The sequence below is a fragment of the Tripterygium wilfordii genome, chromosome 19, assembly GCF_013401445.1.
Source record: "Tripterygium wilfordii isolate XIE 37 chromosome 19, ASM1340144v1, whole genome shotgun sequence".
Lineage (NCBI taxonomy): Eukaryota > Viridiplantae > Streptophyta > Magnoliopsida > Celastrales > Celastraceae > Tripterygium > Tripterygium wilfordii.
The window spans coordinates 13,891,343-14,033,538 of record NC_052250.1 but is presented as its reverse complement, the minus strand read 5'-3'; the positions used below and the strand labels follow the sequence as shown (position 1 = coordinate 14,033,538).

General features: G+C 36.1%; 10 protein-coding genes and 6 pseudogenes across 13 annotated transcripts; 6 read left to right on the top strand and 10 right to left on the bottom strand.

Moving 5' to 3' along the window:
- Positions 1–11,730: 11,730 nt before the first annotated feature.
- On the top strand, positions 11,731–14,784 carry LOC119985760. 2 transcript variants are annotated; one of them, XM_038830138.1, is made up of 4 exons: positions 11,731–11,840; positions 13,539–13,623; positions 13,705–14,077; positions 14,171–14,784. In XM_038830138.1, the coding sequence occupies exons 3-4, from the start codon at positions 13,919–13,921 to the stop codon at positions 14,369–14,371; spliced, it is 360 nt and encodes a 119-aa protein (XP_038686066.1). In that variant the 5' UTR covers positions 11,731–11,840; positions 13,539–13,623; positions 13,705–13,918; the 3' UTR covers positions 14,372–14,784. The 2 variants fall into 2 exon arrangements, with proteins under 2 accessions (XP_038686066.1, XP_038686065.1); XM_038830137.1 differs by lacking the exon at positions 13,539–13,623.
- A 3,325-nt stretch (positions 14,785–18,109) lies between these two features.
- On the bottom strand, positions 18,110–23,659 carry LOC119985600 (annotated as a pseudogene).
- A 7,215-nt stretch (positions 23,660–30,874) lies between these two features.
- Positions 30,875–37,188, bottom strand: LOC119985748 (annotated as a pseudogene).
- Positions 37,189–46,132: 8,944 nt separating this feature from the next.
- LOC119985599 lies at positions 46,133–52,414 on the top strand (annotated as a pseudogene).
- LOC119985764 lies at positions 51,666–60,490 on the top strand (annotated as a pseudogene).
- A 1,427-nt stretch (positions 60,491–61,917) lies between these two features.
- On the bottom strand, positions 61,918–63,139 carry LOC119985761. Its single transcript, XM_038830139.1, has 2 exons — positions 62,992–63,139; positions 61,918–62,209 (listed from the first exon to the last, which is right to left on the bottom strand). The coding sequence occupies exons 1-2, from the start codon at positions 63,027–63,029 to the stop codon at positions 61,933–61,935; spliced, it is 315 nt and encodes a 104-aa protein (XP_038686067.1). The 5' UTR covers positions 63,030–63,139; the 3' UTR covers positions 61,918–61,932.
- A 10,635-nt stretch (positions 63,140–73,774) lies between these two features.
- Positions 73,775–105,449, bottom strand: LOC119985752. Of its 3 annotated transcripts, none has more exons than XM_038830130.1 (6): positions 104,606–105,449; positions 75,802–76,189; positions 75,559–75,713; positions 75,301–75,487; positions 74,225–74,567; positions 73,775–74,143 (listed from the first exon to the last, which is right to left on the bottom strand). In XM_038830130.1, the coding sequence occupies exons 2-6, from the start codon at positions 76,137–76,139 to the stop codon at positions 73,961–73,963; spliced, it is 1,206 nt and encodes a 401-aa protein (XP_038686058.1). In that variant the 5' UTR covers positions 76,140–76,189; positions 104,606–105,449; the 3' UTR covers positions 73,775–73,960. The 3 variants fall into 3 exon arrangements, with proteins under 3 accessions (XP_038686058.1, XP_038686057.1, XP_038686055.1); XM_038830129.1 differs by lacking the exon at positions 104,606–105,449 and adding an exon at positions 77,122–77,278 and having other exon boundaries at positions 75,802–76,145; XM_038830127.1 differs by lacking the exon at positions 104,606–105,449 and adding an exon at positions 77,101–77,269 and having other exon boundaries at positions 75,802–76,145.
- On the top strand, positions 88,706–95,985 carry LOC119985598 (annotated as a pseudogene).
- On the bottom strand, positions 97,260–99,935 carry LOC119985751. The gene is made up of 5 exons (XM_038830126.1): positions 99,177–99,935; positions 98,933–99,087; positions 98,681–98,861; positions 97,721–98,063; positions 97,260–97,630 (listed from the first exon to the last, which is right to left on the bottom strand). The coding sequence occupies exons 1-5, from the start codon at positions 99,512–99,514 to the stop codon at positions 97,433–97,435; spliced, it is 1,215 nt and encodes a 404-aa protein (XP_038686054.1). The 5' UTR covers positions 99,515–99,935; the 3' UTR covers positions 97,260–97,432.
- On the bottom strand, positions 102,835–104,256 carry LOC119985755. Its single transcript, XM_038830133.1, has 5 exons — positions 104,216–104,256; positions 104,032–104,126; positions 103,716–103,923; positions 103,267–103,609; positions 102,835–103,181 (listed from the first exon to the last, which is right to left on the bottom strand). Exons 3-5 carry the CDS (start codon positions 103,877–103,879, stop codon positions 102,999–103,001), a joined length of 690 nt encoding a protein of 229 aa, XP_038686061.1. The 5' UTR covers positions 103,880–103,923; positions 104,032–104,126; positions 104,216–104,256; the 3' UTR covers positions 102,835–102,998.
- A 143-nt stretch (positions 105,450–105,592) lies between the features above and the next one.
- On the bottom strand, positions 105,593–113,146 carry LOC119985759 (WD repeat-containing protein 91-like). Its single transcript, XM_038830136.1, has 9 exons — positions 112,605–113,146; positions 111,369–111,933; positions 110,833–110,984; positions 110,097–110,172; positions 109,868–109,976; positions 109,569–109,681; positions 109,377–109,435; positions 107,652–107,760; positions 105,593–105,876 (listed from the first exon to the last, which is right to left on the bottom strand). The coding sequence occupies exons 4-9, from the start codon at positions 110,115–110,117 to the stop codon at positions 105,733–105,735; spliced, it is 555 nt and encodes a 184-aa protein (XP_038686064.1). The 5' UTR covers positions 110,118–110,172; positions 110,833–110,984; positions 111,369–111,933; positions 112,605–113,146; the 3' UTR covers positions 105,593–105,732.
- A 387-nt stretch (positions 113,147–113,533) lies between these two features.
- LOC119985762 (F-box protein At2g32560-like) lies at positions 113,534–114,645 on the bottom strand. The gene is made up of 2 exons (XM_038830141.1): positions 114,369–114,645; positions 113,534–114,267 (listed from the first exon to the last, which is right to left on the bottom strand). Exons 1-2 carry the CDS (start codon positions 114,628–114,630, stop codon positions 114,218–114,220), a joined length of 312 nt encoding a protein of 103 aa, XP_038686069.1. The 5' UTR covers positions 114,631–114,645; the 3' UTR covers positions 113,534–114,217.
- A 478-nt stretch (positions 114,646–115,123) lies between these two features.
- On the bottom strand, positions 115,124–119,686 carry LOC119985757. Its single transcript, XM_038830135.1, has 8 exons — positions 119,622–119,686; positions 119,456–119,528; positions 117,400–117,528; positions 116,883–117,248; positions 116,653–116,798; positions 116,444–116,576; positions 115,626–115,749; positions 115,124–115,498 (listed from the first exon to the last, which is right to left on the bottom strand). The coding sequence occupies exons 3-8, from the start codon at positions 117,519–117,521 to the stop codon at positions 115,307–115,309; spliced, it is 1,083 nt and encodes a 360-aa protein (XP_038686063.1). The 5' UTR covers positions 117,522–117,528; positions 119,456–119,528; positions 119,622–119,686; the 3' UTR covers positions 115,124–115,306.
- Positions 119,687–123,572: 3,886 nt separating this feature from the next.
- On the top strand, positions 123,573–124,814 carry LOC119985597. Its single transcript, XM_038829889.1, has one exon. The coding sequence runs from the start codon at positions 123,573–123,575 to the stop codon at positions 124,812–124,814; it is 1,242 nt and encodes a 413-aa protein (XP_038685817.1).
- An 8,340-nt stretch (positions 124,815–133,154) lies between these two features.
- On the bottom strand, positions 133,155–137,968 carry LOC119985750. The gene is made up of 7 exons (XM_038830125.1): positions 137,865–137,968; positions 135,689–135,817; positions 135,172–135,537; positions 134,942–135,087; positions 134,732–134,864; positions 133,720–134,041; positions 133,155–133,592 (listed from the first exon to the last, which is right to left on the bottom strand). Exons 2-7 carry the CDS (start codon positions 135,808–135,810, stop codon positions 133,401–133,403), a joined length of 1,281 nt encoding a protein of 426 aa, XP_038686053.1. The 5' UTR covers positions 135,811–135,817; positions 137,865–137,968; the 3' UTR covers positions 133,155–133,400.
- Positions 137,969–139,885: 1,917 nt separating this feature from the next.
- On the top strand, positions 139,886–141,132 carry LOC119985596 (annotated as a pseudogene).
- The last annotated feature ends 1,064 nt before the right edge of the window (positions 141,133–142,196 follow it).

The following is a 142,196-nucleotide window of genomic DNA, read 5'->3' as shown; positions in this document are numbered from 1 at the left end:
TTGACTCAACTTATCATGTCTGTCAGGGGAGAAAATTATGTGTGTTTGGACCTAACGTCCCGAATTTGACCCATACCGAATACTTAAAAATACTTAAAAGATAAATGTGTATGATGTTGTTATTATATTTATATATATATATATTCAAAAAAAAGTGTTAGTTTATAACCATATATATAAAACAAAAAAAAATGCGCGTATTCATGAATATGCATGGATGCGCAAAAATATGTCATACAAAATGTATTCTAATTGGGACAACTGGCACCGTCAATTCTGGGATGCCCCGAATATTTGGAATTATGAGAACCATGGGAAAGAAATATAATTGAATTTTTGAGACATTTGATATTACAAGTCCTACAAGTAGTCCCCACGTACAGCTAGAACAGCTCAAATTTAACTTAAATTTTCCAATAATTATTTCCCTGACTTGCCCAGCCAGGACCTTCAACGACGACTCTAAATATATTTTTCTTTCTTTCTGTTTTTTTTTTTTTTAAATTCCGTTGTGGTGACCCATAAATATTTGTTGGTTCGGGTTTTTTTTCCTGGAAAGTTCTACAAGTACTGTACAACCAGGCAACAATGGAATCAAATTGTAGCTCATTGCGTTTTAGATATATTTATTTAAGACTTATCACACATCGAATTGAAAAACTCAATCGAATATCATATAAGTAAAACTTCAACCCCTCTCATATCATCATTGTATTTTGTGACCTAACAAACAATAACGACGGCTCAAAAATAATAAAATCGTGTCCAAAAATTATTGATTTGTAATGTTTGGATTGTATTTTTTAACGATATTAAATAAAATTTTATTACGTAAAAAGGAACAATTCAGCTGAACAAAAGAGATAGAAATAGAACTATTGCATGCGTTTGAAATAATGTCTATTCATAATTTGAGAAATATAAAATAAGTGCATGTTGAGGTAACCTAACATCTGTTTCCTTTTCTTTTATTTTCTTTTATTTTTCATGATATTTTCATGCATAAAAAAATATTTCAGGAATTATTCAAAATTTTATAATATTATTACACCAGAACATAAAATTTAGGGTTCTTATGTACGTACCTTCAAGAAAGCCTGAATTCCAAATCTTCTTCAACGGCGAAATTTGGGAGCCAACAACAATGCATTATCAAAAATATGTTATGGGCTTCACGAGAATTATCAACTATCATGATTGATTAATTAATTAATCAATCGCATTAATCAAACACTAACACAGAGAACGAAAATGAAAATAGTTAAATTGTTTGAGAAATTAGGTTTCCCTTCTCTAACATTCTAACACTTTTCCTTTTCTTCTCCTGAGAAAGAAAAGAAAAGAAAATGTGGGAAAACCGAAAGAAAAAGAAAAAAAACTCAAATCAATTTATATTTGTGAATATATAGCACGCGTAAAGTTAGTTACTGCGAAAGACATGCATGGCAACTTTTACTTGATTTAAGAATATATATTGTTGTACCGGAAAAACCTAATTTAGGACAACAAGAATAATAGTGGGTTTTAGTGCGGAAGTGGAAATTTGACGTAAGACTTAATGTGTGGGTGTGGCACTAATAAAAAGAGATAATATGGTGTATTAAAACAAACGGTATCGTATCGCCGTTTCCATAATTTATCATGTAAAAATGGGACAAGTCGACACAACCTAACATGACCGCCTAATCCTAGGATCGGGTCCTATCCAATCCCATCCTTATGGCCCTCACCCTTGTGACCTTGTCATAGCCGTATATTCGAAGACAGATCAATTAATATGGTGTTAAGATATCAATACTCCTTATAAAAAGCGTAAAGAGAGAATGTATAAGCGTAAAGAGAGAATGTATTATGTATACCATCCAATTTGTTTTTATGGGAATTCCCATCAATCATGGGCTTTTGTTTCAAAGCCCATTATATTGTCGGGAATCAGTCCTCCCGTAATTGACAAGGCTGCTTAGGTAACCCCACTCGCGCCATTCATTCATGGACGAATTTGATGGAGTTTGATTCAATCCAAAGGTGCCTCCATCGACATCAATGGACCCATGGCTCATCATATATACATATATAATGATATCATATATTTTTCAGTAACAATATATTTTGTTTGCTGACTTTGTATGATATTTCCATTATTTTCTGTAAACATTTCAGAATTTTCCCTTATATAAACCTCATCTATAATGGTTTTCAGTTACTATTGTACTTTCGATTTCTTTGGAGGGTTAGATAAAAACAGCGTAAAAAAAACCTTAGCGAGGACTAAATATGGAATGCAATGTTGCCTCTGATAGGGTTTATAATTGAGCTCACAAAGAAAAAGTTTATAATTGAGAAAAATAAATTAATTTATAAACTTTCAAATAAATTATTAGGTGTTTGGTGATTGTACAGTTGTAAGCTAATTTATAAACTATTACTATATTAATTGTAAAAAGTGACTAAAGAGCGTATAAATTCCTATGAGTAGCTTATTTTATGCTAGTTTATACGTTAATTTATTTTTCGTGTTTGGTTATGGAGGTTATTTGCTAGATTATAAGGTTTATCAAACAGTTTAATCCCTAAAAACAATGAAATTATATAAATCAATACTAGTGTTTTTAAAAAATTAAAGAAATCAAAATTTACCCAAAATGCCGGTTGGGTTGTGCCCTTATGGGAACGATTCAAGTTGCGCCAATCAACGTGAAAACCCAAACCTCATAGGAACATAAAAAAGAATAAACCATGGTCCGACCCAACATAATAGCCCATACAAGTCAATATATCCAACGTCTCAACTCGAAGTCCATACCTCATATCAAGTTGGATGTTCCTTTTACGCATTCGTTGAGATGTTCTTATCCTTGATCTTCAATATGTTGAGATGAGATGTGGGTTTGATATCGTTGTTGAGATTTGTTGGAGTAGTGCTATGAGGATTCGTCCTTATCTAAAGTGTGATTTGAATTTGAATCTGAATCAACGTTAGAAAATTCTTTATGAGGTGATTTATCCTCAACATTTGCTTAATCTTTTCTTTTTTTTAGAAAATATGAGGTGAAAGTTACATTGGTTTAACCTGAGCATTTATCATTATTTTTTATTTGAACATATGTTCCAAACAATATTTTAACTTCTTTTTTGTCTCTTTTCTTATTATATTATTTTTATCTCTCTAAGCGCAAGACAAATCACGCACTAGAGGAGTGTGATACTATAGAGCGGGTTGGAGTGGTTACTCCTCTCTCCCACCTTTACGAGGTCATGGATACTTTATCTTATATTTCTATTTGTATTGTACAAGTATCCACATTCACATAGTAGAGAGTTATACTATCAATATTCTTCTAGAGAATAAAAACCTTTTTGAGTTCAGATTGTATTTAAAATTATGCTCAACTACAAGATTAAGTTGAAATAAATATTTCATATTTTATAAAATTAGAATTTACTTCATCAAAAAGAAAAACAAATTTAATCTAACTTGATCATAAACTTAAAAAAGTCAGAAAGTTGGAAGGCGTTTCGTTGACTCGATCCAACATTTGGGTAGTTGAATCATTTGTCTAGTTTTCAAAAATTTAGAAAAATTCACGCCTGGGGAACGTAATACCACACAATATGGGTCAATTCATGTTTGAAAAGGCATGTATATAATCGACACTTGTACACCCATTATCATTTTATTTGCTTCTACAATTCTCCTAATCAGATACTTCCCTTTTAAGATGTGACATTTAGATTATGTCAAATCTTTAGTCTTATAAACTTTTTCAAAAGACTCATACTCATCAAGTTGATCAGGCTGCATTTATATAAATAATGTTAGACACTTTTATATTTTAATTAAATTTATCAAAAAAATATAAAAGAATCAGAACATAAACATCGAAACAAACTAACCAGTATATCTATTTCTCCAACTCTGAGATCTATCTTCATAACTAATTAAAAACAATAATCTATTAGGAAGGATCAAAACAAAAACAATGTCAATGAGTACTAAATAATAATGATAAAAACAAAGAAATAAATGAAATAAGCATAAATAATGTATTAATCAAAATAAGAAAACATGACCATACAGTTTCTCTTTTTTAAACTCATCCCAACATACAATATATATTTATCCTATAAATGACGATGATAAATGGTAGCATATATGATTAATGAAATGTTGGTAGGTGTTTGACTCAGCAAAAATAACCCCCTAAAATGTCATTGCTGGAGGGGTGAGACATATTGAGTTCAAAATGTCTTCAATAGAGAAGAGGCACAAGAGACAAGGCAGATCACTCACTAGAGGGGCGTGGCGCTATGGAGCGGGTTGATCATTTTATCCACAACAAGATTTGCAAGCATATATCTATCAGCTTGCATCTCATTCTCAATCATAACCATTTTAGGTTTCATCAAAGGAACTACAAGTGAAGTGCTCGATATGTCATCTCCCTCTCTAAATCCCATTGGCATTGACATTGTTGCACCAACATTGCCTAAGCAACAAAATTCATTTCTCCTAACAGCAAGCTTCAAAATGTTATTTCTCTAAAGAATATTCATATGCTTTCATCAACGCTTCTTCACTGATTAGAAATATGTCAATATCTCTTGACAATTTCTGCAAGGAAAGAAAAAGAAAATGAGAACATGAATTTAAGGAAATTGTGTATTTATGTGAATTTAAAGAAGCATAAATACTTTATGTTGCCTTTCTATTTGTACCAAAGTGAGAGAATGAGTTTGCTAGGAAGATCATCTCATCCCGAATTGGGTTTGATGGCATCAGAGTGTGGTTAGGGTTTGGTGGCATCAGAATAGATTTTCACGCATCCAATCCTAACATTTGCATCATTGTCGAAGCCCAAGTTTTTATATTATTATCATAAGTACGCACGTATATATAAATGTGTCCATGCAACTGCATGTACAAATCCTTCAACCTTAGCATGAACCTTACTCGTTCCGTGGCATTCAAGAAAAACAATGAGTTTATGATGTTTTGTATCTCCTTATCAACAAATTCCTCAAATTTCTTAGAAGTTTCAAGGTTTTCACCCCTATCCGGTGGTGACAACTCCAAACTATAAAATAATCATGAAAATACAAATCAATGTACATACAATTATGTTATTGCATCTCAAATAATAATTTGTAGAGAATTACCTATGTGAAAAGTTTTCAAGTGCGCACAATAAGACTTGCAAGTGTTTCAATTTTTAAAAAATTAGAATTTACTTCATTGAAAAAGAAAACAAATTTAATCTAACATGATCATAGACTAAAAAAAGTCAAAAACTTGGAAGGCGTTTCGTTGACTCGATCGAACATTTTGGTAGTTGAATCATTTGTCTAGTTTTCAAAATCTTAGACAAATCTACGTCTGGGGGACGTAATACCACACAATATGGGTAAGTATGTGTTTGAAAAGGTATGTAGATAATCGACACTTGTACACCCATCATCATTTTATTTGCTCCTACAATTCTCCTAATCATATACTTCCCTTTTAAGATGAGACATTCAAATTGTTTCAAATCTTTAGTCTCACAAAATTTTCAAAAGACTCATACTCATCAAGTTGATCAGGCTGCATTTATATAAATAATGTTAGACACTTTTGTATATTAATTAAATTTATCAAAAAATATAAAGGAATTAGAACAAAAAAAATACATATATTAGGAAGGATCAAAACAAAAACAATGTCAATGAGTACTAAATAATAATGATAAAAACAAATAAATAAATTAAATAAGCATAAATAATGTATTAATCAAAATAAGAAAACATGTTTATACAGTTTCTCTTTTTTAAACCCATCCTAACATACAATAACATACATTATATATATTCCTCCTATGAATGGTGGTAATAAATGGTAGCATAAATGATTAATGAAATGTTGATAGATGTTTGATGCAACTTTTGTTAGTAGCATATATGGCGTTATAATTGTGGTGCAAATTACATGTAATGGTATCATGCATTTAAGTTGTAACATATTTAAATAAATAGCAAAATAAATAATAAATAATTTATAAAACTAATTATAGCATTATTAAATAAATAAATAAAGATTTAAATAAAATTATATATTATTTAATCCTTAAATATTATAAAATAAATTAATACAAAAAAAAAAGGTGGGGATGAGAAATATAAGAGAGTACTACGCGACGGAGAGACAATAATGAGGAGAAATGCATCCAGGTAAAGTATAAATGAGGGTATTTACGCAACCTAATATCCAAAGTGTCTCTAAATGATCTCATATAAGAAAATTTTGAAAATGATCATAAATTATTATAAAAGTGTCTCGATTTTCGGGTCAAATAATGGTTGTTTGGTTGACAAAAGTCATATATTGTTAAAAGACAATAAATAATTGCCTCAAATTGTGCACCAAATGGGCTGAATATATCAAAAACAAAGATGTAGTGAAGTGTCATGGTTATAGAACGAAATAATAATCCAGTAAATAATAATGAAAAAAAATAAATTAAATAGGTTGTTTTTTTGGTCAAACTCTTTAAATGTTTGAGGACCCAAATGGATCAAAATATTTAATTTGGGTCAACTCCATTAAAATGGCCAATCTACAATCGGGCCAAACCTTTTAATTGATCAAAAACACCCAATGGGTCAAAATATTTAATTTGGGTCAACTCCATTAAAATGGGCTATCTACCTTTTCATTGGTCAATGAGGAAGATTACTTTTTTGTCCATTATTTTCCTCTATTTACATATTTGACGTTAGAATCTCCTTTTGCTCATATTTTCTCCAAGGGGTTATCTTCAATAATGGAAGAGGATACTGTTGTCCATGATTGTGAGTTCTTTCAAAATCAATAAAGTTAATCAAATCAAATCACTCCACAAACCCAACTTAAAAAAGACTAATCAATTAGATTGTTAAACGGGTCTTACTTTCTCTTGTAGCACCTTCTCCTATTAGTCAAATACGACCGTGGAGGCTTCGGTGCATGGTGCCTTCGACTGAGGCAAGGCAAGAGCCCAAGAGGGACCCGTGAGCCTGCCTGAGAGACAACAGGCGCAAAGGCGAGCGTTCCTCTGCCTGAACCGAGCCTCCACAACGTACCCCGGCCACAGCAGATTTGGACGGCAGGCGCTGGAGGAGAGGACGGCCACCGCCTCGGTGAGACGTCGTTTAGATGAGACTAAGAGTGCAAGCGTTTGACATAGAATGAAATAATGACTGATGCTACGTGGAAGGATATGGAGAATGGGACATACATGTCACTTTTACATCCTTTGGATAAAATGTATGGATGATGTATTTTAAACAATTTTGGTTCTTCAAGAAACCCACTATAGCCAGGGAAGCAGATTTAGTGAGAAAGAGAGAGAGAGAGCTCACCTGCAGTTCTCTTCCTCTCCTGCGATCAATGGCGTATTTCCATATAAATGTAGTCATCTTTTTACATATTTGATTTGAAAACCTTTCTTGTATTCTCTCAAATCATATTTCCATATATATAAATGTAGTTAGTCATCTTTTTACATATATAAATATATGTATCTATTTATATTTCATGTTTATAAATTTCTATAGGGTTTACTTCTTCGATGAGAAGCAATGCAAAGTGAAATGTCTTTGGAACAAGCAGTCCAACGATGTTTGCCTATTCGATCAATGTCTATGCCTTAATTAAGGCCACAGCTTTGTAGCTAAAGGAGATAACATATCATCATGTTCAACTTCAGTTACGTGATGCACCCTTTCTTTAACTTGTCTCATACTCAGCGGCTATATTGTACATAAAGCAACCTCTGTCACAACAGCTACCTCTGTACATTTCAATAGCTCTGTACATCATCTTTTCATGTACACTCATAGGCACCCGTTAGTTGGCCTACTGAACTGGTGGGCCATGCAAGTAGTCCTCTTTTTTCACTATTGTTAAAAGAGTAAAAAGGAAGCTTTTGAATCGGCAATGACACAATGTGCTTTTTTGTCTCAATCTCATAAAGCAGCAATAGCGGACAGAATTTTTTTAATCCTAAATGTTATTTTCCTGAAATATTTGTGTCTTTGACGGAAAAGTCTTCCCAAGATTGCTTGCACCAATACGACCATTTAGTACAACGAAAGAGAAAAGACAGCACTTATAAAACGACGTCGTGTACAAGGGTCGAAACTCAAAAATCGGTCAGCCCTCTCTTATTCACCTTTTGGACCTTTGGTTTGGAGATTTTCCTAGAAACTCTTTTTACACATGGATTCCTACCCTAACGTGACTGAGATACTCTTCCAAAATTCTACCAGGATTGTGAGTTGTGACCCAAGAAACCGCTCTCTCTCTATATATATACATGAGGTTGACATTCTCTGCAACAAAGTAAAGTTTTCTCTAACTAGTTAATGACACTAAGGATGTTTCTACCAATGACACAAAGGATACTTCTACTATTAGAACCTAGACCACTCTTGACCATCAGACAATGTGATGCTTCTCTTACCAAAAGCATGCTAGAGCTCAACGTCTACAATATGTAACCACTTTAGCAGTCTCTTGACGGTCTATCATTATTATCACTTTACATGTGTACAATATTTATTAGCTCTTCCATGCCTGTTACCTCAACGGCTATTTCATAGCTTGTGTATATATGTATGTCAAGTTGTATCATGAGTATTTAATGAAAATTATACATTCAAACAATTTTGCTAGTGAATCTTTTTTTTGATAGAAACTAGCTAGTGAGTCTGCCATAGTGTTTTATTCAGATCGACATTGCAGATCTGTAGGTATGTGGGTTTTTATTCAGTTTGCTTTTGAAAACCAATTAAACCCAGAAACTCACTAACATGTTAAAAGTTAAAACTGAACTGAAGTAACCTAATTAGTCCCATTTTTCACCCTGATTCTTTCTTCTCTGTTACATTTTTTGACTTGTATTTGGTACAGATTTGTATCATCATATCAAGTAGCATAGTAATCTCTCTCTTCCTCTGTTACAGTTAAAACTAGCTTGCTTTTTTGCTTTGCTAGTTAGTCAAAGCAATGAAAGTCCCGATAATCCAGTAATTTGGAAAAGCATTTAACGTCCATTGGTGGAGAATACTATAAATAGACATTTGCCAGTCATATACCTGTCAAAAGGCGCAGACCAACGTAGGATTCGGACACTTCACATTCATTTTCACTCTCTCTTATCCCCATCATTTCTTGAATCTCTGAAACCAACCCATTTCCTGCAAATCTATCAAATTTATAGCTTTAAATTGTTTTTAAATTGGGTTTGTGAGAGTTACTTTTGGGTTGATAATAAATAAAGATGCCTTTTTTTTTTTGGTTTTATGGAGGTTAACAAAGTGGGGTGTTTTTGTTTGAATGTTAATTATACAGAAGTGTGGGTGGTTGTGATCCAGAGAGATGGAGCAGAATAATTTTCTTTTGTCAGCGTTGAGCATTGGGGTCGAGTTGGGGCTTGGATTGGCTGCTTCAGGGCAGACCCTGAGTAGATGGACAGACGCAAATGGCTTAGGGTTCTGGTAACTAATCCTCACTGCTACAGAACTTTTTCAAAAATTCTTCATGGTTCTGGTGGACATTTATTTTTCTTGGTGGCATTTTTAGTATTGTGAAAATTCAGTTATATATTTTTGCTAAAGAGGCTTTGTTGTAATTCATGAAGCATTTCATAACTTCATATGGCATTACAAGTTGGGCATTGTGATTTTTATGTGTGTTGTTTAAGGCACCCGTCTTTACTTTTTCTTTTGTTTTCGTCTCCTTATTTCTATGATGGCAATGAACAGTGAGAAAACACTTGTGTAATTGACAAGTCTGGTACGTTCATCTAAAGCATTATGATGTTTCCAAGCACACCCGGAACCTCGCACCTGCAAGTAGGGCTGTTTTGCTCGCAGGACCAGCTGGTATGAAATTGAGCTTATCTGTGTTAAAAATATACATGTATTTAAGTGAATTTCTAACCAAAATTTTGTTGATCTTCTTACAGAACTTTATCATCAAATGCTTGCGAAGGCTTTAGCACATTATTTTGAGTCAAAGCTGCTGCTACTGGATATTGGTGATTTTTTGCTAAAGGTGCTTATCAAAAACTTTGACACGCCTTATGTTTGATTTGACTTGAGATGTACTTATGTTTGCTATGATTACCTTTCCACAGATGAAGAGCAAATACGGCTTCACCAAAAGGGTCATTGGTGTCGACCCGGATATCTACGGTGCCTTGGTGGTCTTGCAATATGAAGGCGACTCCACGTGCTCTGCTCAGGTGAAGTTGCTTCTTTTTAATTTCTGTTCAGAATTAGTTTTTGATTTTTGGGTTTCAGGTGTTTGATTCGCCTCGCTTGAAATTAGTGGTTGGCGGAAGAGTTAGAAATCGTTTGGATGCGAATTCCGTTCAGTTGCTTCTTAGCCTTGAAGCACCAGCTGGTATTTAAACCTTGAACTAGTTCACTTCATTTTCTCAGGCTTATGTTAATTCTTACATTCATTAGAAGAGTGTAATAACGATTTTCCTCTGATCAAAAATAATAATAAAAGAAAAATGAAAAATTGAATTCCGAAATAACATTAATATAAGAAAAATGAAATCTCAATTATTTTTTTGTTTAAAAGCCTGAGACTCATAAATTCAAAATTTAAAGCTCAATTTCAAAATAAACTCAAGTTTTGGTTTAATTGTCAAAAATAAAACCTTAAAAAATATCTAGCGAGTAAAAGAAAAAACTTAAAAAGAGAAAATGATGTGTGGTGTGGATCAAATATAGGAAAAGACCAAAATTGTAGGGTTTTGGTTTCATTAGGGTTTTAAAGGATAAAAAAGGAAAAAGCAAACAAAAAAATAAAAATAGAAAAAATAAATAAATAAGAAAATGTGTGGTGTGTGGCGTATAGAAAAAGAAGGAAAACACAAAACAAAAAGGTGGTTCCTTTTTCGTTTAAAAGAGAGGAGAAAGGAATAGGGTTGGAGAGGACTTTTGGTAGAGAAAAGGGAGGAGCCGCCGAACAAAGGGAGGAGGGAAGAGAAAAAAAAGGAGGGAAGAAGGAGAGAATCGCCGAGCTACAAAAAGAGAGAGGGCTTCTTGGTTGAGAGGAGAGGGGCAGCCGCACAACACATACAAAAAGAGAGAAATTAGAGTGAAGAAACAAGAAGAAGCCGAGAGAGAGAGCTGCTGCATAGAAGAGCCGAGAGAAGAAAAAGAGGGAAGGAAGTCACTGGACAGAGGAGCAAGAAAAGGAGAAGAAGGAGATTTCGATTAATCTGTCCGTTCTCCGAAGGTAATACACTACATTCAATCCGATCGGTTTATATTTGCTGCACCATTATATTGTGTTTAAATCTGGTTCACGTTGTTGGTTTGTGTTTCATTCTAAAGTTTAAGATGAATGACTGAAATTTTGCTTATATTTGAGACTCTTGCCTTCTGTATGTGATATACTGATTGAAATTTGATTTTATGTCCGAGTGTGTCGAAGTTTATAAGTTTGATTTGAATGAAATATGGTCTTTGTTATTCTTTGATCCATCTATATAGGCACTGTTTAGGATTGTATATATGTCTATGATGTATGTGTTTATATATGCTATATGTGTATATGGGTGATATACAGACGGTGTGTATATGCACGATGCGTAGATGTATGCGTGTATATGCATGATGTATGGGTTTATGTGTGTATATGCCCGATATGTGTGTATATGTATATATGTTTATATGTTTATAATTGAGAATCCATCTTTTGATCATTCTCTTGTTTGATTTTGGACATGGATCGGGCTGGACACTATTTGAGCCGAAGAGTATACTTGGAGATTTGGTTCGAAGTAGAGCAATGGGCCCCATGGGTAATATTAGAATTTTTGTATATATTTGTATTTGTATTTTTATGATGTATATATCCTTGTAAAAATGTAATCATTGTAATAGGGTAGTGAAAATAATGGAAGATGCATACATAAATATTTTAGGGTGCTAGAAACATATAGACATTAGGAAGTGATTTTGTGAATGATGATTGCATTAGAATGCATACTTTAGGACTTTGAATTCTCATATTATGTCATGATGCGTAGATGTATGCTAGGATTGTTTATGTGTCATGAAAATAAACGCAATGCGTTAGTCAATGGATTAATCCAAGCCGTCTCACATTAATCAACACATCAAGATAAAATTATGGAACCCTTATGTTTTGTTTAAATACCAAGAAGTTTTCAAGATATTGGGGTTCCATTGACATTCATTCAAAATATTTGGATTTCATGGAATCGGAAAGCAAATATGTTTTTAGGGATTAGAAGAATTTGTTTTAGAATTCAAACATTTGGCCAATTCAATGAGTTTTAAATGAATTCTTTGTTTTCTCATGAAAAACATAATTGTAAGTAGACTTGAATTGAACTTTTTTTTTTTTGATTGTGAGCCCTTTGGTACGTCAATTAATCCTAAAAAATCCTCAAAAATATCTTTTTCAAAATTGACAAATAATTATCTCCTCTTTCGTTACATTTCTCACATACATCATCCATGAACTTCATAACATAGTTTGATATGTATATTTTGTCATCTTTTCCCTCATCTATTAAACAAGATCATACAAAAAAATTAGGACAATAAATAATATAATTAAGTAATGATAAAAGTGTTGATGGTATTAGTTTAATTTACATATATGTATCAAATCCACACAATAGAGAGTTACACAATCAATACTCGAGAATAAAAACATTTTCGAGTAATTGTATTTCAAAGTATGCTTAACTACAAACTTGAGTTGAATCACATAGCTTCTGTTAAAAAAAAAGAAAAGTAAACATATTAGTTTTTATAAAATTAGAATTTATTTCGTTGAAAAAGAAAAAAATTTAATCTAACTTGATCATAGACTTAAAAAAGTCAGAGAGTTGGAAGGTGTTTTGTTGACTCGATCCAACATTTGGGTAGTTGAATAATTTATCTCTATTTTGTCTAGTTTCAAAAACTTAGACAAATTCGCACCTACCCATACAATATAGATCAATTTACGTCTCTCATGTGTGAATTTGTCTAAGTTTTTTGAAATTAGACAAAATAGAGATAAATTATTCAACTATCTAAATGTTGGATCGAGTCAACAAAACGCTTTGCAACTCTCTGACGACTTTTAAGTATATGATCAAGTTAGATTAAATTTGTTTTCTTTTTCAACGAAATAAATTCTTATTTTATAAAAATTGAAATGTTTACTTCTTTTTTTACAGGAACTTGGTGATTCAACTTAACTTTGTAGTTTGAGCGTAATTTGAAATACAATCTGAAACTTGAAAATGTTTTTATTCTCGAGAAGAACATTGACAATGTAACTCTATAGTGTGTGGATGGGGACACATGTATGTAAATTTAACTAATACCATCAACACTTTTATCATTACTTAATTATATTATTTATTGTCCTAATTTTTTGTATCGTTTTGTTTGATAGATAAAAGAAGATGTGACAAATATACATATCGGGATTATGTTATGAAATTCATAGATGGTGTATGTGTGGCATGTGACAAAAGGCGATGAAATCAGTATTCATTATGACCAAGAACGTGATGGAGACTTTCCAGTGTTCTCGCATGCACTTGAAAATTTTTCACAAAGGTAATTCTATATAAAATCTCAAATTATTATTTGAGATGCAATAGCCTAATTGTGAATTGGATTTTCATGAATTTTTTGTAGGTTGGATATCACTCTAGATATGGATGTAGACCTTGCTGATCATGAGGGTTTGCTTGATAGGAGATACAAAAGATCCTAGACTCCTTTTTTCTTGGATGCCGTGGAAAGGGTAAAGTTCCTGATAAGATTGAAGAATTTGTACAAACATTCGCCGGGACAAATATATACATACCGTCATGCTTATGCTAATGATGTGCAAAATTGGCCTTTGAAAATGGAGCAAATAGAAGAATTGAAAGAGTGGAAAAAATCTACTTGGCAGCTTCCTTCCAAACCCAAGAATGTCAAAAACCGCACCATACTAGAAGTTCCTATTCGGGATGCGATTACCTTGCTAGCAAATTTGATTTCTCATTTTGGTACAAATAGAAAGGTAAGATAAAACTATCCATCCTTATTTAAATTCACATAAATACACAATTTTGTGAGTGCTAAATTCTTTTCTTCGTTTTTTTTTTCCCCGCAGAGATTGGCAGCAGGGGATGTCAAAATATTTCCCACCAATGTGTTGATGAAAGGCAATGAATATGCTTTACAGAAATTTGTAATTTTGGTTAATTCTATACACAAGCAGTTGGTTGAAGATAAAAAGGCTGGAGCAACAACGGAGATGATTGAAGATAGAGAGCATGGAGAGCCATGGGAATGGGATGATAGAGATGCTTAGGCAATGTTGGAAGAAATGAATTTTGTATTCCACTTTTGATGTGATATCAACATGTCTGAATGGAAACAAAAATGATGCTCTGAATGTCATATTGTTCACCATCTATTTCTTTAACCATGAGGCCGGCCCTTTTAAAATGAAGATTTTGCTTTGGAGTTTCAGGTCGTCTCGGCCTTGGTCCCAATACGTCCAGTCAAGTTTCTCTGGTTTTGCAAGCAGTATGCTGAGGATGTATGGGCTGTGGTAGATGTCTCTATTGATGTGGTTCAAGTCTAAATGCTTCATGTGTGTGTGTAACACCTGGTGTATATGTGTGTGGTGTCAAGTGAACCATGTGTTTGTTTGGAACTATGAAGACCCATGAGTGTGGCTATTTTCTACTTTCTAGTGTTTAAGTCGGTTTAGGTGTGTCTTTTTATATATATATATATATATATATATATATGTCATGTCATGTGTTTAGTTGTAAAAGTGGATTAGCACCCCAAAACAAAAGAGGAGTCATAAACTCGATCCATTTTCAGGGAGCTTCAAACTCCATATTTGGGCTACTGCCCTGTATGTTAGAAAACTCTGTTTTATGTAAGAAGTTTATCTCCTTGTGTTTTCTATCAATGAAATTCCTTTTATGCGTTTGGCCTTTTCTACCCTTTTTCAATTTCTCAACAGTGTTGTACAATATGTTGGAAATGGTTGATCTAAGGTACTTGCAAATGCAGATTATTGATTAATTCGCACAGTTCTGTTGGAATTTTTCTTCTCCTTGTGATGCTTATTGTGCTTGCATGCTTTCGTACATATGCCTCTGATTTTTCTCAAGACTAAATCAAGATGAAAGACATGTTCCATCATTATTGACTTGAGATTCTGCAAAACATTGTTTTTGAAAATTGCACTATTTTCAAATATAATAATATGACTGAGTGGCTGATCTTGTAAAGGTGGCCTAACGTCCAAACTCCAAAGGAACATGAGCCACTGAAGGTGATGTAGATGTACTGATGTGGCTAATACAGTTCGACATGGTCCTTAACTGATGCCCCATGGATCAGAGATACTAGTCATAAATAACTACGGCCCATATTAAAGACTCCACATAATATGATTGCAGAGAGGCTGATTCTATTAATAGAGTACATAGATATGATGTATACTTGTTCAATTCAGTTTCCTACGATATAAAAAAAAAAACCCATCAGACATTCCCATAATTTTCCATGATGGTTGCGACATGAAAAAAAATAATTTTATAAGCATTCTTGATGGGTTTTTTTTTTTTTGTCGCAGGAAACTGAATTGAAAAGGGTTTACATGCTTGTGGAGTTGGTGCATGAAATATTCCCATGTCACATTGCCGCGTTAGCTCGAGGGGCATCTATAATGAAGTGGCCTTTACCTACTATGGATTTTGAAACGTCTGCAATGCACTGGCCTAAATCTGGCAGAGTTGAAGCAGGTTTTCTAGTCTAGATTGAAGATTCCAAATTTAATACGAAAACTTGTGTTGAATCAGCAGCTAAGTTATGATTTGGCTCCTCTCCTTTGTGGTCTTGATGTATTTTGTTATTCTTCTTCTGCTTCCTAGTTACCTTACGACTCATTAGCCATTGCAAACAATATTTGAATCAAGATGTGCATATGAGAATTCATATATATATATATATATATATATATAATATCAAAGTTAATATTACGTCAACTGGATTTGATTCAGGCAATATAAGATTTAAGGGATCGATGACCACTGTTTATCCTAGCGGGCATGGCCCACTTGAATACGTTGGGTTCATTGGACTAGATGTGACGCCCTTTTGGATATTTCCTGAGCAAGCCCATTTATGGATCGACGGCCTATGTTTACAGTCCAATTAGCATTCAGTCGGTTGGCCATGGGTTCAAGGGACCAGACGAGGCCCATTTGGATATCTCTAGGCCTAGTTCATTTGAAGACCGACGGCTGGGCCCAATTCAATGTGTTGAGTTTATTGGACCAGACGAGGCCCATTCATATATCTCCTTGTCCAGGCCCATTTAGTTTATCAATCGACTTCGTTTATACTTTACACGACTCGGTTGCAACCGGTCGTCGTTAATTGCTGGCCTTCATTGCCATCGTCACCGCCTCTCTTCTTGATCCATGGCATCAAGCATATTCGTATTATTATTCACGATTCTCTCCCTGTAAGTATTGTGTTGTTTTTTGATCAATGATTGTTTTTCGGTGATTGACTGATTCCCTAACAATTCAGCACAAGCTGCGATGTTGATTTGTTGCTTTTGCGTTTTGTAATGGTTATTGAATTATGTGCTATTGAATGAAGGAATTATGCTTTTTGTGTGTTTTTTGTAATGCTATTGAATGGAGGAATTGTGTTCTTTGTTGCTTTTTGTAACTTGTTCTCACTTGGGAGCACTCAAAAATCTATGGAACTGGCTCTGTGGTTCATACTTTTAGCAGTTCTGAACCTGTTTGTATAATATTTATGGTGCGTTTAGTAGAGAGGTAATTGGGTGTAATGGTTATAAGGGTAATTAAATTTTAAGTTTACTTGTGTTTGTTAGGTTAGTATAATTTTTACTCCTGTAATAAATTTTAGTAATTGAGCTTATTTTTTATACATAAAGTTTACTGGTGGGGGACCTGACTAATAAAAAGTAATAGAAAGTTTTACTCTAACCTATTACCCCCTTAATTAAATATCCAAAAAACTCGTCACACATGGTAATTGAAAATAAGCAGAATTTGACACTAAAAACTTTTTTTTATATATATAATATGTGTCTACTCGTGTGTGTGTATATATATGCATATGTATCTATATTTTTTAAATTTTGATACATGATAGTCGTAACAATAATAAAAAAAAAACATGATCTTATTTTTTTCTAATTTGGTTCATTACAATAATAACAAACAAATGTAATGATATTACACCAGTAACGTATAGCAGTAACAAACAAGAGTAATGAATGTTTGGATAAATTTTACCTTTCTTTACCAAACAATGGTAACAATTATTCTCCATAATTATTATTACCCTTATAACATTTACGTGTGTAACAAATTATTAATGTCAAAACCACCTAATCATGTAAAATAATTGGGAAGGAGAAAACACATATCCATGATCAACATTCGTGGGGGGAAAGGTCCTCAATAGACGATCATACATGAACAGCCTTCTGTGTCTGGGAAACAAATGCATCTCATTATTTGTAATGGTATCCTGACAACGAAATCTTCCATTTACAAATTCTTCATCAAAAGTGAATTACTTGGTGACTCTTGTTTGTGAATAGGAAATGTAGTGTAATACTCAACAATTCAATATAAGTCGACATCTCTCTTTTTTCTGTTGCATTGTTTGTTGATGAAGTTTCCAAATGTTTCTGATAGTTCAATTAAAACTAGAATGCAGGCAAGCAATGCCATTTTGGCAACTCATCTCCTCTTCCAGAGTGCAGAGGCTTCATTACCAAAGCAGAAAAGGAATTTGGCTTGTTGCAGAATTCAAGCAAGCAATGATTTCTCATAAAAGACGCTCTAAGGCCAAGCGGGAAGAAAAGGGTAAACGTTAATCAACAAAGGGCTCCAACTGAAGACAATCTCCCCGATTATTCCTATGAGTAGCTTATTTTAATTTTAGGCTAGTTTATACGCTAATTTTAGATGACAACTTTTTTTTTTCCCCCAAAAAAAGGCAAATCAACAAGCACAAACTATAAATTGGCAAGAAATTTGATACTAGCTGAATGGCAAAGTATAAATTACAAAGCAGTGCAAAGTACTTCCGACAGTCTCTTGATATTAACCAGTTCCTTGATATTGTATTCAGCATAACATAGCAAAATATATTTGGGTTATCCATTAATGTACTGAAGAAAGTTCACACTAAAACAAGTAAAAGGAATAAAGGCACTTAACCTCCAATCTGACCCCAAACTGAAAATGCTTGTTTCATCAGTCCCTAAAAGAATCGAGCTTATAGCAGAATCATGTGCAGGCCAACCGGCAATTTGTAGACTGGCGGACATGTCTTTGGCTAGTTAAGGTGAATGCCGATCAGTGTCCTTCCATGAACATAAGCATAATCACCCATGATAAATAAGAGAGCCTTAATCCCCCCTCCCCCTATATTTTTGACTAAAATTTCAGCTACTTAACTGGGGATATATCGAATCAGGTCCTATATATAAAAAGGATACCAAATGTGGATCACCCCATCAGTTGCAGAGGCCGCCGAAATCTTCCCATTGTGATTGAAGCAGATGGAGGTAATTGCTGGTGGATCTTCGCCAAGAGGAAGAACCGTCTTCAATAAAGTAGAAAATCATCAAGGTATGATTGATGATCACCCAATCAAGCTAGCAACTATACCACGGCTTTCCAATTTTTCATATTCCATACAGTCAATGACGCAAATTCCAAAGTGGCAATGTAGCTTGAGCCATTCCTGCAGAGGTTATTACAACCAAATAATTATTTGTGCCCAAATGGGAAGCAAAAGAGAACAATCAGAGAATGTAAATATCAAAACACATAAAATAAAAAAATAAAAAAAAACACACACGCACACAATAGCGAAAGCACACTATAGGATGTCACAAACTGATTTCATTTTTAGGTAGAACAAGTATCATCATCGTTTACTAATGTAAGAAGCGTCAAAAGTAGTTTTGCAGAATGCATCATTGACAGAATCTATAAACTGAAATAAGTCTGAAAAATATTTCTAACAAGGGCACTGCAACTTGTCCAACAGTAATTTTGTTTCTTTAAGATAATGGAAATAAACTGATCAGAAAAACATCTAATACTTGCGTCTATTTGTAGTTAAAATAACAAGAGAATGCACCCATAAGTCATAAATCTGCAAAACAACTAGTGGGACGTATCTTCACATATAAGTGCATGCAATCACTTCCTGTATAATCAACTCTACAACAATAATTAAGTCTGATATAATATTACAGACACCTGAATAAATGTTTTGCATCTCAGTCAATGTAAGGCTCCCAAATCCAGACTAAATAGTTGCACTAAAAGGAGCACTACGGGCTACGGGCACAAGGCATAGCAAATGGTCCTTTTTAAAGCGTATAAACAAATAAGAGATAAAAATGAAATTGTTAGTAACTTAGAGCTACGTGATAATTCACTACTATGTTATGGTATTTTAATTAACAAAGATTAACTAAATTTTTACAAAAATTTCCTCTGAAGTTTCACCTAGATTTCCAACCATTTCAGTCTCTGCAATAATGTCAATCACATCTTTGACAAGACATCATCTTCAACTGGAAGTCTATCAACTAACATATCCGTGAAATAGAAGAAATAATATAATTTGATCATGAACAAAAAGCCATATACAGGATACGTTGCCACCCAAGCACAAAATTTAGATGAAGATTAGGACTAAGAAATTGAATACCTTCTAGATACAGCTGCAGAAACAAAAATAGGGGCTGCACTTGATATCCAAGACACTGCAGGACAACCAAAATGTAAAGGCCAAAGGAATATTGAATCACAGACCTAATACTGAGTACATACCTTGGAAAAGCTTCATCTGTGTTGAGATCGCATGCAACCCTCTTTGCATCAACATTCCATGCTTTGATGCCTCCATCAGCAGTACCAATAAGTAGCTTTTATCAAAAAGAGTAACAAGGATATGAGTTAATCAAATACCAAATATCAAGCCATGTTTATACAATGAAAAACTGCACATCACGTTCCATGCGATCGGATTTGAAGTCCCAGTCAAGTGACATAACCTCTGCCCCACAATATATTGTTGCATTTCTAGATGCTGAAGTTGATGGTTCATATGTCCATATTCTTGATTAAAAATGTATTGAATAAAAAGGAAAGAAAACCAAAGTTAGCAGGCAATCAAGCAGTTGAAGAACTGTAATTAAGCAAGTATGTCTTGAGATAGGACTTGGGACAAGTGGGCTACAAAAGTAGATAGGAAATCCGAAGATATGCATATAAACAAGAATAGACTAGAGCAGCCCCACAATGCAAGATTTCTCTCGTCAAAAAAGTTCATATGACGTACTTCCATAGTGGGTACCTGATCGTGCCATCAATGGAAGCGCTGGCTATATTGTTAGCAGATGCTGATAAGGGGAATCGACAGATTGAACTTGTGTGACCTAAAAATGTCTCCTACAAAGAGTGTTCTGAGAGTTAAAAACTTTGATTGAAAAAAAAAATTACAGCATACAAGTGAATCAAAACAAAAACAATTGAGATAAAAGACAAAAAAGAAAAATGGAAGGAGGCATTAAATATTTTGGTGCGTGGTGCAAGAATTAGTACATTAGAGTTATGCAAAGACAAAGTTCAATATATATTTGTAAGCAATCATAACTCGAAGTTTTACTTTCACCCTGGCATGTCTCTGCCAGTCTCTGTCGCATAAATTGGAGTAATTACTATGTCAATAGCATGCTCTAAACATCAGTGCAACATATTGGTCTAAACATGAGAAAAACCAACAAGAATCGAAGGAACTAAAACGAACAGTGATAATGGTATTTCTCAGTTTAAGAAAATTGAGTAGCATACATACAGCCACTCAGCTTTCTCTCATTTTTTATCACCCTAGCAGCCATCAACTACCAAATTCACAAGTGTTATTATTTTCTCATCATATACATACTAACACCTGGGCTACTCTAAAATGGTGTAATTTCACTGGACTCTAGCAATACGTTACTCCTCCTTCCACAAATACAAATCATCGTAATTTCTGGTTTTACATGTAAATAAGTAATGTATAAATAAGAAAAAGTATTTTCATTAATAGCTACCTCATGAAGGCCAGCTAGATTCTAGACTTATCGCCGTCATTAAAAGAAGTCCTTTAACTGATTAGGCATAGAATTATCCCAGAACTAGTAACCATCCTTGATTCATAAAGGGGAGATTATATGAACAGACAACTACCATCACAAGAGTCTTCTTGAAGCACTTGAGTATTACCAGCAGAAACACCACCTTCAACATAGAGAGTAGTCTCAAAAATAATGGATCCTGATATAGTTTCAAATCGTCCACCATAAGCCTGTTCAGGATCCAACTCTATACCACCCAAATTTAGGGTAGAAGGAGCGCAATTTTGTTGAGTACTGGTCAAATGAAGATCTTCTTTGCTCAGTCCATTTGATGACATTGAATTATTACTTTTTAATAATCTTGTATCCATTACTGATGCAGCACTACTGGTCTTCATCCTATAAAAATACATAAACTTTCATGAAAACAACAAAGTAAATCACTAGAATACCATGAGAAATAAAAATGATCATTTCCAAATTTCACCTCATCTGGCATAGTTGAGCTTCTTTTTCCTCCAATAAAGTCTGAAGTTGTAATAACTTTTGATTAAGTTGCTCAACATCTTTTTTAAGAAGGTTGACTGTTTTCTTCTCTGAACTGATCTTCAAGAGGGCAGGGATTCATGGTTTGGTTAAGGACATATTCTCCAAAATCCAATCAATAGAAACATCAATTATTGTCACGGTAAGGCGTAATGCTGTCGCATATGTAACCAAATGGTAGGGAGACGAAGGTATGGTTTAATGCACAGAATAAATGGGAATATGTAGAAGTACATCTTCAAGTGACCTCAAATTTTTTTAAAGAATACCTGTCTTATACTCAATAATACATTTAGTAACATGCTCGCAAACACACACATATAGTTGAGGAAAGAGTGAAATAACATAACTGAAATTGTGAAGTCCAACGTGAATGGGATATATTGCATTTGCAGATGAAGGTAAGAATCTATGTCTTTGTAAAACATAGGCAGACGATGTTTGCCAACATTTTATGGTAGTGAAAATCTTAATGGAGCATCATAGAGGATATGTCCATCAAAAGGATATGAGTACCATTGGAGATCTCACTGAAAAAATTCCTCACTGAAAGACACAAAGCTTCATGCCATTCCTTCGGTGCAAATTGAGGATCAAAGCTTGGATTCTTTAAATATGGTATTGCTGCATTGGATGGCGGATAAAATAAGTCAAGACAAAATGAGTCTTCAAGGACACGATAGAAAGAAAAAGACATAACCTACCAAACCATGGAGTCCATTCTGGGCTCCTCTGCAGCAAATCATTCCCGTTCATTCCAAAAAAACTCTACAACTTTTGTCTTTCCTTCCTGACTGCAAGGCACAAACTACATATTACCGCAGGATAGAGACCTCCATTTTTGATAAAGTAGCATTAAGTCCAATCTCAGACGACGAAGGAAAGCATTGCTTGAAGAAACTTAGAAGACCAACTAATTTTTGCTGCATGAAATTTAGGGATATAAACTGAGAATATCAAGTCAATATCTTGTCCACCTGAAACGATTTACCAATATCAGTGCCTAAATCCATCTCAAACACTTCTAAAGTACTTGAGGGTGTAAACCCTCTAACCACAAGAAACTCCCTCGCAAGCTCGTCTGCATATTGCATATTCTCCATCTTGTAACTTTCCTTGAGCTACAAAATAAGTATATCTTTATTTCCTCCTAAACTCAAACACCAAACTGGCACAACATGAAATTCCTCTTTGCTACATGCCGGGCCTCTCTAACCTGTATAGAAAATTATAAACAACCAATAGTGACTTCATCAAAGGAAGTGGTAAACAAATAGGGGAATTCACACTGCTTGATAAAACTAACAAGATCTCACCAATGTTCCATAGAGGTATAAAATTCTTATTAACTAAGGAAGGAAGTAAAAAAATTCCAACAGTTTAAGAAAATTTTTGAAACTACTGATAGAAAAACTATCAATTCGTTCTGTGCTTTAACAATGTGAAAAAGAAAAGCAATCAAATAAGACGAAATTTCAATGCCTCTCAATTATGGCTGGCACTACAAACGAAAACCTGTATCCACACACATATAATTATATTTCTACATATTTTTCACAAGGACATACAATTTATGAATATATTAGAGTTTCAATCTAGGAATAAATTGAGATGATGATGGAAGTTATTCTAATTATATGCAAAACTGGTTTCTCTGCAACAAATTCAAACTAATACATACAAGGAGATTGAACTCGAAGAGATTTAGAAGATAACACCAATCAAAGAAGAACAATCAAATGACCTTAGATCATACCCTGAAACATCCTCATACGGTGACCTATATGGTAGCCGCAGCCATTTCCACACAGCAATCCTGTAATACTTCCCTATCTTAAACTCAGGTGGAAAATCGACCAGAAATGAGAACCTTCCATCCCCAGCATCAATTCCTTTTCCCTGTATTTGCTTTCCCTCACTCTCTCAATTGCACAAACAGCCAAATTATTTCAAAATACTTATGCCTAGTCTCTTTGGCATCCAGCAATCGTAAAAATTGTGGGTTTTTCAAAACTACAGAGTATTCGAAATCATCAGGGAATCCAAATTCTGACTTGGCAGTCCGAAGAATTGGACATCATCAACAATTTGCGCAACCGCGTGACAGCCTAGGGAATTTGAGCAATCAACGGGTCGTTCTCCTGCTGAATCTGAAGAATTGCTTTCCGGGTCAATCGGCAATACAAGATACGCTGAACTGGGTGCTCGTAGATGTCCAATACATGAGGGAATTTGAGGTGGACTGCTACATGAGTCTGGTCTGGTTTGAGAGAACGAGCGAAGACATCCAGCGGAAGCAGCAGTTTGTTTTTCCGCTTCTTTGTGGGGGGCTTTCGGGGCTTTGGAGGAACCGAGAGATCAACAGCTTGGCTGGCAAGTGAAGCCATGTAAGCTCTGTTGGGCTTCGTCCCAAATTTTGACCACTTTAATGTGGGCCGTAGTTATATATGACTCGTATTTCTGGTCCATTGGGCATCAGTTAAGAACCATGGCGAACTGTATTAGCCACATCAGTACATCACCTTCGGTTGGAGTTTGAACGGTTGTGCCTACGTGGACACTCTACTCTTTTCTCACCGCTCACGAATTCTCCAAAAAAAAACCATGAATAAAAAAAAACGTAAAAGGCAACCCTCTCTTCTCTGTCTTTGCTTTGTGGTGATGGGTTCAAGGCGACGGTGGGCTGTCGATTTCAGTTATGTTTCAACTGCTGCTTCCTCCCGTGACATCCCTGATCCTCCCGGTTTCTCTCGCGCCTCTCAAGATCAGGTTCGTCTATCTCTCTGACAAACTTTTGCATATAATTTTAAGTTTTCTTCGTAATTTCCGATTGTCAATTTTTTTGAGTGATTCTTTCGTTGGTTTGTTGTAGGATGATTCCACGCTAAGCCGGCAAAAGAAGGATGCCGAGGCCAATTGGAAAGCTCAGGTTCTTTTTTTGTAAATCTCTATTTTTTTTCGATCCAATCCAGTTCCAATTGATTAGGCCGAATTACCTAAGTTCTTATCAGTCGGTAGAGGATCTGAGTTGATGGAGGACGAGTGTACGACTCTGTATTGAAGAATTTTGTTGGCGATCCCTGTTAATTGGGTTTTTTGGGGCTTCCGGTAGCCTGGTTTTGAATGAGCTCAAAAGAGGAACTCTGCAATTTCTTTTACTTCTGAAACTTTCGGCGATTCGCGACATGTCGCAACAATGTAAGGTTTTATGGATTTTAGCGGTTAGTGATTAGCATCCCTTTGTTATATTTTCTTCCGTGTTTTCGGTCCTACGGGGAAATGAAGTCATGTCGATGATTGAATTCATGAATCTTATTTCAATTCTTGATTTAGGTGCGATTGAATTTACGTATTTGTGCCTTCTCTTTTATTACTATTATGAGGCTGATTGTCACAAGTGTGTTGGAATCTCAGGTGGAATTATCCTAGAAAAAAGAAGTAGTCATAAAGGCGTGGTTATATGATGATATGGGTGCAAGAGTTAATTGTGAAGCTCCAGGTCTTGGATTTTCCTATATGTTATGATTTTTGAATCATTGCTGTGTCCATTTCATTGTCATTACGCTTATTGTTGCCTTGCTTGCTTTTCATTGGAACTGATTTAATTAAAATGTCAACGGCATGTGGATGTTGTATTGTATCTTGAAAAGTAGATGGCGATCTTAAATTAATGGCGAATATGAGCTTAACATAAAAGGTGGTTCATTTAAATTTCGATGAAAAATGTTTTACCCTTTGATTAACTCTCTTTAAAGACTTTTTTAATTACTTAGTTCTTTGTCCTCCCAATGAAGTCTGTTTCACAAAGTCAATATCCAAATTCTCTGGCATCATCAAATTGATGTAATCTGACTCCTGAGATCACCCCATCCACAAAAGGATGTGCCCATCTTAAACTATGACATGGCTCTTCTTTTTCAGCCCATGCTAATGTCGTTTCTTTAATTGTTAATGACTGCAGCACACTACTATAATCTTTATGTTTATTTATATTGTAGAGCCATTGCAGTGAAAGAGAGGGAAAAAGGCTATTGGGTTGATTTTCATTGGAACTTTAAAGCCTAAAACTGAAAGTGACTTACTGGGTTTAGGAGGAGCTTTTCAATGTGAAGAATGTTGAGAGGTAATACATTGTTTGTTTTTTTTGTTATTGTTTTCATGGGTTAGTTTATGGAAGACTATGTTTCTTTGGGTTTGAAAAAATAAAAAGCAATTTTGCTAGGTCCATTCACTACCCATGAAGTACTCCTGATTAACTCTAATGTGCTTTCTTCTTTTTTTTCCTTCTCTTTTTTGATCTTCTTGACTAATGGGCACATCTGGTTTTGCAAATTAGAGCTTGAGTATTTTTTTGGTCGCATTATATTTAATTTTTGACATGGATTTGATAGTTTAGTCCGCCTATAGCTCTAGGGCTAGCTATTAAGTTACTGATGTCTTTATAAGTTTGGATATCACTTGTTATGACTCATTGCCTTATTGTGGTGTTTTATATGTTCCCACTGAACATTGAGCACACACACCTATGAAGATTGTGGTTTGATCTATATTTTTCAAATAAGTATTATACGTTTTAATGCAAGGGATGTAAAAAATCCATGATTTTTTTTTTTGCGAGTATATATTCATTTGTACTGATTGTTTATGTCATATTCTAAGGAATTGATATGTTCAATTTGTATATGCAAATCCTTGATATTGATAATGCAATGGAATGTAAAATATCAATGTTTGTTGCATATTTGTATTAATTTACAATTGTTTCTCAAAGTCACTGTGCCGTGTATGTTTGTTGTGGTCCAATATATGAATGTTGTGTAAGTGATAAGTACTAAGCACAAGGTGGCTTCACTTGAATATCACTGAATCCCACAATTGTTTGCTCTCGTATCGTAGCTTTCAATGTGTCAACGCAAAAAAAAAAAAAAAATAGAGGTTGAAATACTAGGTACTTCATCAATTTTGGGTTTTATTAGGCTGAATTACTCGACTTCTTATCAAATTTGGTTTGATTTTCTCCTAAATTCTCTTTCATTTTTAATTTAGGATTGCTCAAGGTACGGATCTATGCATTTCTTAGTTTTTTCCATTCGTGTATTTGTTTGTATTAACTAATGCGTTTGTCAAAAGTGCACATTGAAAGATGTTGAATTTTTTTTCAAATGGGTTTGTGTAATATTAGTCAAAAAAATGATTCTTCAAGAAACCATGTTGTTTCTTTGTTGTCACTCCCTCTTCTCTGCCAATTCTGATGTAGTTTTCAAACTACCGATGCAAATTTTGTGTAGGATTGAGCAACCGTCACACTAATTGTAGAACAGTTTGTCCTGAGTCTCTCAGGTAGGGTTGGATAGTCTCACCTCCCCTCTCTCGGCCTCTCACCAAGCTTGTAAAAAAATCTGCTCTATTGCAAATTATTGCTGTAAAATTTCAGAATGCTTATTACTGAGGCAAGAAGCCTTTAAATAGATGTTACAATGAAATCCTAGTAGTATTAGAAAACCTAGAATCAACTATGCCTCCTTATTGAATTTAAAGGAAATACTGCGATTTAAAGGAAATTCTACTCTAATAAGGACTTGACTTGCAATTTAAAGGAATACTGCAATTTAAAGGAAATTCTACTCTAATAAGGATTCCTAACCCTGCATCAATTCTATTCTCTTATAGAATAAAAAAATCTCAGTAGTATATTGACTCTATATCTGCTTCTGTTTTATTTTTAATAGTTGTTTTATTAAAATGCGTTGACTTTTGAGGATGATGGCTCTTTTGAGGATGAATTTTTTTTTTAAAAAAAAAAAGGTAAGCGAGTCAGGGGATTCAAAGTTTGTACCACGACACGCTCTTTCAAATTGTTTGCACACCACCACAAGCCTTGTAGGTCATCTTTTTAATATACATGTGTCTTTCATTTGCTCTCAACTATGTCTGAGGCTCACAATTTAGCTACAAGTCATTGCTGTTTCATTTTCCTCACTGCTCAAGTAGGAGAAAGCTTTATATTAGCCACCTCTTTGAACCAAAGGAGATTGAAGGCTTGCAGGTTGCTATAGCTACTGTCATGACAATTTATATCTCATGTAGTTTTCAAAGATATGTTTTGGAGACTAATGTTCACATTTCTAATGCTTGCTGTTGTTTATGAACTTTTTTGGTATAATTGCTTCTTTTTCCTATTTTTGGCATGTATAGTGTATATATGCATATGCATTGTTGGTTATCCTTCTCTTTCTAACTACAAAGTTTTGCGCCATTCATTGTGGTAGTTATCTTTTGTGATAAAAAGTGACTCGGGATTATAAAATTTAGTAGCGCGTTGTTCAATTTCTAGTGTATGGCATCCAACCTTCGGTCATTTATTTTCCTGTTATTTCATTGACTTTTCCTCCTATAATGTCTGTTTTTTCTCCTTACTGTGGCTCCTAAGAAAGCCTTCATTCGTTGTGGTAGTTATCTTTTTTGATAAAAAGTGACTCAGGATTACAAAATTTAGTATCACGTTGGTTCATTTTTTAGCGTCTGGCATCCAACCTTCAGTCATTTATTTTCCTGTCTTTTCATCAACTTTTCCTCCTATAATGTCTATTTTTTTGCTTAGTTTGGCTCCTGAGAAAGCCTTTTGTGGAAACTCTTCTGTTGGAGGAGAAATCAGTGTAAATTTTAAGCTGAAATTGATTATCTGAAGCATATTTAGTTATTTACAGACCACAAATGTTTTACTTTTTTTTCCCAGGGCTTTGCTGTGGGTTTAGCTTGCTGGATTTGGTGCACTGATTGAGGAGAAGTGAAATCAAATATATGAAGCACAGGCAGTGTACACATGAATGACATCTGAAATCTGAACCGCGTGGTTGTTTACAAAGGTCGTGCTCCCTACCCCTATCTAACACTTCTCCTCTATGTTTCAAAGGTCTCTTCTCTTTGTTTTGATTTCTCCATACATCATTTATTTGGCACTATCACAGTGAAGGATTCCCACACTTATCATCTATGTTTCAAAGGTATCTCTTCTCTATATTTTGATTTCTGCATTTCTCATCTTCAGAACTATTAAATAAAGTGAGGGAAATCCAAATGGGGGTTCCATTTCTAAAGTCAATTTCTCAGATTCGCTGATTTCAACAGGTCGACGCTTCTCCAAGAAAGGTCCTATGGTCTCTCCGTTCATTCTTCCCTTTGAGGTAATTCTATATTTAATTTTTGTGTTTCTTGGATTCACTGATTTCAGTTTTCAACAAATTAAGTCAAATTTCAATTTTAAATTTATAAGAAGCTCATAACAGAAACGAGTTAGTGTTTCAATTTCTTTTCAAGCTGAACATTTGAGTTTATAAAGTGTACTTTGAAAATATTATGTTTATTCTTGAAATTCATTCTACTTTTGAGATGTGTTTGCTGTTCTTTGAGTAGATATTGAACAAAAGAGCTGTTAGGCTACGGAAAAGGAATGACATGTTTCGGATGTCAGGACTGGGGATATTGTGGAGATTAAATTGGTAATTACTTTACTCTCTTTATTAAATATACCTATTAAAGGAAATCCTCTTGAGATTAGTTTGTTTGGTTGACTCACAGGAAGTTCCTGAAAATAGGCGTAGATTGTCTGTCTACAAAGGTATTGTTATGTCTAGACAAAATGCCGGCGTCCACACTACCATTTGGATCCGAAGAATTGTTGTTGGCATAGCGGTTCAAGTTGTCTTCCCTCTGCAAGTATTACCCTCCCATCATTTCTAAAGCTTAGGTCATGACTATTTGTTTTAGCTAGCTAGAAAAAATAATAGCTAAGTTATCTTTGGCCAAATAATGTTGTATGATGAATTATGTGATCATGTAAATTTGTGCCGCTGGACATGGAAAAGGCCAGTCTAGTGTTGCCATGGCAATGAATACTTATGTGTTTGAAAAGAAAATTTAATGATAGTTGCCTATGAATATGTAAGATCATGCAGGAATGTGAAATATGCGTGTTGCTCTCGAATCATTAACTCTCGGCTTTTTTATTTGTGATACTGTTTTGATCAATATATGATATTGTTTATGCATGCAATTTGTTATTGGTCTTGTATGTGATACTCTTTTGATCAATATATGATACTGTTTATGCATGCAATTTGTTATTGTTATTGCTCCTATTAATTAATTAATTATATGCATGCAAGTTTATTCCAACACATGAAAAAGAGAGTTGAGTGCTAATTCACTTTAAAGAGATTCGCGTTAGCGTACCTCGCTCCCTCATCTATTTCCGGTTTTGGTATTTTAATTCCAGTTTTTATTCTTGTATGTGATACTGTTTTGATCAATATATGATACTGTTTATGCATGCAATTTGTTTTTGTTCTTGTATGTGATACTGTTTTGATCCATATATGATACTGTTTATGCATGCAATTTGTTATTGTTTTTGCTACTGTTAATTGATTAATTATATGCATGCACGTTTATTCCAACACATGGAAAAGAGAGTTGAGTGCAAATTCACTTTAAGGAGATTCGCATTAGCGTACCACGCTCCCTCATCTAATTCCGATTTTGGTATTTTAATTCTAGTTTTTATTCTTGTATGTGATATTGTTTTGATCAATAAATGATACTGTTTATGCATGCAATTTGTTTTTGTTCTTGTGTGTGATACTGTTTTGATCAATAAATGATACTGTTTATGCATGCAATTTGTTATTGTTCTTGTATGTGATACTGTTTTGATCAATATATGATACTGTTATGCATGCAATTTGTTATTGTTCTTGTATGTGATACTGTTTTGATCAATATATGATACTGTTATGCATGCAATTTGTCGGGCCAATCTTGACCAATACAACACATGTAATCAAAGGATGGATTACTAACTGCGCATGCAAACTGATGAATAAGCAACTCTGCACAGCTAGGATCTTAATGTTTTCATTTATGTCAATTTTAGAGTGAGGTGGGAAAATTCAAATAGAATTTTCAGTCAACATAACATCTTTTCATCCAAAAAATGAGGAATTGCAGCCGACTAGTTGTAAATTATTTTACTTTGAAGTAACCCTTAAACAACAGAACATAGGATAAAGGTTGTTCATAAATCATAAGTTCATAACAAATATACAATGATGCACGGACAAACTTAACCATTTCTCTTTCATTTCACGTTAAAGGAACTCAATGAAAAAATAAGGTCGTAGAACAGACAGTGAAGGGGCCATAAACTATAAGAATACCAAATTAAGAAACAATAAACCTTATTTTGCTTTCATTTCATAGAAGATTGTTACATAAAAAATTATTTATTAACAGCCAGCCAGAAACTCACATGTTTGTTGGGCTATGTTTCCAAATGCATAAGCAGCGACATGACCTGAATATGAATAACCTGCATGTCTGAAGTTCCAGTGCCACTGACAAAGTAAGTAATCCACTATATAATCATTACCAATACTTGAAGATAAATAGAAAGAGATGTTCAATAACTTATGGAGCTATCATGCCTCGTACATCAGAATATTTATCCAAGCCTGCTGCCTTTAGCCATCCCTCAAGCTTTTCCTCCAACTCTTTAGCTGAGAAAGGACCATGGGATAATGATATCAGAATTATTTTGCAACAGATCTATAACAGTTTATTTACAAAGAGCTTAAGATATCATAATGTAAAACCATCTAATCTATATATGTTGTGGGAAAGGGAAAAAGATCATCAAATAAACAAAACACAGATAAAGGCATGTTGAGAAGAGTATAGAATTCCTGGGTATGTCATCTGTAAGTAAGATCGCCGGAAAAGGGGAATTAATGTGTATCCTTAATTCAATCAATCAAGCAATTGTAGCACAGTGCCTAGCTTAAAAGCAGGATTATAAGGATTGCCACGCAAAACACAAGCTACACATAAAATTTGGTTAGAAATTCACTAAGATAAATGTACATTTTTAACACAGATAATCTCATTTTCATACCAGCTGGTCCTGAGAGCAAAATAGCCATACTTGCAGGTGAGAGGTTCTGGGTGTGCTTGGAAACATCATAATGCTTTAGATGAACATACACAGCACTTGTCAATAACACACGTGTTTTCTCACTTTTCATTGCCCATCATATAAATAAAACGATGAAAACAAAAGAAAAAGTGAAAAGGGGTGCCTTAAACAACACATATAAAATAAAAAAATGCTCAACTTGTAATATATATGAACTTATGAAAAATTTCCGCAGCAGTGAGGATTAGTTACTAGAAGGCCAATTTATTGTGCCACACATTAAATCTGGCTGGCTTAGCTTCCCACATTTCACAAGGAGTGGTTTTGATGAGTGTCTACGATGCATGACTTCCTTGTGTAGTCAAGAGGAAGTATGTCAACTGCTGCTTCTTCCTTGAATCTCCTTCTCCATACAAATCATTCCATAGCTTTAGCTCATTCATCACCAATCCCTCTGCTGCGAAACTGGAAGCTACCTGTAATTTTTATTACACAGATAAGCATATGTCCACGGAGTGATTGATTGTGTTTGCAAAGAAAACGCCTTGGTGCTCGCAAAATCTTAACACCTAGAGATTTGGAAAGACAAGAAAAATAGATTGTTCAAACAAGATTACCTGATTCTTTTGCCTGCTTCCTTTCTTCCATATTCAACGGCCTCAAAGTATTCACGTGTTCTTCTTTGTTTTCATCCTTTGTATCTGAGGCACCTTCTGAGCTTGTACCCTCTTCAGCTTTCTTCTTCTTCTTCTTCTCCTGTAAGAAATTATTCATAGTACAAATTTTTAGAAATATCATTGAGTGCTAATGTTAATAAAAGTATGCAGAAAAGAAGAATGCCGTGAAGAGGATATAAAGCTCAATTAGTTATACCTTTTCCTTTGATAACTCCTGTTGTATTAGCTCCCTAACTGGTCTATAAGCTGCCGTTACACAAAAATTCTGTTTACATTAGTACACACATAAGCTGATCATATTTGATAGCGAATTCAACTGACAATTATTAGTTCGGGGGAGGTTGGACAACAAACCTTAAGATTTCTTCCACTATATCCTTCAGTCATGACGGCAAGCTCCTTGAAGTCAATATTATCAGTGTTTTATTTTGACAGAAGAGTTTTCAAGATCCTTTCTCTGTTCTCAACAGATGGAAGACCAACCATGATCCTGCTCAATCCAGAAAAGTTTTGGAGTCAGAAAAAATGAATCAAGCCCATTGCTTTATTTTTTTATGAAAAAATTACCTGCGCTCAAACCGCCTAATTATTGCTTCATCAAGGTCAAATGGTCTGTTGGTTGCAGCAAGAACAAGAATTCTTTCGTCATTTTTTGACAACAGCCCATCCGAGTGTGTCATGAACTTGTTCTCCAACTCTAGTCCGCTGCCCAAGCATGCTATCAACCTCAACCACAAATATAATACTAGGGGAAACCTTTGCTGCCAGAGTGAATAGAGCTCCAACATTCTTTTCATCTTCACCAAACCATTTGAAAATAATGGTGGACATTGGGACACAGATGAAACTTGCTCGAGCTTCATTCGCAATGGCCTTTGCCAGCATTGTTTTCCCAGTACCTGGAGGACCAAATAGCAATATGCCTCTACAAGGCTTAAGAAATCCACCTTTGAAGAGGTCCAGTCTTCGAAGTGGGAGCATGACAAGTTCCTGAAGTGATTCTTTAATTTCATCCATGGCACCGATATCTTCAAATGTCACCCCAATCTCATTTTCAGGGATAACTTCTGGCCTGATACCCTTCTCAAACTCGTTGTCAGGAGGAACTTCCTGTTAAAAGCCATGAGATTACATTAGTAAGACAACTGAAAGAACGAACTGCATAGGTTCCTCAAAAGAAATTAAATCATTAAACCAAAGGGAAATGTATGATATGAAATTTCCACAATTGAAATAAGGTTGATAATTACTCCAATTACTAAATCTCCTACAGCCTCCTTTGCTGCAAACAAATTTAAAGGATATGAATCATGGGAATAGATCAACCACAGGACAAAACAGAACACTTAGAAAGACCAGCTAAGGAATCCGATTTTTCAAATTAAGTAATTGCTCGGAGCATCTAACAAATTCATCCAAGGTTTCTCCATCTCAAATCTCATAAACCACTATCATCTAAAGTGCGATATTATGTACTTACAACTTTGGGCAAAGGTGGATTTTCGCCTTCCTTCTTTGGAACAGAAACAACTTTCTCGGTCACACTTGTATTCTCAGGTGCCTGGGCTTCAGATTTTGACTCAGTCTTTGCACTGACAGCCTCTTCCCCTTCAGTTTCCTACAATCAATGCAACTTTTATATGTTGAAGTGCATCTCAAAATATATTAAGCATTTAATGTGCAGTTTTCTATTATCATATCATCAAATCATAAGAAATTATACTATAAAAACATAAAACAAACCTTTCCAGCATCACCATTGGTCTCTAGTTTCAGGGTATCTTTCCCTTCACTTTTCCCTCACTGGAATATGCTCAATCCATGGGACAAGCTGTTGTAGAGCCCTATAATGATTAGGTATAATATTCTTGGTTTATTTATTGATTGACAGAATATAGAAGAGAAACTACTATGTACTTGTTAGATGATATAACAAGCTTTCCATTGCGGTATTCTGGATCGTTATTGTACGTAAGATGATAGGATATTGCGAACACCATAATTTCTTCTATGTAATTACTGAGAACCATTGTGTCTGTATGGCAAATTGAACCCAGTTCATCACATTCAAGATCATTTGATGCAAGTACCTCTGCTATGTGGTTTTTGTTATCTTGAAACTGGAGCATCTTCGTGTCCTCTTCTAGTTGGGCTTTCCAGCTGACCAGATGATTTTCATCTTCAGGTGGTTTGATCTCAATGTTGTATGGGAATAAAGTGCCAACTCGTTCGTCCACTTCTCTGCAATCATCTTCTGGGTCCAACGTCCGGGAACCAAGTATCAATATTGAACCTGAAACCTTCTTCAACAACTTATGAAACAACTTGTACAGTCTTTGTGATTGCAGAAGAAGATTTTCAACATCCCTTATGTATAAAATGATAGACCCGGTTTCTGATATTGAAACTAAAAACAGTAAGAAGAACAATTCCCTCTTAATTCCATTAAGAGATATAACGAAACTACAAAATTAACAAGTATCTAATTATCCAACAGAACCGATAAGCTTATGGATGGATATAACAGATTACTAATGACAACTGACACTCAAGTCAAAGCATAGTTAAGTAACTGGAGCCTGGAGGAAAAGTTTCTCATCAAAACACCAGTTGCTTGTGTGTTTGAGCAGAGCTAGAGAAACAAAGCAATTCCAGATTAGCATGCAGCTAATTACCTCATAAAATCCTTATATATGAAACCGAGTAACGAGTATATTCATAGCGGCAAGACTAACACCTTAATCAAAGGATAACGACTAGCAAGTAATGAGTGCAATTGGGAGAGAAATAAAATTCGAAGGATAACCTGGATTAGTAGAAGCACATTGGGAAGAAATGCTGCTCATTTCAGATGAAGCAGAGGAATTTCTGCGGAGTTTTGAAGGATAACAAGCAGCTTCAGCGCCCTTACAGATAAAGGCAGTCATTTAGAAGTAATACAAGGGAAGAAACAAACAAAGAACCTGAAAAAAAGCTGTCCCTAAACTAGACAGTGCCTTGTGTTTCAAGAATTCGAGATATAACATTTGAATCATAGTTGCATAATATACCTCGATGACATCCATAACACTGCTTTGCCTTCTTAATGTTCCTGCAACAAAATTCTTGATCAGAAGTTCAGAACTCAATTTTGGAGCGGGGAGCAACAAAGATAAATAATGACATAAAATTTGTTGATTAACTTGATGTTTTTAGTAAGACTACAAGACATAATAAAAACCATGATAGCAAGGAGATGACGATCTAAACAGACTTTCAAAATCTAAACAATCATATAAAAGAGATATTCGGCTAGAAGGATTCATTTTCTACTCCTAGGAACAAAAGATGCATACGATATACAATGATTTGTGCCAATTTTCTTTTGTACCTCCTGTTTCTTCCCATGGAGGAAGCATTGAAAAGGAACCTAACAAGCTGGACATTTGTTCCAGTGTCACTTCTGAGATGGACCTCTTGAAAGACTACCAAAAAGAAAGTAAAAAAAGAAAATTAGATGCATGGTCGACAATGAAAGCCAATTTCTTGTGTTAAGTAATGGAGAGTGCAAATAAAAAAAACCGCCTGCTATTTAACCCAGGCAAACCATCAACAACAATGCATAGTGAATCACTTCATTTGCTTGCTAAATGTTACGAAGAAGCAACAATAGAATGGCACACAAAAGAAATAAGGAGACGAAAACAAAAGAAAAGGTAAAAACGGGTGCCTTAAACAACACACATAAAAATCACAATGCTCAACTTGTAATGCCATAAGAAGTTATGAAATGCTTCATGAATTACAACAAAGCCTCTTTAGCAAAAATATATAACTGAATTTTCACAATACTAAAAATGCCACCAAGAAAAATAAACGTCCACCAGAACCATGAATAATTTTTGAAAAAGTTCTGTAGCAGTGAGGATTAGTTACTAGAAGGCCAATTTATCGAGCCACTCATCAATGGGCAGGTAATCACGATCAAGACTTTACTAGCGGAAGTTAACGCAAGCCTCATACTGGTTTCCTAGCGTTTTAACATCTCTTATAATCCCACAAACTAGTATGAATTGCTGTCATTGTGACTCAATAAATACCATTTGTATAGTCTTGGCTTTTCATGGGAAGACATCAAAATCCCAAATAAGAAACTTAGGTACAAAGAGTCAAAGACTCAAATTATATGAATTATCTTTATTTGTAGATATGAAATTTAGCAAATTCAAGCAATGGCATCTAGGAAATAGAACTTTACCAATACGTGAAACCATAGGATGAAACCTAAAGGGAAATTTAATTGAAAAAATTGAAAAAATAAAGACAAACTCTGCTCATTTCAAGGTCTACAAATGCTCATATGTTCACACAAGCATTGAATCAAACACCTGGTTCAGATATATATGAGGCCAACTATTCCTTTACCTAAGGTAATAGGGGGAAGCATCAAATGTGACCTTGCTATCTCTGCCATCAACCAATTGCTTCATCAATTCCTGCTCAATCTGCTCAGCCGTAAGGCCAATAACACCATCTCCCTCACCATTTGCACCTGTCCATCTACTCAGGGTCTGTCCTGAAGCAGCCAATCCAAGCGGACCAAGCCCCAACCCGACCCCAATGCTCAACGCTAACAAAAGAAACTTTACTTTGTTGCAGAGAATGTCAACCACATGTATATAGAGATAGAGATAAGAGAGTTTATTGGGTCACAACTCACAATCCTGGTAGAATTTTGGAAGAGTATCAGTCACGTTAGGATAGGAATCCATGTGTAAAAAGAGTTTCTAGGAAGATCTCCAAACCAAAGATCCAATTGTCCAAAAGGTGAATAAGAGAGGGTTGACCGATTTTTGAGTATTGACCCTTTTACACGACGTCGTTTTATAAGTGTTGTCTTTTCTCGTTCGTTGTACTAAATGGTCGTATTGATGCAAGCACTCTTGGGAAGACTTTTCCGTCAAAGACAAATATTTCAAGGAAAATAGCATTTAGGATTGTAAAAAATTATTTCCGTTATTGCTGCTTTATGAGACAAAAAGCACATTGTGTCATTGACGATTCAAAAGCTTCTTTTTAACAAAAGTGAAAAAGGATGCCCCACCAGTTCAGTAGGACAACTCAAGCTCCATTAGAGCAGTTGCAATGGTTTAGGAGGAAATATCCTCAATAAAATTAATCTTAGGTCCCACCTCTATTACACAAAAAGTCAAATTAAACACGTATTCTAATACAATCACATCAACAAAACACAAATTTCTATATATGTTTTATTTGCTTAAAGCTCGGGCATTCATCATTTGAATTGCAGACTTCCTACTGAATGGTATTACAATGTGCTGTTTGCATCGAAGGTTGAGCGCATGGAATTGATTGAGCGCTTATATAAACTCTTCAATGGATCTGAAAAATATGTTGTTTATTGTGAGGAGACTAAAGATGCTTTTGGAAAGGATTGGGATAAGAAACTGTTAAGCCTATATTATCGATTAATGGCAGATGAGAGCTGGAATAGAGATGGTTCGAAAAATTTTATAAAGAAAAAAGACATGTCCTTTTGGGGGGTAATGCGGGAGATGTCGAGATGAAGCGTTGCATTGCAGCATAAGAGAGACAGTTTTGTGAACTTTGAAGAACGCCACGAGGTAAATGTCTTCTTTTAGGACACTACCTTTTACTTGTCTTAACCACAATCTCATTCCTGATGGGGTTTTTTTTTTTTATGTCGCAGGAAACTGAATTGAAGAGGGTTGACATGCTTGTGGAGTTGGTGCATGAAATCTTCCCATGTCACATTGCCGCATTAGCTCGAGGGGCATCTATAATGAAGTGGCCTCTAGCTATGGATTTTAAAAGATCTACAATGCACTGGCCTATATCTTGGGATCTGGCAGAAGGTTTGCGTATAGATCCCAGATTGCAAATTTAATATGAAAACTTGTGTTGAATCAGCAAAGTTATGATTTGGCTCTCCCTTGTGGATCCTTGATGTATTTTGTTTTTCTTTTGCTTCCTAGTTATCTTATGACTCATTATTTTGCTATTCATCTACATATGTTGTCTATCTTTTGGGAGTGATTATTGGGTCGGGTCAGGCCTAACCCGGTACTTTTTATTATATGGATAACCCGCTAGGAAAACCCTGTTTAGGATTATTGGATAACAGGGTCACTGGTTCCTTGACAGGGCCAAAAACAAAACAGTGAAACACCTAAAGGTGCAAAACGAATTAGAGCAAAACAAGTAGTTACGTTAAAAACCATATAAAGAAATAAATCTTCAAATCCAACAGATTAGTCTGATACATTGTATCATGTCTATAATAAGGCTGGATGATCCACTGATCCAGGTGCAAAGTAAACTAAATGAACCTGAATTGAGAAGACAGAAACAGAGCAACAAACAATAAACAACAGAACAAAGGAATTATCCACGCATCATGAAATTCGACATTATATCATACCAATGAACCTAATAATCTCGTATGAAGTCAACATAAGCTACCAATGGTTGTCTTCCACTATGAATTACAACACTGAAATTTATTCTTTATATCTGATTTTCTTCCCCAAGGTGAGGGATTGAAAAGGTCGGTCCCTATGTGTAGGAAATTACATTTTAGACCCCATTAAAACTTGACACGTCAGCCCTGCCATGAGTAGAGAGTGTGTGCTTCATTTCATTGTTCAGACAAGATTACCTGATTCTTTGCATGCTTCATGTCTTCCATATTCAACGACCTCAAAGTAATCACGTGTTCTTCTTTGTTTTCATTCTTTGTATCCGCGGCACCTTCTGAGCTTGTACCCTCTTCAACTTTCTTCTTCTCTTGTAAGAAAATTTTCAAGGTAGAAATTTTAAGAAATATCTTTGAGTGTAATGTTATTAAAAGAATGCAGAAAGAAGAGAACGTTGTGAAGAAAGATATAAAGTTCAAGTAGTTATACCCTTTCCTTTGATAACTCCTGTTGTATTAGCTCCCTAACGGGTCTATAAGCTGTCGTTACACAGAAATTCTGTTTACATTAGTACACACATAAGCTGATCATATTTGATAGCGAATTCTGTTAGCCACCTCTCTTATTAGAGACCTAAAGTGGCCCACTTGCCACATCAAATAGAGGTAACGACTAGTTAAAGCTGTTGTGATTAAGTGGCTATAATTTCGGTTGTAGTTGAGTAGTGGATAAACCCACTACCAGTAAACTTCCTTGATGGTAGGAAGTAAAACGATTATTTGAATTTCAAGAGTCCCTGATCTAACATATATATAAAGGTTTGTGACCACCATCAAGTCATACATTCTTGAAAAGGTGTAGACAAGAAAATACTTGAGATATTATAGCTAGCAAAAGGGTGTTCTTTTACCTGGGTTTTCTCTGGACAATTTCTGCAAGAGGCTTGAACAACAATGGCTGGAGGTATGTAATTATTCCGCTGTGTATAACATGACTCTGTTATTCTTTCAAATTCAACTGACAATTATTAGTTCGGGGGAGGTTGGACAACAAACCTTAAGATCGCTTCCACTATCCTTCAGTCATGACGGCAAGCTCATTGAAGTCAATATTATCAATTTTTTCTTTTGACAGAAGAGTTTTTTCAAGATCCTTTCTCTTTTCTCAACAGATGGACGACCAACCATGATCTTGCTCAATCTGGAAAAGTTTTGGAGTCAGGAAAATTGAATTTAGCCCACTGCTTTATATTTTTATGAAAAGGTTACTTGCGCTCAAACCGCCTGAAAATTGCTTCATCAAGGTCAAATGGTCTGTTGGTTGCGGCAAGAACAAGGATTTTTTCACCATTTCTTGACAACAGCCCATCCCAGTGTGTCATGAACTCGTTCTTAATCTTCCGCATAGCCTCATGTTCTCTAACTCTTGTCTGCTGCCCAAGCATGCTATCGATCTCATCCACAAATATAATAATAGGGGAAACCTTTGCTGCCAGAGTGAATAGAGCTCGAACATTCTTTTCATCTTCACCAAACCATTTGAAAGTAATGGTGGACGTTGAGACATTGATGAAACTTGCTCCAGCTTCATTCGCAATGGCCATTGCCAGCATTTTTTTCCCATTACCTGGAGGACCTGATATGCTCCTTTCTCCTTATCCTAGCATAATTTGGATATGACAATGGGAAGGAAAATTACAGAGAAACAAGAAAGCAAGAAGAAGAACAAATCTCGTATATTTCTTAACTGCCCCTTTACAAACTAATTCACACTACTTATATAGCTAAACATACTGACTCAACTAATAACATCCAATCAGGACATGCCACGTATACATCAATAAACTCAGGACCACAAAATGACTACAATATCCTCAGGTTCATATCAATTCCATCTCCCTTGAAATATTCCTTGTCCTCAAGGAATGAACAACCAAACAACTAAAACAGCAAAGCAGTCCACAAAAAGAATTCACGCCTCATTGCAAAACCAGTAGCTTTCAAACAAGCAATCCAAGTTGGAAGTCATAGAATTTAACCACAAACTTAGTCAGATAAAGATGTTGTCTTCAACAGAATTTCCCTTCGATGGCTTCTTAGGTGTGGATAGGATTGTTGCTTGAATCTCCAATCACCACATTGTGACCAGCATATGCAAAAGCCACATCACCCAATGTACTAAAGAAATTGAAAACTTTTCCTGCCGTAGTTGTGGCTTTGTACACATATTGTACATCCTCCGGAACACCCTTGTACACTGCTGCTGACCAAGATGTAATTGGAAGCCAATCATCAAATGCCTTATGTTCTGCTAATCTTTCATCAATGCAACTTTTCCATTCCAAACTTGGCTTGCAATGATCCCTGAATATTGAGTAGCAAAAACTGTTAGCAACAACTATCAGCACATGCTGCCGATTCCTTGTGAACCACTGGGCACCCTTTCTAAAGTCTTGGAACTCAACTTCAGGTAGCATACACTCTATGTACCTGCCATTCTCAAGAGGACCAGGATCCACAAAGTTGTCAACAAAGCTGATATTTGAGAACATCATATTCTCCTTCTTTGCCAACTGAAATTTCCCAGGTCTCATCTCTTTGGAATCAAAACAATAAAAAATTTTATCGATTCCAGGATCAAATGAGAATTTATTGGTTCCATAGAATGAAATCATTTCAAAAAGAAGCTCCAAAGAAGTACGAGAAAACCAAAAGTTGTTTTGGCATTTTCACAAACAACTTATGGGCACCATCAATTAATCCATATTTTGTATGAAAATAAAGCAATCCAACTATCATTTCCATACCACTTCTCTGCTGTTTAGACTTAATACTCAAAGCTAATTTGAAATCAAGAGTATCTCTTACCTGCAAATTTTTGCCAAAAAACGAAAAGTATGTTTCAGCTACAATGTAAGGCAACTTCATCGAGTTTACAACCAGTTGTGGCAACTCAATATCAACCACAATGGCTGGGGTGACATTTCCGAACATCATCTGCTAGTGAACCTTGATCTTGATTTTTCTGTCCGATCAACTCACGGCGTAGACTTTCAAATCCAGTGGATAACGTCACATCTAGTCGTGATTCAAAAGAATCAAAAGAAATTGTCACATTTGTGATAAGAGAATGCAGTTTATCAACAATTTTGTCCATGGAAGCTTCAAGATTAGAGACTCTGTTTTCCATGGTTGATGTGCAAAAGTGTTGTTCATGGTGAGACTTGCTCAGAAAAGAACAATGAGGATCAACGAAAAGAAATCAGAGGAGGAACGGATTCGATACCAATTGATATCCTCCTTTCTCCTTATCCTAGCATAGTTTGGATATGACGATGGGAAGGAAAATTACAGAGAAACAAGAAAGCAAGAAGAAGAACAAATCTCGTATATTTCTTAATGGCCTCTTTACAAACTAATTCACACTACTTTATATAGCTAATCATACCGACTCAACTAATAACATCCAATGAGGATATGCCACGTATACATCAATAAACTCAGGACCGCAAAATGACTATAATATCCTCATGTTCATATTAGGACCAAATAGCAATATGCCTCTACAAGGCTTAAGAGGTCCACCTTTGAAGGGGTCCGCTCTTCGAAGTGGGAGCATGACCAGTTCCTGAAGTGACTCTTTAATTTCATCCATGTTACCGATATCTTCAAATGTCACCCCAATCTCATGTGCAGAGACACAACTTCTGGCCTGATACGCTTCTGAAACTCGTTGTCAGGATGAACTTCCTGTTAAAAGCCATGAGATTACATTAGTAAGACAACTGAAAGAATGAACTACATAGCAGCATAGGTTCCTTGAAAGAGATTAAACCAAAGGGAAACCTATGATATGAAATTTCCACACTTGAAATAAGTTAACAATTACTAAATCTCCTACATCATCCTTTACTACAAACAAATTTAAAGGATATGAATCAGGGGAATAGATCAACCACAAGACAAAACAGAACACTTAAAAAACCAAAGAATTCCATTTTTCAAATGTAGTAAATGCTCAGAGCATCTAACAAATTGATCCACGGTTTCTCCATCTCAAATCTCATAAGCCACTATCATCTAAAGTGTGATAGTATGTGCTTACAACTTTGGGCAAAGGTGGTTTCTCGCCTTCCTTCTTTGGAACAGAAACAGATTTCTCGGTCTCACTTTTATTCTCAGGTGCCTGGGCATCAGATTTTGCTCAGTCTTTGACTGACGACTTCTTATGCTTTCTCCTCCCTTTAATTCTGTGTCCTCGGTTATATCCTTCACATTCTGTCCATCTTCAGTGCCCTTGCCCACATTAATCTCCCTCTCTTGGTTTTCCACAGATGTGTTTGTGTTTGTCTTATCATTTGATGCTACTTCAATGAAGGGGAAAACATACCCGTATGGATCTCTCATCTACTAAGATTATATTATTTATGTATAAAATAAGCATTTAATACGTGGGACTGTGCAAGTTGAAGTTTGTATTTTATCTCAGGATCCACTTTTGACATGCACACCAAATCATTTGATGAGATATATGATATGAGTGATGGGATTTCTTCATTGACATCATGTTTTGATGAATTCATAAACTCACTGTTTTCCATTGCCAAAAAAAAAATCTGCAAGAGAAAACCCAATTCACATTTTCAATAATTAGCAAATCAAAACTGCATTTCTAACAGAGAAACATGGAATCAGTCAGAAACGCTTAAATCAAGAACTCAAAATATACACCTGCAAAATTGCTACTCTTCACTGTTATCTATTGCCAGAAACAGAAACAGGGGTTGAATCATGTCGCAACCAGGGTCACGACGCGTACCGGCGATGAAAAGATGAAAAATGTTTAGAGTCTCCACCAATTGATATGAGTGTAATTGGACACTAAAAATGGTCTGCGAACCAGAAAATGGATAAAGGGGTCTATTGAGTGTAGGAAAGGTATTAGGCACCCCACATCTCCCTAAAAGGTTATCTAGATGATCTATGTGCTTTTTCTTGAAAATTTGTTGTATGTCCCAATTTGTTTTAATAAATTTTTCATATATCTGAAAAATCATGTATTATCAAATGGGGTGAAATGTTTTCCATTAATATTAGACCAAGGTTTTGTTTTTGAAAATCTCATTTTTGATGGGTTTTATTGGAAATTGATTTGGAAAGATATTGGATGGAATTTGCAAAAAGGGCATTGGGTTTTATACCAAGGGCACTTCTCGATCACATAATCAAAGAACAATGAAATAAACGGAAGGAACAGTCCAATTTTATTTGACAAATACATATGACATTTTAATTTGAAAAAGATAACATAATTAAAGTTTAAGCAGTAGCTGAATGTCATCAAATTCTCCTCTTAATTAACTTCAATTTAGATATCTAATAAATCAAATTACTATAGTTTTATGAATACAAATGATACTTTAATTTGCAGAGATAACATAATTAAAGCTTTAATTTGCAGAGATAACATAATTAAAGCATAGGCAGGAGCTAAATGTCATCAAATCCTCCTCCTAATGAACTTTAATTTAGGTATCTAATAAATTAAATTACCATTGTATTTAGAAATACAAGTGATACTTTAATTTGAAGAGATAACATAATTAAAGCTTAGGCAGAAACTGAATGTCATCAAGTCCTCCTCCTAATTAACTTTAATTTAAGTATCTAGTAAATTAAATTACCATTTGCATTTTGTTGAAATAAAGATAACACAATTAAAGTCTAGGCAGGAGTTGAATGTCATCACATCCTCCTCCTAATTGACTTTAATGTAGTATCCATTAATTTGTTTTTATGAAGAATTGGTAAAAACACGATTATTGAATTGATGGATTGACAAAACTAAACCCCTAAACATGCATACTAATTACGTTAAACATGAATAAAACTAAACTACATTACTCTACACTACTTTTCATTATTTCCACTACCCTATTGTATGGCTTACATTTACAAGAATAGACATATACAAATAAAAACAAGATAAAAATATATACAAATAACAAATAATAAATAATAAAAAAAATACAAAATGTGGCCCATGGAGCCCGTGTATTGCTCAAATCCGATCCAATCTCCAAATGAACTCATCGGCCCCAAGTGAAATCAAGTCCGACCCAAGTTGAATCAAGCCCGATCCACATTCAAAAATCAACAAGAGAAAGGGTCAAAAACTAATATCCACATGCTAATCCAAACTCAAATTAATATCAAATTCATACTAGGAGATTCATCCACATAAACCTTAGAGATACATAAACCCCCACATCTTAATCTAAAAACGTGATCTTTCAAAGCTAATCATATAAACATGTATACACTCAAACAAATACATACGACCAAATCCATCAAAACACCCATCTGAACACATAGAATCCTTCAAAATGCGTAGAACCAACCACCCAATTGCAACTAGACCAACACAAACCCCATTTCAATTTAACTCAAGCAGATGACCACAAACTAAAATCAAAATTAGGACATCTTATCAAACATCAACACTGTGAATACACCAAAACCAAAACCAACATCCAAAATAAGCAACAACACCATGAATACATCCTATTAGTATCAAGATTTTATACAGTAAATAATCCAATTTTCAAAGCCAGATCCATAATCCAATATGACAAGCTAATATCAAAACCAAGAAAAAAACAAACATCAGGTGCACTAGATATCAATAAGCATCACATTTTAACTAAGAGCATTCACATTGGTATCTCTTAACAGATTCTCTATTTTATCTACAAAATATCACTTTTTGATAGTTTACAGATTCTCTATTCAACAAACACTGCATCAGTATATCTATTCTAAATCTCTATCGTATTAAAATATTAGTTTCATCTTATTTTATTATTTCTTATGTGTATTATATGATTTCAAGTAAGGATTAAAATGTTTACGAAATATAATCTAGTTTATATACTAATTTTTAGACACAATAATTAATATTAATTAAAAATAAAATATATTAGTCAAATTTTTTAATAATATTTATTACTTTATAATAAAGTAAAAACAAATATTCTCAACGCTATATTTCAAAAGTACAGATTTTTAACGGTTATATTTGAAAAATAAATCTTTTCAACGGCTATATTTGAAAAGTAAATATTCCTAACGGTTATATTTGAAAAGTAAAGATTCCTAACGGCTATATTTCTAAATTTATAAAAAGAGACGACCTTAATTTGTTGCTTACAACAATTGCTTCCTTCATTCTTGCTCTCCAATTTCAACTCTATTGTATTTGCTATCATCATTTCCACAATCAAATGGGTTCATTTTTTAAAAAATGGTTTCAAGAATCTGTTTTCGACTCTTCCTCCGATGAAGAGTTAGAAGAGATGCTCGTATTCGAAGCGGAACAACAAAGGTTAGAGAGGATGCGAGTCTCATCATCACGTACTCCACGATTGTATATCGATCGTGGCTTTATTGAAGGTCACTATAATGTCAATGATCGGCATTACTCAATGGGTTACTATCTTGCAGACGGTATCTACCCGTTGTGGGCTACTTTTGTGAAGACAATCCCTATGATAATGCATAATAATGCACAATATGATTATTGAAGATGAACGACATTTACACGTTCAACCCGACATTGCAGACATGTATGATCAGGCTGAAGATGGTCCTCCTACGCCAGTACTAGAACACTTACGAACTCGTGAATTTCGAGACTTTATTGACCAATACATCCGCATCCAAGATAGAGAAATGCATACTCAACTTCAAGCTGACCTTGTGGAGCATTTGTGGAATATTCATAGCAATGCTTAGTAATATTGTTGTTCGATATGTTTATTTTCTCGTAATCTTGTTCTTCGATTAAACTTTTGTATGCTTAGCTTTAATTTATATGTTATTAATTTAATATTTTTATTAATTTAACATTTGTGTTGTTAGTTTTGTTTTAATATTAAGTTATTAACTTAATGTTTTTATTTTATCAATTGAATAGAATAGAATATTGTAATAGTTTAATAGAAAATTATGATATACAAAAAGTTCACAACCAGTACTAAAATATTTTATTATATTTTATTGTTTCAGATTCATTAATGCATCGCTACACTTATTGCACCATAACCGATTGTCGGTATTATATGTAGTTGGGACAGATGTCATTGTAGGCGTGTTTTGACTTCAATCTGTACGACTTTCGCGGTATTATAGCAACAGATCATTGTTTACAGAGACCAATGCAAATGCTCTAACAAACATTACATAGATCAAGTATCAATCGTAGTGAATATACTAGTGTGAACAAACAAATATCGAAACCCAAAGTCCGAACAAATGAATCAAAAGGAAGTTCAAACCAGGAAAATCAAAACCTAGTATCAACAGAGACAGAACCGAGGAAATGGAACCCAAAGAATCAAAGTGTGTATGAGATATTACCTTCTCAAAGCAATCGAAAATCCTCCTTTTCTACCGTCGCGCAACGGCTCCGATTGACGAAAAGCTCTCTCAGCAACCCTCCTTGACTCACGATTTTTCCTCTCTTTTCTTTGTTGGCTTTTCTTTCTCACGGTTGGTTCCTCTGTTTTCTTTCTTTTTTCTTTGTCTTTTCTCCCAACTCTGCCGCCTCTTCTCTTGCTTTCTCTCTCCAAGACCCCTAAAACCCTTTTTCCTCCCATTTTCTTGGTTGCGCCGGCCCTCTCTCTTTCTCACCTAAACCCTTTTTCTTTTCTTCCCCCTTTTTTCCAATTGTGCGGCTGCCTCCTCTTTTATCTTCCCAACTAATATTTTTACATTCCAAAAATGCCCTTTAAAACCTTATTTTTCTCACTTTTTTAAAAGACTAACATTTTCGTCTTTTTCTTACTTTTGTAAAACCCTAATAAAGGAACCATCTTTCCCTCTTAAGGTTTTTCTTTTATTTATTATTTATTTAATTATCCTGTTTTTTAGATATTTTCGAGGGTTTAGATCTTCTGGGCTTAGGTTTGAATTTTTATGGGCTAACAGTCCAAGAAATGGGCCTTAGGATTTTTGTATGCTTATGGGTCCAAAAAACAAGCTTTGAATTTTTTGTAAGCATGTGGGCCTATGAAACGGGTTCTTGAATTTTGAATTTTTGCATTATTATTATTTTTATTTTTATTTGTATTAATTATTCTTCGACCGGACATAAACCAGTTACTACAGAAGTGACACTGGAATGCATTTCCAGCTTGTTAGGTTCCTTTTCAATGCTCCCTCCATGGGAAGAAACAGGAGGCACAAAAGAAAATTTGCACAAATCATTGTATATCGTATGCATCTTTTGTTCCTAGGAGTAGAATATGAATCCTTCTAGCCGAATATCTCTTTTATCTGATTGTTAGATTTTGAAAGTCTGTTTAGATCGTCATCTCCTTGCTATCATGGTTTTTATTATGCCTTGTAGTTTTACTAAAAACATCAAGTTAATCAACAAATTTTATGTCATTATTTATCTCTGTTGCTCCCCTGCTCCAAAATTGAGTTATGAACTTCTGATCAAGAATTTTGTTGCAGGAACATTGAGAAGGCATAGCAGTGTTATGTATGTCAAATCGAGGTATATTATGCAACTATAACTTCAAATATTATATCTCGAATTCTTGAAACACAAGGCACTGTCTAGTTTAGGGATAGCTTTGCCTGGTTTCAGGTTCTTTGTTTGTATCTTCCCTTGTATTATTTCTAAATCACTGCCTTTATCTGTCGGGGCGCGGAAGCTGCTTCTTATCCTTCAAAACTCCATAGAAATTCCTATGCTTCATCTGACATGAGCAGCATTTCTTCCCAATGTGCTTCTACTAATCCAGGCTATCCTTCGAATTTTATTTCTCTCCCAATTGCACTCATTACTTGCTAGTCGTTCTCCTTTGATTAAGGCGTTAGTCTTGTCGTTATGAATATACTTGTTACTCAGTTTCATAGATAAGGATTTTATGAGGTAATTAGCTGAATGCTAATCTGGAATTGCTTTGTTTCTCTAGCTCTGCTCAAACACACAAGCAACTGGTTTTATACATAAGGGATGTTGAAAATCTTCTTCTGCAATCCCAAAGACTGTACAAGTTGTTGAAGAAGGTTTCAGGTTCAATATTGATACTTGGTTCCCAAACATTGGACCTAGAAGATGATGATTGCAGAGAAGTGGGCAAACGAGTTGGCACTTTATTCCCATACAACATTGAGATCAAAACACCTGAAGATGAAAATCATCTAGTCAGCTGGAAAGCCCAACTAGAAGAGGACATGAAGATGCTCTAGTTTCAAGATAACAAAAACCACATAGCAGAGGTACTCACATCAAATGATCTTGAATGTGATGATCTGGGTTCAATTTGCCATGCATACACAATGGTTCTCAGTAATTACATAGAAGAAATTGTGGTGTTGGCAATATCTTATCATCTGACGTACAATAACGATCCAGAATACCGCAATGGAAAGCATGTTATATCATCTAACAGGTACATGGCAGTTTCTCTTCCATATTCTCTCAATCAATAAATAAACCAAGAATATGATAAGTGCCAAAAATGTACACTTTTAATAATGAATTATTAAGGCATTTGTCATATAATTAGGGCTTAAAGTGATTATTACACCATTAAAATACAAATATCATTCTCACTCACTTTATATTTGTTTTCATATTTTCAGGCCCAAATTCATACCAACCCATGTTCAACATTTGCTGGCCCATTTCATGAAGAGCCCATTTGCTTGTGTCCACTACCATCTTGACCCATTTCTTGATTATCATTTGAAAGCCCACTACATGATTTGTCAAAACCATTACCATTTCAACCTATACATATATACACATATATGTATATCTCTATTGACATCATTCCATGCATCACCATCATTTTTATAGTACAAATTGGCCATGTGCAACACTCTATTTTTCAATGGTTGTGACATGTCTTACTTTGACATGGTTGGCCATTCAACATTTTGGTTTGAAAATTCTCAATGGATGGATAGCTCCTAATTTCCTATAAATGGAGAGCTAGGGAGAGAAGAAAGGGGGAGGAAGGAATACAAGACAGCATTGAAGGAGGGGAGAAAGAGGCAAGAGGAGAAGAAGAATTAGAGAGTGAGTTCTTGAGTTTTATTTTCTCTTTTATAACAATTCTCTCACATATTCTTTCTAGAATTTTGTGAGACTAATTGTTGGTTATGTAAACCTAAAATGAGGAACTAATCTTCTTACTAGGGTGATGATGGATCCACTATATTGTATCTAAATAAATTTGGTTTGTTTAATTATTAGTTTATTTATGTTATGTCAAGTGTTAATTAGCCATTCTTTATTGATAATTAAATCCTGATGTTTAGCTACCATCTAGGTTTGATTACCATGATGCAAATTGAGGCAAATGTCCATGTCCAATTTGAGACCAGCTTCTTACAATTAGCACCGGAGTTACCTAGACATAGATGTCATATGCTAGGATCTTTGTAATCGCTACATAAGTTACCATAAATCATAATGCATTCTTGATTTCCTAGCCAATCCACATGCCCATGATTGGTTGCAATTGAGAATAGACGTGGAGAGTCAGATGCCCATGACTATTACATAAATTAGGGGACTTGATCTTTGACATGCATGAATAAAATGATAATTGTTGGCTAAATAATGTAAATACAAATAGAGTTGGTGAAATTTGATCCCTAGTGTTAATTTTTTATTCATTTTGTTTCCACTGATAATTACGAAGAGTTGGATTCATTGATATTTAATATTCAGTCCTTGTGGGTACGACACTCGTATTTGCTACTTCTATACTACAATTGATTCGTGCACTTGCGAGTATAATTTGGATTTGGAATCGTTATATTTTTAGCGGGTACTAAATACCACAACACTAATCATTATCGGGCTCTACACCTGCTTGTCCCATGGATTGAGCATATTCCAGTAAGGGAAAAGTGAAGGGAAAGATACCCTGAAACTAGATACCAATGGTGATGCTGGAAAGGTTTGTTTTATGTTTTTATAGTATAATTTCTTATGATTTGATGATATGATAATTGGAAATTGTACATTAAATGCTTAATCTATTTTGAAATGCACTTCAACTTATAAACGTTCCATTGATTGTAGGAAACTGAAGGGGAAGAGGCTGTCAGTGCAAAGATTGAGTCAAAATATGAAGCCCAGGCACCTGAGAATAAAAGTGTGACCAAGAAATTTGTTTCTGTTCCAAAAGAAGGAAGGCGAAAATCCACCTTTGCCCAAAGTTGTAAGTATATAATATTGCACTTTAGATGATAGCGGTTTATGAGATTTGAGATTGAGAAACCTTGGATCAATTTGTTAGATGCTTCGAGCAATTACTTCATTTGAAAAATCGGATTCCTTAGATGGTCTTTTTAAGTGCTCTGCTTTGTCCTGTGGCTGATCTATTCCCATGATTCATATCCTTTAAATTTGTTTGCAGCAAAGGAGGTTGTAGAAGATTTAGTAATTGGAGTAATTATCAACTTATTTCAATTTTGGAAGTTTCATATTATAGGTTTCCCTTTGGTTTAATGATTTAATCTCTTTCGAGGAACCTATGCAGTTCGTTCTTTCAGTTGTCTTACCAATGTAATCTCATGACTTTTAACAGGAAGTTTCTCCTGACAACGAGTTTGAGAAGTATATCAGGCCAGAAGTTATCCCTGAAAATGAAATTGGGGTGACATTTGAAGATATTGGTGCCATGGATGAAATTAAAGAATCACTTCAGGAACTTGCCATTCTCCCACTTCGAAGACCGCACCTCTTCAAAGGTGGACTTCTTAAGCCTTGTAGAGGCATATTGATATTTGGTCCTCCAGGTATTGGGAAAATAATGCTGGCAAAGGCCATTGTGAATGAAGCTGGAGCAAGTTTCATCAATGTCTCAATGTCCACCATTACTTCCAAATGGTTTGGTGAAGATGAAAAGAATGTTTGAGCTCTATTCACTCTGGCAGCAAAGGTTTGCCCTACGATTATATTTGTGGACGAGGTCGATAGCATGCTGGGGCAGCGGACGAGAGTTGGAGAACATGAGGCTATGTGGAAGATTAAGAACGAGTTCATGACACACTGGGATGGGCTGTTGTAAAAAAATGATGAAAGAATTCTTGTTCTTGCTGGAACCAACAAACCACTTGACCTTGATGAAGCAATAATTAGGCAGTTTGAGCGCAGACAACTTTTTCATAAAAAATAAAGCAAAGGGCTTGATTCATTTTTTCTGACTCCAAAACTTTTCCAGATTGAGCAGGATCAAGGTTGGTCTTCCATCTGTTGAGAACAGAGAAAGGATCTTGAAAACTCATCTGTCAAAAGAAAAAACTGATATTATTGACCTCAAGGAGCTTGCCGTCGTGACTGAAGGATATAGTGGAAGCGATCTTAAGGTTTGTTGTCCAACCTCCCCCGAACTAATAATTGTCAGTTGAATTCGCTATCGAATATGATCAGCTTTTGTGTGTACTACTGTAAACAAAATTTATGTGTAACGGCAGCTTATAAACCCATTAGGGAGCTAATACAACAAGAGTTACCGAAGGAAAAGGTATAACTACTTGAACTTTATATCCTCTCCACAGTATTATTCTCTTCTGCATACTTTTATTAACATCAGCACTCAACGATATTTCTGAAAAATTTATACCTTGAATAATTTCTTACGGGAGAAGAAGAAGAAGAAGAAGAAACATGTTATTGACAAGTGATGCGTATGTACATCTAAAGCATTATGATGTTTCCAAGCACAACCGGAACCTCTCACCTACAAGTATGGCTATTTTGCTCTCAGGACCAGCTGGTATGAAAATGAGATTATCTGTGTTAAAAATGTACATTTATCTTTGTGAATTTCTAACCAAATTTTGTTAATCTTCTTGCAGAATTTTATCATCAAATACTTGCGAAGGCTTTAACACATTATTTTGAGTCAAAGCTATTGTTACTGGATATTGATGATTTTTTGCGAAAGGTGCCTATCAAAAACTTTGACATGCCTTATGTTTGATTCAACTTAAGACATATTTACGTTTGCTGTGATTACCTTTCCATAGATGCAGAGCAAATACGGCTTCACCAAAATGGAATTTGTAAGGTTTCCCTGACTTAAGTTGATGCATTAGGGATAATTTTTTGGGCCAAAAACTTGCATTTAAGTTTTTCTTGTTCACTTCTATTGCATCCTTTTCTAATGAAGTCATGAGACGTGAACGTGAAATTTTGCATACCATTCTATTATCACTTTTCATAACATTTAGCAGTGAAATGAAGTAATTAACTATGCATTGTTGTTTGATGGTGTGCCCGCATTGCTTGCCACATTGTTCAGTAACTGTCAGGCATGTAAAAGGGTAGCTTTCATGGTCAACAATGCATTCTAATTTTCATTTTTAATTTCTTTTTGGTAGTCTTTCAAGAGGTCCATCTCAGAGGTGACACTGGAACGAATGTCCAGCTTGTTAGGTTCCTTTTCAATGCTTCCTCTGTGGGAAGAAACAAGAGGTATAAGGAAAATTATCACAAATCATTGTATATCATATGTATCTTTTGTTCCTAGGAGTAGAATATGCATCCTTCTAGCTCAATATCTCTTTTATCTGATTGTTTAGATTTTGAAAGTCTGTTTAGATCATCATCTCCTTGTTATCATGGTTTTTACTAAAAACATCAAGTTAGTCAACATGTCTTTTGTCATTATTTATCTACGTGGCTCACCTGCTCCAAAATTGAGTTCTGATCAAGAATTTTGTTGCAGGAACGTCGAGAAGGCAGAGCAGTGTTATGGATGTCAAATCAAGGTAGATTATATCTATAATTTTAAATATACATATCAAATTCTTGAGACATAAGGCTTTGTTTAGTTTAGGGACAGTGATAGGATTGTCCCACATCGGAAGATGTGGGAGCTAAGGTGTTGTTTATATGGGGGAGGTATGGGCCTCCCTTAGTACCCAAGGTTTTCGTGTATGGGCTGGGAGGCCTTGGGTACAGCCGGCCCACATGGATGGATGTCAGTTGGGTCTTGGGTGCTGAGCTTGTATGGGCGCGACTTTATCAATGGTATCGGAGCGTACGATCTTGTTGTGCCTTCAACTTGGGGCCGCACCTGCGGAGTGGCCGGCCATGGTGCTAGACCCGGGGGCAAGGGCCCTACGGAGGGGCCGGCTGTGGTGCTCGACCAACGTGACTTTATCAAAGGTATCGGAGCGCACGATCTTGTTGTGCCTTCAACTTGGGTTATGGGCCGGCTGTACCCAAGGCCTCCCAGCCCATACTAGAAAACATTGGGTACTAAGGGAGGCCCATACCTCCCCCTATAAACAACACCTTCGATGTGGAACAATCCTATCAATACTCTCCCCTTCAAGACCAACACCTACATTGGTCGAGCACCATGGCCGGCCACTCCGCAGGCACGGCCGCACGATCTTGTTGTGCCTTCAACTTGGGTTATGGGCCGGCTGTACCCAAGGCCTCCCAGCCCATACTAGAAAACCTTGGGTACTAAGGGAGGCTCATACCTCCCCCCTATAAACAACACCTTCGATGTGGAACAATCCTATCAATACTCTCCCCTTCAAGACCAACACCTACATTGGTCGAGCACCATGGCCGGCCACTCCTCAGGCACGGCCCCAAGTTGAAGGCACAACAGAATTATGCTCCGATACCATTGATAGAGACATGCTCATACACACTCAGTACCCAAGGCTTAACCGACACCCACCCATATGAGCCGGCTGTACCCAAGGCTGTAGTGACTTTATCAATGGTATCGGAGCGTACGTTCTTGTTGTGCCTTCAACTTGGGGCCACACCTGCGGAGTGGCCGGCCATGGTGCTCGACCTGGGGGCAAGGGGCCGGCCGTGGTGCTCGAACAACGTGACTTTATCTATGGTATTAGAGCGTACGATATTGTTGTGCCTTCAACTTGGGGCCGCACCTACTAAGTGGTCGGCCATGGTGCTAGACCAACGTGGGCGTTGGTCTTGAAGGGGAGGGTATTGATAGGATTGTCTCACATCGGAAGATATGGGAGCTAAGGTATTGTTTATAGGGGGAGGTATGGGCCTCCCTTAGTACCCAAGGTTTTCTAGTATGGGCTTTGTTTAGATGTGGTAGCGTACGATCTTGTTATGCCTTCAACTTGGGGTCGCACCTGCTGAGTGGCCGGCCATGGTGCTCGACCCAAGGGGCAAGGGCCCTACGGAGGGGCCGGCCATGGTGCTCGACCAACGTGGGCGTTGGTCTTGAAGGGGAGGGTATTGATAGGATTGTCCCACATCGGAAGATGTGGGAGCTAACGTATTGTTTATAGGGGGAGGTATGGGCCTCCCTTAGTAACCAAGGTTTTCTAGTATGGGCTTTGTTTAGATGTGGGAGCGTACGATCTTGTTGTGCCTTCAACTTGGGGCCGCACCTGCTGAGTGGCCGGCCATAGTGCTCGACCCAAGGGGCAAGGGCCCTACGGAGGGGCCGGCCATGGTGCTCGACCAACGTAGGCGTTGGTCTTGAAGGGGAGGGTATTGATAAGATTGTCCCACATCGGAAGATGTGGGAGGTAAGGTATTGTTTATAAGGGGTATGGGTCTCCCTTAGTACCCAAGGTTTTCTAGTATGGGCTTTGTTTAGTTTAGGGACAGCTTTGCCTATTTTCAGGTTATGTGCTTGTTTCTTCCCATGTATTGCTTCTAAATCAGTGCCTTCATCTGTAGGGATGCGGAAGCTTCTAGTTATCCTTCAAAACTTTATAGAAATTCCTCTGCTTCATCTGACATGAGCAACATTTCCTCCCAATGTGCTTCTACTAATCCAGGTTATCCTTCGAATTTTATTTGACTCCTAATTGGACTCATTACTCGTTCGTTATCATTAAGACATTATTCTTGCCACTATGAATATACTCGTTACTTAGTAATATTTTCATACATAAGGATTTTATGAGGTCATTAGCTGAATGCTAATCTGAAATTGCTTTGTTTCTCTAGCTCTGCTCAGACACACAAGCAACTGGTGTTTTGATGAGAAACTTTTCCTCCAGTCACTTTACAAGGTATTTCATCGCAGAAAATTTGCTTTGTCCACAATCTCCTTTTTTAACAAGTAATCTTGTTTTAACTATTCTTTCACTTGACATTAGTAATCTGTTATATCCAACAATAAGCTTATCAGTTCCCTCTTATAGGTTTTGATTTCAATATCAGAAACTGGGTCTATCATTTTATACATAAAGGAGGTTAAAAAAATTCTTCTACAATCACTAAAACTGTACAATTTGTTTCACAAGTTGTTGAAGAAGGTTTCAGGTTAAATATTAATACTTGGTTCCCAGTTATTGAACACAGAAGATGATTGCGGAGAAGTGGACGAACGAGTTGGCACTTTATTCCCATACAACATTGAGATCAAACCACCTGAAGATGAAACTCATCCGACCATCTGGAAAGCCCAACTAGAAGAGGAAATGAAGATGCTCCAGTTTCAAGATAACAAAAACCACATAGCAGAGGTACTCACATCAAATGATCTTGATTGTGATGATCTGGGTTCAATTTTCCATGCAGACACAATGATTCTCAGAATTACATAGAAGAAATTGTGATGTCGGCAATATCTTATCATATGATGTACAATAAGGATCCAGAATACCGCAACGGTAAGCTTGATATATCATCTAACAGATATATAGCTACAGTTTCTCTTCCATATTCCCTCAATCAATAAATAAGCCAAGAATATTATACGTAATTATTATCCCATGGATTGAGCATATTCCAGGAAGGGAAAAGTGAAGGGAAAGATACCCTAAAACTAGAGACCAATGGTGATGCTGGAAAGGTGTGTTTATGTTTGTATAGTATAACTTCTTATGATTTGATGATAGGATAATAGGAAACTGTACATTAAATGTTAATCTATTTCGAAACGCACTTCCATCGTTTAAACGTTCCATTGATTGTAGGAAATTGAAGCATAAGAAGTCGTCAGTCAAAGACTGAGCAAAATCTGAAGCCCAGGCACCTAAGAATAAAAGTGAGACCGAGAAATCTGTTTCTGTTCCAAAGAAGGAAGGCGATAAACCACCTTTGCCCAAAGTTGTAAGCACATACTATCACACTTTAGATGATAGTGGCTTATGAGATTTGAGATGGAGAAACCGTGGATCAATTTGTTAGATGCTCTGAGCATTTACTACATTTGAAAAATGGAATTCTTTGGTTTTTTAAGTGTTCTGTTTTGTCTTGTGGTTGATCTATTCCCCTGATTCATATCCTTTAAATTTGTTTGTAGTAAAGGATGATGTAGGAGATTTAGTAATTGTTAACTTATTTCAAGTGTGGAAATTTCATATCATAGGTTTCCCTTTGGTTTAATCTCTTTCAAGGAACCTATGCTGCTATGTAGTTCATTCTTTCAGTTGTCTTACTAATGTAATCTCATGGCTTTTAACAGGAAGTTCATCCTGACAATGAGTTTGAGAAGCGTATCAGGCCAGAAGTTGTGTCTCTGCACATGAGATTGGGGTGACATTTGAAGATATCGGTAACATGGATGAAATTAAAGAGTCACTTCAGGAACTGGTCATGCTCCCACTTCGAAGAGCGGACCCCTTCAAAGGTGGACCTCGTAAGCCTTGTAGAGGCATATTGCTATTTGGTCCTAATATGAACATGAGGATATTATAGTCATTTTGCGGTCCTGAGTTTATTGATGTATACGTGGCATATCCTCATTGGATGTTATTAGTTGAGTCGGTATGATTAGCTATATAAAGTAGTGTGAATTAGTTTGTAAAGAGGCCATTAAGAAATATACGAGATTTGTTCTTCTTCTTGCTTTCTTGTTTCTCTGTAATTTTCCTTCCCATCGTCATTTCCAAACTATGCTAGGATAAGGAGAAAGGAGGATATCAATTGGTATCGAATCCGTTCCTCCTCTGATTTCTTTTCGTTGATCCTCATTGTTCTTTTCTGAGCAAGTCTCACCATGAACAACACTTTTGCACATCAACCATGGAAAACAGAGTCTCTAATCTTGAAGCTTCCATGGACAAAATTGTTGATAAACTGCATTCTCTTATCACAAATGTGACAATTTCTTTTGATTCTTTTGAATCACGACTAGATGTGACGTTATCCACTGGATTTGAAAGTCTACGCCGTGAGTTGATCGGACAGAAAAATCAAGATCAAGGTTCACTAGCAGATGATGTTCGGAAATGTCACCCCAGCAATTGTGGTTGATATTGAGTTGCCACAACTGGTTGTGAACTCGATGAAGTTGCCTTACATTGTAGCTGAAACATACTTTTCGTTTTTTGGCAAAAATTTGCAGGTAAGAGATACTCTTGATTTCAAATTAGCTTTGAGTATTAAGTCTAAACAGCAGAGAAGTGGTATGGAAATGATAGTTGGATTGCTTTATTTTCATACAAAATATGGATTAATTGATGGTGCCCATAAGTTGTTTGTGAAAATGCCAAAACAACTTTTGGTTTTCTCGTACTTCTTTGGAGCTTCTTTTTGAAATGATTTCATTCTATGGAACCAATAAATTCTCATTTGATCCTGGAATCGATAAAATATTTTATTGTTTTGATTCCAAAGAGATGAGACCTGGGAAATTTCAGTTGGCAAAGAAGGAGAATATGATGTTCTCAAATATCAGCTTTGTTGACAACTTTGTGGATCCTGGTCCTCTTGAGAATGGCAGGTACATAGAGTGTATGCTACCTGAAGTTGAGTTCCAAGACTTTAGAAAGGGTGCCCAGTGGTTCACAAGGAATCGGCAGCATGTGCTGATAGTTGTTGCTAACAGTTTTTGCTACTCAATATTCAGGGATCATTGCAAGCCAAGTTTGGAATGGAAAAGTTGCATAGATGAAAGATTAGCAGAACATAAGGCATTTGATGATTGGCTTCCAATTACATCTTGGTCAGCAGCAGTGTACAAGGGTGTTCCGGAGGATGTACAATATGTGTACAAAGCCACAACTACGGCAGGAAAAGTTTTCAATTTCTTTAGTACATTGGGTGATGTGGCTTTTGCATATGCTGGTCACAATGTGGTGATTGGAGATTCAAGCAACAATCACATCCACACCTAAGAAGCCATCGAAGGGAAATTCTGTTGAAGACAACATCTTTATCTGACTAAGTTTGTGGTTAAATTCTATGACTTCCAACTTGGATTGCTTGTTTGAAAGCTACTGGTTTTGCAATGAGGCGTGAATTCTTTTTGTGGACTGCTTTGCTGTTTTAGTTGTTTGGTTGTTCATTCCTTGAGGACAAGGAATATTTCAAGGGAGATGGAATTGATATGAACCTGAGGATATTGTAGTCATTTTGTGGTCCTGAGTTTATTGATGTATACGTGGCATGTCCTGATTGGATGTTATTAGTTGAGTCAGTATGTTTAGCTATATAAGTAGTGTGAATTAGTTTGTAAAGGGGCAGTTAAGAAATATACGAGATTTGTTCTTCTTCTTGCTTTCTTGTTTCTCTGTAATTTTCCTTCCCATTGTCATATCCAAATTATGCTAGGATAAGGAGAAAGGAGCATATCAGGTCCTCCAGGTAATGGGAAAAAAATGCTGGCAATGGCCATTGCGAATGAAGCTGGAGCAAGTTTCATCAATGTCTCAACGTCCACCATTACTTTCAAATGGTTTGGTGAAGATGAAAAGAATGTTCGAGCTCTATTCACTCTGGCAGCAAAGGTTTCCCCTATTATTATATTTGTGGATGAGATCGATAGCATGCTTGGGCAGCAGACAAGAGTTAGAGAACATGAGGCTATGCGGAAGATTAAGAACGAGTTCATGACACACTGGGATGGGCTGTTGTCAAGAAATGGTGAAAAAATCCTTGTTCTTGCCGCAACCAACAGACCATTTGACCTTGATGAAGCAATTTTCAGGCGGTTTGAGCGCAAGTAACCTTTTCATAAAAATATAAAGCAGTGGGCTAAATTCAATTTTCCTGACTCCAAAACTTTTCCAGATTGAGCAAGATCATGGTTGGTCTTCCATATGTTGAGAAAAGAGAAAGGATCTTGAAAAAACTCTTCTGTCAAAAGAAAAAATTGATAATATTGACTTCAATGAGCTTGCCGTCATGACTGAAGGATAGTGGAAGCGATCTTAAGGTTTGTTGTCCAACCTCCCCCGAACTAATAATTGTCAGTTGAATTTGAAAGAATAACAGAGTCATGTTATACACAGCGGAATAATTACATACCTCCAGCCATTGTTGTTCAAGCCTCTTGCAGAAATTGTCCAGAGAAAACCCAGGTAAAAGAACACCCTTTTGCTAGCTATAATATCTCAAGTATTTTCTGGTCTATACCTTTTCAAGAATGTATGACTTGATGGTGGTCACAAACCTTTATATATATGTTAGATCAGGGACTCTTGAAATTCAAATAATCGTTTTACTTCCTACCATCAAGGAAGTTTACTGGTAGTGGGTTTATCCACTACTCAACTACAACCGAAATTATAGCCACTTAATCACAACAGCTTTAACTAGTCGTTACCTCTATTTGATGTGGCAAGTGGGCCACTTTAGGTCTCTAATAAGAGACGTGGCTAACAGAATTCGCTATCAAATATGATCAGCTTATGTGTGTACTAATGTAAACAGAATTTCTGTGTAACGACAGCTTATAGACCCGTTAGGGAGCTAATACAACAGGAGTTATCAAAGGAAAGGGTATAACTACTTGAACTTTATATCTTTCTTCACAACGTTCTCTTCTTTCTGCATTCTTTTAATAACATTACACTCAAAGATATTTCTTAAAATTTCTACCTTGAAAATTTTCTTACAAGAGAAGAAGAAAGTTGAAGAGGGTACAAGCTCAGAAGGTGCCGCGGATACAAAGAATGAAAACAAAGAAGAACACGTGATTACTTTGAGGTCGTTGAATATGGAAGACATGAAGCATGCAAAGAATCAGGTAATCTTGTCTGAACAATGAAATGAAGCACACACTCTCTACTCATGGCAGGGCTGACGTGTCAAGTTTTAATGGGGTCTAAAATGTAATTTCCTACACATAGGGACCGACCTTTTCAATCCCTCACCTTGGGGAAGAAAATCAGATATAAAGAATAAATTTCAGTGTTGTAATTCATAGTGGAAGACAACCATTGGTAGCTTATGTTGACTTCATACGAGATTATTAGGTTCATTGGTATGATATAATGTCGAATTTCATGATGCGTGGATAATTCCTTTGTTCTGTTGTTTATTGTTTGTTGCTCTGTTTCTGTCTTCTCAATTCAGGTTCATTTAGTTTACTTTGCACCTGGATCAGTGGATCATCCAGCCTTATTATAGACATGATACAATGTATCAGACTTATCTGTTGGATTTGAAGATTTATTTCTTTATATGGTTTTTAATGTAACTACTTGTTTTGCTCTAATTCGTTTTGCACCTTTAGGTGTTTCACTGTTTTGTTTTTGGCCCTGTCAAGGAACCAGTGACCCTGTTATCCAATAATCCTAAACAGGGTTTTCCTAGCGGGTTATCCATATAATAAAAAGTACCGGGTTAGGCCTGACCCGACCCAATAATCACTCCCAAAAGATAGACAACATATGTAGATGAATAGCAAAATAATGAGTCATAAGATAACTAGGAAGCAAAAGAAAAACAAAATACATCAAGGATCCACAAGGGAGAGCCAAATCATAACTTTGCTGATTCAACACAAGTTTTCATATTAAATTTGCAATCTGGGATCTATACGCAAACCTTCTGCCAGATCCCAAGATATAGGCCAGTGCATTGTAGATCTTTTAAAATCCATAGCTAGAGGCCACTTCATTATAGATGCCCCTCGAGCTAATGCGGCAATGTGACATGGGAAGATTTCATGCACCAACTCCACAAGCATGTCAACCCTCTTCAATTCAGTTTCCTGCGACATAAAAAAAAAAAACCCCATCAGGAATGAGATTGTGGTTAAGACAAGTAAAAGGTAGTGTCCTAAAAGAAGACATTTACCTCGTGGCGTTCTTCAAAGTTCACAAAACTGTCTCTCTTATGCTGCAATGCAACGCTTCATCTCGACATCTCCCGCATTACCCCCCAAAAGGACATGTCTTTTTTCTTTATAAAATTTTTCGAACCATCTCTATTCCAGCTCTCATCTGCCATTAATCGATAATATAGGCTTAACAGTTTCTTATCCCAATCCTTTCCAAAAGCATCTTTAGTCTCCTCACAATAAACAACATATTTTTCAGATCCATTGAAGAGTTCATATAAGCGCTCAATCAATTCCATGCGCTCAACCTTCGATGCAAACAGCACATTGTAATACCATTCAGTAGGAAGTCTGCAATTCAAATGATGAATGCCCGAGCTTTAAGCAAATAAAACATATATAGGATTCTTGAAAGAAAATCTCTAAAATGGCAAGAAGAAAGAGAGACATACACCAAACAGGGGGTCAAAGGCAACATTCGAGGTTTTGACAGTGTCAAAGAAAGAAACCAGCAATTTTAAGAAAGAGAGACATACACCAAAAAGGGGGTCAAAGGCAACATTCGAGGTTTTGACAGTGACAAAGAAAGAAACCAGCAATTTTAAGGATATCTCTGACGCATCAACAACCACAAAGCAAACCAATCAACCAAAGGCGAAATATTTAACTTCACTAATCTTACACATGTTCTTAGAACATCAAAAGGACATGATTTTGAGCAATTGCTAAAATCTGACCAAAAAAGATAGTACAGATCTTGAGGACAGAAAAGGAAGCACTCACAATAGAATCATCTACTCCTCACCCTTTTAGTGCACCATACAATAATCATTTAATCTAAGGCCACAGCAAGTAGAATGCTTATAAAAAAATTTTTTAAAGTCATGAAAATTATTGATTTATTTCCAAAAACATTTACCAACCTCTTACACTGTTTTGATTGCGAAAACTATTAAGCTAAATTTCAAAGTCCATTCTAGTCAATTAAAGTTAATTCACAGTGACAGCAATATCGTTGAAATCGGGATTTTACATAAGATACAGGGGAGGTCGACAAGATCACTTCATAAAATCACATTGTAAAATCGCAAGCAAAATACAATTTTTAATACAATTCGGATCGTTTTACGTACCTAGTAGTATATACTTTCATATTAGGCTTTAAATCCATATTTTGACAACCGTCGGTGAAGCAAGAAAAGGTCAAATTCTGCTTCTGGACCAGGCCCAATACGAGATCGATTCATGATCTCCAGCAAAAGAGTCTTCAACTTTGTGCGTACCCGAAGGTCATCAATTTGATACTCACCTGCACCCACCTCGTTAAAAGCTTGCACATACGGGCATAAAAAAAAACTAGAGATGTTAAAAACAACTGACCTTGTACATCAAATCTCACGAACTTGGGCACCAATTCAATGGTATAAACACCATAGGATAACGGAAATATCTCCTCCTCTATGAAAATAGAGTCAAGCTCAAAACAACACCTTACGGGAGATGCCAAGAGGAGCAAAGCAGACGAAATTATATCCCTAAACGGAAAAAAGAGAGATTTTTAAGAGAGACCTGATTAAGAGAAGATGATCAAACAAAAGTAATGCAATAAAACTAACCTTGTCACAGTTTTAAAATAATCTGATATGAATAAAGTATTTGGTTTATTGAGTTTGCCTTTGGATATGGATGTTTCCAAGGAACACCCTTTTGTGACTAAAGCAAGATACCACAAAGAACTATCTCCTTTCACTTGAAAGGGTCTTATTGGGACAGGAGCAAATACCATAATACTTTTCCATAAAGCCCTTATCACCAAAATTGCTTGCTCATACGTTTCAAACCTCTAACCTGACAAATTTTTAAAAATTCTCCTTCGCCGCGAACACGATATACATGATCTTCGATGTCCTGCTTGATGCAACTTTCAGCCTCATTTGAAGCTGTAATCCAAGACGGGCGTAAAGAAACACATTTTGTGAGAAATCTCAAATGCAAAGGCTTTAATTTATGTAACTGAATACTAAGACTCGAAACTGATTTTACCAAATATCCAAACAGAGCTAAAACGATGAAAAGATAATGGATAAATCCCCCTCTACAAATCTGTGGTATCTATAACTAGTTATATACAATTCAAATATGTAATTTATTATAATTTTTTTATTATTCGTGCATCGCACGAGTCTAATAACTAGTTATATTCAATTCAAATATGCAATTTATAAAATCTTTTCAATAAAGAGATATTCATTTTCAGTGAGACAGTTAACAGAAACAATAAACCAAGACAACCAACTGAAAAAAAAATCAAAATTCAAGGGCACGTAGTCTTTTAAAGGAAATCACTCAAACAGATGACAAAGCAAAGCACTCGAAACCTGAAATACAAAAACGAAAAACTAAAACTGATAACATACAATGTTAGCCTACCCTAAGAGGCCATTGACGTCCCTTACAAGCCAGAAAAATCATGCATGTGAAAACCAAATCAAAACCCATAACAGATGACATTGCAGAAACTGGAGGAAACCAGAAGCAATGCAAAAGGCAGAGTGCATTAAAGAGATTGCCGTAAACAGATCCATCAGACTTCTATCTGAATACCCCAAATAGAAATAATGCATTAATCCAACTTTGAAACCATCAGCCATCATGGAAAATTATGGGAATTTCTCATCTTAACCCTCTTTTATACTATTCCCTCGAAACTTCTTCAGATACAATTATCTCATATCATTCTGTCAGAAAGACGGTAATATCTGAAAATTATCTCATACCATTCTGTAAGGAAGACAATAATTTTAAATTTTCAGGGTAAATAAACGCAAAATCACTAAAAATAGATGGACGAAATTTCAATCAAAAAACTTGGATCAAACCCAAACACGACAGTAACCAAAATCAGAGCGCGAGTCACCAATAACGATCCTAAACTAATAAAAGGCTCGTATAATAATAAAAAGAACCTACACATAACAAATAAATACCTTGAGAATATTAATACTAACCAAGATCAGTCACACGCAACGCCGCAAGGAGCAAATGAAATGATGCAGCCCATATTGGTTCGGCCCAAATAGAGGAAGCCTAGTCCAACGTCACTTCAAGATAATTAGTTAACCCATGTTCGTAACCAGCGCGCGACTGATGTACATATATTTTACCACATTTTTGTGCTTAAGTGCATTATGTTCTCGGTAATTCTTTATGGAATTAGATTGATATTATTCATGTCCCTTGTATTTTTATGGTAGGAGGAGTTGGAGATACGGATCAAAGAGAGGAGTAAATTGCAATTGGAATCATATATAGGATCACTGGAGCACTAATGGCCGCTCGAGCACAAATGACCGCTCAAGCGGCCTAGTATTCCGCTCAAGCGCCCCACAGAGATCGAGCGGAGCTGAAGGTAGCTGCTGCCACAGAAGCTACATCTTTGACCGCTCGAGCAGCCATCACCGCTCGAGCGGAGGTTGACGTAGCAGCTTTCCGAAATACACCAAAATTAGGTTTTTCTGGGACTTTTAAGGATATAAAAGAGGGCGGCCGAGTTTAGGAAACTCTCAACTCTTTTCCTGAGTTTTGAGGCTACAAAGCTCCTTCTCACCAAGCTTTCATAAGGATTCAAGGATCTGAAGGTTTCCTACCCAACAACAACTCCAACAAATCAAGGGGATTTTCTTCAACTCTTTTCCATGATTTCTCTTCTTAGATTTCTTTTCCATGATTTCTCTTTTTAGATTTATTTTTGATAATTTGAAGATGAGTTGTAACTAAACCTCTTTGCTAGGGGTTGATGTAGCCTAATATGAATATTGCAAGTATTTCAATTTAATGGATGCATAATTTTGGTTCAAGGATTCATGTTTTTAATTACCATGCTTATAGTCTATTGTTTGTTTGATTGCTTGATCACCAATTGAATGCTCAACTAGATTCATCTAGCTAGGACTAAGGAACGAACCGAATTCACATGTCTTAGTGGAACTGAAATTAAGGAAATCAATTGTCGACTGCCATGAACAAGGTTTAGGGGATTGATTGGTTGTTATAGTTCTTTATATCGTAATGATTTGTTAGTCTTGGGTTAAAAACTGCGAACCGAACATGATTAATCCATTGTTAATAATATTTGTTGGCACCGCGAACGAACGAACCAACATATTTAAGAAAGAATCAACCCTTGAATCAGAACCATAATTGTGTGTTTGTTAGTTGAATGCTTGTGATAAGAGTACTAGGTGAAATCATTGCCCTAGTGTTCTTCTCATATTGATATCACAAAAATCTGAATTTTAACTCATTTGTTAGTTTAGTTTAATTACATCATACATATTCTCATTCATCACAATTTCTGAAGCATTCATCAAGTTAGGTACATTAATTAGATTAACTAGTCTCTGTGGGATCGACCTCGTACTTGCATACATTGTACTGTTCGTAGACTCTTGTGCACTTGTGAGAAATATTACATCAAGTTTTTGGCGCCGTTTCCGGGGATTAGTTTAGTTCAATTGTGTACTTAATTTTTTTTTTTTATTTTAATTTTTCAGGTTTATGCAAGGTAGACGCTCTTTGAAAGGAGAGCTACAACCTTACATAGACGACATTGAAAGTTTGTTGAGGAATAAGAATCAAGGTGAAAGTAACAAAGAATCCTCAACCGAAGACAAGAAGATGGCGGCAATAGTTCCAGCTGAAACGATGGGTGATCTTGACATCCCCACTATTCCAGAATCCCCATCTTGCATCGTACTTCCGACGGCAGCTAGGAACTACGAGCTTAAGACTATACACTTTAACATGATGCCTTCTTTTCATGGTCTAAGTTCGGAGGATCCACTTAGTCATATTCGTGAAATTTTTAATATGGTTTCTAGCATGTCTTTGTCTACGGGAGTTACTGAGGAGCATGAAATTTTTAATATGATCCGTATCTTTGCTCCAACTCCTCCTACCATAAAAATACAAGGGACATGAATAATATCAATCTAATTCCATAAAGAATTACCGAGAACATAATGCACTTAAGCACAAAAATGTGGTAAAATATATGTACATCAAATACCCCCACACTTAGCTTTTGCTCGTCCTCGAGTAAAACAAAATAAAAATAAAAAAACTAACTCACTTTCGCAGGAATCGCGGTGGCACTCAGCATGTGACACAAGCCTTTAAACCCCTAGGTGTCCCTAGTGGACGAGTTATAGTCTCGTGAGGGTTTACCAGAACGGTACCCACAAACATTTAAAATAGTCCTTCCAATCTCGCTCAAGCACCAAAGATGTCTTATAAACTAGCCATTAGCTAATATACCAAAAAATAGGAAAAATAGGAAATTGGAATTATTACATTTCTTGCACAATTTAGAGTTTTGCAAACCATAATTTCTCCAAATAAAAACAATTTTGTGCCATAATTTAATAACATTAAATGTAATGATCACTAATCATATGATCTTCTTCTTTCTTCATCTCCTTCTTTTATTTTGATACATGGGGGAGGAGTATGATTTGAACTCACACCATAATGGATGAATTTGTCCTTACATACAAAGTTATTATCGTCCAACCAACAGCTCGCTTGTCAAGTGATTTTTCCTGTTCATAACAATCATATCACTTATTAAAGATATTTAAGGAAAGTGGAGCCATATAAAGACATAAGAATTTACACCCAAAAAAAAAATTACGCGGTTGTCTTTATTAAAAAAATTTAAATAATGTCACATGTAATAGGATGAATCCAAGGAGGAAGCGGTTGAGAATGGATGGTACACCTCAAATTTTATTGATTATAAAACTGTGGAAATAAATCCATTTTTTTTAAAAATAAATGGGGAATTAAAAGGCTTGGCATTTTTTTTATATTGTTACATATAAAAATAGAGTGAGTTGATTTTAATTGTTTAGGGTGTGATTAGTTATAAACTATAGTTTAGTTGGTCAATCTCTTTGCGATCAAACTCTATAGACTTGAGATTCTAAGTTTAATTCTCAATGTCTTGTATAGATTCGGAAGGTCCTAAATTCAATTCTCACTGTCTTGTATAGATTCGGAAAGTCCTGAGTTCAATTTTTGACACCAAAGATGCCAAAAATAGGAAAAATAAGCAATTATACCAAAAAAGTTCATAAACAACAGCAAGCATTAGAAATATGAACATTAGTCTCCAAAACATATCTTTGAAAACTACATGAGATATAAATTGCCATGACAGTAGCTATAGCAACCTGCAAGCCTTCAATCTCCTTTGGTTCAAAGAGGTGGCTAATATAAAGTTTTCCCCTACTTGAGCAGTGAGGAAAATGAAACAGCAATGACTTGTAGCTAAATTGTGAGCCTCAAACATAGTTGAGAACAAATGAAAGACACATGTATATTAAAAAGATTACCTACAAGGCTTGTGGTGGTGTGCAAACAATTCGAAATAGTGTGTCGTGGTACAAACTTTGAATCCCCTGACTCGCTTACCTTTTTTTTAAAAAAAAAAAATTTATCCTCAAAAGAGCCATCATCCTCAAAAGTCAACGCATTTTAATAAAACAACCATTAAAAATAAACAGAAGCAGATATAGAGTCAATATACTACTGATATTTTTTTATTCTATAAGAGAATAGAATTGGTAGAGAAGAGGGAGTGACAATAAAGAAACAACATGGTTTCTTGAAGAATCATTTTTTTGACTATTATTACACAAACCCATTTGAAAAAAAATTCAACATCTTTCAATGTGCACTTTTGACAAACGCATTAGTTAATACAAACAAATACACAAATGGAAAAAACTAAGAAATGCATAGATCCGTACCTTGAGCAATCCTAAATTAAAAATGAAAGAGAATTTAGGAGAAAATCAAACCAAATTTGATAAGAAGTCGAGTAATTCTCGCAAATTTGATCACATTTATTCTCAACCAAATAACATCCCAAAACAAATAAGAACTCCCCCACACTTAATTCTTTTCATCATCAAACTCAACATACTTGAACACCATCAACACTTGAAAAATCTCATGGTATTTCTCGCAAGTGCACAAGAGTCTACGAACAGTACAATGTATGCAAGTACGAGGTCGAGTAGTTAGTTGATATTTCAATTTTTTTTTTTAAATGGCATAGAAAATTATGTTTATGATTGAAATCAAACTTTGAACACACATATCTCTAACCCAATCCATTATCAATCAAGTCAACTCTCATTAGTTAGTTGATATTTGAATTATCCCACTTGCTAAGTTATGTACATAATTTTTTTTTACATCATTTGGGACATATGAAGCCCATAAATTCACTCGTGTCCAACTCAATGGTGGAGATAATCAAGATATCATATGAGAAAAGATACTCATAAGCGCATAACGACATGCAGATTCACCTTGACTACAACTCCAATCTTTTCTACTTTATCCAATCTTTTTTACTTTTTCGGAGACAATTATCTCATATCATTTTATGTATGGAAGATGGTAATTGTAAAATAAATGCAAAATCACTACAAATAGATGAACAAAATTTCAATCGGAAAACTTGATGAAACCCAAACACGACAATAACCAAAATCAATCACACGCAACGGAGGGAGGACAATTGAAAGATTGATTTTCAATGCTAAAGAAAAAGTTGAGTTTAAAACTGCATAATATGTTGTGAGGTGTTCAACAAACTAAAAAGCTGACGCTGGCAGAAATTTCATTGAATTAAAGTATTATAATATTAGATTTTATGATTTTTATATTAAATTTAATCTATAAAAATTAATTTTAAGTACAAAAATCTCTAAAAGTTAATAATCAGATATTTTATTGTAAAATATTAATTAATAAAAGTGGGTCCCACATTTTAACATATTAATGAATTTTTTAAAAAATATTAACTATTTTTCAATAAAATATTATACAAATGGGACCCATATTTTATTTTTAAGATATTATTAACATCACGTATTATTAATTTAAGTATAAATTGTAACTATTTGGTCCTGTTATACATTATTGAAATCCGAGAAGGTAAATCTAAAAATTTGGAAGGGCCACATCAGATCTGAGATCTGCCTCAAGTCATGTCACTTGTCATGAAAATTACGATTATACATAATTAAAAGAAAATTACTATTAGACTTCAAAGTTGTGTAATGCACGTGAATTTTAGGTGATCAATGGATGCACCTGCCTTTTGGACTTGGACAATCTATGCATTAATGAAATATCAGTACACGACCGTACCAATTACATGCCAGGTTCATCCTCCTTTATTTTAATATTGTTGTCTCTTTCTTTCTTGATGACCGTTCCACTCTTCAACTAGATACATCCATTCTATCCTCTTTCTTTGTAATCCCAACATTTTATTTAGCCGAATTCAGAATGCTTCGAATCTTCTAGCTAGCGGAGTCCAACAGATATTGTGCAAGAAGCGGGGTGAAATCTGGAAATGGGGATACTCATTGGAAACCTGGATCGGGTTTGACAATCGAAGATCTTGCTGATTGGGTTTATCGGGTATCCTGTCACTTACCTTTTTTCTGCAGATTGTTTCGAGATAGTTAGGATTAAAGACAAGTTCCAGCATTATTGACTTGCGCTTCTGCAAGACATTGTTTTTGAAAATTGCACTATTGTCAAATATAATAATATGACTGAGTGGCTGATCTTGTAAAGGTGGCCAAACGTCCAAACTCCAAAGAAACATGAGCCACTGAAGGTGATGTAGATGTACTGATGTGGCTAATACAGTTCGACATGGTCCTTAACTGATGCCTCATGGATCATAGATACTGGTCATAAATAACTACGGCCCATGATGCAATAGAAGAATTGGTGCAAGAATTGATGCAAGAATAGTGGGCCCTAAATTAAGAGAAGATTGGAAATCACAAATGCAGCAAGATTCTATGAATATTATAGAATGAATTAGGGCTTTAGTTAAGTTGGAATCGTTGAAGACCAAAGAAGGAATCATGAAAGTCAATGGCAAAAATCAAGGAAACTATTAGAGGCTAAAGTCTAGCTACCATAATAATGTAGACGTAATAATATTGATTATGTTCAGACTCATATTTAAAGGAGCCAAAGTCGTTTTAGTTTGATTAGCTTATTTTGTATTGAGAAGAATATTTCTTTTGGAGGAGTGATTCCTTGTTAAATCAAAATCAGAGAGTGATTCTCTAGTTTCTTTGTCTTCTTCCATGTTTTACTAGCTGAGTTGTGATTTCTCAAGTTAGTTTGCATCAACTTGGTATCGAAGCAAATGAACACGTGGAGTCGTGTTCACGATCCTAATGGCTTCGGCCATTATCGTAGAGAAGAGGTAGATCGGGTGAAATTCAGAACTGACACTTATGGGTTTTGTAACTCAAGAAACTGGTATGGCCAAGAACATAACAGAGAAAATGCATACGAGTATCCTCGTAATAGCTGGTATAATCGAGCTCGAGAAGACACGGGAGATTACAAATCCAAACAGTACGAGGGGACTCAAAATGACAGATTGAATAGAAGCTACAATAGAGACAAAGGCTTAAGATGGGACTGCAATGGTTCAGCTTCGTCAAGTGTCTATGATCATGGTGTTTTGGTTGTCAAGCCCATCTTACAGAAGTGCAGTTCAAATGCCCCGGCGATCTCCGATAAACTGAAGAGTGACATGCTGGAAACTCTTCGCCAAATTCAAGCGTTAACTCAACAACTGGAGCCAATGACAGTAATGGTTCAGAAGTTGGACAAGATTAGGAGTCATTGGATTGCTCGGGAGGTTCCGCACCAACATGTCAATAAAAGAAAACTAGAAAATGAAGAAGAGACTAATGATAGCGCTACCAAGACAGTCAAGGCTGATGAGAAAGAAACGGTGGACCTGAAAAGTATTGTTACTGTTTGTGTGATGGAGGAACCCAAAAGCGGTGAACAAGGTGGGTTGGATACGCAAACCCTTATCATCCCAGGTACAAACATTAACAAGAATGTTGAGGGTGGGTCAACAACAGAGGTAACAATTTTAAACTCAAAGCTTGACTCTTTATCCACTTATGATTTTCTTGGTATAGAAGATAGCGGTAAAGAAAGCAAATATTTCCCTGAATTGGCTGATATCATTTTCCTACCAAATGACGATTTTATTAAAGCCTTATCGGATATTGACAACACGAGGAAAGGTTATGTTTTACCTGAGCTTCAGGGGTATGATAGAGATGGTAGTAAAGTGAATGCTCTACATCAAAAACTAGCTGAATGGGCGGAGAACATGTTCATCTTTGATCCAGGTGGTTGGTTTCAAATTGTTGCTGAGAAGTTATACCTAAAAGATTCCCCCTCTAATGAAAGAAGTCTTGCAACTGTGTTACAGCCAGGGAAAAGGCCAAATGAAATCTGTGAATATGATGGTTTTGGTGCCGGTCATAGCTCAACTAGCATCTCTGCCACCTTAGGAATGACTGTGGGAAGGAAATTTAAAAGGTACCAGAATGCTGATATGATAGTCATCCTTATATCATATCACTTCCTCACAAGATGCTTTGACGACGTTGCGATTGCGAAACAACATGCCACTACTTTTATTACAGGGTTGGCATATGAAGGCATCAAGCTTTTCCGTGCAATATACGCATCCTTCTTGCAGTGGGCATATGACCAGGTGATATATGCTGGAATTTCTTTGACAGAATACTTATGGCAATACAAAGGTCTTGCATTGAAGCCTCAACTTTTACAAATATTTACATCCCATGATGAGGGCATTAGAATGTGCTGGAAATTCCATATTTTAGTGATAGTCAACACTTATGGAATTCTACACAAGCTGGATACAGTGTCAAAATTTTCATATAACAAGAGGATCGGTTACATTGGTAGGCTAAATACTTTTGTTTTTGACCCTAGTGATGGCCATTTGATGACAAGAAGAACCATGATTTCTGGGGAGCCAATGCAACTACAAACTTGTAAAATTTTGTTTTCATATTGGTCAAGCGAAGCAACTCCAACTGTGAATCCATTCGACGGAGTCGAATTTTTGTGGGTCGGCGGGAATGATGCAATAGAAGAATTGGTGCAAGAATTGATGCAAGAATAGTGGGCCCTAAATTAAGAGAAGATTGGAAATCACAAATGCAGCAAGATTCTATGAATATTATAGAATGAATTAGGGCTTTAGTTAAGTTGGAATCGTTGAAGACCAAAGAAGGAATCATGAAAGTCAATGGCAAAAATCAAGGAAACTATTAGAGGCTAAAGTCTAGCTACCATAATAATGTAGACGTAATAATATTGATTATGTTCAGACTCATATTTAAAGGAGCCAAAGTCGTTTTAGTTTGATTAGCTTATTTTGTATTGAGAAGAATATTTCTTTTGGAGGAGTGATTCCTTGTTAAATCAAAATCAGAGAGTGATTCTCTAGTTTCTTTGTCTTCTTCCATGTTTTACTAGCTGAGTTGTGATTTCTCAAGTTAGTTTGCATCAGCCCATATTAAAGACTCCCATTGTGGGTAAGGGTCAGGAATAATAGATAGTATGTACGCATGCAAACCTTATATTTACATAATATAATTGCAGAGAGGCTGATTCTATTAATAGAGTACATAGATATGATGTATACTTGTATCAGACTAATCTGTTGTATTACTTGATTTGTTCCTTTATATGGTTTTTAATGTAATCACTTATTTTGCTCTATTTGGTTTCGAACCTCTTGGTGTTTCACTGTTTTGGTCACTTGATTGAGGAAAAGCCGAATCCAATTTCTTCATTTTAATTCAAGTTGGGATGTCTCTGGTTGCAGTACCAAGGGTGGTACTGGTAAGATAACCATGATGATTTTTGGTTCCCAAAGAGCCCAGTAATCTTGCAACTGCGCAATGCTAAGATCTTTGGGTAACCAGTGACCCTGTTACCCAAAAAGATAGACAACATATGAGGTTGACTAGCGAAAATACACAAACATCTTGATTCAAATATTGTTTGCCATGGCTAATGCGTCGTAAGGTAACTAGGAAGCAGAAGAAGAATAACAAAATACATCAAGATCCACAAAGGAGAGGAGCCAAATCATAACTTAGCTGCAGATTCAACACAAGTTTTCGTATTAAATTTGGAATCTTCAATCTAGACTAGAAAACTTGCTTCAACTCTGCCAGATATAGGCCAGTGCATTGCAGATGTTTCAAAATCCAGAGTAGGTAAAGGCCACTTCATTATAGATGCCCCTCGAGCTAACGCGGCAATGTGACATGGGAATATTTCATGCACGAACTCCACAAGCATGTCAACCCTTTTCAATTCAGTTTCCTGCGACATAAAAAAAAACCATCAGAAATGAGATTGAGGTTAAGACGAGTAAAAGTTAGTGTCCTAAAAGAAGACATTTACCTCATGGCGTTCTTCAAAGTTCACAAAACTGCGGTACATTTCTCTTATGCTTGCAATGCAACGCTTCATCTCGACATCTTCCGCATTTTCCCCCCAAAAGGACATGTCTTTTTTCTTTATAAAATTGTTCGAACCATCTCTCTTCCAGCTCTCATCTGCCATTAATTGATAATATAGACTTAACAGTTTTTTATCCCAATCCTTCCCAAAAGCATCTTTAGTCTCCTCACAATAAACAACATATTTTTCAGATCCATCAAAGAGTTCATATAAGCGCTCAATCAATTCCATGCGCTCAACCTTCGATGCAAACACCACATTGTAATACCATTCAGTAGGAAGTCTGCAATTCAATGATGAATGCCCAAGTTTTAAGCAACTAAAAAATATATAGGATTGTTGAAAGGAAATATCTAAAATGACAAGAAGAAAGAGAGAAACATACACCAGACAGGGCTCAAAAGCAACATTGGAGGTTTTGATAGTGTCAAAGAAAAAAAAAACAGCAATTTTAAGGATATTTCTGACACATGAACAAACCACAAAGCAAATCAATTAACCAGAGGCGAAATATTTAACTTCGATAATCTCACGCACTTCTTAGAACATCAAAAGGACATGATTATCCAGTAATTGCTAAAATCTGCCCAAAAAAGAGAATACAGATCTCGAGGAGAGAAAAGGAAGCACACATCCCATAGAATCATCTACTGCTCACCCTTTTATTGCACCATACCATCATCATTTAATCTGAAGCCACGGCAAGCAGAATACTTATAAAATCTTTTTTTTAAGTGACTTGAATTATTTCCAAAAAAAACATTTACCAACCTCTTGCACTGTTTTGATTGCAGAAACTATTAAGCTAAATTTCAAAGTTCATTCTAGTCAATTAGAGTTACTTCACGGTGAAAGCAAGATCGTTAAAATCGGGATTTTACTAGGAACACCCTCTTGGTGCTTGAATAAAACTTTTTTCCATTAAAAAAAATCAGACTTTACATGAGGCTGACGATCAATTCATAAAATCATAAGCAAAAAATGATTTTTAATACAATTCAGATCGTTTTACTTACCTAGTTGTATATCGTTCGATGTTACGGTTACAACTTAATTCCAGATTTCGACAACTATCAGTGAAAGTCTTCAAGAAAAGGTCAAATTCTGCTTCTGGACCAGCCCCAATACGAGATAGACTCATGATCTCCAGCAAAAGAGTCTTCAACTTTATGCGTATCATAAGCTCATCAATTTGATACTTATCTGCACCCACCTCGTTAAAAGCTTGCACATAAGACCATCAAAAACGACTAGAGATGTTAGAAACAACTGACCTTGTACATCAAATCTCACGAACTTAGCCAACAAATCAATGACAAAAATGTTATGGGAATACAGATAATCCACCTCCTCCACGAAAATATAGTCAAGCTCATAACGACAGCTTACATGTGATGTCAACAGGAGCAAAGCAGATGAAATTAAACACCTAAACATGAGGGGAAAGAAAAGAGAAATTATTAAGAGAACCAAATTAAGAGAAGATGATCAAGCAAAAGTAATGCAATACAACTAACCTTATCACAGATTTATGATATTCTGATATGAATAAAGTATTTGGTCCACTGAGTTTGCCTTTGGATATGGATGTTTTCAAGGGACACCCTTCTGTGACTAAACCAAGATAACACAAAGAATATTCTGATTTCACTCGAAAGGGACCCAGCGGGCGAGGAGCATATGCGAAAATATATCTCCTTAAAGCCCTTTTCACCACTTCTGCTTGCTCAAAAGTTTCAAACCTCTGAACGTGACAAGTTTTGAAAACTTCTCCTCTGCCGCGAACACGATATACAAGAGCTTCGATTTCCTGCTTGATGCAACTTTCAACCTCAAAATCATAACTAAACCTCATTTCAAGCTGTAATCCAAGATGGGCGAAAAGAAACACATTTTGTGAGAAATCTCAAATGCAAAGGCTTTAATTTATGTAACTGAATACTAAGACTCAAAACAAACAGAGCTAAAATGATGAAAAGATGATGGAGAAATCCCACTCTACAAATCTGTGGTATTATATACAATTCAAAATATGCCAATTTATAAAATCTTCTCAATAAAGAGAGATTCATTTTCAGTGAGACGGTTGACAGAAAAAATAAACCAAGACAACCAACTGGAAAACAAATCAAAATTCAAGGACATGTAGTCGTTTAAAGGAAACCACTCAAACAGATGACAAAGCAAAGCACTTGAAACCTGAAAAGGCCGAAATACAAAAGCCAAAAACTAAAACTGATAACATACAATATTAGCCTACTCTAAGAGGCTATTGATATCCCTTACAAGCCAGAAAAATCATGCATGTGAAAACCAAATCAAAACCCATAACAGATGGCATTGCGAAAACTGTAGGAAACCAGAAGCAACGCAGAAGGCAGAGTGCATTAAAGAGATTGCCATAAACAGATCCGTCAGATTTCTATCTGAATACCCTAAACAGACATAATGCATTAATCCAACTTCGCAACCTCCAGCCATCATGGAAAATTATCGGAATTTCTCATCTTAACCCTCTTTTATACTACTCCCTCGAAATTTTTTCAGATACAATCATTTCATATCATTCTGTCAGGAAGACGGTAATATCTGAAAATTATCTCATATCATTCTGTAAGGAAGACGGTAATTTTAAATTTTCAGGGTAAATAAACGCGAAATCATTAAAAATAGATGGAAGAAATTTCAATTAAAAAACTTGATCAAACCCAAACACGACAGTAACCAAAATCAGAGCGCAAGTCACCAATAACGATCCAAAACTAATAAAAGGCTCGTATATAATAAAAAGAAGCCTACAGAGAACAAATAAATACCTTGAGAATATTAATACTAACCAAGATCAGTCGCACGCAACGTCGCAACGGAGGGAAGACGGCTTCTGATTCTGAAAAAGGACGGCAGAATGATAGGGAGAGCGTGCTAGGGTTTCGCTTCGCAAGATCAGGGCGTTACTTTAATCGTAAAGTCGCAAGGAGCAGATGAAATGATGCAGCCCATGTTCGTTCGGCCCAAATAGAGGAAGCCTAGTCCAACATCACTTCAAGATATATGAATAACCCGTCAGGTAAACCCCGTTTAGAATTACGGCCTTGCTATTATACTTTTACTTATTTCACCCCTCATGAAATGACATGAAATGACTTTTGTTTATGAAAGATACTGTTTATGCGTGATACTGTTTATGAAAGATACTGTTTACGCATGATATTGTTTATGAAAGATACTGTTTATGAAAGATACTGTTTATGCATGATACTGTTTATGAAAGATACTGTTTATGAAAGATACTGTATGCATGATAATGTTTATGAAAGATAATGTTTATGAAAGATACTGTTTATGATAGATATTGTTTATGCATGATACTGTTTATGAAAGATACTGTTTACGCATGATATTGTTTATGAAAGATATTGTTTATGAAAGATACTCTTTATGCATGATACTGTTTATGAAAGATACTGTTTATGCATGATAATGTTCATGAAGAAAGATAATGTTTATGAATGATACTGTTTATGGAAGATATTTTTATGCATGATATTGTTTATGAATGATACTGTTTATGAATGATACTGTTTATGCATGCAATTTGTTATTGTTATTGCAACTGTTAAAAATTAACAAAATTAATACATTCTCAGATATTCAATTCGCGTCAATCGTTAATTGAATAGGTGCAGAATACTGGACGTAATTTGGGTTTTGTTATTGTTACGGAAAGGTAAGAGATTGGTGGGTTTGGGAGGAGACACAGATTATTGTTACAATGTAATCGTGGTGGCACCTACAAAAGTAAGAAAAACTCCACAAGGTTAACTGGTACAAAAAAACGAGATTGTCCATTTAGAGTGAAAGGGATGAAATTGAAGACAAATGATGATTGGATGGTAAGAGTAGTATGTGGAGTGCATAACCATTTCGCGGCATTATATATGGAGGGCCATTCATATGCCGGTAGGCTTTCTACGGCTGAAAATGAAATTTTGGTGGATATGTCAAAGAATTTGGTGAAGCCACGAAACATCTTATACACGTTAAAGAACAGGGATCCGAACAACGTGTCCACCATTAAAACTATATACAATGCACGCCAGAAGTTTCGAACTGCATAGAAAGCTGGTAAATCCCAAATACAACAACTTATGTCATTCCTACACCAGTACGAGTACGTTTTCTTTAATCGAAGCAATGCTCAGACTAATGAGCTTGAAGAATTATTCTTTGCACATCCAGGTTCTATAGAACTATTGCGTGCATTCCCACATGTGTTATTGATGGATGCTACTGATAGGTATGATAATACCTATTATTTTTGATAGAAATATCCCCTCTTAAGCTTTCTTTTGATAAATAATGAGTGTATTTATGTGTTGATTTGTATTTTGATAGGTTGATTGCGGTTTGGATGAAAAGCGACGGAAAAAGGGCTGAATTGAAGAAAATGTCCACCGACCTTCGTGTGTTCAAATAGTCATAACTTTCTGTCACGTTATTGTAATTGAGCGCAACAAAAGGCATTGGAAACTCGACATCTCAAGCTTTCCGTAGAATCTAAAATCATGCAAATCAGAGGTCATATGGAGAAGTTATGGTCATTTGAATCATGTGCCTAGGGGTAACGCGCCTAGGCGCGCGCCTTGTGCACGCCCAGGATCACTCCTGCACGCCCAGTCCAGAGAGTTGGACTTGAATTTTAAGTTGTGCACGCCTAGGATTGCGCCTAGGCGTGGTGCGCCTAGGCGTGAAAACAACGCGCCTAGGCGTGAAAAGCAATTTTCTGGGGTGTTTTAAGTCGCGATTTGTCCGAGCTGCGGGAGTTGGGAGACCTAGAACAGATTTCTGGAGAGCGAAAACAGAGGGGGAAGGTGATTCTTGGAGCTAGGAGGAGAGATTCTTCAACTCCACTTGGATCTACTCAACTCATTGGGTTTATTCATGCCTTTCTCATCTATTCTCTTGCGTTTTCCTCTCATTATGTGTAACTAAACCTCTTGTGCCAAGGCTAGGATGAAGCCTTGGGTTTGATGACTTTGTTTATGACTTGATTTACATACATATGAGTTGATTTGGGTATAAATCTTGTGTTTCTATGTTTGATTACAATTTCTTCATGCTTGTGGTGTTTGGCCAACACTTTAGGTTTTTGGATGAAATTGTTTGGAGAATTTGCTTAGACAATAATATGTCAAGTAGATTATGCTTCTTGAAACACTTGATTATGAATGTGTCTCCCTTTAATTAGGTGACAATTTGTATGAATCCTAATCTCCATAGAACTCCATGAATTTCTATGCATGTTTAGACCAATAAGATGGCTAGAATGTATTTAGGAATATCCGACCTAGACCAATAAGATGGCTAGTAATCGATTTTAGGGAGATTTGGCTTAGGTGCGCTAAAACCGACTTAGGTATGGTCATATGGAGAAGTTATGGTCATTTGAATCATGTGCCTAGGGGTAACGCGCCTAGGCGTGGCGCACCTAGGCGCACAAATTGTGCACGCCCAGGATCACTCCTGCACGCCCAGTCCAGAGAGTTGGATTTGAATTTTAAGTTGTGCACGCCTAGGATTGCGCCTAGGCGTGGTGCGCCTAGGCGTGAAAACAACGCGCCTAGGCGTGAAAAGCAATTTTCTGGGGTGTTTTAAGTCGCGATTTGTCCGAGCTGCGGGAGTTTTTAGACCTAGAACTGAATTTCTGGGGAGCGAAAGCAGAGGGAGAGGCGACTCTTGGAGCTAGGAGGAGAGATTCTTCAGCTCAACTTGGATCTACTCAACTAATTGGGTTTATTCATGATTTTCTCATCTCTCCTTTTGTGTTTTCCTCTCATTATGTGTAACTAAACCTCTTGTGCCAAGGCTAGGATGAAGCCTTGGGTTTGATGACTTTGTTTATGACTTGATTTACATACATATGAGTTGATTTGGGTATAAATCTTGTGTTTCTATGTTTGATTACAATTTCTTCATGCTTGTGGTGTTTGGCCAACACTTTAGGTTTTTGGATGAAATTGTTTGGAGAATTTGCTTAGACAATAATATGTCAAGTAGATTATGCTTCTTGAAACACTTGATTATGAATGTGTCTCCCTTTAATTAGGTGACAATTTGTATGAATCCTAATCTCCATAGAACTCCATGAATTCCTATGCATGTTTAGACCAATAAGATGGCTAGAATGTATTTAGGAATATCCGACCTAGACCAATAAGATGGCTAGTAATCGATTTTAGGGAGATTTGGCTTAGGTGCGCTAAAACCGACTTAGGTACGGATTTGTTATGCCCGAATTAGCAAATGTGTGTGTGAATTTGTGTCATCGCAAGTTATTTCCCAAGGGGGATTCCAAAGCCTTGGTGTTTATCTCATTTGCATTAGTTACATCCTTATTCAAAGAAAATACCAAAAATACTTTACTATTTGCTTGTTTTAGTTTAATTACCCAACCAAACAATCTTGAGTTGAACTTTACTTTTGTTTGCATTGTCCATACGTAAATACAAGTATAAATTTGGATTAGATATAACACCGTCCCTGTGGATTCGACCCTTGCTTATCATTGTGCTGTAGTCGCCGACTAGTACACTTGCTAGTAAGGTTAATTTAGACCCAACAGCTACATATAAAACTAACAGGTTCAAGATGCCTCTATTTGAGATTGTGGGCATGACTTCAACGAAGATGACATTTTGTGTAGGATTTGTTTTCTTGCAATCAGAAAAAGAGGACAATTATACTTGGGCGCTGAATTGTCTGCGGTCAATAATGGATGAATCCACTTTTCCTACCGTTATTGTCACTGATAGAGAGTTGACATTGATGAGGTCGTGTGCCAAAGTATTTCCTGAGTCGATGAGACTGCTTTGTAGATGGCACATCGACAGAGCTGTTATATCTCACTGTAAAAAATCATTTAGAGACAAGGAATCTTGGGATTCATTCTACTCCATGTGGCACACATTAATTGAATCAGAAACCGAGAATGTGTATGTGTAAAATTTATCTGCTCTTGAGATGGTTTTACAAAACTACTCCAAAGTCATAAATTATATTAAAGATGTATGGTTGACGCCATATAAGGAGATGTTCATATCTGCCTGGACAGACACGTACATGCATTTGCAACTCACTAAACTTCTGGGAATCAGATAGACCGGCACCACTTCAGAACTGGATGACAATGTCAGACATGGGTCACTTGATTGCTTCAAGATACAATGTCATATTACATCTTCTTAGTTCTGAACAGTGCTTGACATTTTTGCCACTACGATTAATGCCGCCACCGCCGCATGAACACGTTATTATTACTATCGGGTTCGTTAACAATAATCACTTTGTCCAAGTTGCCTTGACAAACGGTTACCCGATGCCTCCCATTATGGTTCAATGGTTTAGATACAGGTACGACTGCGCAGCTGTATGGGTTACGCCGTACACAGAACAACTAGAAGCATTTATTAAGTGTAGACGTTCTATATTTCCTCCCGAAATCACTGTGTTGTAATTTACATCAATTGTTTGAGTATCGAAATGTTATTTGGTGATTATGATCGGGCATGTTCCATTTATAATTCATTAAACTTTTGGGAATCAAATAGACCAGAAGTAAAAAATGAAAAAAAATAAAAAATACAAATAAAAAATAAAAATAATAAAAGGTCATCTATATATTATGTGGTCTATCTATCTTCTTATGTGTTCTAAAATATCAGCCATAAAAGGTCATAATTTTCATGTTGTGGTTTGGTTCACGAGGTGACTTCTATAATATCTTTTTTTTTTTGAAACTGGAGGAGATTCGAACTCTATTTATCAAGGTGATACACACAAGATGATGCACATCAATTATGTATACAGAGATCGAAATAATTCTAGAGAAAATCTGTAATGGACTTTGGTGTCAGTCCAATTAGCATTCAGTGGACCATGGGTTCACGGGACCAGACGAGGCCCATTTGCATATCTCTAGGCCAAGTTCATTTACTGACCAATGGGCAGTGGCGTGGCCCACTTCAATGTGTTGAGTTTATTGGACCTAATGAGGGTCATTCATACATCTCCTGACGAGACACATTTATTCTTGTATGTGATACTTTTTTGATCAATATATGATATTATCTATGCATGCAATAACAAATTAATTAATTAATTAATAGCAATAACAATAACAAATTGCATGCATAAACAGTATCATATATGGATCAAAACAGTATCATATACAAGAACAATAACACATTGCATGCATAAACATTATCATATATTGATCAAAACAGTATCACATACAAGAACAATAACAAATTGCATGCCTAAACAGTATCATATATTGATCAAAACAGTATCACATACAAGAATAAAAACTGGAATTAAAATACCAAAACCCGAAATTAGATGAGGGAGCGAGGTACGCTAACGCGAATCTCCTTAAAGTGAATTTTCACTCAACTCTCTTTTCCATGTGTTGGAATAAACGTGCATGCATAAACAGTATCATATATGGATCAAAACAGTATCACATACAAGAACAATAACAAATTACATGCATAAACACTATCAAATATTGATCAAAACAGTATCACATACAAGAACAATAACACATTGCATGCATAAACAGTATCATATATTGATCAAAACAGTATCACAAATAAAAGAGCCGAGAGTTAATGATTCGAGAGCAACACGCATATTTCACATTCCTCCATGATCATACATATTCATAAGCAACTATCATTAAATTTTCTTTTCAAACACATAAGTATTCATTGCCATGGCATCACTAGACTGGCCTTTTCCATGTCCAGCGGCACAAATTTACATGATCACATAATTCATCATACAACATTATTTGGCCAAAGATAACTTAGCTATTATTTTTTCTAGCTAGCTAAAACAAATAGTCATGACCTAAGCTTTAGAAATGATGGGAGGGTAATACTTGCAGAGGGAAGACAATTTGAACCGCTATGCCAACAACAATTCTTCGGATCCAAATGGTGGTGTGGACGCTGGCATTTTGTCAACCAAACAAACTAATCTCAAGAGGATTTGCAATAATAGGTATATTTAATAAAGAGAGTAAAGTAATTACCAATTTAATCTCCACAATATCCCCAGTCCTGACATCCGAAACATGTCATTCCTTTTCCGTAGCCTAACTGTTCTTTTGTTCAATATCTACTCAAAGAACAGCAAACACATCTCAAAAGTAGAATGAATTTCAAGAATAAACATAATATTTTCAAAGTACACTTTATAAGCTCAAATGTTCAGCTTGAAAAGAAATTGAAACACCAACTCGTTTCTGTTATGAGCTTCTTATAAATTTAAAATTGAAATTTGACTTAATTTGTTGAAAACTGAAATCAGTGAATCCAAGAAAAACAAAAATTAAATATAGAATTACCTCAAAGGGAAGAATGAAAGGAGAGATCATATGACCTTTCTTGGAGAAGCGTCGACCTGTTGAAATCAGCGAATCTGAGAAATCGACTTTAGAAATGGAACCCCCATTTGGATTTCCCTCACTTTATTTAATAGTTCTAAAGATGAGGAATGCAGAAATCAAAATATAGAGAAGAGATACCTTTGAAACATAGATGATAAGTGTGGGAATCCTTCACTGTGATAGTGCCAAATAAATGATGTATGGAGAAATCAAAACAAAGAGAAGAGACCTTTGAAACATGGAGGAGAAGTGTTAGATAGGGGTAGGGAGCACGACCTTTGTAAACAACCACGAGGTTCAGGTTTCAGATGTCATTCATGTGTACGCTGCCTGTGCTTCATATATTTGATTTCACTTCTCCTCAATCAGTGCACCAAATCCAGCAAGCTAAACCCACAGCAAAGCCCTGGGAAAAAAAAGTAAAACATTTGTGGTCTGTAAATAACTAAATATGCTTCAGATAATCAATTTCAGCTTAAAATTTACACTGATTTCTCCTCCAACAGAAGAGTTTCCACAAAAGGCTTTCTCAGGAGCCAAACTAAGGAAAAAAATAGACATTATAGGAGGAAAAGTTGATGAAGAGACAGGAAAATAAATGACTGAAGGTTGGATGCCAGACGCTAAAAAATGAACCAACGCGATACTAAATTTTGTAATCCTGAGTCACTTTTTATCAAAAAAGATAACTACCACAACGAATGAAGGCTTTCTTAGGAGCCACAGTAAGGAGAAAAAACAGACATTATAGGAGGAAAAGTCAATGAAACGACAGGAAAATAAATGACTGAAGGTTGGATGCCATACACTAGAAATTGAACAACGCGCTACTAAATTTTATAATCCCGAGTCACTTTTTATCACAAAAGATAACTACCACAATGAATGGCGCAAAACTTTGTAGTTAGAAAGAGAAGGATAACCAACAATGCATATGCATATATCTAACACTATACATGCCAAAAATAGGAAAAAGAAGCAATTATACCAAAAAAGTTCATAAACAACAGCAAGCATTAGAAATGTGAACATTAGTCTCCAAAACATATCTTTGAAAACTACATGAGATATAAATTGTCATGACAGTAGCTATAGCAACCTGCAAGCCTTCAATCTCCTTTGGTTCAAAGAGGTGGCTAATATAAAGCTTTCCCCTACTTGAGCAGTGAGGAAAATGAAACAGCAATGACTTGTAGCTAAATTGTGAGCCTCAGACATAGTTGAGAGCAAATGAAAGACACATGTATATTAAAAAGATGACCTACAAGGCTTGTGGTGGTGTGCAAACAATTCGAAAGAGTGTGTCGTGGTACAAACTTTGAATTCCCTGACTCGCTTACCTTTTTTTTTTTGAAAAAAAAATTCATCCTCAAAAGAGCCATCATCCTCAAAAGTCAACGCATTTTAATAAAACAACTATTAAAAATAAAACAGAAGCAGATACAGAGTCAATATACTACTGAGATTTTTTTATTCTATAAGAGAATAGAATTGGTAGAGAAGAGGGAGTGACAACAAAGAAACAACATGGGTTTCTTGAAGAATCATTTTTTTGACTAATATTACACAAACCCATTTGAAAAAAAATTCAACATCTTTCAATGTGCACTTTTGACAAACGCATTAGTTAATACAAACAAATACACAAATGGAAAAAACTAAGAAATGCATAGATCCGTACCTTGAGCAATCCTAAATTAAAAATGAAAGAGAATTTAGGAGAAAATCAAACCAAATTTGATAAGAAGTCGAGTAATTCAGCCTAATAAAACCCAAAATTGATGAAGTACCTAGTATTTCAACCTCTATTTTTTTTTTCCGTTGACACACTGAAAGCGACCATACGAGAGCAAACAATTGTGGGATTCAGTGATATTCAAGTGAAGCCACCTTGTGCTTAGTACTTATCACTTACACAACATTCATCTATTGGACCACAACAAACATACAAGGCACAGAAACTTTGAGAAACAATTGTAAATTAATACAAATATGCAACAAACATTGATCTTTTACATTCCATTGCATTATCAATATCAAGGATTTGCATATACAAATTGAACATATCAATTCCTTAGAATATGACATAAACAATCAGTACAAATGAATATATACTCGCAAAAAAAATAAATCATGGATTATTTACATCCCTTGCATTAAAACGTATAATACTTATTTGAAAAATATAGATCAAACCACAATCTTCATAGGTGTGTGTCAGTGTGTGCTCAATGTTCAGTGGGAACATATAAAACACCACAATAAGGCCATGAGTCATAACAAGTGATATCCAAACTTATAAGGGCATCAGTAACTTAATAGCTAGCCCTTGAGCTATAGGCGGACTAAACTATCAAATCCATGTCAAAAATTAAATATAATGCGACCAAAAAAATACTCAAGCTCTAATTTGCAAAACCAGATGTGCCCATTAGTCAAGAAGATCAAAAAAGAGAAGGAAAAAGAAGAAAGCACATTAGAGTTAATCAGGAGTACTTCATGGGTAGTGAATGGACCTAGCAAAATTGCTTTATATTTTTTCAAACCCAAAGAAACATAGTCTTCCATAAACTAACCCATGAAAACAATAACAAAAAAAACAAACAATGTATTACCTCTCAACATTCTTCACATTGAAAAGCTCCTCCTAAACCCAGTAAGTCACTTTCAGTTTTAGGCTTTAAAGTTCCAATGAAAATCAACCCAATAGCCTTTTTCCCTCTCTTTCACTGCAATGGCTCTACAATATAAATAAACATAAAGATTATAGTAGTGTGCTGCAGTCATTAGCAATTAAAGAAACGACATTAGTATGGGCTGAAAAAGAAGATCCAGGTCATAGTATAAGATGGGCACATCCTTTTGTGGATGGGGTGATCTCAGGAGTCAGATTAAATCAATTTGATGATGCCAGAGAATTTGGATATTGACTTTGTGAAACAGACTTCATTGGGAGAACAAAGAACTAAGTAATTAAAAAAGTCTTTAAAGAGAGTTAATCAAAGGGTAAAACATTTTTCATCGAAATTCAAATGAACCACCTTTTATGTTAAGCTCATATTCGCCATTAATTTAAGATCGCCATCTACTTTTCAAGATACAATACAACATCCACATGCCGTTGACATTTTAATTAAATCAGTTCCAATGAAAAGTAAGCAAGGCAACAATAAGCGTAATGACAATGAAATGAACACAGCAATGATTCAGAAATCATAACATATAGGAAAATCCAAGACCTGGAGCTTCGCAATCAACTCTTGCACCCATATCATCATATAACCATGCCTTTATGACTACTTCTTTTTTCTAGGATAATTCCACCTGAGATTCCAACACACTTGTGACAATCAGCCTCATAATAGTAATAAAAGAGAAGGCACAAATAAGTAAATTCAATCGCACCTAAATCAAGAAATTGAAATAAGATTCATGAATTCAATCATCGACATGACTTCATTTCCCCGTAGGACCGAAAACACGGAAGAAAATATAACAAAGGGATGCTAATCACTAACCGCTAAAATCCATAAAACCTTACATTGTTGCGACATGTCGCGAATCGCCGAAAGTTTCAGAAGTAAAAGAAATTGCAGAGTTCCTCTTTTGAGCTCATTCAAAACCAGGCTACCGGAAGCCCCAAAAAACCCAATTAACAGGGATCGCCAACAAAATTCTTCAATACAGAGTCGTACACTCGTCCTCCATCAACTCAGATCCTCTACCGACTGATAAGAATTTAGGTAATTCGGCCTAATCAATTGGAACTGGATTGGATCGAAAAAAAAATAGAGATTTAAAAAAAAAAGAACCTGAGCTTTCCAATTGGCCTCGGCATCCTTCTTTTGCCGGCTTAGCGTGGAATCATCCTACAACAAACCAACGAAAGAATCACTCAAAAAAATTGACAATCGGAAATTACGAAGAAAACTTAAAATTATATGCAAAAGTTTGTAAGAGAGACAGACGAACCTGATCTTGAGAGGCGCGAGAGAAACCGGGAGGATCAGGGATGTCAAGGGAGGAAGCAGCAGTTGAAACATCACTGAAATCGACAGCCCATCGTCGCCCTGAACCCATCACCACAAAGCAAAGACAGAGAAGAGAGGGTTGCCTTTTACGTTTTTTTTGGAGAATTCGTGAGCGGTGAAAAACAGAGATAAGAAAGAGTAGAGTGTCCACGTAGGCGCAACCGTCCAAACTCCAACCGAAGGTGATGTACTGCTAATACAGTTCGCCATGGTTCTTAACTGATGCCCAATGGATCAGAAATACGAGTCATATATAACTACGGCCCACATTAAAGTGGTCAAAATTTGGGACGAAGCCCAACCGAGCTTACATGGCTTCACTTGCCAGCCAAGCTGTTGATCTCTCGGTTCCTCCAAAGCCCCGAAAGCCCCACAAAGAAGCGGAAAAACAAACTGCTGCTTCCGCTCGATGTCTTCGCTCGTTCTCTCAAACCAGACCAGACTCATGTAGCAGTCCACTTCAAATTCCCTCATGTATTGGACATCTACGAGCACCCAGTTCAGCGTATCTTGTATTGCCGATTGACCCGGAAAGCAATTCTTCAGATTCAGCAGGAGAACGACCCGTTGATTGCTCAAATTCCCTAGGCTGTCACGCGGTTGCGCAAATTGTTGATGATGTCCATTTCTTCGGACTGCCAAGTCAGAATTTGGATTCCCTGATGATTTCGAATACTCTGTAGTTTTGAAAAACCCACAATTTTTACGATTGCTGGATGCCAAAGAGACTAGGCATAAGTATTTTGAAATAATTTGGCTGTTTGTGCAATTGAGAGAGTGAGGGAAAGCAAATACAGGGAAAGGGAATTGATGCTGGGGATGGAAGGTTCTCATTTCTGGTCGATTTTCCACCTAAGTTTAAGATAGGGAAGTATTACAGGATTGCTGTGTGGAAATGGCAGCGGCTACCATATAGGTCACCGTATGAGGATGTTTCAGGGTATGATCTAAGGTCATTTGATTGTTCTTCTTTGATTGGTGTTATCTTCGATTTCAATCTCCTTCTATGTATTAGTTTGAATTTGTTGCAGAGAAACCAGTTTTGCATTATAATTAGAATAACTTCCATCGTCATCTCAATTTATTCCTCGATTGAAACTCTAATATATTCATAAATTGTATGTCCTTGTGAAAAATATGTAGAAATATAATTATATGTATGTGGATACAGGTTTTCGTTTGTAGTGCCAGCCATAATTGACAGGCATTGAATTTTCATCTTATGTGATTGCTTTTCTTTTTCACATTGTTAAAGCAAAGAACGAATTGATAGTTTTTCAATCAGTAGTTTCAAAAGTTTTCTTAAACTGTTGGAATTTTTTTACTTCCTTCCTCATTTTATAAGAATTTTATACCTCTATGGAACATTGGTGAGATCTTGTTAGTTTTATCAAGCAGTGTGAATATCCCCTATTTGTTTACCACTTCCTTTGATGAAGTCACTATTGGTTGTTTATAATTTTCTATACAAGATAGAGAGGCCCGGCATTTAGCAAAGAGGAATTTCATGTTGTGCCAGTTTGGTGTTTGAGTTTAGGAGGAAATAAAGATATGCTTATTTTGTAGCTCAAGGAAAGTTACAGGATGGAGAATATGCAATATGCAGACGAGCTTGTGAGGGAGTTTCTTGTGGTTAGAGGGTTTACAAATACTTTAGAAGTGTTTGAGACGGATTTAGGCACTGATATTGGTAAATCGTTCCAGGTGGACAAGATGTTGACTTGATATTCTCAGTTTATATCCCTAAATTTCATGCAGAAAAATTAGTTGGTCTTCTAAGTTTCTTCAAGCAGTGCTTTCCTTCATCATCTGAGATTGGACTTAATGCTACTCTATCAAAAATGGAGGTCTCTATCCTGCGGTACTATGTAGTTTGTGCCTTGCAGTCAGGAAGGAAAGACAAACTTGTAGAGTTTTTTTGGAATGAAGTCATGAACGGGAATGATTTGCTGCAGAGGAGCCCAGAATAGACTCCATGGTTTGGTAGGTTATGTCTTTTTCTTTCTATCGTGTCCTTGAAGACTCATTTTTTCTTGACTTGTTTTATCCGCCATCCAATGCGGCAATACCATATTTAAAGAATCCAAGCTTGGATCCTCAATTTCACATTTATTTCTCGAAGGAATGGCATGAAGCTTTGTGTCTTTCGGTGAGGAATTTTTTCAGTGAGATCTCCAATGGTACTCATATCCTTTTGATGGACATATCCTCTATGATGCTCCATTTGGCAAACATCGTCTGCCTATGTTTTACAAAGACATAGATTCTTACCTTCATCTGCAAATGCAATATATCCCATTCACGTTGGACTTCAAGATTTCAGTTTTGTTATGTCACTCTTTCCTCAACTATATGTGTGTGTGTTTGCGAGCATGTTACTGAATGTATTATTGAGTATAAGACAGGTATTCTTTAATAAAAATTTGAGGTCACTTGAAGATGTACTTCTACATATTCCCATTTATTCTGTGCATTAAACCATACCTTCTTTCCCTACCATTTGGTTACATATGCGACAGCATTACACCTTACTTTGACAATAATTGATGTTTCTATTGATTGGATTTTGGAGAATATGTCCTTAAACAAACCATGAATCCCTACCCTCTTGAAGATCAGTTCAGAGAAGAAAACAGTCAACCTTCTTAAAAAAGATGTTGAGCAACTTAATCAAAAGTTATTACAACTTCAGACTTTATTGGAGGAAAAAGAAGCTCAATTATGCCAGATGAGGTGAAATTTGAAAATGATCATTTTTTATTTCTCATGGTATTCTAGTGATTTACTTTGTTGTTTTCATGAAAGTTTATGTATTTTTATAGGATGAAGACCGGTAGTGCTGCATCAGTAATGGATACAAGATTATTAAAAAGTAATAATTCAATCTCATCAAATTGACTGAGCAAAGAAGATCTTCATTTGACCAGTACTCAACAAAATTGTGCTCCTTCTACCCCAAATTTGGGTGGTATAGAGTTGGATCCTGAACAGGCTTATGGTGGACGATTTGAAACTATATCAGGATCCATTATTTTTGAGACTACTCTCTATGTTGAAGGTGGTGTTTCTGCTGGTAATACTCAAGTGCTTCAAGAAGACTCTTGTGATGGTATTTGTCTGTTCATATAATCTCCCCTTTATGAATCAAGGATGGTTACTAGTTCTCGGATAATTCTCTGCCTAATTAGTTAAAGGACTTCTTTTAATGACGGCGATAAATCTAGAATCTAGCTGTCCTTCATGAGGTAGCTATTAATGAAAATACTTTTTCTTATTTATACATTACATATTTACATGTAAAGCCGGAAATTATGATGATTTGTATTTCTGGAAGGAGGGGTAACGTATTGCTAGAGTCCAGTGAAATTACTCCATTTTAGAGTAGCCCAGGTGTTGGTATGTATATGATGAGAAAATAATAACACTTGTGAATTTGTTAGTTGATGGCTGCTAGGGTGATAAAAAGTGAGAGAAAGCTGAGTGGCTGTATGTATGCTACTCAATTTTCTTAAACTGAGCAATACCATTATCACTGTTCGTTTTAGTTCCTTTGATTCTTGTTGGTTTTTCTCATGTTTAGACCAATATGTTGCACTGATGCTTAGAGCATGCTATTGACATAGTAATTACTCCAATTTATGTGACACAGACTGGCAGAGACATGCCAGTGTGAAAGTAAAACTTCGAGTTATGATTGCTTACAAATATATATTGAACTTTGTCATTGCATAACTCTAATGTGCTAGTTCTTTCACCACGCACCAAAATATTTAATGCCTCCTTCCATTTTTCTTTTTTGTCTTTTATCTCAATTGTTTTTGTTTTTGATTCACTTGTATGCTGTATTTTTTTTTCAATCCAAGTTTTTAACTCTCAGAACACTCTTTGTAGGAGACATTTTTAGGTCACACAAGTTCAATCCGTCGATTCCCCTTATCAGCATCTGGTAACAATATAGCCAGCGCTTCCATTGATGCCACAATCAGGTACCCACCATGGAAGTAGGTCATATGAAATTTTTTGACGAGAGAAATCTTGCATTGTGGGGCTGCTCTAGTCTATTCTTGTTTATATGCATATCTTCGGATTTCCTATCTGCTTTTGTATCCCACTTGTCCCAAGTCCTATCTCAAGACATACTTGCTTAATTACAGTTCTTCAACTGCTTGATTGCCTGCTAACTTTGGTTTTCTTTCCTTTTTATTCAATACATTTTTAATCAAGAATATGGACATATGAACCATCAACTTCAGCATCTAGAAATGCAACAATATATTGTGGGGCAGAGGATATGTCACTTGACTGGGACTTCAAATCCGATCGCATGGTACGTGATGTGCAGTTTTTCATTGTATAAACATGGCTTGATATTTGGTATTTGATTATCTCATATCCTTGTTACTCTTTTTGATAAAAGCTACTTATTGGTACTGCTGATGGAGGCATCAAAGCATGGAATGTTGATGCAAAGAGGGTTGTATGCGATCTCAACACAGATGAAGCTTTTCCAAGGTATGTACTCAGTATTAGGTCTGTGATTCAATATTCCTTTGGCCTTTACATTTTGGTTGTCCTGCAGTGTCTTGGATATCAAGTGCAGCCCCTATTTTTGTTTCTGCAGCTGCATCTAGAAGGTATTCAATTTCTTAGTCCTAATCCTCATCTAAATTTTGTGCTTGAGTGGCAACGTATCCTGTATATGGCTTTTTGTTCATGATCAAATTATATTATTCCTTCTATTTCACGGATATGTTAGTTGATAGACTTCCAGTTGAAGATGATGTCTTGTCAAAGATGTGATTGACATTATTGCAGAGACTGAAATGGTTGGAATTTGGAAATCTAGGTGAAACTTCAGATGAAATTTTTGTAAAAATTTAGTTAATCTTTGTTAATTAAGATACCATGACATAGTAGTGAATTATCACATAGCTCTAAGTTACTAACAATTTCATTTTTATCTCTTATCTGTTTATATGCTTTAAAAAGGACCATTTGCTAATTGCTATGCCTTGTGCCCGTAGCCCGTAGTGCTCCTTTTAGTGCAACTATTTAGTCTGGATTTGGGAGCCTTACATTGACTGAGATGCAAAACATTTATTCAGGTGTCTGTAATATTATATCAGACTTAATTATTGTTGTAGAGTTGATTATACTGGAAGTGATTGCATGCACTTATATGTGAAGATACGTGCCACTAGTTGTTTTGCAGATTTATGACTTATGGGTGGATTCTCTTGTTATTTTAACTACAAATAGATGCAAGTAATAGATGTTTTTCTGATCAGTTTATTTCCATTATCTTAAAGAAACGAAATTACTGTTGGACAAGTTGCAGTGCCCTTGTTAGAAATATTTTTCAGACTTTTTTCACTTTCTAGATTCTGTCAATGATGCATTCTGCAAAACTACTTTTGACGCTTCTTACATTAATAAACGATGATGATACTTTTTCTACCTAAAAATGAAATCAGTTTGTGATATCCTATAGTGTGCTTTCGCTATTGTGTTTTTTATTTTATTTTATGTGTTTTGATATTTACATTCTCTGATTGTTCTCTTTTGCTTCCCATTTGGGCACAAATAATTATTTGGTTGTAATAACCTCTGCAGGAATGGCTCAAGCTACATTGACACTTTGGGATTTGCATCATTGACTGTATGGAATATGAAAAATTGGAAAGCCGTGGTATATGCTTGTTTGTCCTAAATATTTAACTGTATTATGCATGAGTAGGAAAATTTTAGTTGCTAGCTTGATTGGGTGATCATCAATCATACCTTGATGATTTTCTACTTTATTGAAGACAGTTCTTCCTCTTGGCGAAGATCCACCAGCAATTACCTCCATCTGCTTCAATCACAATGGGAAGATTTCGGTGGCCTCTGGAACTGATGGAATGATCCACATTTGGTATCCTTTTTATATATAGGACCTGATTTGATATATCCCCAGTTAAGTAGCTGAAATTTTAGCCAAAAATATAGGGAGAGGGGGGATTAAGGCTTTCTTATTTATCATGGGTGATTATGCTTATGATCATGGAAGGACATTGATCGGCATTCACCTTAACTAGCCAAAGACATGTCCGCTAGTCTAAAAATTACTGGCTGGCCTGCACATGGTTCTGCTATAAGCACGATTCTTTTAAGGACTGATGAAACAAGCATTTTCAGTTTGGGGTCAGATTGGAGGTTAAGTGCCTTTATTCCTTTTACTTGTTTTAGTGTGAACTTTCTTCAGTACATTAATGGATAACCCAAATATATTTTGCTATGTTATGCTGAATATAATATCAAGGAACTGGTTAACATCAAGAGACTGTCGGAAGTACTTTGCACTGCTTTGTAATTTATACTTTGCCATTCAGCTAGTATCAAATTTCTTGCCAATTTATAGTTTGTGCTTGTTGATTTGCCTTTTTTTGGGGGAAAAATAAAGTTTTGTCATCTAAATTTCATACCAGGATGAATGGCCAACATTCGTAGAAATGCATGCCTAATGGCATTCCACGTTTTGAAATGCAAGTTGCACAATGCATGCCTAATGCAAGTTCCACATTTTGAAATGCAAGTTGACACTTTCTCCAATCTAAAAATAAAAGAAGCAAAGAAGTAGAAAGTTGACACTTTTTATGTGTAGCTTGTGTTTTGCGTGGTAATCCTTATAATCCTGCTTTTAAACTAGGCACTGTGCTGCAATTGTTTGATTGATTGAATTAAGGATACACATTAATTCCCCTTTTCCGTGATCTTACTTACGGATGACATACCCAGGAATTCTATACGCTTCTCAACCTGCCTTTATCTGTGTTTTGTTTATTTGATGATCGTTTTCCCTTTCCCACAACATATATAGATTAGATGGTTTTACCTTATGATATCTTAAGCTCTTTGTAAATAAACTGTTATAGATCTGTTGCAAACTAATTCTGATATTATTATCCCATGGTCCTTTCTCAGCTAAAGAGTTGGAGGAAGAGCTTGAGGGATGGCTAAAGGCAGCTGGCTTGGATAAATATTCTGATGTACGAGGCATGATAGCTCCATAAGTTATTGAACATCTCTTTCTATTTATCTTCAAGTATTGGTAATGATTATACAGTGGATTACTTTCTTTGTCAGTGGCACTGGAACTTCAGACATGCAGGTTATTCATATTCAGGTCATGTCGCTGCTTATGCATTTGGAAACATAGCCCAACAAACATGTGAGTTTCTGGCTGGCTGTTAATAAATAATTTTTTATGTAACAATCTTCTATGAAATGAAAGCAAAATAAGGTTTATTGTTTCTTAATTTGGTATTCTTATAGTTTATGGCCCCTTCACTGTCTGTTCTACGACCTTATTTTTTCATTGAGTTCCTTTAACGTGAAATGAAAGAGAAATGGTTAAGTTTGTCCGTGCATCATTGTATATTTGTTATGAACTTATGATTTATGAACAACCTTTATCCTATGTTCTGTTGTTTAAGGGTTACTTCAAAGTAAAATAATTTACAACTAGTCGGCTGCAATTCCTCATTTTTTGGATGAAAAGATGTTATGTTGACTGAAAATTCTATTTGAATTTTCCCACCTCACTCTAAAATTGACATAAATGAAAACATTAAGATCCTAGCTGTGCAGAGTTGCTTATTCATCAGTTTGCATGTGCAGTTAGTAATCCATCCTTTTGGTTTGTTCTTTATTATTAATTTTGCGTCCTTCTCATCACCATCTAAACCCACGAGCTATTTATTTTATGAAGTCCTTTGATTACATGTGTTGTATTGGTCAAGATTGGCCCGACATTTCTGAACTCAAAATGCAAGGTTCGATGGGCCACCTGTACAAGATGCATCTGCTTTTACGTTTTGCTGAAGTTATGGGTTATGATTGAATTTTAGTTCTTATTTTCTTAGGTGAGTCATTTATGGGACAGAGGTGCATCAGGTTTGGCCTACTTTTGGTTCTTGCTCTGGTTCTTGAGAAGATAGAAGGATCACTGCTAATTGATTTTATACGAATGGTTTCTGTCATATATGCTTTCGGGATGGGAAAATATTGCAATGTGCAAATGACATTACGTACGCATAAATTTTTTTGGAATAAAGGAATGAATTTTCAGTGTTGTAATTCATAGTGGAAGACAACCATTGGTAGCTTATGTTGACTTCATACGACATTATTAGGTTCATTGGTATGATATAATGTCGAATTTCATGATGCGTGGATAATTCCTTTGTTCTGTTGTTTTTTGTTTGTTGCTCTGTTTCTGTTTTTTGTATGTTGCTCTGTTTTTTGTTGTTTTTTGGATAATTACAATGATGCTGTGAAGATATGAAATGAAGCAAGAAAATAATGATGGAAAAGAGTTGTTGTCAACCCATAATTTGAGTAAGCAAGATAAGCAAATGTCCAACAAATTTCATTTTCAGTTGAGGGAAATTAAGTTCATCAACGCTACGGCACTCACCCAAGGGAAAAGGAAGAAATAATGATACCCAGTAGCATTGTAACTTGATGGCTACAGATACAGCAAGGTTAGAAAGAACTTCGTCAGGCAAAGGCTTTGGCCTGGTCACTGTTACAGCATTATAAGAGTCCACCTACACAAAAAAACAAAAGCAGAATCACAAAACAAACCCATTTCAGAATATTCATATCCAACAATTTTTGAACTCACAACAGCAGTGCCCTATTTGGAAAGGATTTTTTAAAACGCTAATGAATTCATAACATCAAGCTAAAAACCAAAAAAAAAGTACAATGGAAATGTTAAATCAAAATTACCACCCACTTTTTTTTGTAAGAAGAGGAGGCTTGGGTGGGGGTTTGCACAAAGGAGGGGAAAAAGTTCACACCACTTTGAGTTTGATTGGTATCCAGAACTTGAAAAGAAGTATTGAAGAAAATTTAAGGAAGGAAGCACTTGAATACAATGCAAAACTATGTCCACTCATCCGTAATATTATGAACCAGATCCAGAGAATACTACTCATACCCTTGTTATAATGAAGAATACAATTACAGAAATGTAATTGAAATTGAAAAAATATTGCAAAAAGTCATGGGGTGATCTAAGTTTTGAGTGTAAAAAGTCGAAGGCTCATATTTAATGCTGATAACAAAACTACTTGATTGAGTTTGCAATAACCTGAAGTGAGGGGAAACCCCAAAAACCCTTACCAAAATTCAGATGCGTGAACCTATCTGAAGACATGTACGCAGACGCCCTACAGATGCACGAATCAATTGGGGTGGAAAAATCTAATACAAATCCAAAGTCTCACTATTGATGATTTTCAAACCTCCACCCAACCAATATTTAGTTTGTTCTTGAATTTTGGATGAAACTTGAGAATCAACAGCAGCTAAACAATCAATAACACCGCAGATGCCCCGCCTTGTGAACCCGAATAATCCTAAACGGGGCTTACCTGGCGGGTTATCCATATAATAAAAAGTATCGGGTTAGGCCTGACCCGACCCAATAATCACTCCCAAAAGATAGACAACATATGTAGATGAATAGCAAAATACATAAACATCTTGGTTCAAATATTGTTTGCAATGGCTAATGAGTCATAAGATAACTAGGAAGCAGAAGAATAACAAAATACATCAAGGATCCACAAAGGAGAGCCAAATCATAACTTTGCTGATTCAACACAAGTTTTCATATTAAATTTGCAATCTGGGATCTATACGCAAACCCTCTACCAGTTCGCAATATATGGGCCAATGCATTGTAGATCTTCCAAAATCCATAACTAGAGGCCACTTCATTTTAGATCCCCCTCGAGCTAACGCGGCAATGTGACATGGGAATATTTCATGCACTAACTCCACAAGCATGTCAACCCTTTTCAATTCAGTTTCCTGCGACATAAAAAAAAAAAAAAAAAACCATCAGGAATGAGATTGTGGTTAAGACAAGTAAAAGGTAGTATCCTAAAAGAAGACATTTACCTCGTGGCGTTCTTCAAAGTTCACAAAACTGTGGTACATTTCTCTTATGCTAGCAATGCAACGCTTCATCTCGACATCTCCCGCATTACCCCCCCAAAAGGACATGTCTTTTTTCTTTATAAAATTGTTCGAACCATCTCTCTTCCAGCTCTCATCTGTCATTAATCGATAATATAGGCTTAACAGTTTCTTATCCCAATCCTTTCCAAAAGCATCTTTAGTCTCCTCACAATAAACAACATATTTTTCAGATCCATTGAAGAGTTCATATAAGCGCTCAATCAATTCCATGCGCTCAACCTTCGACGCAAACAGCACATTGTAATACCATTCAGTAGGAAGTCTGCAATTCAAATGATGAATGCCAGAGTTTTAAGCAAATAAAACATATATAGGATTGTTGAAAGAAAATCTCTAAATGGCAAGAAGAAAGAGAGAAACATACACCACACAGGGGGTCAAAGGCAACATTCGAGGTTTTGACAGTGTCAAAGAAAGAAACCAGCAATTTTAAGGATATTTCTGACGCATCAACAACCACAAAGCAAACCAATCAACCAAAGACGAAATATTTAACTTCACTAATCTTACACATGTTCTTAGAACATCAAAAGGACATGATTTTGAGCAATTGCTAAAATCTGACCAAAAAAGAGAGTACAGATCTTAAGGAGAGAAAAAGAAGCACTCACAATAGAATCATCTACTGCTCACCCTTTTAGTGCACCATACCATAATCATTTAATCTAAGGCCACAGCAAGTAGAATGCTTATAAAATCCTTTTTTTAAGTCATGAAAATTATTGATTTATTTCCAAAAACAGTTACCAACCTCTTACACTGTTTTGATTGCGGAAACTATTAAGCTAAATTTCAAAGTCCATTCTAGTCAATTAAAGTTAATTCACGGTGAAAGCAATATCGTTGAAATCGGGAAATACAATTTTTAATACAATTCACCTAGTAGTATATACTTTCATATTAGGCTTTAAATCCATATTTTTACAACCGTCGGTGAAAGTCTTCAAGAAAAGGTCAAATTCTGCTTCTGGACCAGCCCCAATACGAGATCGACTCATGATCTCCAGCAAAAGAGTCTTCAACTTTGTGCGCACCCGAAGGTCATCAATTTGATACTCACCTGCACCCACCTCGTTAAAAGCTTGCACATAAGGGCATCAAAAAAAACTAGAGATGTTAGAAACAACTGACCTTGTACATCAAATCTCACGAACTTGGGCACCAATTCAATGGTACAAACACCATAGGACAACGGAAATCTCTCCTCCTCTATGAAAATAGAATCAAGCTCAAAACGACACCTTACTGGAGATGCCAAGAGGAGCAAAGCAGATGTAATTATATCCCTAAACGGAAAGAAGAGAGATTTTTAAGAGAGACCAGATTAAGAGAAGATGATCAAGCAAAAGTAATGCAATAAAATTATAAAACTAACCTTATCACAGTTTTAAAATAATCTGATATGAATAAAGTATTTGGTTGATTGAGTTTGCCTTTGGATATGTATGTTTCCAAGGAACACCCTTTTGTGACTAAAGCAAGATACCACAAAGAACTATCTCCTTTCACTTGAAAGGGTCTCATCGGGACAGGAGCAAATACCATAATACTTTTCCATAAAGCCCTTTTCACCAAAAGTGCTTGCTCAAACGTTTCAAACCTCTGAATGTGACAAATTTTTAAAAATTCTCCTCCACCGCGAACACGATATACATGATCTTCGATGTCCTGCTTGATGCAACTTTCAGCCTCAAAATCATAACTAAACCTCATTTCAAGCTGTAATCCAAGATGGGCGAAAATAAACACATTTTGTGAGAAATCTCAAATGCAAAGGCTTTAATTTATGTAACTGAATTCTAAGACTCGAAACTGATTTTGCCAAATATCCAAACAGAGCTAAAACGATGAAAAGATAATGGAGAAATCCCACTCTACAAATCTGTGGTATTATATACAATTCAAATATGCTAATTTATAAAATCTTCTCAATAAAGAGAGATTCATTTTCAGTGAGACAGTTAACAGAAACAATAAACCAAGACAACCAACTGAAAAACAAATCAAAATTCAAGGACACATAGTCTTTTAAAGGAAACCACTCAAACAGATGACAAAGCAAAGAACTCGAAACCTGAAATACAAAAGCCAAATACTAAAACTGATAACGTACAATGTTAGCCTACTCTAAGAGGCAGGCTATTGATGGCCTTTACAAGCCAGAAAAATCATGCATGTGAAAAACCAAATCGAAACCCGTAACAGATGGCATTGCGGAAACTGGAGGAAACCAGAAGCAATCCAAAAGGCAGAATGCATTAAAGAGATTGCCTTAAACAGATCCGTCAGATTTCTATCTGAATACCCTAAACAGACACAATGCATTAACCCTCTTTTATACTATTCCCTCGAAACTTTTTCAGATACAATTATCTCAATATCATTCTGTCAGGAAGACGGTAATCTCTGAAAATTATCTCATATCATTCTGTAAGGAAGACGATAACTTTAAATTTTCAGGGTAAATAAACGCAAAATCACTAAAAATAGATGGACGAAATTTCAATCAAAAAACTTGATCAAACCCAAGATCAGTCACATGCAACGGAGGGAGGACAGCTTCTGATTGTGATAGAGGTGGGCAAAGAGGGAGAGCGTGCTAGGGTTTCGCTGGCTTCGCAAGATCAGGATTCAGGACGTTACTTATATATCTTAAAGTCGCAAGGAGCAAATGAAATGATGCAGCCCATATTGGTTCGGCCCAAATAGAGGAAGCCTAGTCCAACGTCACTTCAAGATAGTTAGTTTTAACCCATGTTCGTAACCAGGCGCGCGACCCAAGTCTCCACTTAATTTAAATATAGATAGTATCATCATTTGGTCCATGGGTCTAGGCTCGCGGGCCAAAGCCCAGCCCGACCCAAACCTGGCCCAAACCTAATTAGACAACATATATTATTTATGTGTGTATATATATATATATATAATATGTATATATTTACATATATCTATCTATCTATCTCTAAAATCCGAAGATAGTATAAAATCCGAAGATTTCACGCAATTTGGCGGCGAGTTGGCAGTTTTTATCCTACTCGAGCGATTGGGTTTTTTTGTTCACGAACTAATGGTGGAAAAAATCTGTTTGGCGGCTTCCTTCCAAACCCAAGAATGTCAAAAACCGCACCATACTAGAAGACCCTATTCGGGATGCGATTACCTTGCTAGCAAATTCGATTTCTCATTTTGGTACAAATAGAAAGGTAAGATAAAAGTATCCATCCTTATTTAAATTCACATAAATACACACAATTTCGTGAGTACTAAATTCTTTTCTTCTTTTTTTCCCGCAGAGATTGGCAGCAGGGGATGTCAAAATATTTCCCACCAATGTAGAAGCTTTGATGAAAGGATATGAATATGCTTTAAAGAAATTTGTAATCTTGCTTGATTCTATACACCAGCAGTTGGTTGAAGATAAAAAGGCTTGAGCAACAACTGAGAGATTGAAGAGAGAGAGGGTGGAGAGCCATGGGAATGGGATGATAGAATTTTGTATCACCATTGTTGATGTGAATGGAAACAAAAATGGTGCTCTGAATGTCGTATGTCGTCCCTTTTAAAAATGAAGATTTTGCTTTGGAGTTTCAGGTCCTCTCGGCCTTGGTCCCAATACGTCCAATCAAGTTTCTCTGGTTTTGCAAGCAGTATGCTGAGGATGTATGTATGGGCTGTGGTAGATGTCTCTATTGAAGCGGTTCAAGTCTAAATGCTTGTCGGAGGCTTCCTTCAAGAGGTTGTGTTTGTTGGAGCCAAGTGCTTCATGTGTGTGTGTGTAACACGTGTATGTGTGTGTGGTGTCAAGTGAACCATGTGTTTGTTTGGTTTATGAAGAGCCATGTGTGGCTATTTTCTATTTTCTAGTGTTTAAGTCGGTTTAGGTGTGTCTTTATATATATATATATATATGTCACGTCATGTGTTTAGCTGTAAAGGTGGGTTAGCACCCCAAAACAAAAGAGGAGTCATAAACTCCATTTTCAGGAAGCTTGAAACTCCATATTTGGGCTACTGCCCTGTGTGTTAGAGAGTCTTCAAGACTCTGTTTTATGTAAGTAGTTTATCTCCTTGTGTTTTCTATCAATGAAATTCCTTCTATGCGTTTGGCTTTTCTACCCCTTTTTCAATTTCTCGACAGTGTTGTACAATATGTGGGAAATGGTTGATCTAAGGTAATTGCTAATGCAGATTATTGATTAATTCGCACAGTTTTGTTGGAATTTTTCTTCTCCTTGTGATGCTTATTGTGCTTGCATGCTTTCGAGACTAAATCAAGATGAAACCCAAGTTCCACCATTATTGACTTGCGCTTCTGCAAAACATTGTTTTTGAAAATTGCACTATTTTCAAATATAATAATATGACCGAGTGGCTGATCTTGTAAAGGAGGTCAAACGTCCAAACTCCAAAGGAACATGAGCCACTGAGGTGATGTAGATGTACTGATGTGGCTAATACAGTTTGACACGGTTCTTAACTGATGACCCATGGATCAGAGATACTAGTCATAAATAACTACGGCCCATATTAAAGACTCCCATTGTGGGCAAGGGTCAAGAATAATAGATAGTATGCACGCATACAAACCTTATATCCACATAATATAAACCTTATATTCACATAATATAATTGCAGAGAGGCTGATTCTATTAACAGAGTTCATAGATATGATGTATACTTGTATCAGACTAATATTACTTAAATGTGTTCCTTTATATGGTTTTTAATGTAATCACTTATTTTGCTCTATTTCGCTTCGAACCTTTTGATGTTTTATTGTCTTGGTCACTTAATTGAGGAGAAGCCGAAACCAATTTCTTCATTTTAATTCAAGTTGGGATGTCTCTGCTTGCAATACCAAGGGTGGTACTGGTAAGATAACCATGATGATTTTTGGTTCCCAAAGAGCCCAGCAATCTTGCAACTGCGCAATGCTGGGCCCCTGGCCCTGTCAAGGATCTTTGGGTAACCACTGACCCTGTTACCCGAAAAGATAGACAACATATGAAGATGACTAGCAAAATACACAAACATCTTGATTCAAATATTGTTTGCAATGGCTAATGAGTCGTAAGATAACTAGGAAGCACAAGAAGAATAACAAAATACATCAAGATCCACAAAGGAGAGGAGCCAAATCATAAAACTTAGCTGCTGATTCAACACAAGTTTTCGTATTAAATTTGGAATCTTCAATCTAGACTAGAAAACTTACTTCGACTCTGCCAGATATAGGCCAGTGCATTGCAGATGTTTCAAAATCCATAGCAGGTAAAGGCCACTTCATTATAGATGCCCCTCGAGCTAACGCGGCAATGTGACATGGGAATATTTCATGCACCAACTCCACAAGCATGTCAACCCTTTTCAATTCAGCTTCCTGCTACCAACAAAAAAAATAATCACAAATGAGATTATTGTGGTTAAGACGAGTAAAGGGTAGTGTCCTAAAAGAAGACATTTACCTCGTGGTGTTCTTCAAAAATCACAAAACTGCGGTACATTTCTCTTATGTTTGCAATGCAACGCTTCATCTCGACATCTTCCGCATTTTCCCCCCAAAAGGACATGTCTTTTTTCTTCATAAAATTGTTCGAACCATCTCTCTTCCAGCTCTCATCTGCCATTAATCGATAATATAGACTTAACAGTTTTTTATCCCAATCCTTCCCAAAAGCATCTTTAGTCTCCTCACAATAAACAACATATTTTTCAGATCCATCAAAGAGTTCATATAAGCGCTCAATCAATTCCATGAGCTCAACCTTCGATGCAAACACCACATTGTAATACCATTCAGTAGGAAGTCTGCAATCAAATGATGAAAAATATATAGCATTGTCGAAAGAAAATATCTAAAATGGCAAGAGAGAAACATAGTTGTACTTACCTAATTGTATATCGTTTTACTTACCTAGTTGTATATCGTTCGATGTTACGGTTACAACTTAATTCCAGATTTCGACAACTATCAGTGAAAGTCTTCAAGAAAAGGTCAAATTCTGCTTCTGGACCAGCCCCAATACGAGATAGACTCATGATCTCCAGCAAAAGAGTCTTCAACTTTGTGCGTATCATAAGTTCATCAATTTGATACTTATCTGCACCCACCTCGTTAAAAGCTTGCACATAAGAGCATAAAAAACGACTAGAGATGTTAGAAACAACTGACCTTGTACGTCAAATGTCACAAACTTAGCCAACAAATCAATAGCAAAAAGGTTACGAACCAATATAATACACCTCCTCTACGAAAATATAGTCAAGCTCATAACGACAGCTTACATGTGATGCCAACAGGAGCAAAGCAGATGAAATTAAATCCCTAAACATGAGGGGAAAGAAAAGAGAAATTATTAAGAGAGACCAAATTAAGAGAAGATGATCAAGCAGAAGTAATGCAATAAAACTAACCTTATCACAGATTTAAGATATTCTGATATGAATAAAGTACTTGGTCCACTGAGTTTGCCTTGGGATATGGATGTTTTCAAGGGACACCCAACCCTTATGTGACTAAACCAAGATAACACAAAGAATATTCTGATTTCACTCGAAAGGGACCTAGCGGGCGAGGACCATATGCGAAAATATATCTCCTTAGAGCCCTTTTCACCACTTCTGCTTGCTCAAAAGTTTCAAACCTCTGAACGTGACAAGTTTTGAACACTTCTCTGCCGCGAACACGATATACATGAGCTTCGATTTCCTGCTTGATGCAACTTTCAACCTCAAAATCATAACTAAACCTCATTTCAAGCTGTAATCCAAGATGGGCAAAAAGAAACACGTTTTGTGAGAAATCTCAAATGCAAAGGCTTTAATTTATGTAACTGAATACTAAGACTCAAAACTGATTTTACCAAATATCCAAACAGAGCTAAAACGATGAAAAGATAATAGAGAAATCCCACACTACAAATCTGTGGTATGATATACAATTCAAATATGCCAATTTATAAAATCTTCTCAATAAAGAGAGATTCATTTTCAGTGAGATAGTTAACAGAAAAAATAAACCAAGACAACCAACTGGAAAACAAAAATTCAAGGACATGTAGTCTTTTAAACGAAACCACTCAAACAGGACAAAGCAAAGAACTCGAAACCTGAAATACAAAAGCCAAAAACTAAAACTGATAACATACAATATTAGCCTACTCTAAGAGGCTATTGATGTCCCTTACAAGCCAGAAAAATCATGCACGTGAAAACAAATCAAAACCCATAACAGATGGCATTGCGGAAACTGTAGGAAACCAGAAGCAATGCAAAAGGCAGAGTGCCTTAAAGAGATTGCTGTAAACAGATCCGTCGGATTTCTATCTGAATAGTGAATACCCTAAACAGACATAATGCATTAATCCAACTTTGCAACCTCCAGCCATCATGGAAAATTATGGGAATTTCTAATCTTAACCCTCTTTTATACTATTCCCTCGAAACTTTTTCAGATACAATCATTTCATATCATTCTCTCAGGAAGACGTTAATATCTGAAAATTATCTCATATCATTTTGTAAGGAAGACAGTAATTTTAAATTTTCAGGGTAAATAAACGCAAAATCACTAAAAATAGATGGACGAAATTTCAATCAAAAAACTTGATCAAACCAAAACACAACAGTAGACCATGGAAGTGTATCGCCTTTAGGTGTTCAGTTCTTCAATGTTATCCACATATTGAATAAAAGACCATGGAAGTGTATCGCCTTTGTTTTTCTCTACTAAAGGCGATACACTTCCATGGTCTTTTATTCAATATGTGGATAACATTGAAGAACTGAACACCTACAATTGGTCCAGGGCAATAGCAAGTAACTTGATTGAATCAATCAAGAAATTCAAAATGAACCCTAGGAAGGGTACAGGTTGTGCCACCGTGATAACGGTAATAGTATAATGAATATCATTTGCATTGTATTTTCATTTAATATCTTTTGGTAATTGAATAACAAGTTTTATTTTCCTTTTGCAATACTGTCAAGAAAATACGCAATGTTGGGTGCCAATCCACAGTTGTTATGGCTGCATTATGTGCAAGCGTTTTCATTTCCTCCAAGGGCCCTCGAACCTGATAGAAGTCCATACAATAAGGGAAATGTTATATGGAGTATCTATATTGCTACCCAGAAGCTGCACAACCATGAGGATGTTGATCAATGGTGATTATAGATCAGCGATCCTCGTGTTTTGGGTGAGCGTGTATCATTTCATTTAGTAGACCATGACAAACTATATATATGAAGTATGCATAAGAAAAACTCATTCAGTGCAATATTTTGAATTTAATATACCTGACTGTAATATGAAAATAAAAACTAATAGCATCTGCTATTCTATTTTATATAATGCACACAAGAACGTGGTCAAATAAATGGTTAAACCAATGAGAGATGATGACCTAAGCGCAGCCCCACAGGGGGCAGGGTTAAGATTAACAGAGATTTGCCAGGTTACAATGAAACTACAAACTATGGAGGAATTAAGTAAAAAGTTAGACAGCAAGCAGAACATGAAGGTTTATCTAGGATCACCATCATATAAGATACTTCAAGCACATTGATTGCATCACTCTTCCCAAGTTATTCGAAATCTTCAAGTGATCACGCCCTATAACCTATCATGTCCTGCTATGCAAGGGATAATGGCAAGGAGGTGAAAGAAAAATTATGGGGGTGACGATTGGTTGGCGGGTAACCCTTGCATCCAAAAATCACAAATCAATTCATACATTTCAGCCTGCCTATATGCACCCGCACAAACAACAGATCAGTCTAATCCACCGAAAATATTTTATTTATGTTTATTTCCTTGAGTTGAGTACACAACTTCCTTACACGTATAACTCGCCAACTAATAAGCTTTAGTGAAAGGAAACTTTAATCTTGTGGACTGGATTGTGCCTTTAAATATTATCTTTTTGCTATGAAAGCAAACGATTGGAAACTGGCAGAGCTTAATGGTTTTTTTGACATCATTTTAAAGAATCTAAATATTAACATGGAGTATTGCCTCATGTTGGAAGTGCCCTAGTTGGTGGCACCTTCCTAGTAAAATCCTGTTATCAAACCCTTTGCAAGAAATTTTAGGAAGAAAAGACAAACTTCCAATGGCAGGACATTTGAAAACAAAGAGGGCATTTTTTTTTTTAATTATGGAAGACGAGTGTGAGAAAATTTCTAACTGTTGATAGCCTAGGAAGAGACATCTTAGACCGATAGGAGAAATTGGGATGATCAGTTATGTTAGAGTATCGCGTTTGATGGATGCACTAAAATTCATGAAAAACTATAACGGACGATACTGGATGAGGAAGAGCCACTTTCAAAGAGTAGAAAGGAATTGTAATAGATTCTTATTCGTTCCTTATGGATTCATATTGTTTGGGATAAAGGCTTCAAGGAATCTCCTTTGAATACTATAATGGATAAGTAATTAAACCTTTCACTTTGGCTCAGTGGGAATATATCCGGTTGTAAATGAAAAACAAGTTACTAATTGTTATTGGCGCCATATCAGTTCTCGGGTTGAAAGTTGACACTCAATTAGAATTTCCGTGACAAACTTTTTATTCTTGAAAAATGCAACAAAAGTATATGGTTCGTTTAGTCCATTAAACAATTTAACAAATCCCCTGATCCGACCAGTGAACATCCCTAACAACTACTTTCCATAAACAGAGAGACGGGTTTCAAAAGCCATTAATTCAGCAACAGTCAAAAAACTGGACAGTCCAGACAAAACTTTTTATCAGTTTTTACATAAAGACAACCGCATAACATGACATGAGCCTGTGGACATGGATGCATATATTTACATGCATAGAGACAAGGGAGGGGGATTCACCTGATATATTGGTGCTTTAACTGAACTAGATGTTACCAATAATCTTCTACCATGAGCATCCAAAGCCATTTCATGTCTACAATATCTTGAGGCCTTGGGGTCAAAAAATCTACAAAAAGCAACAAACATAGTAACCAACCTGCTACTCTTATCAAGTCATGCAAAAACATTTCAAATGCAGCAATAGCATTGCCAAGTAAATAAATACGTGTTTATTATAATATTAATAATAATTATTATTATTATTACTTTTCACTTGTGTCGACAAGGGGACTGGTGTTTATACGCCTAAATAAATATCTAGTAGGTTCTTAAAAATTATGTCCACAACCAAAGGCTAAATTAATTACGTTCTTATATTAGCTATATATCCAGGTATCACATCCAAAACCATTAGCAATATGCTGATTCTTATTGAACTAAAAGCCTAGCTATAGCCTGATACAGCCTTCTAAGAGGCTTAAATTCGCCTATAATGATTATAATTACTCACCGACCACAATCACTTGAGAGAAAGGACGATCATGTAGATAATTTTTTGTTTTGAGCAAGAAACGAAAGGATGATGACAATGATGAGATGTTATTATACTTTATTCACATTCACTAATCTAATAACTCTGCACAAAAAGTTTGTCATTTTTCCTGGACATCAACTTTCTGCTTCTTTGCTTCTTTTCTTTTAAAATTGGAGAAAGTGTCAATATTTTCTTTCAATAACACCACTTATTCTTGATTACAAGAAAAGGATAGAAAAAGAAGGGGAAGAAGGAAGACTAACCAAATAAAGAAAGGGAAGAAAAAAAAAGGAACCTGAAGAGTACGCCAGCATTGGCAAAAATATAGTACAATGCCATTAAAACAATAAACATTGTATACCTTGCATTTCAAAAAAGTTTCAACAAATGTGGAATTCCATGAGGCATGCATTTCTGCGAATGTTGGCCATTCATCCAGGTACAAAATTTAGACGACAAACTTAAGAAAAAAAGGCAAATCAACAAGAACAAACTATTGGTGTGTTTGGTAGAGCGGATAGATTGATTTTCAATGCTAACGGAAATGCTGTGGGAAATATACTGAGCTTAAAGCTGTGGGATATGTTGTGAGGTATTTGGCGACCTAAAAATTGATGCTAGCGGAAAACATGTTGAATTAAAGTATTATAATATTAGATTTTATGATTTTTATATTAAAATTAATTTTTAAATTTACTATTAGATTAATATAATAAATATAATTTTATTGAAATTAATTTTAAGCATAAAATCTCTTAAAAGTTAATATTCATATATTTTATTATAAAAATATTAATTTAAAAATGGGTCCCACATTTTAAAATATTAATAAATTATTTAAATTGGGACCCACATGTTATTTTTAAAGTTTAAACAAATAAACTATTGTTTTATTATAAACAGTGGGGCCACGTTGGGCCCCACATTAACCTTTAAAATAAAATATTTAACTACAAACAGTGGGGCCACTGCGGGCCCACGTTAACTTTTTTTTAAAAAAAATTTGTCAACGTTTCCGCCTCAGAAGCTCCGATCCGGACAGCGGTTCCGCCTGAGCCGCTGTGCTGTTTGGTGCAGCGTTGGACGCCAGCGGACTGCACAGTGGATCCGCCTTGTCCGACGCAGCACCAAACAGGCGGTAAGAATTAGCAAGCAATTTGATATTAGCTCAATGGAAAAAATATGAATTACAGAGCATTGCAAAGTACCTCCGACAGTCTCTTGACCAAAGGACCTGACCTGGATTTTGCAAGCTCCATTCAAATACCTGAAAATTGAAACCATATAACCCGTTCCTTGATATTATATTCAGCATAATGTAGCAAAGTATATTTGGGTTATCCATTAATTTACTGAAGAAAGTTCACACAAAAACAAGTAAAAGGAATAAAGGCACTTGCCCTCCCATCTAACCCCAAACTGAAAATGCTTGTTTCATCAGTCCCGAAAAGAATCGAGCTTATAGCAGAATCATGTGCAGGCCAGCCAGTAATTTGTAGACCTGCAGACATGTCTTTGGCAAGTTAAGGTGAATGCAGATCAGTGTCCTTCCATGAATATAAGCGTAATCACCCATGATAAACAAGAGAGCCTTAATCCCACCCCCACCCGCCTCTCTTATCCCTCCTATTTTTTGGCTAAAATTTCAGCTACCTAACTGGGGATATATCGAACCAGGCCCTATATATAAAAAGGATACCAAACATGTGGATCATTCCATCAGTTGCAGAGGCCGCCAAAATCTTTCCATTGTGATTGAAGCAGAGGGAGGTAATTGCTGGTGGATCTTCACCAAGAGGAAGAACCGTCTTCAATAAAGTAGACAAATCATCAAGGTATGATTGATGATCACCCAATCAAGCTAGCAACTAAAGTTTTCCTACTCAGCATAACACACAGATAAATTTTTAGGACAAACAAGCATATACCATGGCTTTCCAAGTCTTCATATTCCATACAGTCAATGATGCAAATCCCAAAGTGTCAATGTAGCTTGAGCCATTCCTGCAGAGGTTATTACAACCCAATAATTATTTGCGCCCAAATGGGAAGCAAAAGAGAACAATAAGAGAATGTAAATATCAAAACACATAAAAAAAACAATAGGGAAATACTCAAAATAAATGCAGTATGAACCGAGATCCTGACTATTGTCCGGCATTACCATATCTCATAAATCTTTGGAAAATAAGGTTTGATTTAGTCTTCTAAAAAGAAGGACAAGGCAACTGCTATTGGGGCGTTTAGAAATGGTGCCTTAGAATATTGTTGTCAAGAGGCCATGAGGTGTCAAAAGAGGTAATAACTGTTCATTTAATTTCAGTAAACATGACACATGAAAAACGAAAGAGAACATCAAGGTACACTCAGAAGAAGGATAAAGGTCAGATGGAAACACGAGAGAGAAGGGTCTTTAAAGTCATACCTCCAACGGGGAAAAACAACTACCATAATCTTTTTAATAAAATTTGAACCTAAGACCAGCTTCAAGCTGAACCACAGCTTTTTACCATTCAAGCTCATCATCCAGAGAAGAACCAAGCCATCATAAGCTCTACTTTGGGAAGCTTTTTTATCTTCCGTCCTTTGCATTCATGTTTTAACCACTCTAACCAGGGATGATAGCACATTACAACTTATACGTAGGCAACAGTCAACAGGTACCTGTTGGATCTCTTTCAAGAGATCTAGCATCCTTCCTCCTTTGCACCGGGTGCTGAGACATCTTGACAGAGTGTGCGTCGCATATTCCACTATGATGCAATTCCTCTTCAATATCAATGGCAAAGGCGGCAGCTCCTTGACTAAGAGCATATCTAGAATCTATCAAGGCTGAAAGAACCTATGAATATGTATGCAAGGACAAGGAGAAAAAATAAACGAACACTTTGCTGAAATCATTTAGCTCAATTTACAGTGTCTCACAGCAAAGATAATCTACTGAAAAACATGTAAACCTCGACTCATATCATTTGTGCATTGACATATGGGTACTGCACCTATCTAGTGGACTTTGAAGACAATATTTATAAAAGGGTAAATTAGGATGAGGAATATTCTAAGAAAGATAAGAGTCTAGAATGGCAGGAAGGAAACACATCATAAAGAAAGAAAGATAAAAACAAGAAAAAAGACACCAGAAACTGCCTTTCTACAGTTACTTTAGGCTGATAAACACGTAGTCTACGATGGAAGGATACTCTCTTATTCCTAATACGCTGTTATGATTCTCCATGGTGTACATAAAACAGCTTTTATATGATCCCATGGAAAGGCCTCCCCCACCAGCTTCAGTGCCGCTGTTGCCCCAGAGGTAAATATGCATTTGTAGTCTCTTGGAGATGCATTGAAGTACTCAAGTACCTGCATCAAAAAAGAAAGATATCCGCATATCCTTGTAGTAACAGGGCAACAAAACATAAAACAATGTCAGAAGTGGCCAAACTCGAGTCGCTTTGGCTGTCTATCTTAAATTAAGATAGCACTTGATGGCACATAATTGAGAATAGTCCCAAGATGAAAACTTCTACCTTTCCACCAATGAATTTTAAAAGGGTGTTTTCAAAACTTCCTTCAAACAATGTTCACTGAGCGACATACTACCAAGGTCCCAAAAATTTAGTTTATCCAAACATAACATGAAAAGATATAGCATATAGCGGATACGAGGATTTCCGCAAACACTAGACGTGAGGTCTTTTAAAATTGCCTCCATCTGCAATTCAGAGTACAATGTTGCTCCAGCATGGTCCAAGTACACAGTACCTACAATTTGTAAATACAATGGAAACAGTCAAAAGAAAATCATTATGCCCTCCGCTAGGCAACCGACTGAAACAAACTAGGAAAAAACTAATATCTCGAACCGAGTATGATGAGTTTCTACTATAAAGTTCAAGAATTTGAAGCAGAATCCAAGATGATGTATTGTAATCCCTGACTCATCCACCGCATTCGACAAATAAGTAAAATTTCCCATATTCTTCATTTAAATCAACACAACATAAAAACAAATACTACTCCAATCGACGAAAATTAAGAAACGTTAATTGTCTTAGTGTATGTAGTCAGTTCTTACTACAGTATGTAAAGTTTACTGTGATCAATGAAATCAATGATTTGGGTGCGAATCCATAGCTGGCTGCATCAACTAATCATTCACATTGCCCCTTACTATCTTCTTAATTAATTTTCTCATTAACCAAACAAAACCCATGTGAAACCACAAGCAGCTCAATATTCCATTACTGAATTTCAAACGAGACAGCAAAGCACAAATAATTAGAAGGAGAAAGATAAGGCTCAACAACGATTTGATGAATTAAAATTCAGATTCGATTGAAACCGAAACTAAATTCTTTCTCAAACTTTCTCGGTAAACGAACAAGGATTAAAAATTACGACTGGAATCAGAGAAACATTAAGAGCTAACGGACCATTTTGCAATCGCTTGAACTCGGTTGCTCGTATTTCATCGATAGACTTGGGTCCGTTCGGGTAGCCGTAATCTTCCCCATACTCCTTCAAGAACCCTTCCTTGTCCATCTCCAACTCTCCCGAAAAGTCTGAATCAAATGTTCAGTCTGAAAGTCACAGAGAGAGATTATTCGACAGAACAAAATTCGGGACTTTATACCCCCAGAAAAAGTGTGTCCAACCCTAAACTCATGGGCCGGCCCCCCTTTATATCCATCTAGGAATCAAAAGTAAAACCTAATTTTAATCAATCTCGGAAAACTCTCCCGTCCAGAACCGTTCGAGCGTAAATGGCCGCTCAATCCTCGGAGGATGCAGCTTCCGTCTCCGCAGCCTTATTATAATCCGCTAGATCTCCTGTGGCCGCTCGAGCGGTCCTATGCTTGACCTGGACGCTCGATCTCCCATGGGGGCTCGATCGGTGACTGATGCAGCCCCTGTTGCACGAGCTATATCGTGTGGAGACTGAGCGGCGATGAGTGCTTGAGCGGCCTGCCCCGGACTGATACAAATTAAAGGAGAAATTGGGAAAAAGTAAAGGTTTAAGAATTTAATTAACAGTATCTGATACTGTTAATGGAAACAGTATATTAAAATTGGGCTTCTAATTCTTGATTTTCAATAATGATAATGTTTTACATTAGAATTGGTATTTTATATTGAATATCGTGGACCAAAAAGATTAGTTTCTTATCAACATGTTCAATCACAGAGCATTGTCAAAGAAATAAACATATTAATTAACAGTATCTGATACTTTTTACGGAAACAGTATCCGATACTGTTTCACTAAAAAGACACGTCACCAAACACAAAGAACAAACCCAGCAAGCCAATCATGAGAAATATTTCATAGATATATTTTTAAAATATTTATTCATACCTATTGTCCTATTCCTATTGGAGCTTCCAATTGGGCAAAGAAATGGTCCGAGCTTCCAACCAATCAAAACACACGCTGCTCAAATAGAAACGTAAACAGAGAGGCATAGACCCCAACAGAATAACAGAAGGAGAATGACATAATAATCGTAACAGAGAGTCAGTACGAACAAAAAAGGCATGCAACAGCATGAAGGAAAACAGATTGGAGCACCTCACTGAAAAAGCAGCTCAACGCGTCACATGCAGCAAGCTACGCAGAACAAAAAACTATCTGAAAATTGAGAAGAAAGCAACAGCACAAAAAGTTCCCAACCATTGTCAATAGACAAAGACCATTATTGGTAAGGCTAGCACATCTCGGCATCTCATATATGTCAATGTTGCAGAGCATAACTGAGGGGATGTTTTTTGTACCAGCTAAACAAAACAAAGGGGACTTGGATCATATTAAAATGAATTAGTGAAAAGAACAAATGATTGATGTGTTCTCCATGAGGATTCTTCAGCCACCATCAACTTTACATAGTAGAATATGAAACATAAATCACAGACTATAAATTGCAGCACCATTAGCATATTCAAGCTAGAAAAGGAAAGGAAAAAAAAAATCAGAGTACAAAGCACTTGAAAAGAAGCGGTCCTTGAGGAGAAACCCTACAGGGGTTTCAACTCCAGGTACTGGTGGAGCTTATTCAGGATCCCCTGGCTCGGCGAATTTACTTACGAATTGAGCCATTCCTGACCAAGAACAAATAACCAAAAAGTAGAGATATGATATGAGTCTAAAAAACCTCAAACCGGAAGAAAATTAGAAAAACCTGTGTATGGTGGCCATTTACTTTTCTCCGGAGGTGGCTTGTATTCCAACGGGGGTCGAGGATCAAAGAGCTTCAAGAGAAGTTGGATGACCTGAGCAGGGAACCAAAACTTGCCAGACTCGAGATCTAAATAGCAAGACATGATTGAATCAACAGGCAAATAACTCCTCTGCCTGCTGTTATTGTTGGTAGATCTTGCCCACCAAAAAAGCCAGACTATTGAGAGAAGCCTCATATACAAAGTGAGCTCAAATCCAAATGGACTTAATGGGCCCAAACACATCAATAAACAAAGCCCAAATCGATAATTTCCAACCAAGTCGGCAAAAGCATATCTTGTATTCTTGTGGAATTTTACCTCCTAAGTCACATTATCAGGTCAAATGATCAGATCAATGGTACAAAAAAAAGGGTGTCAGTGATTAATTGCTCTTTGTTCAGATTGCAGATAGTTTTCTGTTTAATTGGTTGAATGTACCCAATAACATAATATTGTGCTCGGTTTACGTAAACCTGCATCATATTCTCTTGTTTCAGGGAAATGAATACAAGGTGCAAGAAGAGACTACAAATTCATCATATCGGTTCTACCATTTTTTGCTACAAATTGAATACCCCTTGCCCCACTTAACTACAAGCGGAAAAAAAACACCGAATTAAAGTACACAGCATGGCTACTGAGACCAAGAAAAAGATTATAAAACAATGTATATGAACACAAATAACTAGTCTTAAGAAAAGAACATTAATAACTAGTGTTAAGAAAAGACCATAAGTAACTAGCAACTGCATGTGAACAGCTCATCAACTAAGCAACCTCAAGATACAGAAAGTCAACAGACAACATACACTCTCAATATTCATATGCATATAAAACGGGCAAAAATGCTCCGCAGTAAACAGAGGATAAATGTTTTGACATTAAAAATCTGGGACAGTGTACAAGAAGCTGTTGGTCCTTACTCAACTTCCACTGGATTAGGGGGGAAAAAATAATACGCTGGTGCATTTGGTTCATCAAAAGACATATTCAAATCCCACTTCATTGCAAATGCTCGTTCAGCTAATGCACCAATGAGGTACGGGAATATGTAATGGATGTAATCCACGACTTGCTCAGCGTCTTGAAGTTTGGGTTTGACCCCCATATTCTGTGACAGAAAATCACTTTTAACCAAATGAAAGAACAATATAAAGTAAAAGAAAGGGAATTATGTGCTTAAAGGTGATAAAATTGACAACACCAGGTGCCAGGTGGGACTAAGAAAAAGCAATCACCTCCAATTGTTGTTTCAAACGTTCAAAATTGAAGTACAAGTCCCTAATGGTCTCAATACATTTCTTCATACTGGTATCCGACACCCCTTTTGTATCATCAAAGCTGCTTGGTTTAGTAATATGCCTATTGAGATCGAGAAATAATGGAATATCAGGATGACTCCTCAATTTAGACTCCCAATCCTCCTCAAAAGAAAAAGAAGCCCAGACCAGGTTTCAAACACTAGTACACAACCACTTATTTCACACCAAAAGGAGACGCTCTTTCTGAAATAAAAAACAAGCAGCAAAAAAATATAAAAGATTAAAAAGTTTTCAGTTCCAAATGAGCATAATGAAGGCAATAATGGATCAGATCTAATATTTGAGCTCCAAATTTTGCACAACCATCAAAAGAATGATTTCTCTAGCTAATCATTTGCGTCACTAAAATGTGAGCTAAAGAAGAAAACAAGACCACCTTCATAATCCTGTCACAAGACAGATATTAATTATTCATCATTGCAGTTCACCATACATTGACATCTAATATAATTGCAGAAAAATATCGTAAATAATGTATTTTTCGAGAAACATAAAAGCCTTTACGTCAATGAACTTTTCAACATACATAGAAGCCTTTACGACAATAAAATCTGGCAAGCGACAAAAACCAACCTTAATCAGACTCAATTCGACAAAAAAGAATTGTAAATCAAATAAAAAAAAATAAACTCCCAATGTAATCAATTAAATCTCCCTCCACATATTATCCATGGTACAACAAATCTCCTGGTCAATGTATCAATGTAATATTATAAATTATAGACACTACTTACTCCAAAGTGAAATTCTTCAAAAAAAGGTCAAACTCAAATTTTGAACCACCATCAACATTGCATTTGCTATTGATCTCCTCAAAAAGTTTCTTCAATTCTTCACGCACTTCAACTTTGTCATCAATTAGACGCTCTGCAACCATATTGTTAAAATCTATGAACAATCAATAAGAGCATCAAAACCAACAAAAGGTATTAGAAATATAGACCTCGTAGGTCAAATCTCAAAAACTTGGCAAAAGTAGCACGATCCTGCATGCAAGTGCCATCATACTCCACTATGTAAATATTCTCCAGAGATAAGCGACAACGCAATTGTGTATCACTCAAAATCCAAACAGATCCAATTATATCCCTATATCAAGTACAAACAAATAAGAATTACTAAGATGTATAAGGAAGCAAAATAATTAATCTGAGGTACGGCATTATTACCAACCTTAAGATACTTTTATAGGATATAGATGGGAAAAAGACGTGTCCGTCATCGTAAAGAGTACAGGATTCATAGAGTTTTTCTCTGGATGGTCTGAAAAGAGCACCTTCCGTTAAGAAGGGAAGATACCATGAAGAATCTGCTTCCACTTGAAAGGGAAATGGCAAGTATGGTCCAAAGTGACCAAGCACTGTCAATAATATGTCACGTACCATCCATGCATTGTCTTCATCAGCAAACTTTGAAATACGGCACACACGAGTTTCTACAAATTCTGATGCATCAAGTAGCTCATGCCTTATATGACCAATGATCTTATCCTTGTCCTGATTGAGAGCATCAAAATCAAAATGAAGCTCCGTTTGAAACCTGTACTCCAAGATTGACAAAACCAAAAACAATTAGTAGTCAAGTAAATCCCAAGCTCAACATGCCAGTAGGGCAGTAACCTTCAAAACATAAAGCTGTGGTTGAAGATTGAGAAAGAGAAAAACTGATAGTAAAAGAGACAATACGGCACCATTGAAATTGTAAAGTTACTGGTAGATCACGTGGCTCATGCACCTTATCCTCGACCTGATAGAGATATTTTTTTCTTTTTTTGACCTGATAGAGATCTTCAGAATCAAAAAGAACCTCCATTTGATACCTGTACTCCAAGATTGACAAACCAATAACAATTAGTATTTAAGTATCCCAAGCTCAACATACCAGTAGAGCCGTACCTTCCAAACCATAAAGCTGTAGTTGAAGAATGCACAAAACCATCCCTTTAGGACTACTCTTTCAGAAAGCTTTATGCTTTAGATAATGGCAATTAACAGAAACAATAATCCGAACAAACAAAAAATGACGAAATCAAAATTGAAGAGCACATAATGTTGGCAAAAACCACTTAAAGATAAACCATCAAAGCACTCAAAACCCTAAAACTAAATTGATGGCATGAAAAAATGGCCTATCACTAACTCTCAATATCCATTAAAAGCAGGAAGTATTGAGCCAAACATGCATGTGAAACCACCAAAAACCTGAAACTGATGGCAATCAATGACTACCAATCCAAAATAATCAACACGAAATTGAAGACAACCAGGGGCAACGCAAGCAGCATCCAATCCAAAACCAACCAAGAACCAGGAACATTCCCGAGTTTTGAAGAAGTTCAAGGCTACGAGGACCACTATACTACATGGTAAAGAATGGTTGGAAAAATTTTTCCTACATAACCCCTGCTTGGGAGTGGGTCCAGAGGGAAATAGGGGTTGTTAATGACTAGAGTTAAATGAATGAGTTCCTTTGAAACAAAATTTCAAGCCCTTAAAGAAGAATCTTAAATAATGAAGGATTTCTAACCTATGATTCATAAAAAGAAATTTCCAAAAAGTCCATTTAAAGAAAAAATCTAAATCCTAACTTTAATACTGCCTTAAATGCCAACCATCTCAGTGCCACCTAAAATAGAACTTGGATCAATCAGATCAGAGTTACACAACTAAAATTTACTCATCATCAAGAAACTTTCGACACCTTAAATAAACCTGTCAACTCCTTCCCACTTCTTTTTTTATCAATATTTTCACAAGGAACACACGCTCCATTGTATTCCTCCTTTACTATTAGAGAGAAAAAAGAAGCGCTTGGGTAATACAATATAGAGGAATATCTTTCGGAACTCAAGTGCAAGAGAAAGATTCATAAACGAAGCTAGCTCAGGGAGTTCAAAATCTTCTCAATTAATTCATTTGCAATAATTCCACAGAGCAATATGGAATTTATAAGCACGAGCAATAACATATATATCCCTTCATTCTAGCACATGAATACAATGGCAGGACTAAACTTACTTATCACTCAAGATAGCCTTTACTCTTCTACCACCTCTTAGTTTCTCTTTTCATATTTGTAGTTATTCTCATGAATACAAGGTGCCCACCCATGCTCCAAGGAAAGTAATATCAGATATGATTCAAAACTTATCCTCAATGATATTGCCTATGTTACTATAAAGATACAGATATCTTCATTAACTATTCATTAAAAAAAAAGTCTCTGCTTCTAATTTGAGAGAAAAAAAATAGCATGTCATTAGGATCATAAACCTTCCCTTAAAATTTGAGATGCACAATTGATTTCAATTTAAATATAATCAGCTCTAAAGCTTTGCATAGAATACTTGCACCAGCCAAGTCTAACCAATCAATTGTATCTAAAGAGAGAGAGCCTCCCGCTAAACACATTCTTAATGCCATGGCAATGACAAATAATAAACTCATGGAAGCATAAAAAAAATATTTACTGAAGATAACAGCAACGGTAAAAGGAAAATATAATACGATAAAAACTATAAACAGGGTCTAAATTGAATCGGATTGGTATAACCGTATAAGAGGAGCGAAATCCAAAAAGGTAGACTATTGGATTCTGGATCTGTAGCAGTTTCTGGAAACTACAAAATCTCTGTCTTGCAAGAATATACATACTAATCGAAACAAAACCAAAAAAAAAAAAAAAAAAAAGCAATAACAATCGACAGCTCATGGAAGACAGGACGAAGATAATTATTGGAGACTCACAGAGTTTCAAATACCCCGGTTTCAACTGAAGAGGATTGATTCACAACGCGAGTTTTTGTACGAGCTGAAACACCTGACAAAGCAGAAAGCAAAGTGAGCGCACACACATAGAACAACAGAATTGAGAAAAAAAAAACGTTGGGAAAGAGCAGAAGAGACAATAAACAGATCTGAAAAGCGATGGGATTACGAAATACTTCACACACGCCGCTAGGGTTTTCGTCATCTCGATTTGCGTTTGGGATGGAATTCCAAACTTTTTCGGTTCAAGCTTGTATATAGAGGCACCGTACACGTGGCCCCGACACCCAGCTCCTTTAAATGAGAAGGGATGTACCGATAAAAAAACCCAAATCCAAATGCAATGCGTCTTTAGTTGTTGGGCCCAAACACATCAATAAACAAAAGTCCAACTTTATAATTTCCAAACAAATCAATAAGCAAAACCAAGCCCAAATTTATAATGTCGAAACAAATTAATAAACAAAAGCATATATATATATATATATATATATATATATATAGACACTTCATCCTTTTTTTTCCCTCCCAAACTTCAATGCTTTCTTTAGATTTTTTTAATTCTTATTATTTTGAAGGTATTTTAATATTTATTATGTTTTAATTGTTTTTTCATAATGATAACATATTTGATTTTCTATTTGTGTAGTCTTCTGACAACCGTTTAAATTATGCTAATTTAATAATTTAATGATTATCCTGTATCAGTATTAAATTATAATATAAATATAATTTATTACTATAGAAATCATAAATTTATTATTTTAAATTAAGATAATCATACAATATATAAAACTGTAAGACACTCATAAATATTTTCCCCTCCTAAAAGATAGAGAAAATGAGAAACATTGGCAGCATAGACTTTTAAGTAAGCAAATTGATACCCTTTATTGGAACCAATGCATAGCATGCACATGCATTCACCTTAACAGTAACACCGAGAGGGGTGCTTCCTGCAGGTTCAAAGTTGTAGTCCCATGAAATTGTCTCAGGGATTATTGTTCTGATCTCCGCATAAATGCAGGCACCCAGGGAATCAATAGACCTAACAAAATCCTCTAAACCATAAATCTTTTAATAGATTCAAACACAGCAACATGTCGATTCACCCAGTGCCAAATATCAACCTCCCGAACCCGTAATTTCGTCTCAAGACCTCAGTTGCCATATAGTAACTTAGTAAGGACTGCTCATAACCTCCGACAACCTCTCACCTGCTACAAAAATTTACCAATACCAGTTATGGTTGATATGGTAGTCTTGTGTAGCAAGGGTGTTGGAATAAACGTGCATACATATAATTAATGAATTAACAGTAGCAATAAAAATTACAAATTGCATGCATAAACAGTATCATATATTGATCAAAACAGTATCATATACAAGAATAAAAACTGGAATTAAAATACCAAAACCGAAATTAGATGAGGGAGCGAGGTATGCTAACGCGAATCTCCTTAAAGTGAATTTGCTCCTACCTCGCAGTGTCTAGCAATTCCGAGCAATCACCTCATAAGATACAATGCTCCTTTCACCACCTTGTTAGTGACACTCCAAAACAAGTAGTACAATCTAAGCAAGTAAGAACAACACTCCTCTCACCACCTTATTAGTGACACTCCAAAACAGGTAATACAATCTAAGCAAGTAAGAACAACACTCTCAAACTAGGATTTTTGGTAGAGTTTCAACGAGGGAGAAGCAAAGGAATTTTGTGGTAGCAAGAAGGAGGAATTTCGTGTGTTTCAAATGAAGCTACATGTCTCCTTGTATAGGTGCTGGAGCAACCAATTGCCCAGAAAAATCAGAGAGTAGTTGCTGATTTTCTGGGCACAACCACTTGACCACTTGACTAGGAAGTGCCCACTGATATGGTGGGCATGATCCTTGACCCAGTTGCAGCCCATGATTTTGGGTCTGACTAGAGACTAAGTCTCTTGTCCAAATGTAATGTATCTGGGTGTTGGGCTTCTCTTCTATGGGTTTGGCTTGGGTGCCCTTGGGCCCAAAGTCTTACTTCAACACTTGAGCTTATAAATTACACATCCACATGGTATTTTTCCAATGTGGGATTTCCATACACACATTTATTGCACTATGTTCACCATGGTCACTTTGGAGTCTTTTTACATTCAACCAAAAAATGATTTGGTCACACTAATTGCTCCAATTTATTGTCCTTATAACAAGGATCAATTGCCCATAAATTTCATTCAATAATTATTATTGAGCTTTCAATTAATAATGATCAAACTATAGTTGACCATCATTTTCCAACAATCCCCCACATTGAATGTGAACAGACGACTATACTGACACGGGAATACTTCTGAGAGTGCAGTAGAATCAATACTGTATCGAGATAGGTAGCTTTTGGCTTTGAACCTTCCCTAGTGAAAATCTATCAGACTTACTTAACTAGTCAGTGGACTGACGCCTTGAACTGCCAGTTGTTTATGTAGGATTAGTCAATAGACTTCACACAACACTGATCCAATTCATAATTGGTTCTCGGTTGTGTTCATTATTTCGGCCATGAACTTCTTGGGTTCAGTGAGTGCTTTAGAAAGTATCGCCTTAAAAATACTTTCATAGAGTCGGTCATACTCTTCAATGACATTTGTGATTTCCTATCAGGATTATCCTCTAATACTCCTCTTGTTTATCACAAGATATAGGAATCACTAAAAGCATAGTTTAACCTTATACACACATTCTAGCAGCACTTTGTGCATCTTAGGAATGGGTTGGAGTAAAACTTCGTACTGCTCATACTTAAGTTACAACCAACTTGTGTTGTCCTATTGAACCTAGTCCATGGGATCTCCAATCGCTAGGTTAGGTTTCCATCAAGGTAACTTATTGAATCAAGGCTTTCAAGCCCATCCCCCTCGAAGCGCAGTCTATTTGCTCTCTACTCAACCCCTTAGTAAACGGATCCGCTAAATTGTCTTTAGACTTCACAAAGTCTATGGAAATTATTCCGTTTGAGAGAAACTGCTTAACGGTATTATGTCTACGACTAATATGTCTAGACTCATATTTTGTGCCCTTGAAATTGCAGCTTGATTATCACAATGAATGCAAATTGCAGGCACGGGTTTCAGCAAGTGACGAAGCCACTCTACTTCTTCACCAGCTTTATCCAAAGCGATGAATTCCGATTCCATCGTTGATCGTGCTATGCACGTTTGTTTTAAGGGTTTCCAAGATACTGCCGCACCCCTAGGGTGAATACATAGCCGCTAGTTGATTTTGACTCCTCGGACCTGCTTCGTTTACTGGCAGAGTACGCAACGTCTGGCCTCGTGCAGTTCATAATCTACATGAGACTGTCTATAACCCTAGAGTATTCCAACTGTTCAATACTGTTACTAGTATTTTTATGTAAGACTAGATGAGGGAGAAAGGATTATTAACATCCTTGATGCCACGTATGTTGACTATAGCAAACTCTTGCAGTTAAAGTTCCATGCATGTGTGACTCCCTAAATGCAAAGAACAACAACAAATTCATCAACATTGGCATGCTTATCTTCGATGCAAAGGTAATTGTCAATTAGCCTGTTGAATAATGTTGTGCATGTCAGCCCATGTCCAATGGCCAATATCTTTAAAGGACTTCTCTGTTCGTTCCAACAAATGCTGCTTTCCAAAAATAGGGAAGTTCATTTCGATAAATTGTGCAGAAGGATTTACGTTAATCCTTCCGTTGTTATAGCAAAACCTTGACATAAGCTCAAAAATCTCTACCCCTCCTGGAATGTCATAAAATACACTTTTTAATTTTTTGCCGTCCCAGCTGATTCACCAAACAATTTTCTTAATCTGCTTGAATATGAAGAAATAATTTCCTGCAGATATTAATGTCATTTTTTTTTATTGATGGAGGGTATTAATGATACTAAGGAGTTAGAATTAAGTATAGTGTAGGTTCAAAAAAGTCATTTGTTTCGTTGACGCTCTCGAACGCCTATCGAACTAATGCAGAGTCTCTTCTTGTGAGAGCTTAGTTAGGATTTTCTTCGATCTGCAGTCATACTCTTTCTTCATCATCGTCTAGTCCTTGTTTTGGGTCTTTCTGGGAGCAGTGATGGAGGATCTAACGGCCAAATGGGGCAAAATCTCTTTAACAGCTACAGAGGGTGAGGCCATTAGTATTTCAGATCTGGATCCGCATAGTAACAGGGCGAACTCAGAGTGCAGTATTGTGGGTAAGATATGTATGGATCGACATGTTAGTAAAGATATTCTGGCAAGTACGATGGGGAGCGTGTGGAAGATATCAGGAAATCCCTCTTTCATGGACCTAGGGCAAAACATTTTCATTATTACCTTCAATAATATCCGCGATAAACAGCGAATTCTGGCTGGGCGGCCTTGGTCTTTTGATCGGAATTTGTTTGTTCTGAAAGAGATTGATACAACTATACCCATTGGTGAGACCGCCTTTGATACGGAGGAGTTTTGGGTGCAAATCCACAACCTTCCGTTAATGGCAATGACAGAAAAAGTGGGACAGCAGATAGGTTCTTCGTTGGGGGAACTGATTGAGGTAGACGTGAATAAGGATGGGTTTGGATGGGGTTTGTATCTTCGGGTTCGGGTTAAGATCCCATTGACGACCTCTCTGGTTCGAGGAAAGCTTTTGAAACTTCCCCAGAAGGAGTTCTTTCTTCGGTTCCAGTATGAAAATCTGCCTAGATTTTGTTTCAAGTGTGGGAGGATAGTTCATGACCCAGGAAATTGTCCGTCCAGTTCGGAGGTGCGAATGCACCGAAATAGCAACACTGATGAGTACGGTCCATGGTTGAGAGCTGTTCCGTTTAATAAACGGCCTGAAAAGCAGGTAAGGGATAAGTTGCCCTCTGTAAACTCTATGGCTGATCCAGAGGATGATAGATCTGGTAGCCTAGAAGCCTCTGGGCAAGCTAAGGAGGTAGTGGACGAGGAAAGGTCTGGTAGCTTCGATAAACAGTTTCTCCCAGAGGGGGCAGTCGCTGGTCGATTAGTAGTTGTACAGGGAAGTGAGTTGCAGGTGGATGGGTCCCAAGGAGAGACTCTGGTGGAGAGGGAGTTGTCAACGGAGGTTCATGTTAAAGGGGTGATGAAGGACTATGATATGGTCTCAAAGAAGTGGAAGCGTAAATCTAGAGAGACAGGGGTGGCATCTCCAAAGGTTGTCTTATCCAAAAGGCCAGCTGAGATAGAAGATGTGGCAGATCTTGCGGAAGCTGTTGTTGTTTCCAAGAGGGGACGGGTTGAAAAGGTCAGTGTTGGTTTGGTTAGTGATGTTGAGGCAGTGGCTGATGTTCAGCCCTGCCCGGAATTATGAAAATCCTTGTTTGGAATTGTAGGGGGCTTGGGAACCGGCCTACAATTCGTGAGCTCCTCTACTTGGTGAGGGAGAAAGTGCCCAGTCTTTGTTTTCTCATGGAAACAAAGGCGTATTCTTCTCAAGTTCAACGTCTTCGTATAAAACTTGGTTTTCAAAGTGCTTTTGCGGTGGACTCCGTGGGTCAGAAGGGGGGTTTAGCTCTCTTTTGGAGGGATGATTTATCAGTCTCTCTCATCAGTTTTTCAAAGTTCCACATCAGTGTCTCTATTTCAAATCGCAGTTCAGAGGTTCCTTGGGTCTTTACCGGTTTCTACGGGAACCCAATTCAGGCTTTGCGTGATCAATCTTGGCAGTTACTTCGTAAGCTCTCTCCTCCTAATCAGGCTTGGCTTTGTGCTGGCGATTTCAATGCTATTTCTAATTATGGCGAGAAAGTGGGTGGTAGTTCTAAGGTGGGTCGTCATATGAAGCTTTTCAACCAGGCTGTTCAGGATGTAGGGGTGTATGACCTTGGTTTTTCTGGGCCGAAATTTACTTGGAGTAATAGGCGGGCGTTACCGGAATCGTTCATTAAAGAGCGCCTTGACAGGGCTATGGCCAACCCTGATTGGATGAATTTTTTTCCGTCCTTGGTGTTCAAAATGTGGGTACATCTTCTTCAGATCATAGCTGTCTGATTATCTCTACTATCAGGGTAGACTCTGGTCTCAAGCCCAAGGGTGCTAGATTTCGTTTTGTTAACTGGTGAGGATCTCATGCAGAGTGTAAGCAAGTTATTAAGAATCAATGGGCCCAGGGCAGGCCTTCTGATCATATTTCTTCAAGAATGAGTCATTCTTATGGCAATTTAAAGAGGTGTCAGAAGGGGATCCGAAAATGGGTTGTAAAGTATAAGAAGAATCAAAGTCATCAGATCAATTCTTTGCAAGACAAATTGTCCTTGAACCTTCAGGGAGAATGTGCTTCCAATCAAGAAGAGCTCTCTAGGATTCGTTCTGCCATTGATATCCTTAGAGAAAATGAGGAATCTCTTTTGAGGCAACAATCAAAGATTACTTGGTTGCGGGAAAGGGATAGAAACACAAAATTTTTTCATCATTGTATGCAGCAAAGGAAGAAGAGTAATTTAATTTTGACTATTCAAGATCTTCAAGGGAATTTGGTCGGTTCTGAGGTTCAAGTAAGGCAGGCCTTCCAGAATTATTTTTCTGATCTTTTTTCGATCTCGGCGGGTCCTCCTTCTATTGAGTTTCTGCAAAATCTCCAATGTACAGTTTCTGAATCTATGAATTCCTTTTTATGTAATCCGTGTACCAAGGAAGAGGTGTTCTTGGCTGTTTCTCATATTGATCCTAACAAATCGCCTGGGCCGGACGGCTTTTCATCAGCCTTTTATACGCAGAATTGGGAGAGCTTGGGGGATGATATTTTTGCGTCGGTCAACGAATTTCTACAGTCGGGGTCCTTGCTTTCGGACATTAACCAGACTTTGATTGTCTTGATTCCCAAAGTGAAGAATGCTTTGAAGCTGACTGATTTTCGTCCAATTAGTTTGTGCAATGTTCTCTATAAAATTATTGCAAAACTTCTTGCTAATAGACTGAAACACATTCTACCTGTGGTGCTAAGAGGTAACCAATCAGCCTTTATCCAAGGAAGGTTGATCACTGATAACATTATAGTTGCATATGAAGCATTGCATTCAATGGCAATCAAGCATCGTAGTAAAAAAGATTATATGGCGGTCAAGTTGGACATGAGTAAGGCATATGATAGAGTGGACTGGGACTTCCTGGAAGAGGTTATGGCCAAGCTGGGTTTTTGCGATACTTGGATCAGATGGATTTCTCAGTGTATGCGAACAGTTTCTTATTCCATTCTCGTAAATGGGGTGCCTAGTGATACTATCATTCCTTCCTGGGGTCTCCGGCAAGGTGATCCCCTTTCCCCTCTTCTTTTCGTGATCTGTACGGAGGCTTTGAGTAATAGATTTTACCATTTAGAGCTGATGGGTAAAATGGAAGGGGTTCCTTTTGGGGGTGGTAGAGTCAGGGTGACTCATCTTTTTTTTGCGGATGATTGTCTTTTGTTTTGTAGGGCCACTATTGAGGCTTGGGAGTGTATCCGCTCTGTTCTTGGTGATTATGAAGCTATCTCAGGTCAAAAACTTAAAGTTGAAAAAACATCTCTCTTCTTTAGTAAACATACAGCATTGGAGGTAAAACACCAGTTAAAAGAGTCGATTGGGGTGCAAGAAATATTGGCTTTTGAGATGTATCTGGGACTTCCAGCCATGGTTGGGAGATCAAAGTCGGATTCGTTAAGGTTTGTGGTGGATAAAGTTCGGAAGAAGACCCAAAATTGGAAGAACCGATTCTTATCTTTTGCAGGCCGTGAAGTTCTTATTAAATCGGTGCTCCAGGCTATCCCGACCTATAGCATGCAATTCTTCCGTTTTCCTGCAGGGTTATGTAAAGAGTTGAATGGGATTATTCGTCAATTTTGGTGGAGAGGGTCTCGTGACAGTAAAGGTATCTCTTGGTTGCCTTGGGACTTTTTGTGTAAATCGAAGGCTGTGGGAGGTTTAGGCTTCCGCGAGTTTGGGTCCTTTAATGAAGCACTTCTTGCCAAGCAGGGGTGGAGAATAATTATTTCCCCAAATTCTTTGGTGTCCCGTGTCCTCAAAGCCAAGTACTTTCGACATTCCTCATTCCTGGAAGCTGATTCTCTCTCTAATTCTTCCTTTGTGTGGAAAAGCATTTGTTCCGCTCGCTGGATCCTAAGGGATGGTCTCCAGTGGAGAATTGCTAAAGGCCACAATATTCGAATATGGGGGGATAGGTGGGCTGCGATGTCTTTAAGTTTTTCTGAAGCTGCTAGTGAGAAGGGTTTCTCTAGGGATTCAAATGTAGCTTCTCTTATTGATCCTACTTCTAAATGGTGGAACCATTCTCTGATTAGAAGTATATTCACGGTAGAGGAAGCTAATGCTATTCTTGTTCTCCCAATTAGCCTTGGCATGGGTGTGGATAAGATGTTCTGGAATGGTACGGCGAATGGCCATTATTCTGTTAGGAGTGGGTATCATCGAGCTTTAGATCTCAGAGACAGGTTGGGTCCTAGTTCTTCTTCTGATAGCTCGGGGAGTGGCTTTTGGCCTGGTATTTGGGCCCTCCAGGTTCCTCCTTCAACCAAGTTATTTTTATGGCGTGCGGTCCATAATATTCTTCCTTCTTATGATAACTTGGCTAAACGGAAATTGCTTTTAGATGCCTCTTGTATGCTTTGTAAAAGTTCCCTTGAATCTCTAATGCATGCATTATTCTTGTGTCCTTATGCTTCGGAGGTTATTTGTCACAGTACTAACCGAATCCAGAAATTACCTTTGTTGGTTTCATCTTTTAAAGAGGCATGGACTCTCTTCTCTTGCCGTCTTGACAGTTCTAGCTTGGCCGCTTTTGCAGTGATGTTAAGAATGATTTGGCACCGACGAAATACTCGAGTGTATGGGGGCACTCTGCCCTCTTCCAATGAAGTTTTTACTCTGGCCTCTGAGTCACTTCAGTCTATGTTACATGGCCTACAAGAGGAGAGGGGAGGGGTTATGTTTCCGGATGTTCCTTCTCTATTATCTTGGTGTCCTCCCCAAGCGGGTGTGGTGAAAATCAACTTTGATGCAGCTGTGTGTTCTGATCTTAATCGGTCTGGATTTGGCTGTATTATTCGGGATGATCAGGGTTTTCCTTTGGCAGCTTGCTCTGATGTGAGACCAATAGCTCTTAGTCCGTTAATGGCCGAGGCGCTTTCAGCCCTTCTTGCTTTACAATTTGCTAAGGATCTTGGGTTTCAGGCAATTCAATTAGAAGGAGATGCTTTAACAATTATAGATGCTCTTCATCCCCGTACTCCGTTTGACAATTTATCGGATTGGGGTGTGATTGTTTTGGATATAATTAGATTGCTGGGTTTCTTTTTTCAGTGGAAGGTTTCTCATGTTAAAAGAGACCTTAATGAGGCGGCTCATATTCTTGCACAAAAAGGCATTGTGGCCAACTCTTTTCTTTCTTGGATTGAGGAAGTCCCTTCCGAGGTGGAGGTAATTGTGGCAAGGGAAGGTTCTTCTGACGACAGAAGTGGTGTTTAGGGGCTGTAGTTCCAGGTTTGGGGACTCCTTGGACTGTTATTAGTAGTTTAGTCTTCTTTTTTTGGTAGCTGGGTCGCGTCCAAGGCTCTAGTTTTTGCCTTGCTTTAATTCTTCCTGCTCTGATTGTAGTCTTTCTTTTTTAGTGTTTCGTCTGCCTATGGGTAGAGAAAGTGACCACTGATAGTGGTTTGTATTGGTTTCTATCTAATACATCTGGGTCCATGATCCTCTTTCAAAAAAAAAAGAATTAAGTATAGTGCATGTATGTTACATAAATGACCACAATTCTGGAAGAGAAAACCCAAAGTCAATTAGAATTGTAAAACTTCAAATAGAACAAATTGGAACTCTTATTGAGGATAAAATTACCCAAAAACCTGGAAATGGAAGTGATAAATTGGGTTCGTATTATCAGAATATAAAGTTTTGACGGAAAAGAAATTCAAGATAACTAATCAAGTCAGAAAAAAAAAATGGAATCTAAAGGAGACCTCCAATTATTGAAACAGAGATTGCGTGACAATTATTGGAAAAGTTTAGGAAAAATTTGAATGCATACAATGCATTAATGATATTGAGACACTTAAGTTATATGATGCTTTGAATTAAAATATCATTCCAAAATATATTTATTGAAAATTTAGTTACGATGAATTTCGTGAAAAAATATATAGTAAATTGAATAATAAAATTCTCTTATGTGTAAAAATAGAATTGTTTGTTGTTCATGTTTTCAAGAGAACAAAATTAAATTTAAATTATTTCTCTGTATTATTATGGAAAAAAAAATTTAAAAAATAATATTTAAAATTTAGCTTGCGGACATTGGACTAGTTATAAGTGTTAACCAAGCGCACTCTATTGAGCCTCATTTAGAAGGATATAATTTTAATGTGGAAAACTTCCTTGTGTGAGAAGGGAAAAACAAGGACCATAGTCCATCCAAAACTTCTACTATAATCAAAAAAAAAGGGTAAAATGAGTTTTCTCTAGATATTACTAGAGGCAAACACACATCATCAAGAACTTTATCATTGGTAATCAACAACAAATCAAAGAGGAAAGTTGACAAAAATCTCAGAGACCTTAGTAGTGACATTCCTGCAAAGTTTGGCGGTGATCAACAACTCCAAACTCCAATCGCACAATGTCAAAATTTCAAACCGATCGGATCACTTTTTTGTCCACGATCGTCATTTAAACATTATTGTGTCTATAGCAAACTTTTTGACAGCACTTCCCCTCTTTTTCATCATACAAAGAAAAGCCCCTAATACACACTTCCATATCATAGAGATATGGGTTGAATCACTAACCAAAGGCTGGACAAAAAATAAATTAAATAAGCTCACAATAGTTGGGTTTTGTCACCTTTTATTTATATAGAAAAGGACAATCCAACCAATGTAACATCAAAAAAACCATTTACCGAGTGACGGACGCACTTAGAGGCGAGACTCTTGATTTTTAGGTCGGTTTGACTAGCCTGGTTGACTATGGTATATTGGGCCTGAATTAGAAGGATGTTAACTGGGCCGGTCCATTGTTCACATTTCCCTTTTAGTTTTCAAGAATGGACTGAGCCCAGAAAGGAAAATTAATGAATGGATTATTTGATTCTGAATTTTTTCCCCACTGTTTTGCTTTATCTGTGAGAGAGTGACATTCATTATTCATCCTCACGCCGTATAAGACTATAAGTTATAAACCAACAAGTGCATTCTATTGGGCCTGAATTAGAAGGATGTGAACTGGGCCGGTCCATTGTTAACTTTTCCCTTCCCCCAAGAAAAAAAAAATTTAATGAATGGACTGTATCAAACCCAAGCCCATTTCAGAACTCATGCGTTAGGTTTTCCTGTCGGATCTTGCAGCGGCAAGTCTCTAGAGAGAGACGGACTTTAGCAGCATCTTTTCGGTCAGACGAGGAAACCGAAAGAGGAGGTCTAAAACTTGGACTGGTACATTCTTTCCCTATGTATTTGCTTTATAAATGATCTTTTGTTTTGTTGATTAATGTCAAAATGACTTGGTAGATGAGGAAGGCCGTGTCGGCCCGAGAAGCATATCAAGAAATAGAGAGATTATTCTCTATGATTTAAAGATATCATTACACTGCTATCTGGGGTTGATCGATGTTCAAATAGTTTATATTTCTATGATGCTGAAATATTAAAATTTTGATTTCCTTTGTGTAAACTTGAATTTGTATTATTTGAGAATTTCCAAGTATAGGAGACATTTGAATCTCTAACCTTGATTGATCCGACCTTAACTCCAACCATCTTGATGGGTGACTTTTCTACAATGTACTCTTGAATCCTATTATTGTTTTCCTTGAATCTCCACTCTCCAGATGTTGAAATTGCAGCTTTTATCAATGCTTTCCTTGGCTAGCTTTAACAACTTATATATGTTTTGTTGGATCAGCTATTTTCATCATTTATTGTTACTTTTTTTTTTCCCATTTCTCCCCAGATTTATTCAGGAGATGGAGATTGACACTAAGGATGTATTGGTTAGTAGTTTTATTCAATCCTGTTTATGTTTCATTAATGTCATAGTAATTGTTATTCTGTTTATGTTCCATTAATGTCATAGTAATTGTTATCTTTTCATCTTATTATAGTCGGATGAGGATGAATTGAAAAGTTGCTTTGAAAACTACCGCCTCGCTCACAATATTCAAAGTCCATATCACGACAAATCATACGATGATATTCTTATCACAAGGATTGTGAAAGCAAATTCAGAGCTAAAAGATCTTAGACTTCCATTATACGGAGGGGCGCCATTTCAACATAAAGGAAAATTCTGTGTTGTATTTAAACCTGCTGGTAAGACTTTTGAAGATTTCCTCTCAACAAAGAGCAACAGAGATCTTTTATTTGACTTTCCTAATGTTGGATTGGAGAAAAACAAGGCATTTCGATTGTCACAGTACTTCAAGAACATGATACGGTTAGTTCTACAAAATTTATCTAATTTATTCTTTTCTTGCCATTTACTTTTCTCCGAAGGTGGCTTGTATTCCAACGGGGGTCGAGGATCAAAGAGCTTCAAGAGAAGTTGGATGACCTGAGCAGGGAACCAAAACTTGCCAGACTCGAGATCTAAATAGCAAGACATGATTGAATCAACAGGCAAATAACTCCTCTGCCTGCTGTTATTGCTGGTAGATCTTGCCCACCAAAAAAGCCGAACTATTGAGAGAAAGCCTCATATACAAACAAATGCACTTAATGGGCCCAAATACATCAATAAACAAAGCCCAAATCGATAATGTCCACCCAAATCAGCACACTGCAAAAGCATCATCTTGTGGAATTCCAGTCATATCAGGTCAAATGATCAGAGCAATGGTACAGTACCAAAAAAAAGGGTGTGTCAGTGATTAATTGCTCTTTGCTCAGATTGCAGAAAGTTTTTGTTGTTTAATTGGTTGAACTCGGTTTACTGAAACCTGCATCATCATATTCTCCTGTTTCAAGCAATGAATACACGATCCAAGAAGAAGAGACCACACATTCATCCTATTGGTTCTAACATTTTTTGCTCTTCTGAAAAGAAAGAGGTTATCCCCATGAGCAATATTTTTCACGCCTTGCCTCTTTCTTTTTTTTTTTTTGACTCGATCTCTACAAATGCATAATGGCATATTGGACAAATGCTTTTAATGCACCAAAACAATAATAGATTAACACAAACAGAATTGACACTAATAATATGCTTGGATTGAGAGATTTAGGGAAAAGAGAAGAGAATGAAAAGGAATCTTCCCCCTAATTGCCTCCAAATCTTTCCTTTTAATGAAATTTTTATCCCAATTCTCTTCAAATCTCTCTCCTTACTTTTTTCTAAACTATCCAAACAAAGAAAGTAGAAGGAAATTTTATTTTCCTTCTCCTTCCCCCCCCCCCAAATCCCTCAATCCACACACACTATAAATGTCGAGAATGAGTAAAAAAAACCAAAAACATAATTCAAGCAATAGAGTTTGAGATATCTAAGATGAAGAAATACCGCTAGGTTTCTCTGCTAAACCCCAGAAACACAAATTATATTCACAATCAATCTTCCAAAAAAACAAATGACCTAGTGTCAGATTATTCATTTACCGTGCACAGAGTACACAGCATGGCTACTGAGACCAATAAAAAGATTATAAAACAATGTATATGAACACAAATAGCTAGTCTTAAGAAAAGAATATTAATAGCTAGCATAAGTAACTATCAATGCATGTGAACAGCCCATCAACTAAGCAACCTCAAAATACAGAAAGTCAATAGACAACATACACACTCTCAATATTCATATGCATATATAACAGGCAAAAATGCCTCTCAATACTCATGCATATATAACGGGCGAAAATGCTCCACAGTAAACAGAGGATAAATGTTTTTGACATTAAAAATCTGGGATAGTGTACATGCTCAAACAAGAAGCGGTGAGTCCTTGAGGAAAAAAAAGAGGCTTGTTGATATCCATGGTCGAAAAGACATATTCAAAGGCCACTTCTTTGCAAATGCTCGTTCAGCTAATCCACCAATGAGGTACGGGAAGATGTAATGGATGTAATCCACGACTTGCTCAGAGTCTTCAAGTTTGGGTTTGACCCCCATATTCTGTGACAGAAAATCACTTTTAACCAAATGAAAGAACAATATAAAGTAAAAGAAAGGGAATTATGTGCTTAAAGGTGATAAAATTGACAACACCAGGTGCCAGGTGGGACTAAGAAAAAGCAATCACCTCCAATTGTTGTTTCAAACGTTCAAAATTGAAGTACAAGTCCCTAATGGTCTCAATACATTTCTTCATACTGGTATCCGGCACACCTTTTGTATCATCAAAGCTGCTTGGTTTAGTAATATGCCTATTGAGATCGAGAAATAATGGAATATCAGGATGACTCCTCAATTTAGACTCCCAATCCTCCTCAAAAGCATCTTTAGTCTCATCGCCATAGATAACAATATCTCCCGACCGAGAGAGTTCAAGTATGCGATCAATGAAATTCATGCGCTGATACTTTTTCCAAAAGATAACGTTGTCATACATGTCCAATGGATGACTGCAAAAAAAAAAAAAAAAAAAAAAAAAAAAAAAAAAAAAAAAAAGAGATAAAAGTTGGAGTATATCCAACCCGAATATTGAGCAAAGAAAAAGAAGCCCAGACAGGTTTCAAACACTGATACACAACCACTTACTTCCTTTTGGGCAAAGATAGGACAGACACCAAAAGGAGAAACTCTTTCTGAAAGAAAAAACAATAAGCACAAAAATATAAAAAGATTAAATGTTTTCAGTTCCAAATGGGAATAATGCAGGCAATAATGGATCGCATCTAATATTTGAGTTCCAAATACACAACCATCAAAAGAAAGATTTCTTTAGCTAATCATTTGCGTCACTAAAATGTGAGCTAAAGAAGAAAACAAGACCACCTACATAACGCTGTCACAAGACGACATTAATTATTCACCATTGCAGTTCACCATACAATGACATCTAATATAATTGCAGAAAAATGTTGTAAATAATGTATTTTCGACAAACATAAAAGCCTTTACGTCAATGAACTTTTCGACATAAATAAAAGACTCAATTCGACAAAAACGAATTGTAAATCAAATACAAAAATTAAACTCTCAACATAATCAATTAAATCTCCCTCCACATATTATCCATGGTGTAAGTGTGTAACAAATCTCTTGGCCAATGTATCAATGTAATAGTATCACAAATTAGACACACTACTTACTCCAGAGTGAAATTCTTCAAAAAAAGATCAAACTCAGCTTTTGAACCACCATCAACATTGCATTTGCTATTGATCTCCTCAAAAAGTCTCCTCAATTTTTCACGCACTTCAACTGTGTCAACAATTAGACGCTCTGCAACCATATTGTAAAAATCTATTAACAATTAATAAGAGCATCAAAAACCAACAAAAGGCATTAGAAATATAGACCTCGCAGGTCAAATCTCAAAAACTTGGCAAAAGTAGCACGATCCCGCATGCAAGTGCCATCATACTCTACTATGTAAATATTCTCCAGAGATAAGCGACAACGCAATTGTGTATCCCTCAAAAGCCAAACAGATGTAATTATGTCCCTGCATCAAGTACAAACAAATAAGAATTACTAAGCTGTATAAGGAAGCAAAATAATTAATCTGAGGTAAGGCATTATTACTAACCTCAAGATGCATTTATAGGATTTAGATGGGAAAAAGACGTGTCCGCCATCGTAAAGCATACAGGATTTATAGAGTTTTTCTTTGGATGGTTTGAAAAGAGCACCTTCCGTTGCGAAGGCAGTATACCATGAAGAATCTGCTTCCACTTGAAAGGGAGGTAGCACATATGGTCCAAAGTGACCAAGCACTGTCAATAATATGTCACGTACCATCCATGCATTGTCTTCGTCAGCAAACTTTGAAATACGGCACCCGCGAGTTTCTACAAATACTGATGCATCACGTAGCTCATGCCTTATATGACCAAGGATCTTATCCTTGACCTGATTGAGAGCTTCAAAATCAAAATGAATCTCCATTTGGAACCTGTACTCCAAGATTGACAAAACCAAAAACAATTAGTAGTCAAGTAAATCCCAAGCTCAACATGCCAGTAGGGCAGCAACCTTCAAACCATAAAGTTGTAGTTGAAGATTGAGAAAAAGAAAAACTGATGGTAAAAGAAACAATACGGCACCATTGAAATTGTAAAGTTACTGGTAGATCACATTGCTCATGCACCATATCCTCGACCTGATAGAGATCTTTTTTTCTTTTTTTGACTAGATAGAGATCTTCGGAATCAAAATGAACCTCCATTTGATAGCTGTACTCCAAGATTGACAAAACCAAAACCAATTAGTGCTTGAGTAAATTCCAAGCTCAACATGCCAGTAGGGCAGTAACCTCCAAACCATAAAGCTGTAGTTGAAGAATAAGAAAAAGAAAAACTGATGGTAACAGAAACAGTTCATAGATGCACAAAACCGTTCCCTTTAGGACTACTCTTTCGAGAAAGCTTTATGCATCAGACAATGATAACTAACAGAGACAATAATCCAAACAAACAAATAATGACAATATAAAAATTGAAGAGCACATAATGTTGGCAAAAACCACTTAAAGAGAGACCATCAAAGCACTCAAAACCCTAAAACTAAATTGATGGCATGAAAAAATAGTGTATCACTAACTCTCAATATCCATTAAAAGCAGGAAGTATTGAGTCAATCATGCATGTAAAACCACCAGAAACCTGAAATTGATGGCAATCAATGACTACCAATCTGAAATAGTCAACAAGAAATTGAAGACAACCAGAGGCAACGCAAGGAGCAACCAATCCATAACCAAACAAGAACCAGGAACATTTCTCGAGTTTTGAAGTTGTTCAAGGCTATGAGCACCACTATACTATAGGGTAGAAAATGGTTGGAAATTTTTTTCCTACATACCCCTGCTTAGGAGTTGGACCAGAGGGAAATAGGGGTCAATTTTCAAAAAGTCCATTTAAAGAAAAAATCTAAATCCTAACTTTAATCTTGCCTTAAATGCGAACCATCTCAATGCCACCTAAAATAGAACTTGTGTCGATCAGATCAGAGTTACACAACTAAAATTTACTCATCATCAAGAAACTTTCAACACCTTAACTAAACCTATCAACTCCGTCCCACTTCTTTTTTTATCAATATTTTCACAAGGAAGTCATGCTCCATTGTATTCCTCCTTTACTATTAGAGAGAAAAAGAAGGGCTTGGGTCATAAAATATAGAGGAATATCTTTCGGAATTCAAGTGCAAGAGAAAGATTCATAAACGAAGCTAGCTCAAGGAGTTCAAAATCTTCTCAATTAATTCATTTGCAATAATTCCACAGAGCAATATGGAATTTCTAAGCACAAGCAATAACATATATATATCCCTTCATTTTTGCACATGAATACAACTTGCTTATCACCCTCAAGATAGCCTTTACTCTTCTACCACCTCTTTGTTTCTCTTTCCATATTTGTATTCTATATCCTGAATACAAGGTGCCCACCCATGCTCCAAGGAAAGCAACATCAGAAATGATTCAAAACTTCTCCTTAATGATATTGCCTATGTTACTATAAAGATACATATATCTTCATTAACTATTAATTAAAAAAAGTCTTTGCTTCTAATTTGAGAGAGAGAAAAAACAACATGTCATTAGTATCATAAACCTCCCCTGAAAATTTGAGATGCACAAACACTTTTGATTAAAATATACTCAGCTCTAAAGCTTTGCATAGAACACTTGCACCAGCCGAGTCTAACCAATCAATGGTATCAAAAGAGAAAGAACCTCCTGCTAAACACATCCTTAATGCCATAAACTCATGGAAGCATAAAAAATATTTACTGAAGATTACAGCAACGGTAAAAGGAAAATATAATAGATAAAAGCCAGTAAGCAGCAGTTTCTGGAACTACTAAATTATTTTTCTGTGGAAAAATCAACAACCAGAGGTCCTAAACATATTGAACAGGTTTAGCACTGTCTTGCAAGAATATACGTACTAATCGAAACTAAACAAAAAACAAGGCATAATAATCAACAGCTCATGGAAGACAGGACGACGATAATTATTGGAGACGAACTAACCAAAAAAAAAAAGCAATAATAATCAACAACTCATGGAAGACAGGACGACGATCATTATTGGAGACTCACAGAGTTTCAAATATCCCGGTTTCAACTCAAGAGAAGTGATTCACAACGCGAGTTCTAACAAAGCAGGAAGCAAAGTGAGCGCACACAGATAGAACAACAGAATTGACATAAAACGTTGGGAAAGAGCAGAAGAGACAACAAACAGATCGAAAAGCGATGGGATTACGAAATACTTTACGCACGCCGCTAGGGTTTTCGTCCTCTCAATTTGCGTTCGGGATGGAATTCCGAATTCAATAGTGCTCGGTTGAAGCTTGTATATATATATGAAGCTAGCATACCGTACGCGTGAGCCCCGACCGAAAATGTTAAATGGCCAACATTTTTTAACCGTATTGTGTCAAGTCTATGTGACATTGCCACATAGATATGATGACATGACATATTTTTTTAAAATCAAATTCCTCTCCTCTCTTTTTGTTCAAAATTTAAAAATTAAACACTCACTTTTTATCTTTCACTTTTCTTTTTTTCTCAACTTCCATGATTTCATCATCTCTTATTAATTATAAATAGACAAGTAAATCATTTATACTACATGCGATTGCATTGTTTTTTTTTTTTCATACAGATGCAATTGCATTGTTTTTTTGAACAAAGACATGCGATTGCATTGCTTTTTACCAAACAGACATGTGATTACATTGTTTTGAAGAGATGATAATATATTAATCTTTTACATATAAGTATGCAATCGCATTGTTTTTTTGCCAAACAGACCCGCAATTATATTGTTTTCAAAACAATATAATTTTCAAAATATACAAACATAAGCTGTAGAAAAAATAGTCCAAAAACCAGTTAAGAATAATAAGGTAGATATATTGTTTAAAAAACAATTTAATTTGCAAATAGTCCAAATGGTTGTAAACACAATGTTACACTGTTTTCAATACAATGTAACTTCCAAATATGCAAAAAAAGGAGAAAAAAATTTACATTGTTGTTGAAGGTGAACGGAAATGTTGTTGAAGGTGGGTGGATGACAGGATCGAAAAATGGATGGGTAAGGTGCGCCTCGATACCTAGAGTCCCAATATGAGGTTGGTTGCCGGAGACGTCGCCGGAGGTGGCCGGATCGATGCATTTTGTGTCGTGGTGTCCTCCTTTGGGTGCTTTTTTCTGATGAAAGGAGCTACGATAGGTGATGTGGTCGGTCAGAAAATGATGGTGGTGGTCGAGGGCTTCCGTTCGGTGGGTCGAGGGCTCCAATCGGTGGCCGGACGGTGATGCTACAGTGGTGGTGGTGGTGGTTTTCGTGAGAGGGAGAAAAATGAGAGAGAAAGAGGGAGAGAGAGAAAATGAGAGAGATAATGCTTATATAGAGAAAAATTGTTGAGGTGGAATCCTATGTGTAATGCCACCTAGGATTGGATTGAGTTGGGACAAAAAACCTTGGGCCATTTAGCACTAACGGGGTCCCGACACCTAGCTGCTTTGAATGAATGTATCGATAAAAACCTAAATCCAAATGGCCCAAACACATCAATAAACAAAGCAGAAGCCCAAATTTATAAAAAAAAATTTAAACAAATACACACACAAAGCAATAAACCTAACTAGCCAAACACCACCCCGGGCCAAAAGATGTTTGGTTTGCTAGACTTATATACTACACACAATTAAAACAACCGATGTGGGATTTTTACCCAGGCCTTTTAAGTGGAACACCTAAACAATTTTGAAAACACACACTGTACTAGACACAAGGTTTAGGTTTTTTTAAAACAAATACACACACAAAGCAATAAACCTAGTTAACCAAACACCGCCCCTAAACAAAAACATATCTAGAAACAAATTTATAATCAAAATGGAAGCCCAAATTTATAATTTTGAAACAAATCAATAGGCAAATGAAAATGTCATACATCCATAAGACTTTTGTCCATAACCATACATAATGAGATGCATGTCTAGCTAGCATGCTTTGTTGGAATCTATTCATAAGACCTGAAGATAGACCAGATATACTATGCAGAGTTTTCAAGATCAAATTGGAAGAATTGATGAATGACTTAAGGAAGAATCAAATTTTTGGAAGAGTTAACGCTGATAATTCAATTCTTGAATTTTAATTTTAAGAGAACTTATCATTTGCTAATTTTGAATTGATCATATTAATGTTTTTTTTCGTTCATATATTATTTATGTGTTATTCTTTTAATATGTTGTTTACTAACTTATTCCAAATTCAAATTCATTTAATTATTCACTAATTTATTCTAAACTTGATTGTTTATTAATTTTATTTCCTTTGGTGGTTGCTCTAAACTGAAAATCATTTTATTCATATGGTTTTGACATGCAGCAATGTACACAATCGAGTTTCAGAAACGTGACCTTCCTCATGCTCATATTTTATTATTCTTACATCCAAGTAGCAAAGTTCAAAATGGTGAAGATATTGATAAGATCGTATCTGCTGAGATTCCAGTTGTAGAAGATGATCCTGAATTATATGAGCTTGTAAAGAATTGCATGATTCACGGTCCTTGTGGAGCTTCTAACCTATGATCCCCATGTATGAAGAATGGAAAGTGTCTTAAAAAGTTTCCTAAAAAGTTTAATGATAGAACATTTATTGATCCAGATGGATATCCTGTTTATAAAAGAGGGGATAATGGTAGGACAATACAAAAGAAAGGAATTGTCATTGACAACAGGTACGTGGTTCCATACAACTCCTATCTTTTGAAGAAGTATCATGCTCATATCAATGTCGAATGGTGCAATCAGTCAAGATCTATCAAATATCTATTTAAATATGTGAATAAAGGACATGATAGAGTTACTGCTTCCTTCTATCAATGTCAAAACACTGAACAAGGAGATCATAATATGGATGAAATCAACATGTACTATGATTGTAGATACATATCTCCTAGCGAGGCATCTTGGAGAATTTTTGCCTTTGACATTCATTACAGAAATTCCTCGGTCGAGCGTTTGTCTTTCCATCTTCCAAATCAACAAAATATTGTTTTTCCTGATGATGAAGCAATAGATGATGTTCTTATTAGGATGAGATCTCAACAAACAATGTTTATGGCTTGGATGGAAGCAAATATAGTTTATGAAGAAGCTAAGAATCTCTCATATGCTGAATTTCCAATAAAATTTGTATGGAGACAGCAAGAGCGTCAATGGTTCCCAAGAAAAAGAGGATTTTCAATCGGAAGAATTTTTTATGTACCTCCAGGTAGTGGTGAAATGCATTATCTTAGAATTATGCTAAATATTGTCAAAGGCCCTACATGTTACGAAGATCTTAGAACTATCAATGGAGTACGTTATTCTTCCTTCAAAGACGCATGTTATGCTTTGGGATTGCTTGATGATGACAGAGAATATGTTGATGCTATCAAAGAAGGAAGCTTATGGGGTTCAGGATATTATCTCAAGAATCTATTTACTAACCTCTCTACAATGGTGTGCTAGGTTTATTCTCATGTTGCCACTGGATTTTCTGACACATCTGCTTTTCTTCGGGAATTGACTCTTAAGTGATTCAGCACAGACTAACATCAGAATGCATTTAAAGAAACTTACAAACATTCAAGTGGAGCAAAAACAACTGTCCAGATGCATTTTCATAGTACTGATGATAACTCCATGCTACCGAACACATTATCTATTGGCAGGAAATAGGAATTCCATTCCATTGAATAAAATGAATATGTCGAACATGGGATATTAAAGAATCATGAAAGAACTAATGATATAGTTGAATTACCCCATGAGAATTATATTCACTGGGGCTCTAAAGTCAATCTAACTTGAAATGGAATTTCACTATATGTGCATCTCTGAGAACCCTGGAGTCCGAAATACTTCAGGTAGTGGACCGCACAACACTAAACAGAGTCCCAATGAGCCTACCCTTTCCTTTTTAATTGGTATATTATTATGTTCACATTATCATTATTAAATATGTTTTCTACCATTATTATTGTGATTGACAAATATGTTTGATTTTTTTTATTTAGATGTTATTGATGAAATTGTTGAAGTTGGTGATCTCATTCAAAGTTCAAAGGATGGAAAAATCACTAATTAAACTAGGGTTTTTCATCTCTCGTGAGTTGTTATATCCATAGTTTTTAAATCCAACCCGCACATCGAACCGTCAATGCTGAAGGTTCAAGGGTTTCGAGGTTCAACCGTTATAATGGAGGTTGAATCGTAGATTTTTGATGAATAATAAAATAATAAATATTGATAGTTTAATAGTTATATATTATATAAATATATATTATATTGTTTTAATAAAATATTAAAATGGAATTGTACTAGTATAAAACTATATAACTATATACTGAATATAAAAATTGCCCATATCGTAATTTCGCAATCAACGGGTTTTACCAAACTGTGCAGTTCACGGGTCGTCGGTTTTCACGAGTTAACATGTTCAAACGGTCTAACTATATGAATCAGCCCGCAAGAACCCTCGGCTCACGGGTCTCACGATTGGACCAGCAGGCCGGTTCGAGTCTGAAAAC

Bases quoted from the DNA above. Each gene is read 5' to 3' on its own strand.
- LOC119985750 (XM_038830125.1), bottom strand. From the start codon at position 135,810: ATGGAGGTTCATTTTGATTCCGAAGATCTCTATCTAGTCAAAAAAAGA. The intron at 135,538-135,688 runs GTGCCGTATTGT...CTTGGAGTACAG, and splicing joins GTAACTTTACAATTTCAATG to GTTCCAAATGGAGATTCATT. The intron at 134,865-134,941 runs GTCTATATTTCT...ATATGGTTGCAG, and splicing joins TTTGAGATTTGACCTGCGAG to AGCGTCTAATTGTTGACACA.
- LOC119985760 (XM_038830137.1), top strand. From the start codon at position 13,919: ATGGAGCAAATAGAAGAATTGAAAGAGTGGAAAAAATCTACTTGGCAG. The intron at 14,078-14,170 runs GTAAGATAAAAC...TTTTCCCCGCAG, and splicing joins ATTTTGGTACAAATAGAAAG to AGATTGGCAGCAGGGGATGT.
- LOC119985761 (XM_038830139.1), bottom strand. From the start codon at position 63,029: ATGGATTTAAAGCCTAATATGAAAGTATATACTACTAG. The intron at 62,210-62,991 runs GTACGTAAAACG...TTTGAATTGCAG, and splicing joins ATGAAAGTATATACTACTAG to ACTTCCTACTGAATGGTATT.
- LOC119985752 (XM_038830130.1), bottom strand. From the start codon at position 76,139: ATGAGGTTTAGTTATGATTTTGAGGTTGAAAGTTGCATCAAGCAGGAA. The intron at 75,488-75,558 runs GTCAGTTGTTTC...AGGTGGGTGCAG, and splicing joins CGTGAGATTTGATGTACAAG to ATAAGTATCAAATTGATGAG. The intron at 74,144-74,224 runs GTAAATGTCTTC...TTTATGTCGCAG, and splicing joins ACTTTGAAGAACGCCATGAG to GAAACTGAATTGAAAAGGGT.
- LOC119985597 (XM_038829889.1), top strand. From the start codon at position 123,573: ATGGAGGATCTAACGGCCAAATGGGGCAAAATCTCTTTAACAGCTACA.
- LOC119985751 (XM_038830126.1), bottom strand. From the start codon at position 99,514: ATGAGGTTTAGTTATGATTTTGAGGCTGAAAGTTGCATCAAGCAGGAC. The intron at 99,088-99,176 runs GTTAGTTTTATA...CTTTCCGTTTAG, and splicing joins TATTTTAAAACTGTGATAAG to GGATATAATTACATCTGCTT. The intron at 98,862-98,932 runs GTCAGTTGTTTC...AGGTGGGTGCAG, and splicing joins CGTGAGATTTGATGTACAAG to GTGAGTATCAAATTGATGAC.
- LOC119985757 (XM_038830135.1), bottom strand. From the start codon at position 117,521: ATGGAGGTTCTTTTTGATTCTGAAGATCTCTATCAGGTCAAAAAAAGA. The intron at 117,249-117,399 runs GTGCCGTATTGT...CTTGGAGTACAG, and splicing joins GTAACTTTACAATTTCAATG to GTTTCAAACGGAGCTTCATT. The intron at 116,799-116,882 runs GTTGGTAATAAT...TACTTGATATAG, and splicing joins TCCTATAAAAGTATCTTAAG to GGATATAATTGGATCTGTTT.
- LOC119985755 (XM_038830133.1), bottom strand. From the start codon at position 103,879: ATGATACGCACAAAGTTGAAGACTCTTTTGCTGGAGATCATGAGTCTA. The intron at 103,610-103,715 runs GTAAGTAAAACG...ATTTGATTGCAG, and splicing joins ATCGAACGATATACAACTAG to ACTTCCTACTGAATGGTATT. The intron at 103,182-103,266 runs GTAAATGTCTTC...TGTTGGTAGCAG, and splicing joins TTTTTGAAGAACACCACGAG to GAAGCTGAATTGAAAAGGGT.
- LOC119985759 (XM_038830136.1), bottom strand. From the start codon at position 110,117: ATGAAGACTTGGAAAGCCATG. The intron at 109,977-110,096 runs GTATATGCTTGT...ACTTTATTGAAG, and splicing joins TGAAGACTTGGAAAGCCATG to ACGGTTCTTCCTCTTGGTGA. The intron at 109,436-109,568 runs GCAAGTGCCTTT...TTCAATTTTCAG, and splicing joins GTTTGGGGTTAGATGGGAGG to GTATTTGAATGGAGCTTGCA.
- LOC119985762 (XM_038830141.1), bottom strand. From the start codon at position 114,630: ATGTGTTTGGGCCCATTAAGTCCATTTGGATTTGAGCTCACTTTGTAT. The intron at 114,268-114,368 runs GTAAATGGCCAC...GTTCTTGGTCAG, and splicing joins CAAGCCACCTCCGGAGAAAA to GAATGGCTCAATTCGTAAGT.